We start from the raw sequence: 144,179 nt of genomic DNA, 5'->3' as shown, positions 1-144,179 counted from the left end.
ACATAGGGAAAAACGATCACCACGGTAAAATAAGGGAATTCAGAGCTCGTACGGAAAGATATAGGTGTTCATTCTTTCCGCGCGCTATACGAGATTGGAATTATACAGAATTGTGAAGGTGGTTCGATGAACCCTCTGCCAGGCACTTAAATGTGATTTGCAGAGCATCTATGTAGATGTAGATGTAGATAGCTTGTTTTTATTCCGATCGCACAGGTATACGGCCATGAAATACCCATCACATGTAATTACACTGTCAAAAATCGTTCGATGTGAAGCACTCACAGTCCGCCATCCTGTCGCGCCACCTGCGCAGACTGCCTGGTGTCGGGATGCACCGGCGGCCTCCTGCAAAGTGATGTGCTCATCAGCGGCCAAAAAGATCGCTGAGCAGGAGTTCACCTCAATTTTGCGGGCCCCGCGACTGACAGACCGGGTGTCACGCTAATCCCAGAACAAAAGCCTCACAGGAATTCCTGTCGAAACATGAGCTCTCTATTTCTCCTCCTGTAATGTGCCACTGCTGGCCCTGCACTTGCCATTGGTCGTGGTCGGACCGAACTGCAAACAATGCAACGTTTACCCGGCAAACCCCTGCGGAATACGGATGCATGCGAGATGCATTCCTTCTAAGACAAATGCCTATCTGAGAATTTATTCTGCCACGGACTCTAAACTGCCCCAGCCTCCCTGGTGCACTTTCTTGTGTTGCATTTCATGAACTGCTTTGGGAGTTATTATGTCTGGTGCTATCACATACTGTCACACACATAATTTGAAGATGTCACAGGAACTAAATGTACCGCTGCTCAAAGAGAGAGCTCTTCAGATGATATGAGAAATTTAAACAATTCCGAGGGATACCACTACCGCCACACTTGACCACATAATCTAAAACAAAAGATCGCAACACACTGGTGAAACCATCCCTGAGACACTTCACGAACTTTTGTGGGAAATACCTTCTCTTTAAGCACAAGCTGCTTCAGGAGTTACTAAATCCAATTGGCTATTTCTCTTAACGCACTTTCTAAAAGATCGCTGCATAGTAGTTCACCTCAATTTTGCGATGTATACAGCCACTGACTCTACAAAAGGATAGCGGCACATTTGTGAAACCTCTCAGAGTTCCTCCACTACTCTGGACTATTTGCATGCATAAACAAATTAGGTAAAGTGTGCCTCAATACATTTGCAGATGTTGCCACACAAAACTCAAATCAAAGTTAATAATACAAATATCGATACATTTTCTTTATTTAATCAATTTACCGGAAACGGGATTCCGCACTCGGGTAGACATCATGACTGCACGTACCATCCCTCCTCCACATGACATAATAACTGTAATCACTAGGGAATGGAACGAAGAGCGGTATAGTAACCACTGTTTGCGGTCTCCCGTGTGTATGTCTATAATCAGGGCGCCACCACGAAGGTCAAAACAGCCCAATGTCCTAATTACAGATCACGTTACTGAATACCACTGGTCTCCTTTGATCTCACGGCTCCCAAACAAAGCACCAAGTGGGGGCATTCTGTTGGTCGGCAAATTCCAGATTCACTTCCAGTCTCACCTCACTCTCAAGAAGCTTCTCTGTGTGAAAAGCTGACGCAATTTCAATGCCAAAAATAGAGTGAAGTAATCCATTTGCAGTACCCTGTCAAACCTGTCAAATTAATTGTTTAACAATTTACGGTACTCCAATAGATCGCTTAAAATACTCACTTCCGTCTTACGATGATCTTTCTTTGCAATAAAGCTTATTTTCAACGCTTGAGTATCACACGCAAACATTATGCGAATCACGTAATGAAATTTCCGTCACAAATAGACCTTAGCGCTAAATATATCTGAGGTCTTGTACGTGCACTCCTCCACACAACGTTTCCACAAAACATATGTAGTGAAAAAGAAAACCTGATGACCACACACACTAGCGATCGCGAGACGCGCCCGTCTCGACAACAGGGAAGCCCCAACCTCACTGTCCAGGAGAGAGAGAGCTCCACAACCGCACCGGCCGTGCCCGCCCATACCGAACGCATGTGTGCACGCAATGCAACTATCGGAAGCAATAAATTGATCAATGGGGAATTTGACTTCGCGATTGGGTTTTTCAAGCACTATAAATTCGTTCTCTCCGCTGCATTCGGAAGGAGGAAGTGCTACTGCATAATACAGGGTGTCCGAAAAGTCTTTCCCTGATTACATAAATTGATAACTCGGGCTAGAAGTAAGATACAAATACGAAATTCGTGTCTAATTGTTTACAAACTATCAAAGTTTTTTTCACACATCAGTAAACTTCCACATGAGTACCCTTGGTAGCACGTAGCACATCTAGGCGATATTCAATTTCCGTCCACACATTAACCAACATCACTGGAGGGATCGATTCAACGACTGTGGTTATCCGTTGCCGCAGGGTTTCAAGATCTGGTACACGTGTTCGGTAGACCTCGTCCTTGACATCACCCCATAAAAAGAAGTCTCATGGGGTTATGTCAGGAGAGCGTGGAGGCCAAACCGTTGGCCCCTCACGACCAATCCATCGCCCAGGAAAGGTCATATCGAGATAGGCACGGACGTCTAAACCCCAATGAGGCGGTGCACCGTCTAGCTGAAACAAGACACCGGGGTGATACTGAAGCAGCTGAGGAACAGCATACAGTTGCAACATGTCCAGATACACTGCAGATGTAATGGTAGCCTCAGCGAAGAAGAATGGCCCGATAATTCGATCGTGCAATAGCGCGCACCAAACATTCACCTTTAGACTGCCTCTGGTGCACTCCATGAGCTCGCCAGGGGGTTGTGAACCCCAAATGCGCACATTATGGCGATTCACTACTCCACTGACTACAAAGGTCGCTTCATCGGAAAAGGCAATTCGTCTGATATAACCATCATCGTCCTCAATACATGATAGCATTTCGACCGCAAAGTCATATCGACGTGTACCGTCATTGCGCAACAAGGCCTGAACGATTTGCACTTTGTATGTACGAAACAATAAACGTTTGTGTAAAATGTCATGGAGAGAGCTTTTTGGCATCTGTAATGCACGTGAGGCCCTGCGCACCAATTTCTTCAGACTTAGCAGAAAAGACTGCCTTACAGCTTCTACCCTGTCTGCTGAGGTTCTTGGTCGACCAGACCTCGAAAGATCAGCTACCTATCCTGTGTTCTTGAACTTCTCATACCAGGCTTTAATATCTCTTGACATCAGGTGGATTCCTTCCAAATGTTGTCTGGAAGTGTCTCTGCACTGCGGTTGGTGATCGTGTCTCATGGTACCACAGGACACACTGTGCCTTCTCCTGATTGGTTAACATGGCTTCTTGGGCACTGCACCTCATCCACTACTTACGTACTGCGAACCTAAAACAGAAAAAAAACTTTGATAGTTGTAAACAATTCGACACAAGATTCATATTTGTATCTTACTTCTAGCCTGCGTTATCAATTTATGTAATCAGGGAAAGATTTTTCGGACACCCTGTAGGATAGACACAACGGCAAAACCACTGCAAGACAGAGTGCACTGGAATGTATTGAGAAGCACTAAACGAGACACACTTAAACCACGATCCAGTCCGTAACAGTAGTTGTCATGACTAGATGCCAGAGGTAGCTGACACCACTCACACACCTTTGCGTGCTCCTGTCCCGAGGTACACACGCAGCGCGCCCGTCCCCCAGAGCTGGCGTAAAGAGGTCGGTGAAAATTACTGGCGCAGCCGCAGCTGTAGTCGCGGATGCGCATGTGTGCCAGAGTGGACCACCCCTGGCCATGGAAGGCATCTGAGGATGACTGGAGTGGTAGGAATTCGGATGTTATCAATACGTCCATCGCAAATCCCATAATTTTGAATCTTCTCTCAAGCAACACACACACGTTCGCTTCTGTCGCGCTCACCCAGCACACTGGTCACTTCACCAGTCCTTGCTGCCACGGGCAAGAAGACAGGTAGGCAGGTTCTTTGTACACGTCAATGGCTGCGCTAATCCATTTATTCCGCTTGCCGAATTCCCAGGACCGCCCTTGCAGACACCCACGGTGCACTGCGAAACAAGCAACTGCAGATCGGACGTATACACTAGTTCTAAATAATTCCGCCCCGGCATAAACGCACCAGTTTAAAAAATCTACTTAACCCACTACGAGGCAGCAATGTTGTTGACCATACACTTCGCATTTCTCAAGCGAAATGTTGATTCCTCCAGTTTATATGAGCTATTTTCGAAGATAGAGGAAATCGGACAACACACTCGTTTTCACGTCGCTTAAGTATCATTACTTGTTGTGAAAACCCTGTACAGGACTACGACATAGGCTATTGAACCGTCAATTAGGGCGATTCACAAACAACAACTCAAGTACACATGTTATTCCAAAACGTTATCGGGGAAATAGGGGCCAGGAGGTGCTGGTGAAATAACACACATTGCTAAGGTTATCTTTTTATTTTAAAAGCTTTTCAATAATAAATTTTTAAAGCTGGCATTAAAAAAAAAAACATTTCGAATAGCTGACAAATTTTCTTTATGAAAAGGAGATTGCCAGGTATGACGTTAACAACTTCCCAATAGTAAGATTGTAACTTGACACACACACAGACAACAATAAAAAAACTCTTTTAAATACCTGGCAAATTTTCTCTATCTAAAGGATATTCCAAGGTATGACGTTAACAACTTCCCAATAATAAGTTTTTAAACTTGTTATATCTATAAGAGAACAATTCCTTAAAAAAAGAAACACCTTGATGTAGCTAGTTTGTACTAAAGCTAAAATACACTCCTGGAAATTGAAATAAGAACACCGTGAATTCATTGTCCCAGGAAGGGGAAACTTTATTGACACATTCCTGGGGTCAGATACATCACATGATCACACTGACAGAACCACAGGCACATAGACACAGGCAACAGAGCATGCACAATGTCGGCACTAGTACAGTGTATATCCACCTTTCGCAGCAATGCAGGCTGCTATTCTCCCATGGAGACGATCGTAGAGATGCTGGATGTAGTCCTGTGGAACGGCTTGCCATGCCATTTCCACCTGGCGCCTCAGTTGGACCAGCGTTCGTGCTGGACGTGCAGACCGCGTGAGACGACGCTTCATCCAGTCCCAAACATGCTCAATGGGGGACAGATCCGGAGATCTTGCTGGCCAGGGTAGTTGACTTACACCTTCTAGAGCACGTTGGGTGGCACGGGATACATGCGGACGTGCATTGTCCTGTTGGAACAGCAAGTTCCCTTGCCGGTCTCGGAATGGTAGAACGATGGGTTCGATGACGGTTTGGATGTACCGTGCACTATTCAGTGTCCCCTCGACGATCACCAGTGGCGTACGGCCAGTGTAGGAGATCGCTACCCACACCATGATGGCGGGTGTTGGCCCTGTGTGCCTCGGTCGTATGCAGTCCTGATTGTGGCGCTCACCTGCACGGCGCCAAACACGCATACGACCATCATTGGCACCAAGGCAGAAGCGACTCTCATCGCTGAAGACGACACGTCTCCATTCGTCCCTCCATTCACGCCTGTCGCGACACCACTGGAGGCGGGCTGCACGATGTTGGGGCGTGAGCGGAAGACGGCCTAACAGTGTGCGGGACCGTAGCCCAGCTTCATGGAGACGGTTGCGAATGGTCCTCGCCGATACCCCAGGAGCAACAGTGTCCCTAATTTGCTGGGGAGTGGCGGTGTGGTCCCCTACGGCACTGCGTAGGATCCTACGGTCTTGGCGTGCATCCGTGCGTCGCTGCGGTCCGGTCCCAGGTCGACGGGCACGTGCACCTTCCGCCGACCACTGGCGACAACATCGATGTACTGTGGAGACCTCACGCCCCACGTGTTGAGCAATTCAGCGGTACGTCCACCCGGCCTCCCGCATGCCCACTATACGACCTCGCTCGAAGTCCGTCAACTGCACATACGGTTCACGTCCACGCTGTCGCGGCATGCTACCAGTGTTAAAGACTGCAATGGAGCTCCGTATGCCACGGCAAACTGGCTGACACTGACGGCGGCGGTGCACAAATGCTGCGCAGCTAGCGCCATTCGACGGCCAACACCGCGGTTCCTGGTGTGTCCGCTGTGCCGTGCGTGTGATCATTGCTTGTACAGCCCTCTCGCAGTGTCCGGAGCAAGTATGGTGGGTCTGACACACCGGTGTCAATGTGTTCTTTTTTCCATTTCCAGGAGTGTAGTTGTCTCTCGCCAGTTAAATAACTTATATTACACCTGTCAGTTGTTACAAGATAAATGTGAATAAGCCAGCACACAAACCTTCACATTAAAGGCAGTTCCCCAAAAAAAATTGTCCTTAGTTCGGTGAGGGAGTGACACGTATAAAGGGGCCCAAATCACAATAGGCAGAATAGTTATTGGTGGTCTGCAGGGCAACAGCAGGTCAGCCCCAAAACTTCCATTACAAGCCACCACCTCCCAGAGTTACCCAAAACCAGAAGATGTAGCAAGGGCGGTGCCTGCACAGACTCCGAACCACAGAGACACGCGACACCGACCCTAAATCACCCAATCGAGGTGTGAATGAAACCGCCCAACCAAGAAGCAATTACCACATTCCCGTGGACAGGCAAACGAAAACTGGTGGGAAGACCCCAACAGAACCACTGTTGAAGAGACTCATACACTTCACTAGAACTTGAAGAACCCCTAACTCTGTTACATAAAAACAGTACTCAACTTCTCACACTCCACCACAGCGCCGGGAACACGTTGCACTTCCAAATTCTCGTCAGAGCCAACCGCTGCCATTAGTTTCAACGGCCGATAAGAAGACATACGGTCCCACGCGCTGATCTCCTGCACCACGGCTTCTAAGCTTCATAAGCCACGTACATGCAGGCAAGGCAGACTTAGCCCCTGACAGCCAAAAGGTCGGGCAAAGCACGTGGCGAGCAGTTGACGACCCCCAACAGCAGGGCCCCGCTCGCGCCACCACCTCTCTCTGTCACCGCCCAGTACGTACTCCTCGATCGTCACGCGACCGTACACTTGCTCCACCCCCCGCCAGAGGGCGGTAGCGATCTAAACAGCGCGCTAAACCGAAAGCGCCACCGCAAACACTAGACGCGAAGCGAAAGCACTCCGCCTGGCGCGCTTTTCGAAGAGCCGAACACAACTACGGCTCAGCTATTTTATACCTAAATATTCTTACATCAGGCAGAAAAATATGTTTTTCTTATCTGTCACGTCATGCATTACAGGACTAGAATGTAAAACTCATTTCTGGCTCATGTCGGCGTGCTAAGATCTACCACTGTCGCAGGACGCGCCCTCTCTTTCGAACTCTCTCGTAAGGTAACCAAAGGTCTCACCACGTACGAAGTCTCTTAGGCTAACAGCAGAGTAATTGTAAATACAAGTTTTGTACTACGTATCACTTTATAAATTGGGTAACACATCTGATTTTGTTGCGAAGGTTGCCTCTCCCTGTATAGGTGGACGATTGAAATATCGTTGAAAGATATCGCTGCAACGAAAAACGCCAAGCGAAGAATCATATCCGCGGTGCCATAGCCATCGCATATACCCGCCAGGCGGTATGTCATTGGTATCAAATTGATGGGCTAATTAATTAAATTGATCATGTGAGTCACTTTACGTGGCGAGTAATTTTTCTTTTTCAGTAGTCAGATTACATTCACCAGGTAGTTCAACCGGGAATCCCTGGAGGGAAGACGATGTTCTTTTAGAGGAACACTATTGAGAACCAACATTTGGACCTGAACACAGAAGGATTCTACCGCCAGCAACATACATTACGCGTAAGGGCAGCGCTGTTAAAAACACGATCGAAGTGACTATATTACCGTCACCCTGCATCAAAAGAGGTTTTGGTTCTACAGGCACACACAAGAGTCGCTGATAGTGTGACGCTGTCTGGTAGAAATGCTGTCTGCGATTTGGAATCAAGTCTCTCCATTCAATCACATACTTGCACTGGATCCTAAGGAGACGCCTTTTAATGATTACCGCCACTGGCGAACAATATTCGTGCCACTCTCATATTTCGAAACAACTCGTCCTTTTCGAACCTATCTACTACAGCAAAACCGCAACATGGTTTTAGATAGTCCCTCTGCATATTGCAAATGTTCCTCAGCCTCTGCACCAGCCTCCCTGCAGCTTCGCTCATATGATCGTCCCAATTTAAGTCGGAACTGAACGGAAGTCGGAGAGCGCTAGATCCACTACCTTCTGCAACCCAAGTAGAAACAGGGTGAACTGAGTTACTGAGACAGGGCCGTCTTTTGACCGTCCGGTGGAAATGGAAAATCATTATCGTAGCTCTGTCAATGGTGTATGATGTGTAAGGTCAGCGTCAACACGAAGCTTTCTCCTGCTACTTGGGGTAGCATGTAAGTATGAACAGTTACGGTAGTGTTTCTTATCGGCAAAATTATTAAGACTCCACATCATACAGGAACTGGAAGGAGGACGAGAATTTTGCTACTGCAATGCGATGCGTTACCGAACTACATACAGGTACTACAGTCCGTAAGGACATCTGTGCCCCTCAGGGTGCGTTCACGTCTTTCACTCAAACACTCTATCATCGTTATTTTCTTCCATCAAATAGAGAATACAGAACTACGAGTTATAAAAACTCCGCTAACTTCATCCAACAGAGAACTCGATAAAATTTTTATCGCATCTCTCTCTTCCAATATATAGAAAACAAATACTCTCTGCGCGCCTGCGTCGAGCATATGTGGCGATCCTATTAAACATCCATAGGAGCAGGTGGTTAATGTTCGAATTCGCATGCACAGAGGAGTGTAAAGTTTCAATACGTGTACTTGTAGGAGGACCATATCCCACAGACTATCAGTCACAAGAGAGGATCTCTGTTTTGTTGTTTAAAATATTGTTTTTTTCTGCTGTAACACCCTTTATACACAGCCATACATTTTTGTTTTTCCTGCTATGACTTCGCGGTCTGCATCAGGTTCTAAACTGACATTTACACGTTTCGGTCCATTGGCTCTCACAGAAAATTGGACATCGCACAGTGTAAATCATGTTGCTCCCACACACACACACACACACACACACACACACACACACACACACGCACACACACACACACACAGTAGGTGATTGAAATAAAAGACAGTCACAACATAAGGAAACTAGAAGAGTTTCGCAGCATTGTGGAGCGTTTCCAGCTTCTGTGCGAAAGTAATTCATGACCTCTACATTTAAAGTCATCTTTCACAATGACCGGACAACTGATGGCTCGGTGTTCCGTTTTGATTGATTTCTCGTATTGCAGTCATGTACACGATCACTGTTTCAGTGCCAGCTACCCCCGGAAGGTGTTACCCCTGCACCAAGACCTCTACTCTATCTCGAACAATTGATGTCAGTCAATCATTATGTGATAAACAGAAGCATTCTAGTACACAGATGGGATCGAAAAGACACCACCGTTTTACTGTAAAAAGCATACGGTTGATAGTGCGATCAATTTTAGCAATTTTACCAGTTTTTTACAACACCGACCAGTGATATGGCAGCATGCTTCCCTCTTTCTGTATCATCGCTAAACGACCCGTCCTCTACTTTGCGAGTACCATTGTGAATGTAGATAGATGACTGTGCAGTACATCCATTTATTGCGCATGGGAGTCACAGAGCATTCTCGCATTCTTAGGATAAAGCTAGAGACTGAAAGATATCCACGTATCGTCTTTGACCAACGCTCCCTGCAACAGTCATCGACTTTATCTGCGGCTGACCAGAAGTAGACTGCTACGTTCCACGGTTCGTGAAGGTTCAAAGCGAACCGAGTCAGTAACCGCAGCCCCGCAACCATCCGAGAGCACAAGATTTCTATACATTTGCGAAAGTCTCAGGACTACTTAGGGTCATGGGAGCCCTCTGCGACACATGCACACACACAGACATGTAGAAAAGAGAGCACAGGCACTGCAACTGCAGAATATGTGGCTGGAGGTGACTGGATGCGTTCGAGTACAGTGCCCTACTACTACCGCCTGACCCAAAAAATAATGCATTTGCGCTAGGTGTTGGCAACTGGACTACATTTACAACTAATTTTAGAACACGGGACGAGAAGTGATGTCATGATCGCATGGGTAGAAGTGATATAAAATTGATAAAATTTCCAAACATGATGGAAAATACCTATAAACTGAGGGAAAATACGCCGAAATGCGGGGATATTACGGGAGCACTTGCTTATCTTCTGCTTGGTGCAAGAGGAATACGAGAAAACATTGACATGGAAGCGCTGGGAACTGGGGAAACAGTCATTATTCATTGAGGCAACGTTCTACTGTATGCCCATTAATAGTGATACACGCTATTTGACTGCTGTCTTTGGTGCTTTCCTGGAAAAAAAAAGAACCATGTGCCTCTAAACTTACTTGCATCTACGTTAAAGGATGACAGAGAGTGGATGGAGTGATCTGTCGAGATGAAGTTGTAACGAGGTATGATTTAATGGTAGACTGATGATGCATTCTATAGAGAGAGAGAGGGAGATGTTGCTGCCGGTCTTTGACCATTTTTTTCCATTGTTCTGTCGACATGAATCATTTCTGTGACATAACATGCGTTCGGCTCGTATACAACTGCTTGTTCTGTGTGTGACTTAGAGCACTCTCTACTTGTGATTCTTAACGGCAAACCTCTCTGTCATCAGAGGACTTCATCTCATGTGTGATGAAACATGTCCATCATGTTTCGACACATTTCTTTAGACAAACGAAGATTTATGCGACGTACTCCGTGCACCTGCTGCGTCTTGGGGGTAAAATCGAGTCTTCAGTTTCATAACTACGGTGATTCTAAGTTATCGACAGGTGTTTGTGAGGTAGTGCAATTCCCATACAAACATCTGCTTGACTGATGTCCTGTTTACGGAGATAGTGGCGGCATGACGTGTAATTTCACACGACAAACTCCGCTGCTATGCGTTTGTCTCTTTCTTTGTAAGAGGCATTCTCCATTACTAACTATCATTTTATATAGGATTAATGTGAGCATAGTATAATTTCTGAACCGTGATCGGATGTGATCAGTGGGCGCTATATACTTCTGGAAAGCTTTATTGTGCATGTATCACAAAGAATCGATGTTTTAAGGAAGTAGTTTTTTCATGTAACAGTTTCTTGCCATAGTTTATCGTAGAGAAATCTGGAAGGAGAATGTATGTCATGCACTGGAAATACACTCCTGGAAATTGAAATAAGAACACCGTGAATTCATTGTCCCAGGAAGGGGAAACTTTATTGACACATTCCTGGGGTCAGATACATCACATGATCACACTGACAGAACCACAGGCACATAGACACAGGCAACAGAGCATGCACAATGTCGGCACTAGTACAGTGTATATCCACCTTTCGCAGCAATGCAGGCTGCTATTCTCCCATGGAGACGATCGTAGAGATGCTGGATGTAGTCCTGTGGAACGGCTTGCCATGCCATTTCCACCTGACGCCTCAGTTGGACCAGCGTTCGTGCTGGACGTGCAGACCGCGTGAGACGACGCTTCATCCAGTCCCAAACATGCTCAATGGGGGACAGATCCGGAGATCTTGCTGGCCAGGGTAGTTGACTTACACCTTCTAGAGCACGTTGGGTGGCACGGGATACATGCGGACGTGCATTGTCCTGTTGGAACAGCAAGTTCCCTTGCCGGTCTAGGAATGGTAGAACGATGGGTTCGATGACGGTTTGGATGTACCGTGCACTATTCAGTGTCCCCTCGACGATCACCAGTGGTGTACGGCCAGTGTAGGAGATCGCTCCCCACACCATGATGCCGGGTGTTGGCCCTGTGTGCCTCGGTCGTATGCAGTCCTGATTGTGGCGCTCACCTGCACGGCGCCAAACACGCATACGACCATCATTGGCACCAAGGCAGAAGCGACTCTCATCGCTGAAGACGACACGTCTCCATTCGTCCCTCCATTCACGCCTGTCGCGACACCACTGGACGCGGGCTGCACGATGTTGGGGCGTGAGCGGAAGACGGCCTAACGGTGTGCGGGACCGTAGCCCAGCTTCATGGAGACGGTTGCGAATGGTCTCGCCGATACCCCAGGAGCAACAGTGTCCCTAATTTGCTGGGAAGTGGCGGTGCGGTTCCCTACGGCACTGCGTAGGATCCTACGGTCTTGGCGTGCATCCGTGCGTCGCTGCGGTCCGGTCCCAGGTCGACGGGCACGTGCACCTTCCGCCGACCACTGGCGACAACATCGATGTACTGTGGAGACCTCACGCCCCACATGTTGAGCAATTCGGCGGTACGTCCACCCGGCCTCCCGCATGCCCACTATACACCCTCGCTCAAAGTCCGTCAACTGCACATACGGTTCACGTCCACGCTGTCGCGGCATGCTACCAGTGTTAAAGACTGCGATGGAGCTCCGTATGCCACGGCAAACTGGCTGACACTGACGGCGGCGGTGCACATGCTGCGCAGCCAGCGCCATTCGACGGCCAACACCGCGGTTCCTGGTGTGTCCGCTGTGCCGTGCGTGTGATCATTGCTTGTACAGCCCTCTCGCAGTGTCCGGAGCAAGTATGGTGGGTCTGACACACCGGTGTCAATGTGTTCTTTTTTCCATTTCCAGGAGTGTATATTTCTTACACTGCAATAGTAACAGCGGTACATTCCACGTGACTAATAGGTCAGAAACAGCAATGATCTAACATTATTGCGTGTTTGAAGTGTAGAACCGTGCAGCCTTAGGAGTAAATGTGTTTCTGTTCTCTCTTACCAGTGCCTTCTTGGTACAGAGAACAGGCACTAGAGCAATACTTTAGAATTGATAGCATAGTTGATCCACGTAAAATGCTTCAAACTCCATCCGAATGGAGCTCCTTCATGCATAAAACTACCCCTTTCTTGGTACAAACCACCTATTATATCACCACAATATTTTCATATTTAATATGCACCGATAGCGGGTACTAACCTTCTCCACATCCGCAAATCTGACGATATCTTGTGCTCTTGGATGAGTGTGAGACAGCAGTTATGGACTCGGTTCGCTTTGTTCCTTCACAAAACGTGAAATGTAGCGGTCTACTTCTGGTCATCTACAGATTAAATTGGTGACTTTTGCAGATGGTGTTAGCCAAAGGCGATGCGAGGAGATCTTTCAGCCTCTAACTTTATCCTAAGAATGCGAGAATGCTCTGTGACTCCCATCCGCATAGGGAAAGATGGGCAACCGTAATCGTTCAGTACACACTATGAAATATGTAGATCGTTATCTAGTATACTTTGGTGTACATGTTCGAGAATTACCAACGAATGGTTGTACTGCATAGTTATCTATCTACATTCGCAATGATACTCTCAAAGAAGAGATGGGGAGGTTTACCGATGACACAGAAAGATGGGAGCATGCTCCACTGTCACTGGTCAGCGTTGTAAAAATGGGTAAAATTGCTAAAATTGATCACACTACCAACTGTGATACTTATTACAGTACATCAGCGGTGTCTTCTCCATCCCATCCGTATACTGGTATGCTTTTGATTACCACATAATGATTGACTGACATCGCTTGTCTGGAGAAAGGGTCTTGGGGGAAGGGCAACACCTTCTGGGGATAGCTGGCACTGAAAAAGTGATCGCGTACATGACTGCAATATGAAGAATCAGTCGAAACGGAAGCCATAAGATATCCCGTCATTGTGAAAGATGAATTTAAAAGTAGAGGTCGTCAATCACCTTAGGACAGTGGTTGGAAACGCTCCATAACGCCACAGGACTCTTCAAGTTTCCTTATGTTGTGATTGCCTTTTATTTCAATCATCCAGTGTATGGCAGTGTACAAAGCGCTTGCAGCAGAAAAAACAATGTTTCAAACAAGAAAACAGGGATTCTCTCTTGTGACTGATTATATGTGGGATATGGTCCTCCTACAGCACACACGATGAAACTTTATTCTGGTCAGTGCAATCGACTTCAATCACTGGCCACCTGTTCCTATGGATCAATACCTGTATATTTAATAGGATCTCCACATATGCTCGATGCCACTTGAAATATGCTCACTATTTTTATATACTTGAATTTAGCATATTTCGTAACAGTACTCACTTTTCCGTGAAATGTTTATAAGATGATATTTGACTTTTTTGTGTTGGCTTCAGTCGTTTAGTGAAAGTATGATTCCATAATGCTGTTTCGTCGGCTGCGGAAATGTCCTGGTTCAATGTGTTTGCCTCATTTTTGGTGTTTCAAATACCATTTCTCCGAATGTGCTTCCTTCTTGATGTTTATATAAAAAGCAGTAGAATAACTCATTTTTGCTGGTCACTTGCAAATTATTATAACGGGGACCTGTACATTGTTCCACCGTTACAGACCGAGAGTTCACTGCCGACTAGACTTGGCCACTGTTTCTATGTTTCGATACAGTGTATCGATACGTGGAACTGTTTCAGTGTTTCAGAACGGCTGTGGTTCACTGTTTCGAAACAGCGGTGTTTCATTCCACACTTGTCTCGATCTCGAGCCAGACACAGAAACTGCATCTTTGTTTCAAAATAAGGCTGTTTCAGTCCACCTGTGCTTGGAACGGACTGATTGTATCGAAACAGTGATGTTTCATTCCGCTCTGTGTCGGACGAGATTCGGGCTCGGCACAGGTACTGAAACACAACATACCACTTCGTGAAACACTTTCAAGAGTGTCGAAATCTTTTTGACAAGCAATAGCATGAAGCTTAAGATGTCCGAAAATAAAGCTTCGTTTCTAGCTGACTGTCCTATTCCGAAATGGCGTAACATCTGCTTTATAAACACTAACCAAACAATAAAACAACGCATACTATTCACATTCAAAATACTAAAATATGTGAAAATCATTCAGTTAAATTACACTTTTTTATAACATATTCTTCTCTGTTCATGTACTGTAATCATATTAAGAAACGCAAGTAAGCCTACAACATTTTGAATAAAAAAGGCGTAGAGTGAAAGTTATTAGACATATACATAAATTTGATGTAGGTATAATTGCAAGCATCTGTTTGACATATCACTGATAGTGTAATGGTGAACGGGAAGGACTAGGAAGCATGGTGAATGTATACTAACGGTTCGAAACACCTTGAAAGACAAAATTTTTTGTTATATTTTGTTATTTATTCGAATTATTTGGCGTTATTTGTGAGTCTATAGTGACTATGCCTATTATCCTCAATGATTCCCTTTGTGTGCATGGAAATAAGCAGGATGGGTATACTACCCATACAATGGAATGTGGGAACCCCAGTAGCATATCCGTTGTTTCTGCAGTTTGCTCCCACCTCCAGTTCCGTTCGTGGTGGTTCTTCTGTCTTCAGCTATGGCTGTCCTCAGCCAATTGAAAAGTATGAAAGTCACACAACACGAAAGCAGCGCATTTGCTGCAGGAAATACGAAACTGCCAAGACGCCAAAGTGATAGTTTCATACTTTCTGCGACATGATTAGTGCTCTCGCACCTCATTTGTGTTTATATGGACATACTTATACAGTAGACGTTCAAGGTGATAAAATGTGTAGGTTTATTAGATTACAAAACACAAATTGTTTCACTGTTTCGAAACAGCGTATCGAAACATTACATTGTACTGTTTCATTTGTTTCGAAACAGTTACGTGTTTCAGTTTGCACATCTCTACTGCCGACTGACTACGGTCAAAGACGACTCCAGCGTCAAAGACATTTCACACCCCACAAGCTTCCACGTGTAACTAGTCTCTTTGATATTCTTCGTCACATCTACTAATATTAATCAATATGCTGTCACTCTCGAACATATAAGCAAATTAGCATAAAATAAGGCAAATTACAATTCACAAAAATTATTCTGACAAAAATATAAGAAAACATTTACAGCCTCCCTCATTAGATTTGGTATCGACAAATCCGGTAGAAAATAACACATCTCCCAGATCTGTTACACATTGCACATCACCTGCAGAGCTCTCTCTTAGTGCAGTGGTACATTTGGTTCCAGTGACATCTTCAAGTTATGTATGTGACAATATTCTACAACACCGGATGTAATAAATGCTGAAGCTGTTCGTCAAATGCAACACAAGAAAGTGCACCAGGGAGGCTGGGGAAGTGTGGAATCTATGGCGGAATAGATTATCAGACAGGCATTTGCCTTGGAAGGAATGCATCTCATGTGGACCAGTATTCTGCAGAGGTTTACCAGGTAAACGTTGCTTTATTTGTGATTTGGTCCGATCACCACAAACGGTTTGTGCAGACCCAGCAGTGGCATGTTACAGGAAGAGAAATAGAGAGCACTTGTTTCTACAGGAATTTCTTAGGTGTTTTTGTTCGGGGATTAGCGTGACATTCGGTCTGTCAGCCGTGGAGCCTTCGTGGACACCGGTGTGTGGCGCGGCTACTGACAGGCAAATCGCTTTGTGGGAGGCCGCTGGTGCACCCTGGCTCCAGGCAGTCTACGCCGGTGGTGCGATGAGATGATGGACAGTGCCTGCTTCACAATCGACTAATTTTTAACAGTGTAATTACGTGTGATGGGTGTTTCATTATTGTATTCCATGCACGATCAGAATAAAAAAGCGATTGATTTAATTACTTCTTTTCGATGTATTTTACAAGACCTGCCGCTTCCCAAACAGCAGAGAATGAGTGAGGGAGATCCAACCGCTGCAAACTGAATTTTTTACATATAAACAATGTACCCTCTGCCACATAATTGAATTTCCTGTCATGAGATCCTTCCTCTCCAGTACACAGCCACCAATTGCCAGGTGGGGTTGGGAGATGGGGAGGGAAGGGTTGTGGGTTTACCAGAGGGGGGAGAGATGATTAATTGATCAATTTAATTAAGTAGTCAATCAAATTGAGAGAGTGGGAGGGGGTATTTGAATAACTCAGAACTGAAAGTGTACCTGTATCAGTGAGGGGATGTTGGAGGTTTCCTGAGGGGTTGGGGGAGGAGGGGGAGGGGTGGGGGGAGGTTTCTCAGAAGGACAGTGGGATCATAATCCTCTTAGCAGAACTATAGGTAGAGAACCTGTCAATCAAAAGAGAACGATATGTTTGCCCTGAGTGCATACTCGCACTGACAAAATTCGTTTGTGTCCTTGTTGCCCCACTAATCATGTTCTACATGCAGTGAATTGTAAGTTACACACACTCACAGTTTTTCAATACAGTATTTACGTACCAAGTGCGTGGTTAAAAAAAAATGGCTCTGAGCACTATGGGACTCAACTTCTGAGGTCATTAGTCTCCTAGAACTTAGAACTAGTTAAACTTAACTAAACTAAGGACATCACACACATCTATGCCCGAGGTGGGATTCGAACCTGCGACCGTAGTGGCCTCACGTTTCCAGACTGCAGCGCCTAGAACCGCACGGCCACTTCGGCCGGCATCAAGTGCGTGTGCTTGACTAATTAAGGTTTCATAATGATCATCGCCCCCGGTAGCTGAGTGGTCAGTGTGACATAATGTCAACCCTAAGGGCCCGGGTTCGATTCCCGGCTGGGTGTTGTGTTGTCCTGATCATCATCATTTCATCCCCATCGACGCGTAAGTCGCCGAAGTGGCGTCAAATCGAAAGACTTGCACCCGGCGAACGGTCCACCCGACGGGAGGCCCTAGTCGCACGACATTTACATTTATTTTATAATGATTATAATAAACGACGATAAGGTAAGGCATGAAGCACAAAGCTAAGATGTTACTCTATCGTATGTTATAAATTAAACATTTTTAACGAGTACTTCGCTCAAAATCCAGTGAGAAACGTTACACGAAATGAAAAATAGAAGTAGTCTGTTTTCGTTTGAAGAGTGATACATATTCTACAAACTAGATCCAGGAACAGACGTAATGTCATGGAACTGTTGACACAAGCATTCATATTCCTACCGCTGTTGCCTCCACAGGTAATATTAAATTTGACTATGCCTCGTTTAATGGACTGTTATGTTATATATTTAATGTTTTCTTCCACAATGATTTGGTTGTTGTTGGTTCTACCTAGTCTTTCAGCAAAAGTAATAAGAAGTTATGAGAAAATGGCCATTAATTATGGCGTTAGCTGCCACAGGCTAGTGGCCATAGTGTGGTGACGTGTGGGTCAGAATAACATGCACATAAGGGGATTGCAAGAAAAGGCTAGCTGTACTCAGCAGAAAACTGTTCCACACAGCAGTAATAACTGTTGTAGGTGAGTTGATGTCACCACACCAAGACAAGTCAATTGCTATGAGCGATTTGACTAGATGCCAGATTCTGGTGAAACAAACACATCCCAGAGTAATACAAATATATCTGAATTAACTCCTGCCAGGGGGTAGCAGGTCGAACCCTGAGCACAGCAGTCTTTATGTGCTGCTACATTGAACTTGTGTGGGGCATAGGGACCACTCCAGGAGTCATCATCGATGGAGAGGTGGCATGCCACTGACGTCATCGCCATCTATGCAACATCGTCTCACCCAGGTGGATGCTGTCTCTCATATCCCAGAGCCAGCCAGGTTCTATAGAGTGAGGCATAGTTTGTCTTGCTGAACCATGACAAAGAATGTATCGAAGCTGAATAAAACATTCTTTACTGTCAACCGTTTTTCCACTGGAACCTCCGACCCATCACCACCACTACTCAACCCACTCTGTGAAACTGCACTCCTTAGAGTGGTGTCAGGCAGCTGATGTCGCCACAGTTAACGTGGAGAGTGAGCCCTCCTCTGTAGTACAACGTCGAAGCCACAGCCTACAATATCGTCGTTTGGCGCGAGTGAGACTAGATTTGTTATTTTGTTGTGACGATAGTGGGGCCAAGCATTAGGGGGCTTGATAGTAGTAGGGCTATTTTTGTAAAACCAGAGGACCCAGTGGACTTATTACAGTATAAGGGTAATTCTAGAGTCGAGTGGTTAGGATCTGTGGATTAAACACAGTGTAATTTGCTTGGACATTTTGCCCCTTGTGCTGAGTCTTAGCAGTTGTTCCCTTTATGTCTAATTATTCTGGGCACTTGCCTAGAGAGTGTAAAGAGTCCAAGTGGCTCATGATTAGGGAAAAGAAGTAGGCTGGTAGTACAGGTAGCCACAGAGTGTTCTATCTGTGGTATTGTTGGATTATTATTTTCATTTTATGTTTGTTTTATTAATGCTGATTCTTGAAAATGAGTAATCGTGAGACAATGGCAAAATCTGAGACACAATGTGACACCAGGGAGGAGGCTATACAGTGACTGGTAAATGAGGTGCCTCAATGAATGGCAGATAAATTGGTTTCAGATAACAAACTAGTGGAGAAAAATGAGCAGATAGAGTTGCTAAAGCCATAGACTCTAGGAGTGGATCTGCCTGTTGCTCATGTTGTTTATCCCTTTTCTGGTAGGTCGTTTGAGGATGTGTTAGCAATTGTGGAGGATTTTACGTCATCGGCTAACATAGGAGGATGGTCTGATAAGCAGTTATAACAGACAGAAAGGTCTAAGGGAATTAAAACAAAGATATAGGAAAGAGAACGTTGCACAGTTTTTCCATGAGCAGTTGAGTGCAGTTTCTGAAAGGCTAATGAAGCAGTAAAAGCTTCAAGGATAGAATTAGGGACGGCCGGAGTGGCAGAGCGGTTCTAGGCGCTACAATCTGGAGCCCCGCGACCGCTGCGGTCGCAGGTTCGAATCCTGCCACGGGCATGGATGTGTGTGATGTCTTTAGGTTAGTTAGGTTTAAGTAGTTCTAAGTTCTAGGGGACTGGTGACCTCAGCAGTTAAGTCCCATAGTGGTCAGAGCCATTTCAACCATAGAATTAGGAAACTTAATGTACATACATACATATAAGTTGATAAAGAGTGAGGAAGTAAACGAAGTGTTGTTAGAGGAAGCCTATCAATGTGCACTTGATGCTTTCCTGAGAGGCTTAGCACAAGAGATGTCTAGCAGGATGCACATTAGGAAGCCTGAAGATCTCCATGCAGCAGTTAGATTAGTACTGGAGAATAGGTGTGAGGGACTGGAGAAATGTGTCCACATTGAATGTAAAATTCAAATGTGGGCATACAGGGCACGTGCAGAGGCAATGTTGCCAGCCGCGGAGGGATGATGAGGATGAGTGAACCCACACGATTTAATATAGGTAATGGTGGGGGTGGTCTGGGGAGTAAGAAGTACCCTTTAAACGTAAGAGGGAACCCCAGAGCCACCAGAAACTGTTCTCAGTAAAGGGAAATGCAGTAAAAACCAATAGAGAGGTGCCATGTGTAGTAGTAGGTGAGATAGGTGCTAGGGAATATGACGTTTTATTGGACACAGGAGCACATGTGTTAGTGGCCTCAAGAGAGTTAGTAGGTAGGAGGCGTTGGAACCCTTGACGTTACTAGAAGTGTGAAGTAGGGGATAGTGACTTAAAAAACATTGGGGTCAGTAATGATGAACTATTCATTTGACACAGCCAAGTTCAGGCAATGTGTGGAACTGGTGTTTCATGTAAGCGAGTGCTACAGCATAATCATGCCATAATTGATTTTCGACGACGTATAGTGGAGCTTTGTGGGAAGATTTTCTGGCCAGGGGAAGCTGTTGTCAATGCTGATCTCTCACAAGAAGCATCTAGTGCACAGGACAATCCAGTTAAACCGCAACAATGATATTCAGGCTTAATTTGCATGATAGTGTGTTCAGAAATGCGCTATGGGTGAATGTGGAGCCTCACTTACCAAGTGATACGTTGTGTATAGTAGAAGCACTGAAGGATAGTGAGGCATTGGATGCAAATTGTTGTTTGGTGAGATATAGTATTACATGCCTACAAGAGACAGATGCAGCCAAAGTAGTACTCATAAATGCGTATAATTTTGGCGCCAGGGAAGTTAAGCTCTTTAAGAGAACACTGTTGGCTACATTGGAGATACCATATGAGGAAGATTGCTGCATTTAAAAGGGACAGAAAGGAAACCGATGGAGAATCTGCTGCTAGAATTTCAAGCACTGTTCTATTTCACAATGGTTGTTGCCTTCTACACCGGTAAGACAACACAGGATTCCGACAGGGTATGAAACATCTATGTATCAGAGACTGTACTGAGTTCCAATCTCTGCAACCAGTTTTGGATAAATTTATTAATCAGTAACTGGCTAACAGTACAGGGTGTATCAAAAAGAATCATCCGATTTGGCACGTCTATGTTTCTGAAACTAATAAACATATACTATGAATTTTGGTTTTTGATGAACCGGAAACTCAAAAAGTTGTTTTCATACCTCTTCATAGGTGTTCAATATGCCCCCCCCCCCCCCTGAGATGCACGGCATAAGACAGTGTGGTATTAAAATTGTTCCCATACTGCAGCGAGCATGTCTTGAGTTATAGCTTCCACAGCTGCTGTAATGCAAAGTGTCAGTTCATCCATTGTTGTTGGTAACAAGTCTTTTATAAACCCCACAAGAAATAATCACACACAGTCTGGTCCAGTGACATTGGAGGCTAGTAATGTAAGACTGAATCATCTGGTGCAGTGCGACCGATCCATCATTCAGTAATCCTTTGATTTAAAAATCACCGAACTTCCAGGTGCCAGTGTGGCGGTGCCCCATCTCGTTGGTAAATGAAGTTGTTCGAATCAGTGGGAAAAGGAAGTTGTCAAGCATATCGACATATTTGCTTCCTGAAATAGCATTCTCAGTAAAGGAAAATGGACCATACACCTTTCCCCATGAAACTGCATAAAACACATTAAATTTTGGAAAGTCTCTCTCTCATGCTGTGCAACTTCATGTGGTTGTTCCACACCCCATATTCTCACATTATGACGGTTCACCTTGCGATTTAAATGAAATGTTGCCTCGTGACTAAACTCTAAGTGTGGAAGAAAACTGTCACCCTCCATCTTGCCAAGAACGAAATAACATAAATCCACATGTTGTTTTATGTCACCTTCACAAAGAGCTTTCAGTAACTGATTTCTGTATGGTTTCATGTGTGAACGTCGACGCAACACACCCCACACGGACACTGGGGGCATGTTGAGCTGTCAAGCTGCATAGGGAATGGATTTCTGTGGACTCCTTGTGAAACTATGGCAGATGCGTTCGACGTCTGTGTCTGACACTCAGGGATGGCTCGCTGATTTGCCTTTGCACAAACAACCTGTTTCTCAGAATTGTTCATACCATCATATAATGCTCTGTGGTGTAGGGGGATCCACATCGCACCTAGTGCAAAAGCCACGCTGAACAGTTATTACTGACCCGCGCTGTTCAAACCATAGAACACAAAACGCTTTCTGTTGTCCTGACACCATTTTTACTTGAATTGAATTGGGCACACACTGCTGCTACATAGTGTGAATCATGTAAAACTTGAGAGTTTGCTCTTTCATACAAGCGTTGTTTGCACACATATCTCAAGTAACAATAGTTATAATTTTTTTTAATCGGGTGATTTTTTAATACACCCTGCCTAATAGAAGAGTAGTAGTAGCCCCTGAAGGGCAGGGATTGTAATTATACTGAAGAAGTCTATGGGGAATTCGAAGAAATATCAATTCTGTTGTAATTACCACCATTTAGATAGTAAAACTACGACAGATGCCCACCCAATTCTGAACATTTCAGAAATGACAGATAATCGTGGGCAATGCCAGTACTTCTTGAAAATGGACTTGAGGAGTGAATACCATCGGTTTGAAGTAGTTCTGGACGATAGAGTGCCTTCAGCCCCTTGGGGACACTATCGGTATACAAGAATGCCATTTGAGCTAAAAAATGAATCCGCAACATTCCAGTGTTTATTGGATGCAATAATACAAGGACTGAAACTGCGTCAGTGTCTGGTGTATCTTGATAACATAATCACCTTTTTGAGAGATATATAGGGGCATAAGCAACTACTGAGGGGAATGTTCAACAGGTTATGGGCAGCTCATTTGAAAGCAGGTACTAAGAAATGTTACTTTGCCCTAGAAGAAGTCAACTCTTTAGGCGATGTAATTATTAAGAATGGCGTAAGAACTGCTCTTATATTAGTCCAAGCAGTGCAAGATTTTGCAGTATCAGGATCAGCCAAGGAGCTATTATTATAGAAAGTTCAAGAAGGAGTCTGCGGATATTTACATGACTGTTTATGCAGTTGTTGAAGAAGGGTGTTCAGTTTTGTGGTCTGTGGAATGTCGGGGTGCATTGTTCATGTCCAGTGAGGTGCCCCTGGACTTTTGAAAGGAGCTACATTGTTGTGTGAGCTTAAAACCATGTTCTTGTGAGCATTTTGAGCCAGATGGTCATGATTAAGAACTTCCTATTACCTTTGGATCAAGACAGTTAAACGGAGTAGAGAAAAATTATTCTACTATAGAGAGAGAGATGCTTATCTTGGAGTATGGAGTAACATACTTCTAGTGTTATCTGTACAGAAGGATGTTCTAGGCCATGATAGGTCACACTGTTTTGAAGTGGTTAATAGGTTTGAAGGACCCACACAACAGACTGACTAGAAGGGCTTTAAAACTCAGTGAATCTGAGAACAAAGTATTCCATAAACCAGAGAAGAAGCATGGAAATATAGACAGTTAAGCAGAAAGATAGCATTTGTGCAAAGACTGGGTCAGGACCTTGCTGTATGGCAAAAAAAAAAAAAAAAAGAACACAGAGCACAGACATGGATGTAAACAGTATAGCAAGCAACAGCAATTTACCAAGCATGATAGATTATTGCGCCAGTGGTGTTGAATCAAGAACTACTACGTGAAACGCATGATTACATCTTATCAGGCCTCAGGTGCCTTATGGCTATGAATCAGAGAGTGGTGGAAAAGAAGTGTTGGAAGTACGCCAGAAATGTGCACAGAGTGCAACTTTGAATCAGAAGTACGCACTATTGCAGAAGTTGTCAGAAACAGCAGAATTGTTTAGGTTCATTGGGTTGGATGTGCTAGGACTATTCAACCAAACACCAACAGGTAATCGTTCTGTGCTGACCATAATAGACCATTTTACTCGTTACATCAATATAGAGTTGATGCTGGACCAACAGGCGGTCACAGTCATGTATGCATTAGTGGGTACTGAAATTTGGGGCACTGGAGACAATTACAGACCAAGGGACAGACTTCATGTCAAACCTGATGAAGGTGTTATGTCGGTTATTAAAAGTCAAAAAGTTAAGAACTAGTCCATTTCATCCTCAAGCTAATGGAAGGACAGAACTAGTTCATCAGATGATTGGGAAGATGCTTAATTATTATGTGAATGCATAGCCATTTGGATTTGGACACTTATTTATCCTACACAGTGAGTGCATTTAACTCTGAAGTTCATACTATTATGATTAATGATACAAAGATGCCATCGCTATTCGACAGTTTTAGCCAAAAAGGACGCAGGAATGGAGAATTAATCTGAGAGTTTGCAAGAACGGTGAGGGATGTGTGAAATAAGGTACAATAAGCAAATACTAAAGCACTGAAGAAATAAGAAGAGGCAATAAAGCGAATGGGAACGTTACCTCAGTACAAAGTAGGCCAGTTGGTGATGTTGTTGAGTCCATATACTCTGAAGAGGAAAACAAAAAAAACTGTAACACAGTACCAGGACGCATACCAAGTAACTGCTCCACTGGCACAATACTCCATCATCCTTGGTAAATTGCTGTTGCTTGCTATACTGTTTACATCCTTGTCTGTGCTCTGTGGTTTTTTGCCATACAGCAAGGCTCTGTCCTTTTTGCCATTCGGCAAGGTTCTGACTCAGCACTTCCACAACTGCTATTTTCTTGCTTAACCGTCTGTATTTCTATACTGCTTCTCTGGTTTATGGAATACTTTGTTCTCAGATTCACTGCGTTTTAATGCCCATCTCGTCAGTCTATTGTGTGGGTCCTTCATACCTATTAATCACTTCAAAGGTGTGCCTGAAGCAGTTCCACGAGAGGTGCTGATGAAGTGGAGGAAAGAGTAAGGAAGAGGATGCGAAGATGAGCAGTAGGAAGGCGAGATCGATAAACCTCAGGCTCAGCATACATTGAGGTCAAGGAATTAGTTGATATGTATTCTGTTTTTAGGATTTTGAGTATTTTTTCTTTTGGCAAAATGTGTACGTTATTCAAGTTATTTCTGATAAAGTTATATAGTATGTTGAGTTAGGAATTATCTTCAGCGTGATGGGAAATGCTGTTTGTAGATAGCAGAATTGTGAGGGTAAGTGATGTAACGATGATCCATGTCCTCAAGTTCTCATATGAAGAGAGGTGTGGGGAGAATTACTGTCAGAATTACAAACAGAACGTGCTGTTCCACTACCATGGAGCAACTGTGGGTGTAACGAGAGACAATGCATGGGTGCATGTATCAGTGTAGGTTCTGGTAGCTGTTTAAGTGTTATACAGTGCACACATATGCAATGAAGTTCTTGGCAGCTGGCAGATTTGTGAAAGTGAGAGAGTAGGGACTACTTCTAGTGGCAGACAACACAGATAGATACATGACAATGAACAATGGTGATCTTCAGCAATGTTAGAGCAAAGTAGTCACCATACACCTGACTTGTGAGACTGTGATGAGTGGAAGCACACGTATCATGTAGCTCTTCAGATGTAACTCAGAAGGATGTCTTTGACAAAAAGTGGTGATGAAACCAAAGCCGTATTTTCAGAGAGCAGGTTTTCATTGTGGATGCTCAGTATACAATGGCATAGTAGTGGTTGCTAGTTGCTAAGACAAGGAAAGCTCATGGGAGCAAGCTTTTTGGAAGCACAAGGCAGTAGATAGTTGATCAATAGGACTATGTGTGATGTCATGGGGCCTACATTTCATTTACTGGCTACAATGATGGGAGTTACTATGTTGAATGTAACACAGTAACAGGTCTGTTGTTCAGACGAACCTCTAGAGATATTGTCTGGAAAAAAACCTTACCTTCCTAAACAACTCATAGAAACGAAACCCGGACTATTTACTGAGTCTAAACTGATTCTAATATGATATTGCAATGTCTATGTTATTTTGAGGTATGACGCAGAGTTCCTTTGGACATGCATTCATGCCTAAAGGAAGGGGCACTACTGCGACTACAGACGTTATGAAATACATTACATATATTCGCAACTGCGAATACGGATACCCACCAGCTGTAGAATGGAATAACGACAGCGAAATTTTGTTCTGGATCGGGATTTGAAACCAGATTCGCCACTTATCGCGAGCAGTCACCTTACCATTTGGCTATCCGCGCATGTTCATGGCCACTTCCATATGTCATCAACCATGCGTCTACAACTTGAACATCCATTACATATATTCCCGAACAGATGAGACAGTTTACTTGGAAGTCACTAGCCTGTTACTGGCGAATCAATACGATACTGCATGTTCAAAGGAAGAAGCACTGCGATGACAAGAGCAATTATGAAATTGCAATAAACTGTAGGCACATTTAATGTCCCTACATGATGTAATAAGATTGTAATATTCCGGCTGCGAGTACCAGCGATGATGCACTACCGGAAGAAAAAGAGGAGCATCTATGTTTTCTTGTAATTGTTGGAGATGATAAATGCCTATTGGACATTGTGCCTTATGAGGTCAGATACGTTTGCGTGTAGAAGTAATATGAAGTGCAGAGGTCAACTTGTAATAGCAATTATCACGAATAAAAAATTTAATTTGTGAAAAAGGTAAACATCGTTTACGAACTTTTATTTGGTGTTGGATCCCCGGCCCTTCATAAAAACTGTTACTGTGTTTTGCAATACAGTGCATAGTGGTTTCTTTGCGAATTAACAATACTGATCGAATCTACTACTATCACGGTTCGAAGGACGTGCAATATTTCGCCGTCAGCTTGTGTGTTCAATATGTTCCTTAAGTGACCAGTTTGTTAGTCAGAAGATACCATACTGCCAGTGGTTGTTCAAGTTTCTCATTTTGATAGTGTTTTCTAGAAAATCTTACGGCGACTGTAAGTACTTTTGTGGCCAAGAGAGAGACAGAGTCTTCACCACGAGCTATAGGAGTTTTCTCCAACCTTGCCGGGCCATCTATGAGAACCGGAGATGCGGAAACCTCCGACCGCCAGCTCGTCCTGTACCTAACCCATTCTCTCCTTACAGCAGCCACAAAGAAAACATGTTCATCTTTAGTCAACTTTTTTCACAGATTTTTTTTATCTTAGGTAGAAAATTTCTTTTTAGAAAGTATGCATCTAGGAAAAAGAATCAAAAGCGAGTTAAAACCCAGTACCTGTCTTATCTTTGTCAAAGATAAAAAGTCAAAGAGCAAGCAAGTTAATTAATAATTAATTTTCTTTATGACATAGGAGCAGCCTCATTTCACACTGCAGTATCGAATTTATCCGCCAACACCAGGCAAGCAACTTTCAAGTAAAATGTCTCATCTGTACAGGAGTATACATAATGAACGTACTAGTACAGGTTGTATATGCATGATTGACGAAATATGGAAGTTTGGGTTGGGCCAAGAGTCGTGTGTGGATAGCCCTACTTGGCTCAGTTAAAGACAATTTGTGCTTGAGGGGGCCCAGGGTTTATGAAATTCCGTGTTGCTGTGGAAAGAAGTATATTGGTCAAACTATTCGAACTATTCAGGACTGGTGCGTGGAACATCATCGGCACACTCGGTTGTTCCAGCCTGAGAAGTCGGCAGTGGCGGAGCATTGCCTTAACGAAGGACACAGGATGATGTATGACAAGACACAATTGATCTCTCCTGCTTCTCGCTATTGGGAATGTGTTCTTAAAGAATCCATTGAAATTAGATTATCCAGTAATATTATTAACAGAGCTAAAGGTTTTCCTGTAAGTAAGATATGGAATCCGATTTTGTCCGACATTAAACAACACTGGTCTTCTTTTCGATCATTGGATTCTTCCAACTAGTGCTGTTGCGATTTATTGTTTCTGCCGTCTTCTCCCACCGGCGCGCTGCATGTCTACTTGCCGCCAGGAGGCGCTGCCCACCATCTCACGCACGCATGGTGCTCTGTTCATGGTGTATAAAGGTTTCCGTCGTTGTGGCTGGAATTCAGTTCCGGCGAGGCAGTGCACTAGTATTAACTCACCTGAAGATGGCGGCCAGCTGGTCAGCCGAAATATTGTGTCTGGACGACGACATAATCCGGCTGCAAACCCGTGAAGAATATCAGAAGTTATTACGCCGGAAAAGTCTAAGAAATCAGGGAAATATATCATCTGTATTAGTTAAAGGCAGTAGCATTCATCTTAACAAAGAGCAGAAATAAATCTTAACGTGGTATTAGTTAACTGCAGAAGAGTTAATGGAATGGTCTCTGAACTAGATTTGCTTATAAATGTAATACTTTCCACATAATGTTTGCTACAGAAAGCTGGCTGAAACCAGATTTTAATAGCAGTGAAATCCTAAATTATGACTGGAATATATTTAGCAAAGATACGTAGAATGCCAATGGTGGAGGTGTGTCTATAGGTATATATACTATTAATAATATCTAGTGAGCTGTGAGATTCTGAATGGAAATCATTAGGGTGAAGATAAGTGTTAAACTTAGATGAAACTTGGTAATCAGATGTTTTTACACATGTCTACCTAAGGAGCAGCAGTGGAGAAACAATTTAGGGAAAAGTTGCAGATCGCGTTGTAGTATGAAGAGGAGATTTCACTTACCAACTATAGACTGGGAGATTCAAGTTATTGGGATGCATAATAGGGACATGAAATTGGGTGACATTTTTCAAAATGTCTTGTACGAAAATTACCTTGAGCAGATAATCAGAGAACCTACTTGCGATGGCTAAGAATTAGATCTCTTGGTTTCCAACAGACTTGAATTATTCAACTTGGTACATGTAGAACACGGAAACAGTGATCATAAGGCCTTTAGGGCATCACTAAATGAGACTGTAATTAGAAATGTAAAGAAAAGTAGGTAGTTATTTCTGCTTAGCAATTGAGATACCAAAAGTATTCAGATTTTTTCAGTGGTCAACATGAAATATTCATCTCCAGAATTGAAAATGATGAGTGTAAACGGACAAACATAAAGAGTATTGCACAATGTGACATAAACAGATATATAACCAACAAAGTTGTGAGGGATTGAAAAGACCTGCTGTGGTTGGACAGTCGTTTTAGGAAACTGCTTTGAAAGCAGAGAGAGCTTCACTGCGAGTTTAAACGAAGCAAAAACCATGTACGCAAACAAAAACTAAACGTCTAATGAATTTTAAAGTAAAACTTTATCTGCTAATGTAATAGAAAATCGTAAGACGATTTGGCTTTACGTTAAATCAGTAAATGGGCCAAAACTATATGTTTACATACTCTGTGACTGCAATGGCATTGAATTGGGAGATGACAGAGAGAAGTTCGAAATACACTACTGGCCATTAAAATTGCTACACCACGAAGATGACGTGCTACAGACGCGAAATTTAACCGACAGGAAAAAGATGCTGTGATATGCAAATGATTAGCTTTTCAGGGCATTCACACAAAGTTGGCGCCGGTGGCGACACGTACAACGTGCTGACATGAGGAAAGTTTCCAACCGATTTCTCGTACACAAACAGCAGTTGACCGGCGTTGCCTGGTGAAACGTTGATTTGATGCCTCGTGTAAGGAGGAGAAATGAGTACCATCACGTTTCCGACTTTGATAAAGGTACCACGATTGCAGCAGAATATGGAATCGGTGGGTTCAGGAGGGTAATATGGAACGCCGTGCAGGATCCCAACGGCCTCGTATCGCTATCAGTTGAGATGACAGGCATCTTATCCACATGGCTGTAACGGATCGTGCAGCCACGTCTCGATCCCTGAGTCAACAGATGGGGACGTTTGCAAGACAACAACCATCTGCATGAACATTTCGACGCCGTTTGCAGCAGCACGGACTATCAGCTCGGAGAGCATGGCTGCGGTTACCCTTGACGCTGCATCACAGACAGGTGCGCCTGCAATGGTGTACTCAACGACGAACCTGGGTGCACAAATGGCAAAACGTCATTTTTTTGGATGAATGGTCACATCCGTGTTTGGCGACATCGCGGTGAACGCACATTGGAAGCGTGTATTCGTCATCGCCATACTGGCGTATCACCAGGCTTGACGGTATGGGGTGCCATTGGTTACACGTCTCGGTCACCTCTTGTTCGCATTGACAGCACTTTGAACAGTGGACGTTACATTTCAGATGTGTTACGACCCGTGGCTCTACCCTTCATTCGAACCCTGCGAAACCCTACATTTCAGTAGGATAATGCACGACCACATGTTGCAGGTCCTGTACGGGACTTTCTGGATACAGAAAACGTTCGACTGCTGCCCTGGCCAGCACATTCTCCAGATCTCTCACCAACTTAAAACGTCTGGTCAATGGTGGCCGAGCAACTGGCTTTTCACAATGCGCCAGTCACTACTCTTGATGAACTGTGGTATTGTGTTGAAGCTGCATGGGCAGCTGTACCTGTACACGCTATCCAAACTCTGTTTGACTCAATGCCCGGGTGTATCAATGCCATTATTATGGCCAGAGGTGGTTGTTCTGGGTACTGATTTCTCAGGATCTATGCACCCAAATTGCGTGAAAATGTAATCACATGTAAGTCCTAGTATAATATATTTGTCCAATGAATACCCATTTATCATCTGCATTTATTCTTGGTGTAGAATCTTAATGGCCAGTAGTGTATTACACTCCTTTTTCCAAAACTGTTTCACTGAAGAAGATTGTAATTGTGTGACCTGTCACATGAACACTATTGTGACCACAAGATAGAAAATCAACTGTAAGTGTTCAACAGAGAAAAGACAACTGGGCTGATGGGATACTTGGCGCAGGTCTACGAATACTGTTCAAAAGTATTCGCTCCTCTTCTAACAGCTGTGTACCACAGATCACTGACAGAGCGATATGTTCCTAATTACTAGATTAAAAAGCACAGGACATTCCTGTTTTCAAGTGGAGTTGTCAGACAGGTACATGTAAGTATAAGACTTTATCTTTGATGTCAGTATTTTGTAGGAGTGTGGAACATGTTCATGTGTTATGACATTTCTGGAAACCAAAAGTTAGCATGGATTCCACAAATAAAGGTTGTATGAAAACCAGTTCCCTATGTTCTTATATGAGAACCAGAAGGCAGTAGATATGAGTGCCCACATTAATACAGTGTTCATTGACTTTCAGAAGACGTTCGGTATAGTTCCACACTGATGGCTAATGAACAAAATACGAGGGTCTGACAAGCTGAGTGTTTGAAATGAACAGTTTCTAGCAAACAGAATACAGCATGTCATTCTTAATGTAACGAAATCTTCACATGTGTAAGTACCTTTGTGCATATCCCAGGGGAATGATGCAAGACATTCACCAGCATATGTAAACGACCTAGTGGATATAATCGGAATTTTCGTGAGGCTTTTCACAAATGATGTTGTATACTGAGAAGGTGCAACACTAGGAAATCGTAGCAAAATGATGGAATATCTGCTTATTGCAAGGATCTGCAACATAAAAAAAGTAACGAATTGCCCATAAACAGTCAGTAAGATGCATTATTGCCAGGTTCAGTTCAATAACATGTTCCTACATGACGATGTATTAGTTGCTCCCTCCACCCAACACCCCCCCCCCCCCCCCCGGCCCTTGCCGGTTCCCTGCCACATAGAGCTCTTGGTGATACTCTCAAAACAAACCTAAATTTAGCAAATGTGGAAACTGAACTTTTTTCCTTTTAAAGTAAGTCCTCTGAAACGAAAACAAATGTCAGGATCTTATTCAGTGGTACATATTAAAATAAATAAAATTCATTTTTTAAAGTAATGCATGACTTTTAGTATAGTTATAATATCAGTAAGAAAGTCCGATCTATTAAACTGAGAAGAAAGCATAAAATATAGATGTTAAGTCCCACAGTGCTCAGAGCAATAAAGTATAGACTTTCTGTTAGTTTTTTAGTTTATCAGCGTAATTTTTTATTTCTATAATTAATAAATTATTTTACTTTCCAGTGTAAAATATGAGACAAAGACAGTCATCGAATATTATATCAGCATTTTAAGCATACTGTGAGTTAGGTGTTACATGTGAAGAAAACTCAAACATAAATTGTAATATACTGAAATAATATTGCATTACTTGTTAATATAAGCCAAGGGGTGAAATTTGATCCAAGTAGACTGGGAGTCAATTGAGAAGTTTACATTTCAAAGACATTCTTACTAATTAGGAGAATATTTACTGCTGAAGTCAGAAGCAGATCATAAACACACAGTCACAATTATTTTGCATGTGGCTCGTTTGCAAAGCCATGTTTACTGGAGTGGTTTTGCTTTTGTTGTCATATGCTTTCACTCTTGTTAATTTTCGCTACTATTTGTGGTACTGTACACCCTGTACACAAGCCGGCCGAAGTGGCCGTGCGGTTAAAGGCGCTGCAGTCTGGAACCGCAAGACCGCTACGGTCGCAGGTTCGAATCCTGCCTCGGGCATGGATGTTTGTGATGTCCTTAGGTTAGTTAGGTTTAACTAGTTCTATGTTCTAGGGGACTAACGACCTCAGCAGTTGAGTCCCATAGTGCTCAGAGCCATTTGAACCCTGTACACAGATACTGCATTTGGGTACATCTGACACACCTCACAGCATAGTGGTTCACATGGCCAATTGTGTCGATCGGTCCTTAAAATGGCTTTAATTACTGCATAATTATGTGATAGCAGAACATTAATTGGAAGCAGCCACATCCATTACATATCTGGGAGTATGGTTACAGAGCGACTCAAAGTGGAGCGACCACATTAAACTAAGCTTAGGTAAGGCATATACCAGGCTGAGATTCACTGGAAGACTTCTCAGGAAGCACAGTCCATTGACAAACTAGCTAGCTGCAAAAACCTGCATTCGACCAATATTTGAATATTGGTCATCAGTGCAGGATCTGTACAATAGAATTAATAGAGGAGATAGAGAAGATCCAAAGAAAAAGAGCACATTTCTTCACAGATTCCAGTAATAAACGCAAAAGCTTCGCAGAGATTCTCAGTGAACTCCAGTGACAGACACAACAAGAGAGGCATTGGGTATCACAATGTGATTTACATTTCAAATGTGAGTGCATATGTTCCTAGAAGAGTCAGTTAATATACATCTTTCCCTGTGTGTATCTCGCGAAAAAACAACGAAAATAAAATAAGAGAGATCCGAATTCGCATGGCTAACCATGGCTTTTGGAATTTTAGTGCAATGGCTTTTTTTACTGTTGTTTTGTGACCATTTTTTTCTGACTACTGTAACTGCTCATTGCTGTATGCTTTGGTCCCATTACTGATCCTTGAGGTACACCACATTTAATTTGTTTATAGTCAGATAAGGCTTCGGATAAAGTTTTTAGTTTGATGTTTGTGTTCTTGATGCACACTGTCTGCTTATAATTAATCAGGGAGGAACTGATCCAGTTGCTGGACAGACCTCGAATACCATATCTTTCAAGCTTTGATAGCAAAATTTTATGATCCACCATGTCAAAAGCTTTTGAAAGGTCAATAAATACTTAAGATGGCGTCGCGTATAGAAGTGTGTATAAATAGTTCCACGGTAAACGGCTGCATATCGAGTATAAATTGTATAAAGTGCAATAACTACATCGCGAAAGGTATCAAGTTATGGGCAGTGTCGCAAAAATGGATTCATACAAAGTGTTTCGCGGGAACGGAAGAATGGGACGCGAAATGTGATTGTGGCATGGAATGCTGCGATCTACTAACGGTAGCTTTGTCAAGATACGATAACTGCATAGAAGAAAGTGTTACTACATCGCTTCAGCAAGACCTTGTGCTTGCAAATCGTTACATAAATAAGTTAGAGGAACTGATAAAGCAGCAGAATTATGACGATTTAAAAAACGAGTGTAATGAAAACATACCGGCAATTTTCGTTTCAAACAAAACTTCTGCTAGTAGTAAACGAAATCTTTCTGGCGGTATGACATCGTCAGTAAATAGAGTGCAAGGAAAAACGGGTAATAAAGACACGACAGGACGAAATGTGAACTCAAAAAATAAGACAAGTGAATCTAGATCATCTGTGTGTTCTAACGAGAGAAACAGGTTTGATGTGCTACAAGAAGATGAAAATCGTGAACAACAAAGCACTGGGGTAGATAAAAACTTCATAGTTCAAGAAAACAGCATAAGTAGCAAGAAACATTCGTACAACAGACACAGCACTAACACAAAAAGTTCACCTAAACACAAAAAAAGAATAACAGTGTTTGCAGACAGCCATGGACGATCAGTTGCAGCTAACTTAATGCATCAAAGTCATAATAATTTCGTAATCCAAGGAAATGTTATACCAGGTGCACCATTAACTTCAATACTTGAAACCTGTAACAACTTACAAGATCTCACAATGAATGACACAGTTATAATCTGGGGTGGCACAAATGATGTAGCCAAAAACGAAGCAGACAAGGCATTAAATGCTATAACATCTGCATTAATTAAGCTTCAGCACACAAATGTAATCATAGTAGAGATACCCCATAGATATGAACTTGAAAGCTGGTCTTGTGTGAACGATGAAACCAGGCGAACAAATAGGAAAATAGCCAAAATAGTGAAATCTTTCCAAAACACTCAGTTTGTAACAGTCCCTGAGAACAGAGACTGGTACACTTCTCATGGACTACACCTAAATGCTAATGGCAAGGAAGAAATGGCCAGAACTCTACTTGCAGTCATCTCTCCAAAAAATCAACTAAGGCCTGCAATATCACTTGAGTGGAAGGATCCAGATGGAACTGAGCAAATAATACCACAGCAAGAAAAAATTACACTACCAGAAATCAACCACAATGTTGTCAAGAGGACAGTAACGAACAATGGAGTAGGAAGATCAGTTTGCAGGAACAGGATATTCAAAAGTCCAGAAACACATTGTGCTCCTAGAAGATCCTCAAGACCAATAAAACCCAGAGTTCAAAGTGACATGTTTTTGTGGGAAAGTAAAGCAACTAACAAATTCCCAGGACTGGGTAAAAACAACTGGCCAAGCCAGCTAGTTAAAACAACAGAAGCTGTTGCATCAACTGCAGACTCTTCAGCATCACTTACTCAATCAAATGTGGTGGAGTATACAACTCCAGTTACTGCAACACCAGGCAGCTCGGCACCTCCTCGGACTGTACGGAGCAAGAAGGCACCTCAACAGCTACATTGACAACTAGACAGACAGAAGCCAAGTTGGGTAGTAGGTCAAGAAATGCAAGATCGCCGAAGAACAGGAACACTTTTAGTGCCTGGATCCAGAACTTATGTAAGTGAACCAACTCAGTGCATTTTAAAGGAAGATAATCAGAGTGACCAGTTAAAAATACCACTAAGGCTCATGCACCTAAACATACAGTACCTTAGAAATAAGCTTAATGTATTACAGGTTTTTGTAAGTGAACAGTCACCTCATATAGTAGTGTTAACTGAGCATGGATTAAAATCTGATGAAATTATTTACTGTAAACTAGAGGCTACTCCTTAGCAAATAGTTATTGTAGACAGCAACATAAAGGTGGTGGTGTGGCAGTTTACATTAGTGAGAATCTCGAGTACAAGAAAATAAACTATCTAGACCAGTACAACAAAGAAGGCTTGATTGAAGTGACAGGCATTGAAGTCCACACCAACGAGTGTAGAGAGGTTATGAGAGAACATAAAGTTATTGGGATTTACCATCCACCAAAGGCGGATGTAGTTAGCTTTATAGACATATTTAGTAGAGTAGTGGGACGTTGTGGTCCCAGGGACCTAGCTATACTTGGTGATCTGAATATTGAGGCAAAATCTTCCAGTTTGTGTAATATGAGGTTAATAGATACTCTTAATTCATATAATCTCATAAATGTAGTAAATAGTGATACCAGGGTAACAAAGTCCATATCTAGCAGAATTGATTACGTTATACTATGTAAACATATTAAAGACAGTGTTAGGTGCTGGAATATGGATTTTCACTACTCTGACCACAAATGCCAGCTTGTAGAGTATGTACACACAAGCATCCCAAAAATGACGAAAGTTATCGAAAATAAAAGAATCCTAAAAGAGGGTAACATCCTTGCCTTAAGAAATAAATTAGCTATAGAGGACTGGGATCTGGTTTACCAGACTGAAGGATCTGAAAACAAATGGGCCAAATTCTATGATACTATGCTAAGACACTTTGACAGATGCTGCCCTGTTAAGAAAATACAAAGAGTGTTCACCTATAACCAAAGGGCAAAAACCAACAGACTGATACTTCCAGCAAATATGATAAAACTCAGGCAAAACATCCAGGACCTGGATGTGTTACACAAGTCAACAAACCTGCGGGTTTTTAAGGCCAAGTACAACGAAGCCAGGAAAATCTTTAAGAAAGAGCTTTCAAATCTAAGAAAACAGATATACACCAAGACCTCGTGGAGAATTGTAAATCAATTTCGCAAAGCCACACCGAAGCCAGAATCTGAAATTTTAATTATAAGACATGAAGGAAACACAATTAAAGATCCTAATAAAGTCTGCAATGTTTTCAATAAATACTTTATATCTGCAGCTGTTAGTCCAATTAATAACACAGTTGTGAGTAGTGAGGTAAAGCTCTGTCCCTTTGAAGAGCCACCTTTTGAATTCAAACAAGTAAGTGAAAAAGAAATAGGCAGGATAATAAATAACCTAAAGAATAAGTTCTCATCTGGATGGGATGGTTCGAGTAGTATCGTGATTAAAAAATGTAATAAGGAATTAGTTAAAATAATCGCCCACCTGGTAAACTGCAGTATCAGAGAACATACATTTCCAAATGTATTGAAATGGAGCACAGTTAAACCAGTGCATAAAAAAGGATCCAAGGAAGAGGTTTCAAATTTCAGGCCCATATCATTAATACCTGTCTTCAGCAAAGTATTTGAAGTTGTGCTGCTGACACAACTTAGTGACTATTTCTTGAAAAATAAGTTCCTAACAGAGACACAACACGGATTCCGAAAAGATCATAGTACTATCACAGCAATTACGTAATTTCTTCACAAAACATATGGTGCCCTTGATCAAGGAATGCAAACAGCTGGCATATTTCTAGACCTTACTAAAGCCTTTGACTCGGTAAACCATGAGTTACTTTTAAGTAAACTTGAGTCATACAATGTAAATGCTGCATCCATGCAATTGCTGGCTACATATTTATTTAACCGCAAGCAGTGTACAAAGCTGACTTACAAAATCAATAATCAGATCATTAATTTCCAGTCCAAATATGAGACAGTCACACAAGGTGTACCCCAGGGCTCAATTTTGGGCCCTTTCCTTTTCCTAGTGTACATAAATGATATAGAGCAACCTTTCAACTCCCAATTGGTAACCTATGCAGACGATATCTCACTGTTATTTCTTGGTAAACAAAATGATGAGTTAACGTTGGTAGCCACTGAGGGACTACAGCAAATAACTACTTATTTCCAAGATCAAGGTTTGAAAGTTAATATCAGTAAATCTCAGTTATTGCCATTTAAACTTACAAACTCACACCAAACCTCTATCAGTAACATAGGTGGAATTGAAGTAGTGGACACAGAAGGCTGCAGATTTTTAGGTATTCTCCTAGATGAAAATCTAAGATGGGTAAACCATATCAAATTTTTATGCAATAAAATCAGCAGTTCATTACATCTAATCAGCCAGTTATCAAAAGTAGTTCCACATCAGAGATTAAAAACAATTTATTATGGAACCATTTTTCCACAGATTAATTACGGGATAGAGATATGGGGTTGTGCTGCCGACATACATATGAACAGAATATTAACCCTACAGAAAAGAGCAATCAGAATTATCCATGGATTAGGGTATAGAGATTCATGCAGGGAAATCTTTGTTCATCATAAATACCTCACAGTTTACTCACTGTATCTTTACAAATTAATTATATTTTTTGTGACACATCAAAACAAAGAAACAAAGTGCTCTGATATGCATGCCTATAATACAAGAAATAAAGACTGCTACTACAGACAAAGAACAAAATTAAAAACAACAGACCATAGCCCATGCATTAGTGGTCAAATATGATACAACAGATTACCGAGCTCTATAAGGTGCCACAAGGGGAACTAATTCAAAGTGAAACTGAAACATTTCTTGGTTGACAAGTGTTTATACTTTTTAAGTGAATATTAATATTAAACTAAAATAAATTATTGTATATATATATATATTGTATATATATATATATATATATATATATATATATATATATATATATATATATATATATATATATATATTGTATATATATATATTGTACTAAACTTATAAAAAAATGATATGACGTTTGCAAAAGACACCAGTTGGTGTCTCCATGCAAAAAAAATACAATAAATAAAACTGTTCTTCCCGCAGATCATTTGCGATTGTAATAGAAAAGTGAGGAAGTTCCAGTGGTACCCTAAGACACAACCCTAAGGTGTCTGCGGAGTACAGTTGGTGTTGAATGCAGAATGAGAGCAGATACACCTAGTGCCTGTTACTGCAGCTCATGGATGGTGGTGCGGAATGAAAATCAGGCCAATAACTTAAAACGACTTTTAAGTTTTCTATCTGTTACTCCAACTAACGTGACAGTGAGCCAGTAGGGTGGTTCCATAGCCAGTTCACTGGCTCCTGTGGTTGGGGGATGAATGTGCAAGTTTTTGTTATCTGTGGAAAAACGTCGTGAGTGATCTTCCGTCATTGTTCACTGCCGCCAACCGGATCGATTGAGCTGGGTTATTTCGCAGTGTGCGTTATCTGTGAGCATACGTCAACTTGTTTGACATTGTTGTTGCAGTGGTGTGGTGTGTGTATTTACATTCATTGTAGTGATGTAATTATCGTGTTTTAGGGTGTAGCAGTTCTGTATTCGCTGGTGCAGACACAGTAAAAGTAGAAAATATTTTACAAGTATTATCAAATTTAAAATATATGCTCAAAACAAAGATATACAGGTAGGAAAGTTACTGTGTCTCACAATAATATCTAGACGTATAGTAGTGGCTCCTGTTATAGGGAATTTAAAATATTCGTCAGAAATAAAAGTATGCCATTAGGAGATTGCATTTTGTCCCAAGGTATATCCGTAACAAATACGAAAATGTACCCAAACCGTCTCACCGATGTACACGATATTGTTATTCTTTAGGACATTAAACATTGAGAACTGTGATGCATTCTGTATACGTTTTATATTTATGTATAAAAAATTTTATTACAGATTGATTATAAACGTTTGTCCACTTGAGATATGTTCAGCTTCTGTTAACGAATACTGCACATATATTGAAAAACAGACCGGAACCCTGTTATCCGTGTTACTTTTACGTGGCCTGCTAATCAGGGTTGTTGTGCATTCCAATCACTGGACTGTTTTTATCATTTAGAAAAACGCTTCACATCTCATTTTTGCACCATGAATGAATACGGCTTTTGGTACAGCCTACAAATTAATTGGTGGTAGTGACGAATAATACTAATGTAAAACACCATTGAGTTCCACTGTAATCATCTGAACAGATCATGAAATATACTAATTTATTGAATTTGCTAATACATGGAGCTAGTTTAAAAGTAGCAATAACTTCCAGCAACATAAACAGTTTTGCAAGTAACCGTAAAAAGTTTAGGTACTGGGAGGGATTTATTGGTAACAAACTCTTTCTATTCCAATGACGAATTTTCTAGTAGAACTGATTGATGAAAATACCTTGTTAATAATATCAAATAAAATGAGTTTTGTATAATAATGTCGGCATAACTTCAGTACCATAATGAGTTCAGCGTAAATATGTGTTTGAAACTGACTTTCATATGCACCTCAGTTTGTGACACATTTACATATTTTGTGATTGGCTAGGTTCGATGTGACCTCTGAAATGAAATAACGTTTAAGATTTTTTGTGTATTCTTGTCTATTAATGTGGGTATAGCCTCATGTGCGTTAGGGAAACTAAGAAAAAGTGAATCCAGAATGCGTGGGGAATAGAATGCTGCCCTTTAGCTCTTAGAAACGTCACACCACCATGATATTTCGCAGGTGACGCCCACATGTCAGACTTTGACTTAGCCCCTTTCTCTGCTCCCTGTCAACCTGCCACAAATATTTTTTGTTTAATCCTCACCCTTTTACTTCTCCCACCAACATGTGTTGGTTTTGTGTATTTAAATGTAGCAATTAAGTAAGATTGCAATGCTGGTACAGTTCATTAACTGTTGGGAACCTTGAGCAAGAGTAATTTTTGTCTTGAACCCTTTGGTTATGTTTACCTGTTTTGACAAGAAGTCCTCATTCCAAACCTCTGAGACTATTAAAAATGTAAGGTGTCATGAAAATGCAGTATGGCAGTGTTTCATTAAATAGGAATAATTAAATTTTGCTACAGACTTGCTGGTATAAATCATTAATTACTATAGTTATTTGGTAATAGAAAATCTTAAAATCAATGTTATGCTACTGCAGAAAGAAAATACAGTGAAATTCAGTGTTTCAAATCAATATATTAATATTAAGAATATTTAGTGAAAACTCATACTTCTATATCTTTTTCTCATTGTGCAGAGTCAGCGCCTTCTTTAACAAAAAAACTGCAAGATCTTGCTACATCTTAATTGTATTCCTACACTAAAGAAGAAAAATTGAAATTGTTGCCAAAAGGAAGGGTGTTTTGTTGTTATGACATTGAAAATTGATGTAATGCATTAGTCCTATTCGTTACCTCTGTAAAGCTCTTCAGGTCATTGTGTTCACAAACACATTAAAAAAAATTAAGATCTGAAATTCTAATAATTTTGAACAATATTTGCTTTAACAAGACCAGTATATAAATTATTGATATTTTTAAAAACTTTCTATTTGCAAATTGTTGTCTTAATGAAAAAAGAAATTCCTTTCATGTTTTCACTGCTGCATTATGTTCACTGATTCCATTAAAATTACGACTATATTTCTCTTCCCACTCAATAGTAAGCACAGCAAGGCTAGGGAGCCTACTTTGTCCCATAAGTGCCCTGATGTATGAAAATACGAGCTTCATTTTGTTAAAGGATCTACCACATCTAACAGTGAAGACACTGACCATCAACAGTACTGGTAATTGGGTAGTTACTCTTACACTTGGGAAGACAATGAACTGCAAGAGTTCTTCTTCTTCATAATAGTATGATGTAATTGTGGCTTGATAGCAGTATCCTGAAGTCCAACATTTCTGGATCATAGTACAGCCTTCCTGTGCCGAGAAGAAACCATGACTTTTTGCCCATTTGTAATTCAGTGATGAGAACCGTACTTTCATTTTTGCGTGAAAAAGTCCAGCATTTCTATCACTCTTTCCATTTCTTGCACAGCCTGCATCTCTGGACTTCAACTAGCCATCAACTTTCTTCATCTGATGCTCCTTGCAGTGCTGACATCTCATTCTTCGCATAGGTCTCATTCTTCCCGATGTAGCTTACCCACTTTGTTTCTTTACAGAAATTGCCATGAGGAGCCCTCACATCATGTACAAAGCCATGGAAGTTCATGAAAGTATCTTTTAGCTTTTTTGAACTCCGTCTATGAGAGCGAGAATTGTTTTGTAGAATCCCAGCAGTGAGTGAATTATAGCTCAGAGTGTGGTTGCCTGTTGACTTCCATCTGATCTGCTCTTCTGAGTCCCATAATTATTGCATCATGCCTTTCAAAAATTGAACTGTCTTTACAAGATACTGCTAATGGGATGTACTGCTTCTCTTTTTGCACTACACGTGGTCCCACTTTCAGACATAACAATTCTGGGCCACTGAGCTAGAAAAGGAATGCTGGAGCACTTGCATAGCTCCAAAGAATAGTGTCATAGTCACATCTTGGTTGGCTGAATGCTCACCCACTAAATTCAAATAGTGGTTAAGACAGTCCACAAACATAGCTAGATTATTTTTGCCCTCAATCCTATGGTTAACTCCATTCTTTTGATGAGTTACCACTTCAGCATTGTCATTGCCCTTTGGCCTAGAATCTTCGATTCCATTACATCCTCTACCAGTTGACACAGGATGTCATTCACAAGGCTTTCTGGCTTATTTTGATAATAAAAAAAGGAAAGATTCGGGAAGATATATGATCTTATCTTTAAAATCTATGCCCATATGTATGACAGCTTTCAGTATCTATTCACGATACACCCAAACAGTAAAGTTGAGCAAAACCTTGTAGTATTTGGCTTTATATATCTTACTGAGTAGATTAAATAATTTAACTGGATACATAAAAAATTCTACTCACCAAACGGCGGCAGAACACACACACTAAAGACGTTTGTAATTGGCAAACTTTCTGAGCCAGTAACTCTTTCTTCAGACTTTCCTTCTCATCCCGTGAGGTAAGTCTCCCTTGACCCGTGGTTCTGGGTGATTTTCTCGAAATCTACCCCTTTCCAGTTCTTTTCCTTCACCCCTCTTCTTTCCCCTTAAACCCTTCTGCCTGAAGAATGAGCCACTGGTTGCGAAAGCCGGCCAATTACGACCGTCTTTTATGTGTGTGATCTGTTGCCGCTTGGTGAGATTTTTTTATCTATCCTATTAAATTGTTACTGAGTAGACGTTAACAGCACATGACATCAGATGAATGAGCTTGTTTTGAAGAAGCAAGAGTTAGTAATGTATGGGTAAGGTATGGTGCCTGATTGGTATTCCATTTGGATGAGGTGTTCTTTCATGACAGGATCAAAATTGGTGTGTAGATTTTATAGATGCAGGAGGTTTCCTGCTCTGGGGATGTAATTGTCTCCATATAGCTGTGCTCTATATTCATACAAAGCCAAATTTTACATTGCCTGGTATTTTACACATGAATAAGCCTTTTTAAGATGATGCACAATTTTTCCTTTGTGTCGTCAATGTCATTTTGTAGAGTTCTGTCACTCAGTCTTCACTAGTCCTATGATATTTCTTTCATATTATCTCCACTGTATGAAGCATTCACAATGGTCGATTGCGTTTTCATGACGGCCCATTCTTTCATGTGCTTACCAATGCACACTCCTCACCTTAGGCTGTCAAGAAAGTGAGAGGTCTGTTTTAGCTCAAACACAAACATCCAAATACTGGAATGTTGGGCACAGAATATAACCATTAACACACCCCTTCATTATTAAAACCAATGTCCAGTTTCCTCTTGAACCAGTATATGCTCATTGATCAATTATTTTCTGTATGAAATTGTTCTTCAGAGTTTTAAAGAGTACTTACAATCGTACTTCACAACTTCAATCCTTAGTTTCTCAGGCAAACTTTCTTCTCTGGTCTCTTGTTAAACATCAAGAGTTCTGCGTCTTACTCTGGAAGCACATTTGATTGGATACATTGAACTTTTCCAGGATTCTTGACACTAGATTCTTGTATCATTTCAGCTATTGGGGATTCTCTGCATAATAAGAATCTGCCTCCAGTGAACTTGCCCACAGTCTTCTTGCCATTTTCGGTCAAAGTGTCTTCACAACTGTACGCATCCAAATGCAGTTTGCTGTAAGCTTAACTTGTAGCTTCAGATGTGCCTAGCAAGTTCAGAAGAATTCACTAATGGTTTTCAAAAATGTCAAGACATACCACTGATACATCTTTGCTTTACTGTCTCCAATTCTCCTCTCTTCTGTCCATTTTTTCCACTTTCCTTTTTGTGTAGACCAATATCTGCTGGTGGGAAAAAAAGTGATGCACGAAATGATATAAAATTAGCCATACCCAGACAACCACATATATCTTCGCAATATTGAAGAAATATGACAACTAGTTCAGTTGCAGCATATTTTCAGGTTGTTTTCATTGCAAAATAGGGGGAAAAAATCCAAAATAATTCTCAATATTTTAGCACAAGAGGAAAAAAGTATCACACTGTCAATTCTATTAGTCACCAAATCATGAGCTGATGACTAGGGAACTCATTTTTACCCAGTAATAATGCATTAAATGCATGCCAATTGGTGCACTGAATACGTTAAAATATACGTATAATATTTTCATTTGAGTTATTAGATGGGTATACAGTTTAATGTGGTGCTAATTGTCATCTTTCTCATAGTCAGAGAATTTTGTGATTGGAAGATTAGGGGAAGTGCTGTAAAAAATCACAGAACTAACTGGAGATCAAACACATAACCTATAGAATTACAGCCTTGCACTTGTATGTTGTGCTACTGAGATGCACAACATACAGGTGCTATAAAACCAATTCTAAAATACAAAAAAAGAAGTGATTTGCTCAGTTGCAAACTTCACATATTCACTACCTCCAAAAATGGCAGCACTAATGATACGCACACTAGTTGAATAAGAACAATCACGGTTTTATAACAAATATAAAATATGTGTACCTTCTACCACATAACTTCTTAGTGTCAGGCAACAATGCACTTGCTCCCCTCAGCTCGATGAGCCTCATGCTAGTTAATGATGTGCAGGATACTTCTGTTGCAGTCATGCCACAGTTTGCCTCTTCATTTGGTTATCAAGATTGATACAATAGCAAAAAGATGTATCGAAACATTTTAGGATTTTATTCGGTTTAATACAGTCCAAAATGTTGGACAGCTTGCAATCCAAATTCACTCTGCTTGCAATAGTTTTGTGATTTGGCAGAAATGGTCAATGAGGAGTAAGGAGGAGGCTGGGACAGGGAGGGAAAGGGATAGCATGTTAGGAGTGGGGGAGGATGTGTGCTGCTTGTGGAAGCATACAGGGATGTTGTGAGGATAAGATAGGACTACTAGGTGCAGTGGGGTGGTTTGGTGCGGGGGGGGGGGGGGGCAGTACACAAGGAGAGACATAAGATATACTGCGGGGAGAGCTCCCACCTGCACAGTTCAGAAAAGCTAATGTTGTAGAAAGGGCAGCTTAGGTTGTAAATCACGTGTCTGGTTTCGCAGGTAGCCCTGCCTGATGCTTGTGAACAGACTGGAGTAGGTGGTGGTGGGAAGACGTATGGGATGAGTCTTGCGTCTAGATCTGTTGCAGGAATATGAGGCAAGGGGTTGTTTGGAATAGGTGTGGAGTAGGGATGGACAACGATGCGCAGGTTCATTGGGCAGCAAAATACCATTGTGGGAGGGGTGGGAAAGGTAGTGGGTAGGATATTCCTCATTTCAGGGCACAATAAGTTGCAATTCAAACACTGATGGAGAATGTGATTCAGTTGCTACAGTCATGGGTAGTCACGATGGGAATGCTCCAAAATGGCTGGACGGTGTGTGGGGGGGAGGTTGTAGGTGGGTAGAGAGATGAGGCATGGGTGACTTGCTTCTGTAGAAGGTTGAGAGGGTAATTTCAGTGTGTGGAGGCCTCAGTGAGAACCGTGATACATATGGAGAGTGACTGTTTGTCACTTCCGAATGGCTGCGGCCGGCTGGGTTTAATGGGAGAGACTTCTTGGTGTGGACTGGGACCTAGTTGTCGAAATGGAAGTATTGCTAGTGGTTGGTGGGATTGATATGGATGGAGGTATTGATGTAGCCATCTTTGAGATGGTGGTCAACATTGAGGAAGGTGGCTTCTTGGGTTTAGGAGGAATGGGTGAAGCAAGTGGGAGAGAATGTGTTGAGATTCTGTAGGAATGTGGATAGGGTGTCCTCAGCCTCAGTCCAGATCAGAATCGTCAATGAATTTGAACTAGGTGAGAGGTTTGGGATTTGTGGTGGTTAAGGAGGATTCCTCTAGATGGCCCATGACTAGGATGGCATAGCATGGTGTCATGTGGGTGCCCATTGCTGTACCACAGATTTGTTTGTAGATGATGCCTTCAAATGTGAAGCAATTTTGGGTGAGGGTATAGTTAATAATGGTGACCAGAAAGGGGGTTGTAGGTTTGGAATCAGCTGGGCATTGGGAAAGTTGGTGTTCAACAGTGGAAAGATCATGAGCATTAGGAATGTTAGTGCAGAGAAAGATGGAATCAGTAGTGATGAACAGGGTGCTGTGTGGTAAAGGAACAGGAACTGTGGAGAGTCAGTGAAGTGGTTAGAGTCTCTTATTTAGGAAGGTACGTTAAGGGTAATAGGCTGAAGGCGTTGGTCCATGAGAGGAGATATTCTCTCAATGGGGACACAGTAACCAGTCACAGTGGGATGTCCTTGGTGGATGAGTTTAGGGACTTTAGGATGCATGTAGAAGGTAGGAATTCAGGGAATGGTAGACATGAGAAGAGATATTCAGATGAGAGGTTCTGGGATAAGGAGAGAGTGGAAATCATATTGGATTTCTGGAATGGGGTCACTGTGGCAGAGTTTGTTGGTGGACAAATCTGACAGCTGACAGAGCTGCCAGGTAATCCCTGCAGTTTAAAACCTGTGTTTGAGGGTGGAATTATAAGATCGGGATCAGTTTTTAGGTGGTGGATTGCTGTTCTTTTTGCAGATGTAAGGTTGGCTTCCATGTTGTGGTATTTGGGGGATGATGGTGAGGCAAGATTTGCGGTTAAGAAATTTGGAATGTTACCAGGGGGTGATTAGGGGGCAGCAAAGGTGAATCACTGTTGGATGGAACAGGAAATGTAGGGAGGGTGCAGCATTGGCTTTGTGTCAAGTCTGGTTGGTAGAGTTGGTAGCTAAAAAGTGTTTCCACTGTAAGGACCAGAAGAAGGAGAGAATGTCTTTAACAAATCCAGCATTATGGAATTTGGGAGTGGGGCAGAAGGTGAGGCCTTTGGAAAGTCTTTTCACTGAAAGCTCAAAGGAATAGTAGTCTTTATGTTGTGCCTGTCTGTGACTCAACCTCTTCTGTATGTGGTTAGTAGCAATGTATACTTTTCATAATACTGTTGTTATTCCATTCTGTAGTTTCCATGCCTAACAATGTGATTTTATTTTTATTGTTTCATTACCAATCATTGCAGAGCTGCAACAAACAAAATACTCTGTGCATTTTGCTGTGTTGATTTACTTGGCATGACAAGAGTTGTTCCATCTAATAGCCATAATAGTCAAAAACAGGAACATATTATTTGTACCTGGAAGAGGTAGGTCTTATGTAACTGTCACTTAACACAGTACACTTCAAATCTACTCTCTTTTTTTTCTTCATACATCACCACCTCCTTCCCGTTTTAGTGCCTTCTGATTCTTCTTCTTCCTCCTCCCCCCCTCCTCCTCCACTGTCTTCTTCCATTTTCTTTTTGTGCTTCCTCAGTTGTTTCATCCATCACAAAATTACACAGAGATGGCATCCAAGGCACACACCTTGGCTGCGGAACTCAGTTATTGCTCCGGGCACCACCTCGTTTGGTTGTACCAAGAAACCAAACTTTCCACTTGATTTACATTTAACTGGATTGATGAAAATGTGAGCGGTTGAATTGCATGACTCCAGTTGTAATTCATAGTTCTGTATTCAAGGTTACTATTTTTTCTCCATTTTGTGAAGTGAACAGCTTTGCTTTTGGAATCAAATCTCTGTATCCACAACAGAAAGGTTTTGTGTGGGGATATAATAATGACATGTGTTCAAATGATATGTAGTCATTCAACTGACCGAGAGTTTCATAGTGGTCTTGCCAATGTAGTATAATGCTGCACAACACCTGTAGTTCAGTAGTGACACTAGGTGCAAATTGGTGAATAAGTTTCAGGCTACTAATCCTAAGGTCCAGGTGTCAGGTCTCAGTCAGATCAAGGATTTATTATGTCACTTATCAGTTCTTTCACATCTGACAATGATTTGCAAATGTAAAATACTCAAAGTGGCACTTTGGTTGAGTGTTCGCATTAATGTTCATTAATGTTAGGTCCACTTCCAAGACTGGCCGGATTATGTCGGTTCAAACATCAGATGATGGCAAGAGTGTACCACTACCATCATGGCCATGTCTGGTAAATCACTGTGGTGTTCAAGCCAACATTGGGTTGAGGACAACTTCATATATTTTTTATATGTTATCTTAAACAAAACTTCTTGTTGAACACTTATGTCTTAACAAATGGTGGGCCAGGATTAAACACTTCTGGGAAAAGTTGTTAGGGTGTACTTTACGGTGATGCTGCTTGCATAGACGAGAACTGTGGAATGCGAAGGAAAATTTAATGATTTCATAAGGGCCCAACAAATACACCGTCTGTGTTGCTTTTCTTCCTTATGTGCTCATGCAGTTAGTTTTTAGAAACCTGCATCAACACAGCTCCAGTATTGCACACATTCAAAGGTTCTATTGGAGTGGACACACAATGTGGACACACGCGGTTCCATAATGGGAGGCAGAAGGTCTCATTGACAGAACTGCCTCACATGCATGAAACTTATGGTTGTAAAGTGGAAACATAACATGCAGGATCCCACAAGGGTCAGTAGGGCCACACTTGTTTCTAATTGACAAATATGATCTTCCACTAACTTCAAAGAGCTATTCAAAAAGTAATATTTTCAGTCTGCTCCCGATATTAGAGCATAAACTGTAAAAAGAGCGAGAATCCTTGTTATAGTCACACTGAATGTATTTTGTTATGGTCTTCAGTCCAGAGACTGGTTTGACGCAGCTCTCCGTGCTACTCTATCCTGTGCAAGTATTTTCATCTCCAAGTACCTACCGCAACCTACAACCTTCTGAATATGCTTAGTGTATTCATGCCTTGGTCTCCCTCTATGATTTTTACCCTCCACACTGCTCTCCAATACTAAATTGTTGATCCCTTGATGCCTCGGCACATTTCCTACCATCCGATCCCTTCTTCTAGTTAAGTTATGCCACAAATTCCTCTTCTTTTTTTTCTCCGCCCCGAGTTTCGACAACTGCATTTTCACACATTATCCAACGAAGTAAATACAACTCCGTATTGTTCATCTTCGAATGTAGCAGAATTTCAATGTACTACGAAAATCCGACTGGCAAGACTGTTTGGGATGTTAGTCAATATGGCCAACTCTACGTTCTGAAATTTTTCCTACCTGTAACAAGAGATGGTTGCTAATAGGAACTTGTATGAATTGTGAATCACATGCAGTATTCTCTTCACCATAAGAATAATACGAATATAAACATTTTGCCATGTTTTCTTTCGTGTTTGCTGCTATCTCATTTAAATCCTGCCTGCCTATTTAAACTACGAAACTGGAGTGAGACAACAGCAAACGCGGAAGAATACGGCACTTATCAGATCGAAGCGAAATAAGCAATAGATTCAAACCAGACGAAGCACGTGAAAAAGGAAGGATACCCGTATAAATACGGACGGAGCGCCTGACGCATAGCAATGGCTGCCTGGTAAAACTTAACTGCTAAACTTACGACTCGAACCAAACTACTACAGCTGTATCGTCATTCATTCAACCTAAATTGTGTCTCATATTACAATGGACCAACTTTGACTCGATTTGGAGGTGCGGCCTAAAACTTTTCTCTCCCCTTGAATTTCGAGTCTCAGATTTTAGGTGCGGCTTAGATTCGGGATTTTTTTTTTCCCCCCCTTTATTTCGAGTCACATTTTTCAGGTGCGGCTTAGATTCGAGTAAATACGGTAAAACCTCCATGTGCATCATCACCCTGCGGGCAAGAAGTAGCTGGAGGATTGGGAGAAGAGATGAAATGATAAACTGGCACTAAGAGTCACCTGAGGCTAATGTTATGACACGGCGTTTTGCATTGAGCATGTACCACATTGCAAAGTAGTCATGAAACAACTTGTCAATGTGGTTTGATAAGCACTCTTGACTCTTTGAGTGCGCCACTAAAAAAACTGTGCCCCGAACTGCGCTACGGGATGACCCTTATCAGTTTGAATTCATCTAGGGTTTGTTGTAGGTGCTGAGGCTAATGTTGAGACACCACTGCATTTGTGCATTAAAACTGTATCACATTGCCAAAGTAATCATGAAACAACTTGTCAATGTGGTTTGATAAACACTCTGACCACCTCGACTGTGTCACTGACAAAACTGTGCACAGAACTGGGCTGTGGACTGACACTGTGACTACCTTGCACTTTTATGAGTTTGAATTCATCTGTGGTTTGTTGTAGGTGCTGGTTGAGCACAAAACAATCCATTTTCTCCCCATTAATCTAAACATTGGGGTCAGTGGGAAGATGGCGTAGGGTGTTTGCATTAGCATGTTGGCCAAAGTGCCAATTTAGGTTTCATAGTTATAACTACTTGAAAACAATGCCTGCCACTGCACGTGCTGTGCTGTTTTTCTGGGAACTTAGACCTACACCCGGAAAGTGATATGGTTTGTGGTCATTTAATAGGTGGAATTTAATGCCATACAAATACACATGAAACTTCTCCACGTCAAAAATTATCATTAATTTGGGAGAATAGCTTATTTCATTCACTGTTAATGTTTCTGAAGCATAGGCAATGGGTCTTTAAGATCCACCTGATGTTTTATGAGACAGAACCACCCTAATCCCACACTGCGGCATGTCTGTTGCGAGCTTCATCCACAAGCCTGGTGTATGCGGTATCAAGCATTGTGTTGTTTTCACACTCCTTAAATAGTTGAAAAGCCTGTTCACATTCTGCTGACCACACAAATCCAGTGTCATTTTTGTACAGTGGACTTAGTGGGTGAGCAATTTGCACTGCTTGGGGTATAAACTTAGCAGAGTAGATGACTGTTTTCCAAGAAAAGTCCACAGTTGTTTCTGGTTAGTGGGCACTAGCAAGTTTATCATGTTGGCTTGGTCACACATTGGCATAATATATTTGCTGGTTGAGAATTAGTCCCAGATATTTAATACTTGGGGTGAAAAGCTGCATATGTATAACTGATAACGTAAATCTTTTCCGAAACTGCAAAGTTAGTTCTTGTTACAGTGATATTGTTTTCTGAGTAGTCAGTGCTCTGCAGAATACCATGAATCAGTTGTGCCAACTATTTCTGAAATATGACTGGGATGCTATCAATGCCAAACGGTAAGTGATTATACAGGAACATGCTGAATTGTGCGCTTAAGACCTGGAGCTGGTTTGATTCATTTAAGTGGAATTGTAGATATGCATCTTTTAAAACAGTTTTTGAATAGTCTTCTCTTGACAAATCCTCTGGTTGTGGTGTAGGTTAGAGGTCAACATATGACTGAGCATTTTTGTTTGCTTTAAAATTGCCACAAATATGTGTATACATATTGTACTTTTTAGTGATGTCCATTAGATACCAGGGAAATGACACCTAATTAATGAAGCCATGTTAGACCGACCTGAAGAACATCTCTGATGGCAAATAGTAGAGGGCAAACTCTTTGTATTGGTTGTGGTTTCACAGCGAAATTTCGTCCACAACATAACAAAAGCACTGAAAATGCAGAGAGAGAATCAAGATTGGTAAGTGATCCTGTTTTGGTCACTACTTAGATGCTATAAAGGCATATAAAGTGAAAATGTTAACAGTGTCAATTGAATCTACACGTAAGAATGTGTGTGTTCAATTTTCTTATACTTAGATGTAAATGGCAATTCTTCAACTAGAGGTGTCTTTTGGCAGATGTGAGCCAGTGTTAGCTCCTGCTTTGCTTGCTGTATTGTATGCTCAGCTGACATGACTATGTGGAAAGATGTGTCTTCACTGGACTGTGTTGTTACATGATGCTTGTTGACAACTGCTAGGTGTCAGCATTTGCCCTACGCTCAACAGTGAGCGGAACAGTGCGGGCAGATGTTTTGTGTATAATGTTGGCCACACTCGGGGTGTGACTGTAGCTTTGCTGATGTGCAAGGCACAGACGTAAGCGTCAAGATGGAAGGATGCTTTCGGCCCACCAGTTTTTTTATTACACTCGATGCTGAGGGTGGAATCATTACAACGGACATACGTAAGTCCCTCATGAGATGTCAGGAATTTGAATGACTGGGAGTTCTGGTGAGACTTAGGGATGTAAGAAAAAGATGATTAGTGAGAATTATCACAGTGACTAACCACTTTTAATATCAAAATTTCACTAATGGTGATATACTGAGCCTTGGAAGCAGCCCCAAAAAATTCAGCAGTCTTAAGATCTTTACCAAGACTAGGATTGGACGTGACCAATGCTTTAGCCATAAGTGTCCTATAGGGGAATAGGTGCACAACCACATCATGAATAAATGATTCTACATAATACATAACTTTACAACTGTGACAGTTGAAATTGAACCGTTGCGAGAGACTCTTCAAGGCAGCAGTCGATGCTGTATAAAACTATCCATGTTGTTTGTGACACTGATAAACCTTAGCCTACCTGCAACAAAACATGTCTGACGATCATAATATTTGATTAACATAGCCCATAGTTAATTATGTTGTTGTCACTGCCACGAGAGTTCCAGGATAGCAGAATGCTGTGCTTGCTGTTATTGCTGTTGCTATTTTAGTTCTGTAGAAGTTGCTGCTGCTGCTGCAGTGACACCTATTGTTGTCAAAGTTCGAGAACTTAGGATCGATAGTACTGGCACTGAGTGTGATTCTGTCATTAAATGCATAATTGGACAAGTTCTTGCGTCACTTTTGTGTCGAATCTCAGTAGAAAAGTGTAAACTAAATCGGAGTCAGAATCATCTTTAGCTATGCACTGATCATATGCCAGTAGCGAAAAACACAGTCAAAAAACAACTCAGGGCTGTTGGAGGGGTTGTGATATGATGATAGATTGGAAACAGCAAGGAATAAGTTCCAATGCAGTCTGCAGACCTGTGTATATCCTTGTTAGTGGCGCTGCCCATATGACGCATTAGTCCTGCCTCTTGTGGCCAGACTGGTAGGTTGCCTGATGACAACTTCCAGCATTTCTGCATCACTGCTGCCATTGGTACCCACTGTAGGTGGGGTACTAAATAATGTCTGCTGATGGCTCAGGCATACAAACTCTACCTTAGGAGAGACAACTCAGACAGTAACTGAGCAAGACTCAAAGTGACTCACAGCTAATCGTTTAAGCCTTAATCTCATTAAGACACACACGATTTCAGACAAACAAAAATTACCTGTTAATGCTAGAAGTATGCAAATTTCTGAGAGGAGAGGGTTCCTGTTCTTATTATTAAATCCATTGTACTCAGTAGAATTCCATGATGTACTCTGTACTAGTGTAACTGCCTACTAATGTATTTACACTACTGGCCATTAAAATTCCTACACCACGAAGATGACGTGCTACAGACACGAAATTTAACCAACAGGAAGAAGATGCTGTGATATGCAAATGATTAGCATTTCACAGCATTCACACAAGGTTGGCGCTGGTGGCGACACCTACAACGTGCTGACATGAGGAAAGTTTCCAACCAATTTCTCATACACAAACAGCAGTTGACTGGCATTGCCTGGTGAAACATTGTTGTGATGCCTCGTGTAAGGAGGAGAAATGCGTATCATCACGTTTCCGACTTTGAAAAAGGTTGGATTGTAGCCTATCGCGATTGCAGTTTATCATATTTTGACATTGCTGCTCGTGTTGATCAAGATCCCGTGATTGTTAGCAGAATATGGAATCGGTGGGTTCAGGAGGGTAATGCGGAACGCCGTGCTGGATCTCAACGACCTCGTATCACTAGCAGTCGAGATGACAGGTATCTTATCCGCATGGCTGTAACGGATCGTGCAGCCACGTCTCGATCCCTGAGTCAACAGATGGGGATGTTTGCAAGACAACAACCATCTGCACGAACAGTTAGACGATGTTTGTAGCAGCATGGACTATCAGCTCGGAGACCATGGCTGCGGTTACCCTTCATGCTGCAGCACAGACAGGAGCGCCTGCGATGGTGTGCTCAACGACGAAGCTGGGTGCACGAATGGCAAAACGTCATTTTTTTGGATGAATCCAGGTTCTGTTTCCAGCATCATGATAGTCGCATCCGTGTTTGGCGACATCGCGGTGAACGCACATTGGAAGCGTGTATTTGTCATTTGTCATTGAAACTTATTCACTGATTTGCACCTAATGTCACAGTTGAGCTACAGGTGTTCTGCAGCATTATACTACAGTGGCAAGACCATTATGAAACTCAGTTGAATGACTACAGATTGGCCATAGATCATTTGACACATGTCATTATTATATCACCACACAACACCTTTCTCTTGTGGATACAGAGATTTGATTCTAATAGTAAAGCTGCTCACTTCACAAAATGGAGAAAAAATAGTAACCTTGAATGCTGAACTATAAATTACAACTGGAGCCATGCAATTCAACCTCTCACATCTTTATCAATTCAGTTACATGTAAATCAAGTGGAAAGTTCGGTTTCTTGGTACAACCAAATGCGGTGGTGCCCGGAGCAATAACTGCGTTCGGCAGCCAAGATGTGTGCCTTGGATGCCATCTCCGTGTAATTTTGTGATGGATGAAACAACTGAGGAAGCACAAAAAGAAAATGGAAGAAGACAGTGGAGGGGGGGGGGGGGGAGGAGGACGAAGAAGAAGAAGAAGAAGAAGAAGAAGAAGAAGAAGAAGAAGAAGAATCAGAAGGCACTAAAATGGGAAGGAGGTGGTGATGTATGAAGAAAAAAAAAAGAGTAGATTTGAAGTGTACTGTGTTAAGTGACAGTTACATAAGATCTGCCTCTTCCAGGTACAAATAATACGTTCCTGTTTTTGACTATTATGGCTATTAGATGGAACAACTCTTGTCATGCCAAGTGAACCAACACAGCAAAATGCACAGAGTATTATGTTTGTTGCAGCTCTGCAATGATTGGTAATGAAATAATAAAAATAAAATCACATTGTTAAGCAATGGAAACTACAGAATGGAATAACAACAGTATTATGAAAGGTATACATTGCTACTAACCACATACAGAAGAGGTTGAGTCACAGACAGGCACAACATAAAGACTACTATACCTTTGAGCATTCATTGAAAAGACTTTCCAAAGGCCTCACCTTCAGCCCCACTCCCAAATTCCATAATGCTGGACTTGTTAAAGACATTCTCTCCTTCTTCTGGTCCTTACAGTGGAAACACTTTTTAGCTACCAACTCTACCAACCAGACTTGAGACAAAGCCAATGTTGCACCCTCCCTACATTTCCTTCTCCATCCAACAGTGATTCACCTTTGCTGCCCCCAAATCACCCCCTGATAACATTCCAAATTTCTTAACCGCAAACCTTGCCTCACCATCATCCCCCAAATACCACAACATGTGGCCTGTTTATAATTATGTATTATTTATATTTTAGGACAATTAATCTATAAAAAACACACCACATGTCATAAAGAAAGCATGTAAACCGTCTGAGGATGAATCACAACAATTCGAAACCAGTAAAGGTAGCCTTTGAATAAAGGAACTAAAAGTAAATTTGTGGCTGGTTGCTGTCCTAACACCATCAACATTTGTCTTCAAACAACAGCCATGGTCTCCATCATGTCATCATATGACAAAATTGCATACCACAACATGGAAGCCAACCTTACATCTGCAAAAAGAACAGCAATCCACCACCTAAAAACTGATCCCGATCTTATAATTCCACCCTTGCACACAGGTTTTGAACTGTGGGGATTACCTGGCAACTCTGCCAGCTGTCAGATTTGTCAACCTACAAACACTGCCACAGTGACCCCATTCCAGAAATCCAACAGGATTTCCACTCCCTCCTCATCCCAGAACTTCTCATCTGAATCTCTGTATCTCTTCTCATGTCTACCATTCCCTGAATTCCTACTTTCTACATCCATCCAAAAAGCCCCTAAACTCATCCACCAAGGACACCCCACTGTGACTGGTTACTGTGTCCCCATTGAAAGACTGTCTCCTCTCATGGACCAACGCCTTCAGCCTATTACTCTTAATGCACATTCCTAAATAAGAGACACTAACCGTTTCCTTCACTGACTCTCCACAGTTCCTGTTCCTTTACCACACAGCATCCTGTTCATCACTACTGATTCCACCTTTCTCTGCACTAACATTCCTAATGCTCATGATCTTTCCACTGTTGAACACCAACTTTCCCAATGCCCAGCTGATTCCAAACCTACAACCCCCTTCCTAGTCACCATTATTAACTATACCCTCACCCAAAATTGCTTCACATTTGAAGGCATCATCTACAAACAAATCTGCAGTACAGCAATGGGCACCCACATGTCACCATGCTATGCCATCCTATTCATGGGCCATCTGGAGGAATCCTCCTTAACCACCACAAATCCCAAACCTCTCACCTAGATCAAATTCACTGACATGATTCTGATCTGGACAATTTTGGTAAACATTTTTGGAAAGCAGTGATCAATTATTTGTTATATTTTGACTAAATTTCAGTCTTGATCAAGACTGAACTTTAGTCAAAATATAATTCTGATCTGGACTGAGGAAACCCTATCCACATTCCTACAGAACCTCAACACATTCTTCCCCACTTGCTTCACCCATTCCTCCTAAACCCAAGAAGCCACCTTCCTCAATGTTGACCACCATCTGAAAGATGGCTATGTCAATACCTCCATCCATATCAATCCCACCAGCCACTAGCAATACTTCCATTTCGACAACTGCTTCCCATTCCACATCCGGCGTCATGGTATGGGGTGTCATTGGTTACACGTCTCGGTCACCTCTTGTTCGCATTGACGGCACTTTGAACAGTGGAAGTTACATTTCAGATGAGTTACGACCTGTGGCTCTACCCTTTAGTTGATCCCTGTGAAACCCTACATTTCAGCAGGATAATGCATGACCGCATGTTGCAAGTCCTGTACGGGTCTTTCTGGATACAGAAAATGTTCTACTGCTGCCCTGGCCCGCATGTTCTCCAGATCTCTCGCCAATTAAAAATGTCTAGTCAATGGTGGCCGAGCAACTGGCTCATCCCAATACGCGAGTCACTACTCTTGATGAACTGTGGTATCGTGTTGAAGCTGCATGGGCAGCTGTACCTGTACATGACATCCAAGCTCTGTTTGACTCAATGCCCACACATATCAAGGCCATTATTATGGCCATAGGTGGTTGTTCTGGGTACTGATTTCTCAGGGTCTATGCACTCAAATTGCGTGAAAATGTAATAACATGTCAGTTCTAGTATAATATATTTGTCCAATGAATACCCGTTTATCATCTGCATTTCTTCTTGGTGTAGCAATTTTAATGGCCAGTAGTGTATATAAAATTTTAGTGACATAAGGGGCTAGGATACTGATGAAGTCTGTTGCATTATTTATGGCAATGTGACTTTTGAACAAGTCAAAATGGAGCCAAAGCACAGTTTAACAATTTACAAAGCTTGTCCCAGCATGTTCCGACATTAAGAGCATCTCACATTGTGCTGGCGTAAAGACAAGTATGTTGGTTTATTTTGCATATTTTCAATTCTTGCCGCCTTTTGGATTATCATTTGGGCAGTGCACCTAAAATAAATAATAATAGCCCCAACCCTAATAACAGGGCAATAATGATGAGTTACACATACTAAATGTATTTAGTAAAATGTAGTAGGAATTATAGGGAAAAAAATCGAAGAGAAAAATCTCAGCAGTATGTTGGAAAAATTCAATTTTATGAATGTACCACCATCTTCTCTTTCTGAAATTAAGAAACTCGTATGTTCTTCCAAAAATGAAAGATTGCAACTCAGAAATCAAACCACATATATTTATGGATATTTCTTTAATTAGTTTGCAGTCGGAAGTAACTGCTGTAAAAAATTAAAAAAAATCCAACTCTCAAAATCAGTTACTCTTCCAAGGAATAAACAATGCACTTCATGGTTTGGCCTCTTGTTCCCACAAGCTCATCTGGTTTTGATGGTATCTCCAATAGAGTAATAAAGATTTGTTCTCATATAATAAGCCCGGTTTTATCTTAAATATGTAATGCATCACTAATTCAAGGCACTTTTCGTGAGAGACTCAAATAAACCATCGTTAAACCTATATTCAAGAAAGGTGATAAGAGAGATGTCAATAACTACCAACCTATTTCACTCCTGACATCATTTTCCAAAATTTTGAGAAGGTGATAGATTCTAGAATATCTCACCTTAGCAACAGTAATATCCCAATAAGTCAGAGTTTTGGTTTCAGAAGAGTTGCTCTTCTGAGAATGGCAGTTACGTGTTCACTCATCAAATTTTACAACCATTAAATAATAAAATAGTGCCAGTTGATATTTTCTGTGTTCTGTCTAAGGCATTTGCCTGTGTGATCACAGTATTCTCCTCGATAAATTGAAGTTTTATGGGATTGATGGTACAGCCAACCAATTAATGCTGTCATAGCTGATGAAAAAAAGTTGAGTTGTACTTAATAATTCAACCAATGAAATGATCGTATGGCATTGTTAGACAGGAGGCCCTATGCAGGGGAGTTCGGCCGCCGTATTGCAAGTCCTTTTTAGTTGACGCCACATCGGCGATTTGTGAGTCAATGATGATGAAAATGATGATGAAGGACACACAACACCCAGTCCCCTGCCGGGAATCGAACCCGGGCCCCCTGTGTGGAGGCAGACATCCTACGAATATAGTCCAGGGACGTAAATCTGACTGGGGATAAATCATGTATGGGGTTCCCTAAGGCTCAAGTTAGGTCTATTATTGTTCCTCGTATGTTTAAATTATATTCCGTCTAATATATAACAAGCAGAATTATTTCATTTTGCAGATAACAATAGTTATGTCAATAATCCAAGCATACGTACAGAAACAGAAGAAATGGTAAACAATATTCTTAAAAGCATGTTTGACTGGTTTTCTGCGAATGGTCTCGCCTTCAATTTTAAAAAGACTCAACACATTCACTTCTGGACATCTAGACATTTTACATGGTTATAAATGTAACACATGGTGAGAAAATAATAAATTGGGTGGGAACTTCAAAATTCTTAGCTGTCCATATTGATGAAAAGAATTTAAAGTGGAGAAAGCACATTTCGGAAAACTTAGTTCAGCCACAGTTGCACTTAGAATCATTGCAAATTTTTGAGAAGAGTCTAATCAGTAAGTTTGTCATATTTTGTATATTTTTATTCAGTAATGTTCTGGGGTAACTCATCTTTAAGATGGAAAGTTTTTGCTGCTCAAAAAAGGACTATGTGGTGCTCACCAATGATCAACTGGTAGACATCTCTTTAAGGAGTTGCGCATTTGGACTACAACTTCACAGTATGTTTATTCCCTCATGGAGTTTGCTGTAAGTAATCCACTACAGTTGGAAAGGAACAGTGATGTACATAATCCCCATACCAGAAGGAAAAATGACATTCATTACCTCACATTAAGGTTGTCTTTAGCACAAAAAGGTGTACACAGTGCTGCAGTTAAAATTTTTGATTACTTACCCTATGATATAAAATGTCTGACAGACAACAAAGTACAATTTGAAAACAAACAGAAAAAGTTTCTCCTTGACAGCTACTCCTATTCCACAGAATTATTTTTGGTATTGCAATGTGTAAAAGGTGATGGGGATAATTACTAACTCACATCTGTGTCTTTTATATATTAAAACAAATAATCTTAAAAATGTTCAGCATATAGTCATATTTAGATTAATTTGCAATGTGGATGTAAAATGACTTGTTCCACACATTGTGAAAAATGATTCATGGAACATGAAACTAACTAAGTATTCAGTCAGCAGAAGTGAGCAGTAAGCCTATCATGATTATTCCTTAATTGTTTTTATTGCCAATGATAAAATTCAGTTCTGGCAGACCTTTGATGTACACAATCACAGTACAAAAGTAGTTTACTTGTAGACTTCGCCTTCTTGTGTGGAATTCAGAGGGGGGTTATGTACTTTTGTGCCAATGTACTCAACAAGCTCACATCTATAATCAAGTAGGAAATTGGAAATCCCAACCATTTCTGAGGAAAGTTGAAAAATTCCTCATTAACCACACTTCCTATAAATTATTTGAATATCTACAAGATTGAAGTATTGAATAATTTTGTTAGCTTTGTGACAAGTATAACTGTTTGTTGTAAAGCTGCATGATACAAAGTAATTTGCTGTAAACAGGACTTAGTATTTACTGGTGTAGGTAACTATTTTCTTTGAAAAATACAAACAAGTAAATATTAAGCTAACACTGGCAGACAAACAGTTGAGAAGGCAGCAGCTTTTTCAAAATGGCAGCTCTCTTTCTGATGTACTTAATTAAATTTAGCTGGCATAATTGTGGATAGGATTAAGCATTGTAGTGATATTTTATTGTTAATAGTACACAAATTAAGTTTCTACCATTTGCTTGTTTTTTGTTGCTGTATACTTCAACTTGTTCTACATCCCTAAAGGTTCTCCTTCTTGATGGGATGAATGAAATACAACAAATGAATGAATGGACTCTAGTTTGACATTGAGTTCTCCTTATTTCAACCACTGCTGTATTTTTATACAGAAGTCAAGATATTTTGTGTGGTTAAATGTGTGTAATGGTTGCAGCTTGTATTGCGTAAAAGTGAAGGAAATTTATTCATTCATGCACCATTTTACAGTGATTATGCTAGATACTCCATACTTGTGGCACCTGTGTGGTGATGTTTGAATCAACTTTTGTAAATGCTATGCTAAGTAATAGTTGGCAATTATGGAAAATAGCTGCTAAGGTAAGTGGATGTGGGGTTCTGAAAAATCAGTTGCATTACTTGATGTCTGTGAGGGATTAATATTGCAGATCTTGTGGAGTATGTCACCATACGAGATGGTGCAGTGGTTAAGGTGTCAGAGAAGCAGAGTTAAAATCCTCATCCATTGATTTAAATCTCTTCCAACAATCCTGAAAGAAAGTACCAATAAAATTTATTAGGAAAAGCTGTGACTGATTTCCTTCCCCATCCTCGTTTAGTTTGAACTTTTGCTGTCTTTAATTGACGAATGGTATTTTAGACCATAATATTTCTTTCTGTTTTGGACCCAGACATTGAACATTAATGGCACCAAAACTTGTAATGCGTCAACTACGTGAGATGATAACATAACTGGTCATATCTTTGAGAAAAATTTTTTATTATTTGTTTAACTTCAGTTTTACTTTGTATTGACAAATGTATAAGTATAGTAGAGAGGAAATCAAAACTTGATTTTTTTCCCCCTCTCTTTGGAAATCTCATTGATGTGTGTACTTCTGCTGTTATTATTGTAGATGTGTCAGCTAATTTACTGCTATGACATAAAATCATCATTTAATAATGAAGCCATAGTTTATTTATTTGACTGCATTTCTATTTTTCTGGTCTTAAGTACTGCATTGCTCTAAAAAAAAACTAAAATGTATATGCTGTTAAACCTAATGCTGTTTTTTTCTTTTTGTTTCAGAAACAGGGTCAGGATTATATATTTAATTGCATTTATCTCTTTGTTATACAATGAGTATCTCAGTTACACAATGCACAGATATGTTCTCTGGCCAAATCTTACCTGTGAGAAATCTCATGAGTGTGTCAGCATTCTCTTTGTTGCTGATCCACAAATTATTGGTGAACAATTTGAGATGCCATTTCCTATTGGGACCTTAGCTAGGTGGGACTGTGACAGGTAATGCAGAAATGAATTTATTTGTATAGACTTACATATTTGTGTGCATATATTTTCAAGTGCTTATAAAAAAACTGTTATGTATGTACTAGCTGTTGTGGTACAAATATGGACACCTATATTGGACAGGAATTTACAGATTAAAATTAGACACAAATACAGCACTATGGAAAGGATAGATTGCTACTCACCACATAGAGGAGGTATCAAGTTGCAGACAGCCACAAGAAAACATGTAAGAAAACCAATACTAATCAATTGTAGCTGACAAACAGCTATGAGAAATATTGGATGGTAATTGTGTCAAGCCTGAATATTCTGTTAGAGGATATACATTGTAAACTAATATTTGCCTATATTTTATGATTTTGGCAATTTTAAACCTATTTTCCAGAGCCAGTGCTGCAGAATGTCATTGGTTCTAAGACCCACAGTACTTCAAATTGCCCACTTCATGACTTCTTACTTACCAACTTCCATATTTTCACTGCTTCTTTTCTTTTCTATATTGCACTGTCTGGCAGTGTCATCCTTGACCTATAGTTCTGGCTGAATTTTTCTGCTTAATCTTGAAGTAGATCCAGTTCCTCTTCCTCACCATGTAAACAATCTTCCAATTCTGAAATCTAGCACTTTTATCATTTCATGTTTTGTAAGTTTACTCTGCTATATGGAAAGTAGCTGTTACTTGTGTTAAGTTACAAATGTTGTAACAATATGCCACTTGAATAGTCTCTACATCCTTTCTATTTTTTTCCAAAACTAGTAACAGTTTTGTCACTTTCTCTGTTTTGTGTTTTGCCACACTTACAGACATTACAGTTTATAGAGCGTAAACACTAAATGGAACAGAAAACTAATTTTATATCTGTAACTGTAGTGATTTACAAGTTACAGGTATCATTCTCATTACTTTTGGACATGTAATGAAATTGATAAAAGAGAACACAGTCTCAGCATGTGTCACCATATAAGAGATTTTGACAATAGATTTCTGCCAACAGCCTTTTTAATAAGGAAAAAACTCTACAAAGAAAGGCGGTGACAGTTCTGTCCACAGTCACCATTAAGATATTTTTATTCACATGAACAGTTTCAGGATCTTGTTCTCAATGTTTCAATGATCATTGTATTGCATTGTTAAAATTTATATATGAAAGTGCTATAGTGCATTGGAACTACATCAGAGTGGTACTGTGCAATGGAACATGGTTTTTCTGCGTAATTAATAAAATTCTGTAAGTTAAAACAAATTGTATCTCCATCCTTTCATGAAACTTTGTTGGAGATGATCAAAACTGTAAAGGATCCCTAGTATCAGATGAGACATGGTTAAATTAGTAATCCGTCAAGTACTGTTGCCGATTTGTATATTTAGCTTTTCACTTCGCAGTAGAAAATATATGATATATGAGTTATGGCAGCTGTCATCTTTTTGGTAGTATACACTTCAAAGCACAGTTCTTTGACTGATTCATCAAGTTCCTACTTAAAGAAATATTTATCTGTGAAACATTATAGTTAATTTAAATATGAAGAGATGCACGAAAGCTGCATTGAAAGCAATTCCAGGGCTCAAGTGAAGCAAGTAACAAGTGCAAATGCAGGACTGAAAAAGACAAGAGATACTTGGTGTTGAGAAGAGAGGGGGGAGGGAGGGAGTAAGGAAGGAAGCAAGGAAGGGAGGGAGGAAGGGGAATTGTATGAGAAAACTGGAAGTATAAATAGAATAAAGAACAGTGAGGAAATTGAAGCTATTGAGTGAAGAAGATGGAATTGTACTCATATGGGTGGGAGAGGGGGGGGGGGGGGGGGGGAGTAGCATTGAATGAGAACAGGGGCAATACTAGGAAGGGATGCAGAGACAGATGGAGGGCAAGTACTAATGGAAGCTGAGTACAGTAACATTGTGGGACTCTTGGATCTATAGGAGTTCCACCTGCAAAAAAAGTATGGAGGTAGCTGTTTGGACAAATGGCTTGTTGATTTGTGGCCTAGCCCATTAGCTGTGATCTGATTACTGTGAAGTTCATAAATTTCCCAAAAACATTTTGCGCCATATGCACATCTATGAATGTGTGTGGGCTCAATTCAAGAGCAGAGAATTAAAAATAAGACTTGGGGGAGGGGCAGAACAACTGAACTGTGATATAAAACAACACAATAACCAAAATAAGGGCAGGCTCTTCAAAAGTGCACATCTGCGAAATCAAAATCTGCTGCTGAATAATATGCAGTATCAACACTGTTGCACCCCATGAATTGTGTCATAGTGGGATTCATCGTGGCATGGTGTCTGCAACGTGAATGAGACATTGCTGATCAAGCCTCCCCCACTGGTGGTGGCCCTGGGGAGGGCTCTTGCAATGACACTTTGCAGGTTCCAATTGCACCCAGGCATGTTTAATTGTGTTCACGTCAGCAGATAGCACAGTTCATTCCATTCATTTGTTTCTTTTCTCCTGGTGGAAGGCATTCACAAGGTAAGTGCAGTGTGTTCGTGCATTATGATTTTCAGTTCATCACTAAAACATTTGACTTAAGGGGTAGACAGTAGGCTGGAAGATTCTACCTCAGTACTGCACAGCCCTCAAAGTATGACAGACCCATCTCCCAATTGAACCTGTTGATTATGTGTCTGAGATGTGCACTGGTACCTGGCACCACCCACAGGCTTCTGTGATGATAATCAGACTAATCCTGCACTCACTGATGACTAAATTCAGCACCATTGATCCAGATTCCATTACAGAAATTATCTTGCTCAACTTCATTGGACACCAGAATGTAGGGTTTGTACTATTGTTTGTAATGTAGGCCTAGAGGATTAATTTATTGTGTGGAGATGACTGCATACTGTCCAACTTCACACAGCTCTCCCAACTGGCTCCAAAAAGCCAGCATACAGTTGAGTTGCATCTTCCTTGGCGTACATACTAGCCATTATTTATAGAAAGTGGCCATCAGCTTGTTATTATTGACTTTAGGTAACGAAGATCTTCAGTGTTCTCCCCATAGTGGTTGAATGTTTGAATGACATGTATGTGGTGTATGCTAATTGTACTGGAAACATCAAGTGCTGACAACCCTTCTTGTTGTGAAGTGAAAATATATTCAGAGCCGAAGCTTGAAATGTCCATCAAGGCATGTTGACTGACTGACGTTGTACACGAGCGGCATTGTATTGTTGGTGATTGGAGACATGGTGCAGTCTACTGAAGTACATTGAAAGCACAGGTTTACTTTTATAATTATTACAAAGGTGTGTCTACATATCAGATCCCTGTGCCTAAAATAATATACAAAATGGTTTCTGATAAAGATCAGTAATGACACAAGTAATGGGGGTGCTGCAAAAATTTTTTTTAAGCAAAGTATATGACATGCCTGGCTTCACAGATGCCCTGGACTAGTATAGTGCATAGTTGATGGATGCATGGGGTGCAATTCATGCACTTTCATCTTTCTATAAGGCATAAGGAAGAGTTCAGTGCAGAATATGGTTCTGTTTTAGTGTTGTAGAATAGTCATGGGAAGTAAGAGAGAGATTATTTTTTACTTGTTAGTAAGTTTGTGGAGAGAGTTAGGAATACAAGAGGAAATGATATGGGTGAAAATGGGATTACTATGCATGAGAAGTTATTGTTAGTGAACAGTGTGTTTAAAATGGACAAAGGTTGTTATGCACCTCTTCTGAGAGGTGGGTATCAACATCCAAGAAGGCGGGTCATTGAGCAGAAGAATTTACACTGAGGTGACAGAAGTCATGGGATACCTCCCCATATCATGTTGGACCTCCCTTTGCTCGGTGTAGATCAGCAACTCAACGAGGCCTAGGCCAAACAAGTCTTTGGAAGCCTGCAGAAACATTGAACCATACTGTCTCCATAGCCATCCATAATTGTGGAAGGGTTGCTGGTGCAGGATTCCATTGTTGTTTTCTACAAATGGTCACTAGGTAGCTGAATATAACCATTTCCAGTCAATGATCAGTTCAGTTAGACCCAGTCCATTCCGTATAAATGCAGCCCACACCATTATGGAGTCACCATCAGCTTGCACAATGCTTTGTTGACGACTTGGATCCAAGGCTTCGTGTGGTCTGCGCCACATTCAGACCCTACAATCGGCTGTTACTGTCTGAAATTGGGACTCATTTGACCAGGCCACGATTTTCCAGTCGTGTAGGGTCTAACCGATATGGTCAAGAGCCCAGGAGAGTCGCTGCAGGTGATGTGTGTTAGCAGAGGCACTCCCATCAGTCGTCTGCTGCCATAGCCCATTAATGCCAAATTTTGCCACACTGTCATACCGGATTTGTTTGTCGCATGTCATCACACATTGATTTATATGGATATTTCACACAGTGTTGCTTGTTGTTAACACTAACAACTCTACATAAACTCTGCTGCTCGTGGTCATTAAATGCGTGGTCAGCGTCTGCATTGTCTGTGGTGAGAGGTAATGCCTAAAATGTAATATTCTTGAAACACTCTTGACACTGTGGATCTCAGAATATTGAATTCTCTAACATTTCAGGGCACAATAAGTTGCAATTCAAACACTGATGGAGAATGTGATTCAGTTGCTACAGTCATGGGTAGTCACGATGGGAATGCTCCAAAATGGCTGGACGGTGTGTGGGGGGGAGGTTGTAGGTGGGTAGAGAGATGAGGCATGGGTGACCTGCTTCTGTAGAAGGTTGAGAGGGTAATTTCGGTGTGTGGAGGCCTCAGTGAGAACCGTGATACATATGGAGAGTGACTGTTTGTCACTTCCGAATGGCTGCGGCCATAATCATGTTGGAAGCTTTTTCACATGAACCATCTGAGTCACAGCTGTCACTTGTCCTCACAGTTCTGCCAATGCACTGCCCTGTTACTTTCTGTATGCGATAATACCACCATCCATATACGTGCATATTGTTTTCCCACAACTTTTTATCATCTCAGTTATATAGTTTAATAGTTTAAAGGGAAAGTGTTGTCATTTCAGAAAAATGAGAGCAGCACCTCTTGCCCTTGACTTCAGTTGTGATTATGCTACCAGTGAATCTAACCTGAGTGAATCGCTTAGGATTTTATGTGGGTAGGAAAGTTTCATCTTTGCTTTTCATACACAGGTTAGCATAGATGTGTACCATGCAAGTTCCCAAGACTTAGCACAGATTTGTTTAATAATATAGCATTTGAAAGAATAGTACTTGTGCTGGAAGATGTAGTTGCTTACGTTCGTGAAGAAGGACATACCAGGTGCAGAGTTGGCAGTACATTGGAAAACGTCATGATTAGCGACAGCAAGGCCTTGGGAATGGGTGGATATTTTTCACATCAGAATTTGTCTCAGCATAAATTAAAGCAATATGTCTGCAATATATTAGAAATACTGTAACCATCTTTTTGTATCAGAAGTATAAGTTAAAGTAAGAACTACGACACAAAGGAATTACAGACCTTAGCTACAAGTAGGTGTTGATTGAAATCAGTCATGTCTGAAAGAACAGATACCACATATCTATTAAAATAAGAAACTGATGTTTGCCATTCTTTGTGCACATTCCTTACCAGATTGTTTTACATTACAGATATTTACGTAACACATTCACAAGGGCAGTTTCTCAAATGCAACCTCATGCAGTCATTTTTTTGGGTGATTTGATGGATGAGGGAAGTGTGGCTACAAGAGAAGAGTATCAGCGATACATTGAGAGATTTTTCAACATTTTCCACACACCTCAAGAGATTCAGGTAGATAAACATAATATTTTTATTTTTTTACTGACGTGCAGTAAGTTGTGTGTGAAGGTTTTTTAATGTGTGCGTCTCCTTGTAGTGTATATTTATTTTTACCCAAATAAATTACTAATTGTATAGTATACAAGAAGGCTTTGTACCATTAAGTATTTGTTGTGTTAACATTTTGTTTTTATTATATGGAAGTCTTTGATAACATTATCTTTCTGGAGGACTTAAAAAGTGCAGAGTTCGTGAAAGTCATTTGTAGTAAGTTTTTAGTACATGCTAATGCTAATGTTTCATAGCCTCTCTTATTCTAAATGAGTTTCTAATAAGCAGTTGTAAATGATACAACTGTGAATGAGTGACATAAATGACAAACTTATCATAAATAAGAGTTTCTTATGTTCTTTATTTGGTGATCAGAGGACATTATAAGACCAAATTGGGAAGTTTTGTTTTGATAAAATTGCAATTTAGGCTTTTTACTATTCTTTCTAGGAACTTTTTAATGAGATTTCTGAACCATTTACAACTCCAGAAACTATTAGTTAGAGTGTGAATTAATATTGGTAACTATCTAAATGGATTGGTGATGAGGGTTGTTTGTGTGTGTGTGTGGGGGGGGGGGGGGGGGGAGGGGGGGAGGCTACAGTCACGTAGCCTGATGCCTTTTTCATGCCTAGCACAAGATACTGTACACAAAGTATTACAGTGTTACAACAACTCTTTAAGAAATTCAAGATATATTATTAATAGCATTGACACATTTCGCTGTTTATGTCCATGATAAAAGTTTTAGAGAAGGTGAGGTACTTAAGAATAACTCAGCATACCTGCACGTACAAGATTCTGAGTCTGTCACAAGTTGCCTCCAGAAGAGCCTGTTCACTGAATGTGCCATTACCACGTCACAAGTGCTGGGCCCACTAATTTTCGTTATATATGTAAATGATATGCCCAAAGTAGTTGGTGGAAATGCTGTCATAGATGCATATAACACTTCATTTGTTATCATTAATGGTTCCAATAGGGCAGCAGCATTTTCAGCAGTTGTGGGAGCAACAGTCTGGATGATGACTGATCTGGTCCTGTAACATTACCCAACATTCTCTATTTGTGCTGGTACTGCGAATGGCAGAAAGCAAAGGGAAACTACAGTCGTAATTTTTTTCCCAAAGGCATACAGATCTTCTGCTGCATGTCTTAAAATATAATAGCATCCTCTTAGGTAACATATTCTGGAGTTAAAATAATCCCCCATTCGGACTTCCTAGTGGGGATTGCTCAGGAGGACGTCACCATCAGGAAAAACTTGTATTCTATGGGTTGCAGAGTGGAATGTTAGATCTCTTTACTGGCTGGGTAGGTTAGAAAATTTAAAAACGGAAAGGATAGGTTGAAGTTAGATGTAGTGGGAATTAATGAAGTGTGATGGTGGGAAAAACAGGACTTCGGATCAGGTCAGTACAAGGTTATCAACACAAAATCAAATAGGGATAATGCAGGAGTAATGCTAATAATGAATTGGAAAATGAATAAGCTACTATGAACAACATAGTGTAGCATTACCCTAGCCAAGATTGACACGAAGCCAACAACCACCACCGTAATACAAGTTTATATGTTAACTAGCTTTGCAGATGCTGAAGAGATTGAAGAAATGTTTAATGAGGTAAAGGAAATTATTCAGACATTTAAGGGAGGCAGAAATTTAAATGTGTTGGGTGACTGTAATTAAGTAAGGAAATGAAGAGTAGAAAACATAGTAGAGAATATGGACTGGGGGAAAGGAATGAAAGAGGAAAGATAGATATTTGCAGATAATTTAATAACCACTAACACTGGGTTTAAGAACCACAAAATAAGGTGGTATATGTTGAAGAGATCTGGAGCACTGGAAGGTTTCAGATTTTATTATATAGTGGTAAGATGGAGATTTTCAAAGCAGATTTTACAATGTAAGCCATTTTCATGGGGCAAATGTGCACTGTGACCATAATTTGTTTGTTATGGACTGTATATTAAAAGAAGAATTTAGGAATGATGCAAATTAAGGAGATGAGACCTGGGTAATTTGAAGGAAACAGAGGTTGTCATGAGTTTCAGAGGGGGCATTAAACAATGCTGGACTGAAAAAGGGAAAAGAATGCAATAGAAAACGAATGGACAGCTTTCAGTGATGAAATAAGAAAGGCAGAGGGGAGGTATGAAACTGTGAGGAGGATTTGAGAGAGCACTGAAAGATCCCCAGAGCAGACAACCTTCTGTTAGAATTATTGAGATCCTCGGGAGAGACAGCAATGATAAAATATTCCACCTGGTATGTAGATATATGAGACAGGTGAAATACTGTCACACTTCAGGAAAAAAATGTAATAATTCCAACTCCAAAGAAGGCAGGTGCTCACAACTGTGAATACCATCAAACCATCAGTTTAATAATCATGGTTGTAAGTTACTGACAAATTATGTACAGAAGCTCTGGAAAACTGGCAGAAGCCAACCTCGGGGAAGTTCAGTTTAGGTTCTGGAGAAATGTAGAAACACACGAGGCAATACTGATCGTATGATTTGTCCTAGAAGATAGGTTGACGAAACACAAACCTATAGTTACCGCATCATTAGATTTAGACATAGCTTTCAACATCGTTGATTGGATTCCATTCTGAAACTTTGAAGGAGGTAGAGATCAACTATAGGAAGCAGCTGGTTGCTAACAACTTGTACAAAAACCATACTGCAGTTGTGAAAGTCACAAGAAACGAAAGCGAATTGATAGTTGAGAAAGCTGTGAGACGGAGTTTTAGCCTATTCCCTGTGTTATTCAATCTGTATATTTAGCAAAGTTGAGAGAGAAGTAAAAACTATTAGGTTTGCTGATCACATAATTCTGCCAGAGACAGCAAAGGACACAGAAGAGCAGTTAAACGTAATGGGTAGTTTGTTGAAAAGTGATTATAAATGAACAACAACAAAAGTAAAATAAGGCTAATGGAGTCGCATTAAATCAGGAGATGCTGAGGGAATTAGGTTTGGAAATGAGACGCTTAAAGTAATAAATGAGTTTTAGTATTTAGGCGGCAGAATAATTGATGGGTGGCTGCAGGAAACAGGATATAAAATGCAGACTAGCGGTAGCAAGGTAAACTTAATGAAAAAGAGTAATTTGTTAACATCCAATATCAATTTAAGTGTTAGGAAGTCTTTACTGAAGGTATTTGTCTCGAGTCTAGCCTTGTATGAAAATGAAACGTGAACGATAAGGAGTTCAGACAAGAAGAGAATATAAAATTTTGAAATCTATTACTATAGAAGAATGCTAAAGATTAGATGGCTAGATCGAATAACAAATGATGAGGTATTGAACTGAATTGGAGAAAAAAGAATTTTTTGGTACAGTTTGCCTGAAAGAATGAATCAGATAATAGGACACAATGTGATACACCAATGAATTGTCAGTAAGTTAATGTGAGGAAATGTAGAGGGTAAAAATTGCAGAGGAGGCCAGGGCTTACACTTGTTACACAGAGATGAAGAGGCTTGCACTGGATAGACTAGCATGGAAATCACCTCGAACCAAGCTTCTGACTAAAGACCACAACTACTATGACAACAGTGTTTCAACAGATGACTACCAGAAGAAAGCTTCCCTGAATGTGAAAAGTGTAAACTGTTACTGCAATGGAAATAATCTTTTTATAAATATTAACAAAACCATATATATGTAAATGCATGCAAACAAAACATATAACTTGAGCAATATTACTGTCAAGTTTGGAGACTAGGATCTAATAGAGAAACCAAGTGAGGTGGCGCACTGGACTCACATTCATGAGGTTGATGGGTCAAATCTCTCTCTGACCACCATGATTTAACTTGATATCAAACAATTATTTCTGTAAAAATTGTCCTGCATCATCAGAGATATCCATGATTATAACACAAGAAGTAAAAATGACTGTCAGATTGAAGGAGATCAGTTCAAATTAAGTGAGAAAGGGTCTGAAATGCACATTGCTTTCTATACAGCAACTTTTTACAGTGTATAAAGTCGATAAAAAATGTGATTGTTTCCAAAGGTAAATAAAATGTCGCTTGGTTAAAATTTGCCTTTAAAATTTTATAAAATGTTTTGAAGCTAAAAATTAAAGAATTATGTTAGTGCGTAACGGTACAAATATGTGGGAATTTTTTGAGATAGCATCAGTTGACTTCATTGTATGTTATATACATCTGAATTTACACATTGTTATTAAGTAGTTATTTTAGGATACATAAGGATGTCTTCCATCTGTTTTCTCCTTCTATCTCTCTTTCTTCTTCTATTTATATGTATGTTTGGGTTAATCTTAGGAACTACTGTAGTTATTTTTATCTGGTTTCAACTAATAGATTGATTCATGAGGGAGATCATGTATATAATTTTTATAAATATTTTGTGGAAATTGGCTGAACTGTGATGAATTAGTCTATTGTCACTCTTGAAAATGATGGCATTGCCATCTAGCAGTATAGCTGCCACAATTCCAGTCGACAGCGAAGCTTGTGCAGACACCATGTCAGGCCTGGTGGTCTAACAGTAAAGCGTGTGCCTGAAAACTCAAAGGTTGCGAAATTGAATTTCAGTCGGACGATGGCCTTTTTACTGTCTTTTAGCCTAGCATTCATCTCTCAATGATGTGAACATTCACCACAAGTGGATCATGGTTCAGATTCCACGTTAAACAGTCTCTCAGTGACATGGCAATTTGTCACAAACCAAATGTGTTTCGGATTCGATGTTAAACAGTTAAACAATAGGTCAACTTTTCTGTGCTTGACAACTTGCTATGGAGAAGCAATTCACTGAAGTGACACCCAACTGAAACACTTATTCTGGAACATTGAGCCACACAAAAGAATCTGCTCTTATATTTATACACCTCTACACATTTATGTCAGTCAAGTCATACAGCTGCAGATAGTTGTGTTTGTGCTACTCTTGTGAAGCTGGGGCAGGTTGCTAGTCCACGTTGAAGAGCCAAAGAACCTGGTTCACGTGCCTAATATTGTGTAGGGTTCCCGCAAGCACGTAGAAGTGCCGCAACACGACGTGGCATGGACTTGACTAATGTCTGAAGTAGTGCTGGATGGAATTGACACCATGAATTCTGCGGGGCTGTCCATAAATCCATAAGAGTACAAGGGCATTGAGATCTCTTCGGAACAGCACGTTGCAAGGCATCCCAGATATGCTCAGTAATGTTCATGTCTGGGGATTTTGGTGGCCAGAGGAAGTGTTTAAACTTAGAAGAGTGTTCCTGGAGCCACTCTGTGGAAATTCTGGATGTGTGGGGTGTCACATTGTGTTTCTGGAATTGCCCGAGTCCGTTAGAATGCACAATGGACATGAATGGATGCAGGTGATCAGATAGGATGCTCACATACATGTCACTTGTCAGAGTCATATCACTCCAACTGCGTACGCCCCACACCATTACAGAACCTCCATCAGCTTGTACAGTCCCCTGCTGACATGCAGGGTCCATGGATTCATGAGGTTGTCTCCATACTTGTACACGTCCATCCACTTGAAACATTTTTGAAATGAGACTCGTCTGACCAGGCAGCATGTTTCCAGTCATCAACAGTCCAATGTCAGCATTGACGAGTCCAGACGAGGCGTACAGCTTTGTGTTGTGCAGTCATTAAGGGTACACAAGTGGGCCTTCAGCTCTGAAAGCCCTTATCAATGATGTTTTGTTGAATGGTTCCCACACTGACACTTGTTGAGGGCCCAGCATTGAAATCTGCAGCAGTTCTGTCACATTGAATGATTCTCTTCAGTTGTCATTGGTTCCATTCTTGCATGCTCTTTTTCTGACCATAGTGATGTGGGAGATTTGATGTTTTGCCGGATTCCTGAAATTCATGGTACACTTGTGAAATGGCCATATGGGATAATCCTCCCTTCATTGCTACCTCGGAGATGCTGTGTCCCATTGGTTGTGCGTTGACTATAACACCACTTTCAAACTCACTTAAATCTTGATAACCTACCATTGCAGCAGTGTAACCGATCTAACAACAGCGCCAGACAAATGTTATCTTATGTAGGCACTGCCGACCACAGTGCGGTATTCTGCCTCTTGGTTCTGTCTGAGTGTTCGTGCAAATCTCGGGAACTACTGTAGGGATTTGATATGAATTTCACTGATAGAAAGACTAATTTACAATGAAGGACTGTGTACATAATGTATAAATATCTCATGGGAAGCTGCAGCCTCTACAAAAAAGTTGTTATTGCGAATTAGTGGTGAATGGCCGAACTACTTGAAATTGTGCAAGCTCGAATGTACTCCTTATGAGGGTATGGCAGCAGGAGCTTGATATCAGTGTTATGTGGTAGAGGGTGCTCTGTACGAATGTTACATGGTGATGGATGGTTCATACCAATGTCAAGTGGCAGAGGATGCTTTATAGTGATGTCATGTTGAAAAGGGTGCTTCGTGCCAATATTACGTGGCCAAAAGTGCTTCATACCAGTGTTACATGGGAGTGTGTACGTCACACTGATGTTGCATGGCAGAAGGTGCTTTTGTGTGCAGAGGGTGCTCTGTACCAATTGTACATGTCAGAGGTTGCTTCATGTGCATGGCAGAGGTTGCTTCATACTAATGTTGCATTGCAGAGAGTGCTTTGAACCGGGTCTGTGTGCCAGAGGGTGCTTACAGCAGTGTTGTGCGGCAGAAAGTGGATCCTGCTGCTGTTTCCTGCTAAAGGGTGCTTCATACCAATGGTGTATGGCAGAGGGTGTTTCATAACGATATTGTGTGGCAGAAGGTGCTTCATACCAATGTCATGTGGCTGAGGGATTTTCCTACTGATGCATTTTAGAAGGTGCTTTGTACCATATTGCATTGCGTAAGATGTTCTGTACTAGTTATGCATGGCAGAAATTGCTTCGTACTAATGTTGTGTGGCAGAGGGTGCTTCTTAGCAATGTTACATTGGGAAATGCAGGAAAAGGCCACACACAAAATGTAACTCATGCTTGACTGCTGCTGAAGTCAGCCGCCAGGGAAGTGGCCATACATACTGAACTCCGTTGCAGTTGGGTGGAGCGCGCCATATTGGTACTGCAGTCAGGTGGCTGGCAAGTGGCTATAACTCGCACTCAACAGATGCTGAATCGGACAGACCGATTATGTGGTAGCTTGCAGTTCCAATCAGTGCAATGAGAAGACACCCCAAATGCCAATTAAATATGGAACAGACAACATTCGTGCCTCAAGAGAACTTTCCTGGCATGCATATTGAAATTCTTTAAATTATATGAAAGGTTGCTATTCAGTTACCTAACATCGTTTTCTAAATTATCATCATAGCTCTACATGGTGGCCCATCAACTAAATCATTACTACACCAGACAAGCTGTCAAGCTGTAGTTACGTAGTGTTACCCATGCAAAGCTGGAGCGGGTCACTAATTGAATATTCAGGGTGTACATAAAGTCCGGGAACACTTTTAATTATTTATTGCATAAGAACCAAACATTGTACAGATATCATACATACGTCTTTTTGAGGGAAGCCCTGAAAGTTTTTTTTTTTTTTTTCATGTATACCGCCACAGTGTAGTTTGGTAATTTGCTGATAGTCAGCGCTAGTCACAAACATGGGGAGTTCAGGTGTGGGGCAACCTTTCTGTGTATTGAACTTCGACAAAAACAAGTGTGCTACAGCTGTTCAACGGATGTTTTGAACCAAGTACGGTAAGAAGCCACCAACAAGGAAGGCCATTTACCACTGGCATAACAAATTCATTACCATGTGTCCGGCAAAGAGAAGCAGATGTCCCAGTGTGAGTGAAGTGAATGTGGAGCGCGTACAAGAGACATTCATAAGGAGTCCAAAGAAGTTGGTGCGTCGTGCATCCCGTGAACTCCAAATGGCTCCAGTGACAATGTGGAAAGTCCTGCAACAGAAGCTGTCTATGAAACCATTCAAATTGGAGCTAGTGCAAAAGCTTAATGTTTTTTGCTCGTGTATCATGTCATTTCTGGAAACCCAGAATCTACTATGTAGGAATCAACATGGATTCCGGAAACAGCGATCGTGTGAGACCCAACTCGCTTTATTTGTTCATGAGACCCAGAAAATATTAGATACAGGCTCCCAGGTAGATGCTATTTTTCTTGACTTCCGGAAGGCGTTCGATACAGTTCCGCACTGTCGCCTGATAAGCAAAGTAAGAGCCTACGGAATATCAGACCAGCTGTGTGGCTGGATTGAGGAGTTTTTGGCAAACAGAACACAGCATGTTGTTATCAATGGAGAGACGTCTACAGACGTTAAAGTAACCTCTGGCGTGCCACAGGGGAGTGTTATGGGACCATTGCTTTTCACAATATATATAAATGACTTAGTAGATAGTGTCGGAAGTTCCATGCGGCTTTTCGCGGATGATGCTGTAGTATACAGAGAAGTTGCTGCATTAGAAAATTGTAGCGAAATACAGGAAGATCTGCAGCGGATAGGCACTTGGTGCAGGGAGTGGCAACTGACCCTTAACATAGACAAATGTAATGTATTGCGAATACATAGAAAGAAGGATCCTTTATTGTATGGTTATATGATAGCGGAACAAACACTGGTAGCAGTTACTTCTGTAAAATATCTGGGAGTATGCGTACGGAACGATTTGAAGTGGAATGATCATATAAAACTAATTGTTGGTAAGGCGGGTACCAGGTTGAGATTCATTGGGAGAGTGCTTAGAAAATGTAGTCCATCAACAAAGGAGGTGGCTTACAAAACACTCGTTCGACCTATACTTGAGTATTGCTCATCAGTGTGGGATCCGTACCAGGTCGGGTTGACGGAGGAGATAGAGAAGATCCAAAGAAGAGCGGCGCGTTTCGTCACTGGGTTATTTGGTAACCGTGATAGCGTTACGGAGATGTTTAATAAACTCAAGTGGCAGACTCTGCAAGAGAGGCGCTCTGCATCGCGGTGTAGCTTGCTCGCCAGGTTTCGAGAGGGTGCGTTTCTGGATGAGGTATCGAATATATTGCTTCCCCCTACTTATACTTCCCGAGGAGATCACGAATGTAAAATTAGAGAGATTAGAGCGCGCACGGAGGCTTTCAGACAGTCGTTCTTCCCCCGAACCATACGCGACTGGAACAGGAAAGGGAGGTAATGACAGTGGCACGTAAAGTGCCCTCCGCCACACACCGTTGGGTGGCTTGCGGAGTATCGATGTAGATGTAGATGTAGATGTAGATGACAAAGACAAGCATTTCGAGTTTTGTTCGCAGTTGTAACAACTGAATTAAGCTGGGGATGGCATTGTTGATCGCTTAATTTTTAGCCACTGTTCACACTAATGGGAAAGTGAATAGGCATAATTGTCGAATTTGGGGTACAAAGCATCCACACGAATGCATTGAATTTTAGGGTGATTCCCCAAAGGTAAATGCTTTTTGTGCCTTGTCACATCGAAAACTGTACTGGCCATTTTTCTTTGCCGAGAGCACGGTCGTTGGATATTCCTACTTGGACATGTTGCAGCAATGGCTGATGACTCAAATGCAATTGGACTCTCCGTTCATCTTTCAGCATCTGAACACGGACCTGGTGCATCGATGTATCGGCCGTGCTACAGGAGGGGACAGCTGTTTCATGAAATGGCCTCCCCGATCACCAAATCTCACTCCATGCGACTTTTTTCTGTGGGGACACATTAAAGTTCTGGTGTATGTACCGCCTCTACCACGTGATGTATCAGAGCTGCGGGAGAGAATATGGGAAGCGACCGCCACAGTCAACAATGCCATGCTAGGATGGGTGTGGCAAGAATTCCATTACTGTCTCAGTGTCTGTGGGGTCACTCATGGTTTGCATATTAAAAAAGTATTTGTAAAAAAAGGAAAAAAAAAACAAATTAGAGTTTCTCTTCAAAATGCAATATGTGTGACATCTGTACAATGTTTAGTTCTCGTGCAATAAGTAATTGAAAGTGTTCCCGGACTTATGTACACACTGTATTTGTGTAGCTCCATGAACATGCTAAAAAAAAAAATCTGTGTGTATATATAAGTGTTTTTAGGTTCTTATTTTAAGATAATCTTTTATTTTATTGATATGTTTATGTAATTATGTAATTTTGAACTGTGTAAACATTATATGTTCAGTACTATTGTCGATAAACAGATGAAACTATTATTATTACTACTACTATTGCTTTGTATTAAAACATATGAATAACACAGATTCACGTACCAGGATTTTATTTGCTGTGACTAAGGCATTTGAGTGTGCTCATGAGAACATTCTTTTGGATAAACTTAAGTTTATGGGTTTCAAGGTACAATAAGTAACTGTTTCATTTCATATAGAGCTGGTGGGAGGCAAAGCTGCATATTGGGTGACTCATAAAGTTTTCATGGTAGATCTTTCTGAATGGAAACACATTGCTACAGGTGTTCTACAGGATTCAGTATTGGAAAGTTCCTGTTCTAGTTATGCAGGATGTGTAAAAACTGTGTACGAGGTCTATTAAAAAAAAATCCTGAACTTTTGTAATTTCATGCCAATGGTATGTTGGAGCAAAATGTGGTTTTCATTCCTGCACGTGCCTGTGTTTAATGTGTGACTGCCAGAAGTTAGTTATTGTTCAGTGTTGTGTTGAGAAGAATTTTGTGTCACACCTTTTTGCGAATTTTGAGATGGCGGAGTTAGAGCAGCAATGCTTCTGCATTAAATTTTGTGTTAAACTTAAGAAAACCTTTACAGAAACACACCAAATGATGCTGAAAGCTTTTGATGAGTGCGTAAGCCATACTTGGTGTTACAAATTGTTCACATGAATGGAAGTTAAAGATGACCTTCGTGCAGGATGCCCTGCGACATTTACCGATGATGCTCGTGTCAGGAATGCCAGTGAGATTGTGTCTGCCAATCGAAGACTGACTGTCTGAGATATTGCAGATGAATGTAACATTTCAGTTGGATCATGTCATGAAATCCTGACACAGCATCTTGGAATCCATCATGTTGCTGCCATATTTGTTCCACAGCTTGTGAGTCAAGAACAGGAAGACCTTCTCCTGAGAGTCTTTCAAGAGCTTTTGGATTTCGGAAATGAGGATGACATGTTCCCTAAGAGAATCATAACTGGTGATGAGATGTGGGTCTATGGTTATGATGTGGAGACCAAGGTTCAATCTTTACAATGGGTCGGGGAAAGGTCTCCAAAGACCAAAGGAAGCTTGTCAGGCCATGGCAAATGTTAAAGCCATGCTGATAGTTTTCTTTGACTTTGAAGGATTAGTTCATCATGAATTCATGCCACAGGGACAAACTGTTAATTGGTAGTACTATCAGGGCATGTTACGATGCCTGCGAGAAAATGTGAAAAGGAAAGGTCTTGAAATGTGGCAAGACAATTCATGGTTCTTTCATCATGATAACACACCCACACATTCATCACTGTTGGTGAATAAATATTGCACAAAAAGTGCCTCATCCTCCGTATTTCCCATACTTGGCCTCTGATAACTTTTTTTTCCAAAGTTGAAAACCAAATTGAAAGAATATAGTTTTGCAATGATAGATGAGATAAAAGGAAAGTCTCAGATGGCGCTTTGCATGATCCAGACTATTTCCGTTAATGGAGACAATGTTGGGAGCAGTGTATCAATTGTGGAGCAGAGTATTTTGAAGGAGACCATGTACAATAAGTAAAAGATAAGTGTGGAAAAATTTTGTGGAGAAAGTTCCAGAATTTTTTGAAAAGACCTTGTATACAAAATTTTAGTGTGTTTAGAGACATAAAAAGAAATATTGTTTTTTATGTGACAAAAATTCCTCTGGCTCACAAGTTCCCCAATAGGAGTCCATGAAGGGTTTGATATGAGTGATGTTTGGAGACAGTGTTCAAACTGCTTTTGTTGAATATGGTTTAGAGATGTAGCTGAAAATGTCATCCACTTGTCTTAATGTACAACTGTCATCTTGTGCGTTAAGATTGTCTATGCTCAAAAAACCAGATGTTTCATAAATAATGGCAACAACGTCAGCCAAACATACAACAATCTGTTCTGGTGTGTCTTTCACTATCTCATACACAATTTGCTTTACTCCTCCCAAAAATAAATAAATAAATAAATAAATATATCTAAAAACAAAGATGATGAGACTTACCAAACAAAAGTGCTGGCAGGTCGATAGACACACAAACAAACATAAACATACACACAAAATTCTAGCTTTCGCAACCAATGGTTGCTTCGTCAGGAAAGAGGGAAGGAAAGGGAAAGACGAAAGGATGTGAGTTTTAAGGGAGAGGATAAGGAGTCATTCCAATCCCGGGAGCGGAAGGACTTATCTTAGGGGGAAAAAAGGATGGGTATACACTCGTGAACACACACACATACCCATCCGCACATACACAGACACAAGCAGACATTTGTAAAGGCAAAGAGAAAACTCTTTGCCTTTAGAGTTTTCTCTTTGCCTTTACAAATGTCTGCTTGTGTCTGTGTATGTGCGGATGGATATGTGTGTGTGTGTGTGCGCGAGTGTATACCCGTCCTTTTTTCCCCCTAAGGTAAGTCTTTCCGCTCCCGGGATTGGAATGACTCCTTACCCTCTCCCTTAAAACCCACATCATTTCGTCTTTCCCTCTCCTTCCCTCTTTCCTGACGAAGCAACCATTGGTTGCGAAAGCTAGAATTTTGTGTGTATGTTTGTGTTTGTTTGTGTGTCTATCGACCTGCCAGCGCTTTTGTTTGGTAAGTCTCATCATCTTTGTTTTTAGATATATTTGTCCCACGTGGAATGTTTCCCTCTATTATATAAATAAATAAATAAATTGATAGCAGTGAGGTCATGAGAATGTATTGGCCACAGTATTGGCTCATCTCACCCAATTCAACAGTTGGAGAAATACTTTGTCTAAATATTATCTGACATAAACTGCAAAATATGGTGGGGCTCCGTGCAGGAAATTTTATGAAGTTATTTCCAATAAATGATAAACCTTCTTTTAACTTTCAAACACAATGACAGAAAAATGTACCTTACACAGAACATAACCTAGCAGTCAGCGAATATCCATATCTATTTCGAAAGACTGTGACAGCATACAATAATTTGGATTCTTATATCCCCCTGAAGGCAAACAAACTTTTTCAACACAAATATATCTATTTTTAATATATCGTTCCCTTAGTCAAGCTGTCGGCTACTATGTCACAGCTTTTAATGAACACAGACTTGATTTTTGTTCCTGTAACATTTTTCCTGAGAATATGGAGATGGTAAGAAGCTCAGATGTAGAAGTGGCAAGGTGCTGAGTGTGAAGCAAATAACACTTAACATATTTACTTACCACAGAGGTTGAATTTTTGCATCAACAAAGTGAGTGCTACTTATTTGCCACAGAGGCCAAATTTAATGTAGTCAGTTACAATCCATTAAGCCCACAAGAAAACCTCAAATAAAAAAATTAAATTACAGTTTGTGTAATAATACATAGAGTTCCTTTTTTCAATAAAACTAAACAAACTCCTTCAAATCCATATACCGGTATATTAAAAAATTGCCCCAGAGGTACTTACTGGGCCCAACAATAGTTTTGGCTACTTATAAATCAGTATTAGAAAGACCACAATATACACACACTTTCAACATATTTTTTATTTTATTTTTTATTTTTTATTTTTTAAAGGCTGTCCTGAGAGGAGAATATGGAACTTCTGTGCAGGCTTTTCAAAAAGAGAATGAGCATTAGCAAATCAACAGGCACAAGCAATTATTTACAAGAGCAAACAAGGACAAATTCAAAGCAAATAAAGTGGCTGAAATCCATGGATTAACCAGTGCAGATTAACTGGCTTGAGCTTGGAGCATGCCTCAAACAGTTGCCCAATTCAGTACAGAGTCTAGAACATACACACATAAAATGCATTACATAACATAGAAATGGCAAATAGCACATAGGTCTCCAACCATGACAGAGAAAATGAGGGCAGGCAACAGAGCTCATTTGACCTGCAATTACTTGGGGTTACATATTGAAATAACGTACAGTGCACTCATGGGCTTTCTACTTTTAACTGACAATGAAAAATATCAGACATACCTAGACATGGAGAGGACATGCACCAGTAGTGCAGGTAGGGGCAAATCTTTCTAGATCAAAGTTAATGGATAGTGAAAATTTTTTTGAAGATATCTAGATCTAGAAAATACATGCACCAGTAGTGTAGGTAAAGACAGATCTTTCTACATCACAATTAACATACAATAATTAAAAAATAATTTTAAGTATACTTAAACTTAGGAAACACATGCACTAGTACTGCAGGTTAAAAGCAAGTCTTTCTAGATCAGGTACTTCCAAACAGAACAAAGTAAAAATTGAAGCCCTCTTACAATTGAATAAATGTTCAACTCTGGCACGTCCTTTTTACCAGGTTGCTGACCCACCAGATAGCAGTAGCAGCTTATGGCGAGAACATCAAACAAAATTTGCTAGAAAAAGCATAGGGGTTTCACGAACTGTGCCAGAACTTTTACCACATACAAAAAAAATGGTGCTCAGCATTGTCCTGTATCAGGTTTAGCAGAATTAAGAGCAGGATTTGTGACCACATCCACTAATGAAGGCAGCAGGAAACAGGCCTAGTTGATCTCCAGAGTATGGCCCACTACCATACAGGCAGAGGGAAGTGACAACCCTCCAGTACGTGCAGGCATGCTGCTCAAAGTAAACACCCACCATCCAGATGCGCTGAGCTAGCGAACTCAGGTCACAGTCCAGGTATATGCAATCTGAGACAGCCAACCCCCCCCCCCCCCTCCCTTCAGCATATGCCCACTAGTGTGAGCTGCAGGTGCATATGCGTGGATAAGTCATGCTCAAGTAGTAGCTGCAAGGACACCACCTACTGAGATGCTAGAGAAACTGTAGCTATGTAACCAAACCCAAAGATGTCCCACAAGCAAAGGTATTGGTATGAATGTGTGCACGGCTCAGGATGGATGAAAGCAGTTTGTAGATGCCATTTTTATTGCACTTTGATTATCACGATATATTACTAATGCGTTACTACCTTGTTGATAGAGTTCAGTTTATAGCTGTAGGAACCATACACCTTTGTGAGCTGCCGACATCATTACCATGCATTCTGCCTTTGCTGTAGGAAGTGCTACACTTCGCTGTTTGCACAAATTCCATGCGATACTGCCTTTCTGGAACAGAAACACGTATCCAGTTCAAGATCGCCTATCTGTAGGATCAATAGCAAGTTTGCATCACACCATCCAATTATATCTGTTAAGTCACATTTTCTTGGTCCCTTAAAGATACCCGAGTTCTGTGGATCATTGCAGCCCTGACTAGACTTCTTTACAATATGTAAAATATTTGGTCTTGTCACTTTTGCAGTAGACAACAGACATCCTATCACTTGGCTGTGAGAAATATTGGCTCTTCTTTCAATAGAATTTTTATCAAATGTGGCATTCACTTCAACAGGAGTTCCAACAGGTCTGCAGTTGGACATATCAATACTTCATTTATATGCTTCTTTGGATAATCGTGCCTGTTTTGGGATTTCTAATTACGATTATACTAATACATTATTTCACTTTGCCAATACTTTTCCTGCAGATCTTTTTTTTATTTTTTCTTTGATTTCTAGATTGTTTCTCTGATAGCTAGCAAAAATTAGTAAATCATCTATCCACACTGTACTGTTAGATGACCCTTGAATTGTCATCTATGGAGAGTGAAATGAGACGTTAGGATGACAGTAGATTTGTCTAATTAACATCTTTATTCTGATCCTCAGCCGTAGTACATCAGAACAGCTTGTAGTACCTCAGGAACAGCTTGTTGGAAGTGTCCAGTTGCTTCTCAAGCGAAACAATAGATGTCTATCATTGCTGACAGTGCAAAGAGCAGAGCCGAGTGTGGTGTCACTCGAATGTGGCTGTCAGCAACGTCTGGTTGCAATGGTGATGACCGTGTGGCAGCACAGTAGCTGATACCACGGAGGCGGCTGTGACCTCCCTCCAGTGAGTGGGTGACACACTGCTCAAGCAGCGGCTGCCCTTGTGACTCGGGGTAGGCTGCCCATGGTCGAACAGCGGACACCATACTGCGTTCCGGGATGTTGCTCCAAGTGTCACAGGCTTGTGGTGTAGGCTGTGATACTGAGATGAGAATATTTTAGTACTCGAATGGCTGAGTACTTATAAAATCCAGACTATTCATTTAGGGCTTATGGCACATACACTACAAACTTCCATGGTGGCAATGGAGGAAAGGCTCCATCATTCTGCTAGCGTATTGCAGAGTTGGCTGTTTGTATATTGCACCCAGCTGGCTCTGCTTTGCAATGCATGTCAGCTGTGTTTTGTATCGCAACGCATAACACTGTTGCCTGCCTGTTGCTGGCTCTGTTGCAACTCACTTCCACTCCGACATACTTGTTGATCAAATATGGTCGATAGGCTGTAGTAGTGAATAACATTATTGACAAAATAATACATGTATAGGGATCAATCTAATTCCTGTGTGAGCTAACCTGCTTCAAACCATACAGAGACTTTTGTAGCAAACATACTAGGGTGCCTTCCGAGTACATCTCTGGTTGTGACTTAAAAATTTCAGTGTCAGTGTCCTCATGCACAAGTGCACTAACTGCACCCATATGATCAACAGTTCGGTTGGAGTTAGCAACCAAAACAAACAGGTAATGAATGAAGCGTACCTTACAACTGGTGAGAATACTTCATCATAATCAGCACCTTTTCTTCGAACACATACTTTAACTACTAATCTTGCCGCATACTGATTTATTTCCTCGTTGCCGTCTTCATTTTAAATACACACTTGCAGGGTAAAACTCTTTTTTTTTTTCTTGTGGAAGAGCTACGAACGACCACGTTTAATTTTTCATCAAGGAGTCGTACTGTTGATCCATTGCTTTCTTCCACTGATCACCATGAGAGATGATAAGGCTTCTTCAACAGTCTGAGGATCATCCATCCATGAAACCGAAAAAAATAAACTGAAGTTGGCTTCTTCATTCTTTCTGTACTGAATAATCTCTTTAAGTTGTGATTAGGTATGGTTCAACACGACCAATAGACTGAACAAAACTTTATTCCATGGAAGCATTAACAACTTACACACACAGAATTGGATAATGTATCAAAATGCAGTGGTCGAAACTCGGGGAGGAGAAGAAAGCTCGTCTTCTACCCTTTTTTTAAATTTATTTACTGATGCAGAGGTTTTGGCACCAGTATTTATCTTTGTGCCTCCAAAGCGCGCCTGTGTAGCGCTAGATATATTCAATGGCAGAAGTTAGTTGTGGCGACACCTACCAACATTTTTCAGAACTTCCACTTACTTTGCGCTCGATTCTAAGCCGCAGGTGGCGTTTTGGATTTCAAAAACCAGAAAAAAAAGTGCAGCTTACATTCGAGTAAATACGGTACTGTAGTTACTTGGCCACAGATCTTGTGCTTATTATGAGGTTGTTCTCAGTTTGATGTAACACAGCTTCCTCAAACTGAACAATTCACACACTGTGTGTAGTCTACCAGTTTCCCATCTATGGGATGCTGATTCATGAAGATAGCTGCCAGTTCTTTGAAATGTGACATGATTTGTTAACTTCCTCCTTGGAATTTGTTCTGCATACAGACGCATTGCTTCTCAGCTGTTGCATTATACCTCCCCATAAATGAAATGCATGTCAGCTATCTTGGTTAGGATGTAATAAGCCATCAATAATATGTAAACATCATTAGAAAATGTAATGTAAAAACAACCTAAACAACAATAATGTAATTGTTTCTCCAGAAATGCGAGCATGCTAGCAGAATGAAAACTTATCATTCCTAGAAGTAAGATGTAATTGTTTTGCAAATCACATTCCATTGTCAACATGTTGCAGTCAAAACAACTGTGGACAGTGGCCTAAGGGAAGTCCAGCGTCAAACCTTTCAAGGGCCCTTAGTGGAGAAACAGTGCACCTGTGACGTTTGCTATGTAACAAAATTGTTTCTTTTGCAACTGTAATGAAAGTTTTATTAAACCCAAAAGCATTTTGCTTTAATTTAAAGCATCTTCAGTGGCCACTATAACAATATGGTTCTTCTTCTCTTTTTTTCCTGTCTTACAATTTAGTTTGTTAAGATCATCAACAGGTCGCGTGCTTTTACTTCTTCTATAAACAGTATTAATTCTTACTGTTACACAAGGTGGTTTTGTTGTCTACACCATTCTTCCTGTTCTTCACATATATATGTTAGATTTTAACACACAGCACTTTCACATTAAACTAAACATATTCATGTTTTTGTATGTTGTGAAGAACCACTGTCATCTGACCATTTCGTGTGTTTCGTTTTGCTATTGCGGGTTGCGCTCATCTTTTATTTGTTTTTACAACTAGGGGTGTGTGTGTGTGTGTGTGTGTGTGTGTGTGTGTGTGTGTGTGTGTGTGTGTGTGTGTAAAGCTAGCTAACATGTTTTACACACAGTATGTGTAAATTATTGCTGTACTACGGTGGTTGATGTAGAATTGGGATATTGCCTAGTTTGTGATATTATTTTGTGGTGTCTTTCTCTACAATATGTTTTATTAGTTGAAATAACATCTGGTTGCTGATGTTTGTCTGTCATTTGTTATGTGTTTCTTCTCTGTTACTGCTTTTTAAATCTGGAAGCTTCCTTGCAGATCTAGGACTTGTTTCATGTTAACTTGTCTGACCTAAGTACAGAACATCACAGCTGCTACACTCGTGTTGGTAAATACCAGATTTTTGTTACATGTCAGTGTGATCTTCCTCCCTTAGACATTTCTATTTTTATTCCTTGTTGTTTGAAGATGTTTCCAATTTTGTGAGTCAGTGTGTCTCCATATGTGAGTGTAATTGATAATGAACTCAAAACTGATAAGGGTGAAAGTATACAATATTAGCTTTGTGATTCCGTGAATGAGCCACATTCAAGATAACTGCGAAAGTGTGCTTACAAGCCACCACAAACTTCAGTATGAAATATTTTCATTTTTAGTACAAATGTATTTGAAATCTGAACTTTTTGAGTAAGTCCTCATTTAATTAGCCTCAAATTTCACCTGTGGTGCATGATTGGCAAATATGGTTGTTGTGTCATGGGGCACTAGCACAATTTAGTGCTGTGTGAGATATCTAAAGCATCAATATGATCCAAAGTGGATAGGTTAAGCAGGACCTATTCCTTGGCCTCTAAGATCACCTGACCTCAATCCTCTGGATTTTTCTGATTGAGATCATCTCAGAAGTGAATTGTATGGCACTCCCATTTATATGGTTGAAGAACTGGAACAGTGGATTGTATAGTTTGGTAAAGATTTAGGAGATGACTCCAGGTGTTTGAAAGGATCCCTAACGCAGACCAGAGATAAGTGCAGTATTGCATTCAGTTGTGAGAATGACATGTGGAACACCTCATTTAACAGATACAAGTGTGCAGTAAATTGCAACATGTAACATCCCGAATTCGCATTCTGTTAGCATATGTTTTTCACCCCTGTCACTTTTTACAATTAAGTGCGATACAGTGTTTAAATGACTTAACATTTTACACTTATAAAACAGAAATATTGTTCTTTGGTGTTGATGCAAGCATTCTAATGAAACCAAAAGAAATGTAACATCAGAAGGAAAAATAAATGTTCAGCAAAATTATTGATTGGTTTTTAGTAAATAGCTTATCACTGAACGTTTGGGCAGCAGGGCAAGAGTTCATATGTTTCTGCACGTGATAGGGTTTATCTGATATTAATAACAAACGAGCATTGGGGTAATGAAATATGTAAAACTGAATATTCAATATTCCTGTTTCTCCCCTTGTTGATCAGAGCTTCAATTGGAAATCTCGTATAGATTTTATAGATTTTCTCAAACACTTGAAGTTGGTAGCATTTGTTCTGCCTGACAGAGTATTCATTGCTCAGAAATATACTGTAAAGATAAAAAGTTGGTGTCTGTCCTTGAACCTCATACAGGCAAATGTTTGAAAAATTAGGCATACCTTACAATAGATTTACTCTCATTGTAAATTTGTTGTGAAGAACCAGTTACAATTTGAAGGTAGTAGTGGCGGTCATGTATATAATACTAGGAACAAAAGTGACTTTCCCTATGCACAAAGTAACCTTACCTTTAACATATGGAGGAGGAAAATTTGAGGCCATAAAAGTATCCCACCAAGAAACTTGCAGTTTAGAACCAAACATTTGGTATTTTACGAGTATTCTTTTAATTGTCCATTTAAAGAATTTTGAAAGCAACCATTAGATAATTGTCTTTAGAAAAATATTGTCTGTTAGATTCTGACACATGTTTACTGCTGATGGGTCTTCAGTATCCTTTCGTTGTTGCAGTTGCTTCCTGGAGACAGTGGCAGTTTATATAACCTAGTTATTGGTTTCAAAAGAGTATGACTGCCATATACTTTCACATTTCAGATTTATTTGTCCTTGTTAAGTCTTATATTATGAATAAAAGCACTTCTATTACAATTTGACCATTTCTGTTTACACAGATGCTACAGTAGCCATTAAAAGGTAAACAGTTGTTCAGCTGGAGCATTTGTGGAATGAGACATACATGGTTTTTGCTATTTGAGCAATAAACCAAATCTGTGAGTGCCGAGAACCAATGTACTGGTCCATTAATCTGCATTTACTAGAATGCTGGAGTCAGTGCCAGTTTTAGAGTTACTGTTTGCTGTAGATTTTTTTACATGAGAGACCTCACCTCAAGGTGTTGTTGCTTCATTATTGCAATCCCCTTCTGTCCATACTTCATCTGATCCTTCAGTTACAGTACCATCTCCCAGTGCAAAGGGTTCATTTGTACTATCCTCCAACTGTCTCATTGAGTTCAGCCTAATCGTAAAATATTTTGCAGTCACAACAGTCAAAAAGTAGAAAAAAATTGACAAACTATGAAGTACTGAACTACACTAATGATTTTGCCTTTAGTCAGGATAGAAGTATTCACAAGTGAAAACCATAATTACTAGTTTTTGGGAGAGTCTAAGGTTTGTATGAGGATGCAACTGTGTAATGGCCATTTGTGGTAGTCAGTGGGAAACAGTGTGTGTCCACAGTGAGTCTTTCACTCAGCAGCAGAGGGAGTGTCATTTTTTAAATTTCTTGGTAGATTAAAATTACGTGCCAGACTGGGACATGAAACCCAGAACTTCACCTTTCAAAGGCAATTCTCTTTCCAACTCAGCTCTCCAAGTATGACTGACAACTCACCCTCTTAAGCTTTGTAGCATTCTTTTCAAACATTATGACACCTCAAGACTACCATCCATACTCCAAGATTACAACCCCTGAAACTGTAACGATAGTGACATCTGCACAATGCACCCACAGGCTACCATGTACACTAACTTCACAACTGACAAACCATATAGTATTAAAGGTAGGATGACACATGAAACTTCTCTTGTTTCCTGATATGTTAACTGGACAACTTTCTGTATTAGGAATATCCCTCCCCACATTGGCAAAATTCATGAATTAGCTCAGAACAGTTGTGTTCCTTGAAGATTTGATGAGAGTGCACTACATTAAAATTCGAAGAGGCCTGTGGGGCTGTTATATGACTTGCCATTTGGATGCTCCCACCTAAGACTAGTTTTGCTTGATCTCTATAGATGAGATCATGTTCTTGCACATATCCCCCCTTCCCACCACCTTGCTGGATTTATTCTCCCTCCTTTCCCACATTTTTTCCTGTATGGTGTATGTTAGAATTTTATCTTATTGTTTATTTAATTACTTATTCTTATCCCTAATATGTAAAACTATCCTTCCTTCCTTCTTTTCTTTTTTCTATGTTTTTCCAAGCCTATTATTTTTCCCCTTCCTTTGCCTTCTTTAATCCCTTTATTATTTTATGTATCTTCCTTTTGTAATCTGTCTTTCTATCTTTACTACTCACTCTGTCTCTTCTATGTTATCAGTACTAAGACATTAAAATACGTACTAATGTACTATTTTTAATTTTCCACTCGCTCTGATGCCTTTTCCTTCACCTTTGGATCTCTTCCTCCTCATAACAGGTGGGTCCTTGTTAGCCTGGGATGTGAATTACCTGCCACACTGCTCTTTCCAGCACCCCCCTACGAATTCTTCTCTTCTTACTGAAGGAGAAACCAATTGTTCTGGAAATTATGAGCCTTCTGTTCTGTTTTGTGTGTTTCTATCATCCATACTGGATACTGAGTCTTCTGAAGGTAAGTACAGGCCTGCCTTTCATTTTTTTTGGGATTTTAACATGTAGTAACTCTTCCCTTTGTTAGCTTTGCTTAGCACTCTCTAATTGTTATTACTATTGATTATTTTTTGTTTTATTAGTTGGGCATAATGATTAGTTTTTTGTAGTTCAGTTTGTACTTTATTTTTTGCAGGCAATTTACAATCCAGGTGACAATGACATTGGTGGTGAAGATGACAGTATAACAGAACAAAAGCTGCAAAGATATAAACTAACTTTTAGTCAGCCTGATCAAATTGACATTAAAAACATTACTGTATATAAGGTAAGCAGGGATATTTTGTTTGTTTCTGCTGGAAACGGAAGTTTCTGTAGCATAGTTAATTGTTTAAAACTTTCAAAATGTGTTAAATATTAAAAGGGTGTTTTTGCACTCATGATCAGGATGTCCAACTTGCCACATCAGAGTATTTCTCTAACAGACAATACCAGGGAGATGGAGTATAAATGATGAGGATTAGTGAGAGTCAGAATGAGTACTATATTATCACACCATCATGCGCATTCTCATTCCACTCTGAATGTTCTGTTGCTCATCTACTGTCTGTTAAACTGACATATTTTTCCATGGCTACATATGAAAAATTGAGCAGAAGATAGGTATTTGCCAGAAAAATGTGTAATTTGACCAACATTTCAAGTTGATAAATTCTTCTCTTATCATCATCTTGCTATGCAGCCTTTCACAGCTTCCTGATATTTTTTTTTCTTTTTCCTGCCCCCCATAGATCTTGAAAGAGAATTTCTCGTTCTGGAAGCTTGTTCTTCTGTCAAGATAACTTTGTACTTTATGCTGGTTATAGTGTAAGATATCACTTGGTTAAACACTTTGTTAACACACACTGATGAGCCTAGTTTCTGTGTTGGAGGAATTCCGTTGTTGAATGAAATACATTGACATACTACAAAGGGTGTTCAAAAAGCTGTGTAGAGCCGTCTCCCCCCCCCCCCCCCCCCCATCCCCCCTGCAGGAGGAGAATAAATTTTTTTGTGAACATACTTGGAACATTTAGTTACCCATTTAGCCTACTCAATGTAGCCTCCATTAGCTATGACACATCTGGCCCAATGTTCTTTCCATGATGTAAATGCACTTTGGTAAAATTCTGGAGATTGACTTTTACACCATCGCTTGACGCAAGAAATAAGGTCTTTCTCACTATCAAATGATTTACGGCACAGGTGGGCCTTCAGATGACCAAAGAGGTAAAAATCAGAAGGACCCAAGTCCGGACTGTAGGGAGGATGAGGAACAATTTTCCAACCCATTTTCGTGATTTTCTCCTGCATCATAAGGGCTGTATGGGGTTTGGCATTGTCATGGTGTAGTCTGATGAGCTGACCCTGAAGCTGTGGTCTGTGGGTCTTGATGGTACATCACAGCTTGTTCAATGACAAACAGTAACAGTCCCGGTTAATTGTGGAGCCAGGTTCCAAAAAGTCAATGAAAATGGGACCACACTGATCCCAGAAGAAGGGGGCCATCACCTTTTGGCCTGCTGTTCGTGAAAGTCTTGGTTTCTTCTTTCGAGGGGAACCTGGATGACGCCACTCAATGGATTGGGTTTTGCTGTCAGGTTCAGACAAAAACAACCATGTTTCATCCTGGGTAAGGATGCCACTCTTCAGTAAAGGTCTTCATGAGACCCTTACACACATTCTCCCTCATTGTTTTCATTTCTCTTGTCAATAATATAGGCACCCAACGTGCACAGATTTTTCTGACCTTAGTGACTGTACCAGTGATACCACACTAACCAATGACAAACAAGTCATTTCAGCAAGCTGTTCTGTCATCACACATCTGTCATTTTGGATGATTTGATCAATGGGCTCCTTATTCACATCACTCACTGCTGTTGATGGTCTACCACATCATGGCTTGTCCAGTAGAGAGAAATCACCTTCATTAAACCTCTGCAACCACTGCTGGATACTGGCACAACCCACTGTGTCCTCTCCATAAACAGGAAGCAACTTACTGTGAATCGATATGGCAGAGTCATTGCTATTCTTGAAGAGGAACTCAATCACCGACCTTTGTCGCAACCTGACATGTATGTCACAGTCCATTATGGCTCACCTGTAAATAAAAGAAAATATTTTTATATACCAACTTATAGCTAAATGTTCCAAGTATGTTCACAAAAAATTTCATTCTCCTCATGCAAAAATAAAAAGAAATTAGAGATGTCTGTGCAAAACATTTTGAATGCCCTTTCTATGTACTAAGTGACAGAGAGACAGGTACTAACAGACTCTTGAAGAAATAAGATCCAAACGCATTTGGCTGTGACCATGTGAACAAAGCTAGACAAACTGAGCACTTCATTTCTCAAGGCGTGCTACCACCCAGCTTTTCTTAGACAAACGTGTTATGGATATACAGTAAGTGTCTTGATCAGGACCTCCAGGGTCATCTGTCTTGGTTGACTTGTGTGTGCGACAGCAGTCACTCTCATCTAGTGGAATACTTCACTGTTGGATGTTAACAGATGCAATAAAAACAATGTCAACACCAGCAACAAATGAGCTGCTATACAACTCGGAGCTTTCTCACTATTATTCGTGAGTATTTCTGGAAACTGCATGCTGCAAGGAGCTCAAAGTCTAGAAAGTAGTTATATTAGTAAATGCCAATGTCAAAATATGACAGTGTTGATACTGAAAAGTACATGGAAATAAATCTTCTCTCTGTTCACAATGTTTTTATACAGGCCATTGTTTATATAGTAGCCAATTCAGACTACTTCTATAAAGCACATTAACAACAAATTATGACTAGTGCCAATTTACTCACAGTGATAATAGTGACTGTGTAATATGAACATTAGTATTAACAGAATTTACATCAAGTCCAGATATTCTGATAAATTATGGAAGTGGCTAATAAGGTGCTGTTTTAATTTCTTGTTTAGTATCTGAACATTTGCACCAGAAATAAAAACTTCATTCTTAAACCTAGAAAGGCACATATAATGTGTGTGGAAATTATTAATACTTATAGTATTGTGATTGTGAATATCACAGTTAATCCTAAATTTGTTATTATTACTCTTCTTTAACATCAGGGAGTGTGTGTATTGACACTCCCAAGATTCCTGAAGAAGTTTTTACAAGAAGTTCAGGTATCAACATTACATTTCAATTGTCCATTTTTTCTCTCTCGGTGCTTTCAGACCTTGTTAGGAAGAATTCATTGAATTTAGTGGCCAATGATTAAATTTCACACCATCTGTCTCATTGCTCCTGTCATCCAGGAGCTGAATATTTGCGTCTACGTACATACTCTGCAGACTACTGTAAAGTGGTTGGCAGAGGGTACTTCGATTTATTTCACATTTTAGGATTTCTTTGTGTTCCAATTGTGTATGGAGTGTAGGCAGAAAGACTGCTTAAATGCCTCTGTGTGTATTGTAATTAGTCTTCTTACCATTTGCCATTTCTAGTTTATTCATTTCATGCTTAATAATGCTCCAAATTTCCTTTGATTTGTTCTCAGAATTTTTAATTTTTGGTAATTTTTTTTCATTTTTGGTGATACAGTAAAGAAATTTGCAGTATTTGTTGAAGCCCACATTTAAATTTTGGTTGGAGCCAATTCTATGGTGCACCTGATTAAGATTTTCCATGATTTCCATAAATCGCTTCAGGTAAATGCTGGGATGGTTTCTGCGAAAGGACATGACTGACTTCTTCCCCATCCTTCCCTAATCCAATGGCACCAATGACCTCGCTGTTTCACCCCATCCCCTGAATCAGTCAATCAACCAACAAACCTAATAGTGTGCTATAAATAAAGCTCTCTCTTTGTGGCACAGGATACTAAATTCTAGCTGCAAGGTTACCTTATGTTTGGCTTTCACTGTAGTTGTCCTCAACTCATAGTGAAACTTTAGTCATAATAATGTAAGAATAGTAAACTTGTTGTAATTGTTCATTTGATAAACACTCTGAATTTTGTGATTGAGTCTGCATTATCATTCTGTGAAATTGTACTTTTTCTTTCGTAGCTGAACCTGAGTTATGGGATGCTTCATTGCTTTCATTTCAACATCGTGGTCAGAGGTTGTTATGAGGTTCATATCTATTTCATGACAAAATGTTGGATTTAGAAATAAATTATCAATTGTTATTGCAATGTATTCTTACATTCCTCTTGGAAATGTTGCTTTGGGAAGCAAATCAAAGCTGGGAATCAGTAAATTTAAGTGTCCTTCATCATTACTGTCTGACGTGTTGTTGCGGTCTTCAGTTCAAAGACTGGTTTGATGTAGCTCTCCATGCTACTGTATCTTGTATAAGCATCCTCATCTACTACTGCAATCTACATCCTCCTGCATCTGCATACTCTGTTAATTTCTTGGCCTCCCTCTACAATTTTTACCTTCCACAATTCCCTCTAGTACTAAATAGGTGATCCCTTGATGTCTCAGAATGTGTTCCATCAACCAATCCCTTCTTTCAGTCAAGTTGTGCCACAAATTTCGTGTCTCCCCAATTCTGTTCAGTACCTCCTCATTAGTTACACAATCTACCCACCTAATTTTCAGCTTTCCTTTGTAGCACCACATTTCAAAAGCTTCTATTCTCTTCTTGTCTAAACTGTTTATGGTCCGGATTTCAATCCATACATGGCCACACTCCAGACAAATACCTTCAAAAAAGATTTCCTAACACTTAAGTCTGTATTTGATGTCAACAAATTTCTCTTCTTCAGAAATGCTTTTCTTGCCATTCCCAGTCTATATTTCACACCCGCTCTACTTCAGCCATCATCATTTAGTTTGCTGCACAAATAGCAAAACTCATCTGCTACTTGAAGAGTCTTGTTTTGTACGCCAATTCTCTCAGCATCACCTGGTTTAATTCTACTACATTCCATTATCCTTGTTTTGCTTATGTTAATGTTTATCTTACGTCGTCCTTTCAAGATACTGCCCATTCCGTTCAACTGCTCTTCCAAGTCCTTTGCTGTCACTAATAGAACTACAATGTCATTGGTGAACCTCAAAGTTCTTATTTCTTCTCCCTGAAATTTTATTCCCACTCCAAATTTTTCTTTGGTTTCCTTTACTGCTTACTGAATGTACATTGGAGATAAGCTGCAACCCTGTCCACTCCTTTCTCAACCACTGCTTCCCTTTCATATCCCTTGACTGCTGTAACTGCCATCTGGTTTTTGCACAGGGTGTAAATAGCCTTTTGCTCTCTGTATTTTTTGCTACCTTCAGAATTTCAAAGAGAATATACCAGTCAACACTGTCAAAAGCTTTTTCTAAGTCTACAAATGCTATAATAATAGGTTTGCCTTTTCTTAACCTATCTTCTAAGATAGGTTGTAGGGTCAGTATTGCCTCTCATGTACCTACATTTCTCTGTAATCCAAACTGATCTTTCTGGAGTTTGACTTCTACCAGTTTTTCCATTGCTCTGTAAAGAATTTGTGTTAGTATTTTGCAAACATGACCCATGAAACTGATACTTTGGCAAATTTCACACCTGTCAATAACTTCTTTTTTTGGAATTGGAATTATTTCATTCTTATTGAAGTCTGAGAGTATTTCATCTGTCTCACACAACTTGCACACCATATGAAAGACTTTCATCATGGCTGTCTCTCCCAAGGATGTCGGGTATCAGTAGTTCTGATGGAATTTGGTCTACTCCAGGGGCCTTGTTTCAGCTTAGGTCTTTCAGTGCTGTGTCAAATTATTCTCGCAGTATCACATGTCCCATCTCATCTTCATCTACGTTCTCTTCCATTTCTATAATACATTCAAGTTCATCTCCTTTGTATAGACCATCTATACACTTCTTCCACCTTTCAGCTTTCCGTTCTTTGCTGAGTACCTATTTTCTGTCTGAACTCTTGATATTTGTACAGCTGCTTCTCTTTTCTCTAAAAGTCTGTTTAATTTTCCTGTAGGTGATATCGATTTTTCCCCTAGTGAAATATGCTTCTAAATCCATACGTTTGTCCTCGACCAATTCCTGCTTAGCCATTTTGCACTCCCTGGCAGTCCCGGTGTTTAGATGTTTGATTTCACGTTTGCCTGCTTCATTTACTGAATTTTTGTATTTCCTCTTTTCATCAGTTAAATTCGAGATTAGCCTTTTCATAATGTTACCTCTGAAACTCTCAACAACTTTTGGTTCTTTCAACTTGCCCAGTCCCACCTCCTTAATTTCCTACATATTTGCAGTTTCTTCAGTTTTGATCTACAGTTCACACCTGTCAATAACTTCTTTTTTTGGAATTGGAATTATTTCATTCTTATTGAAGTCTGAGAGTATTTCATCTGTCTCACACAACTTGCACACCATATGAAAGACTTTCATCATGGCTGTCTCTCCCAAGGATGTCGGGTATCAGTAGTTCTGATGGAATTTGGTCTACTCCAGGGGCCTTGTTTCAGCTTAGGTCTTTCAGTGCTGTGTCAAATTATTCTCGCAGTATCACATGTCCCATCTCATCTTCATCTACGTTCTCTTCCATTTCTATAATACATTCAAGTTCATCTCCTTTGTATAGACCATCTATACACTTCTTCCACCTTTCAGCTTTCCGTTCTTTGCTGAGTACCTATTTTCTGTCTGAACTCTTGATATTTGTACAGCTGCTTCTCTTTTCTCTAAAAGTCTGTTTAATTTTCCTGTAGGTGATATCGATTTTTCCCCTAGTGAAATATGCTTCTAAATCCATACGTTTGTCCTCGACCAATTCCTGCTTAGCCATTTTGCACTCCCTGGCAGTCCCGGTGTTTAGATGTTTGATTTCACGTTTGCCTGCTTCATTTACTGAATTTTTGTATTTCCTCTTTTCATCAGTTAAATTCGAGATTAGCCTTTTCATAATGTTACCTCTGAAACTCTCAACAACTTTTGGTTCTTTCAACTTGCCCAGTCCCACCTCCTTAATTTCCTACATATTTGCAGTTTCTTCAGTTTTGATCTACAGTTCATAACCAATAAATTGTGGTCAAAGACCACATCTGTCCCTGAAAATGTCTTACAGTTTAAAATCTGGTTCCAAAATAATCTCTGGCTTACCATTATATAATGAATCTGAAACCTTCCAGTGTCTTCAGGTCTCTTTCAAGTATACAGCTGTCTTTCACGGTTCTTAAATCAAGTGTTAGTGATGATTAAAGTATTATCTGTGCAAAATTCTACCAGATGGCTTCCTCTTTCATTCCTCTCCCTCAGTCTTATTCACCTACAATTTTTCCTTCTATTCCTTTTCCTACTGTTGAATTCCAGTTCCCCATCACAATTAAATAAATTTTCATCTCCCTTAACTATTGGAATATTTTCTTTTATCCTATCTTATATTTCTTCAATCCTTTCATCATATGCAGAGAAAGTTGGCATATAAGTTTGTACTGCTGTGGTAGGCATGGACTTTGTGTCTGTCTTGGCAATGATAATCCATTCACTATGTTGTCCATTGGAGCTTACCTACATTGCTATTTTCTTATTCATTATTAAACCCACTCCTGAATTACACTTATGTGAATTTATATTTATAACCGTATATTCACCTGACCATAAGGTCTCTTCCTCCTGCTACTGAACTTCACTAATTCCCAGTACATTTAACTTCAACCTGCCCATTTCCCTTTTTAAATTTTCTGATGCACCTTTCTGATTAAGGGAACTAGCATTCCAGGCTCCGGCCCGTAGGACACCAGTTATGTTTCGCCTGATAACGACAAACTCCTAAGTAGTTCCTGCCCAGAGATCTAAACAGGAGCTATTTTACCTTCAGAATATTTTACCCAAGAGGAATCCATCATCTTTTAACCATACAGTAGAGCTGGGTGCCCTCTGGAAAAGTTATGTCTGTAGTTTTCCCTTGCTTTCAGCTGTTCACAGTACCAGCACAGCAAGGCTGTTTTGGTTGATGTTACAAGGCCAGATCAGTCTGTCATCCAAACTGTTTTCCCTTCAACTACTGAAAAGGCTGCTGACCCTCTTTAGGAACCACACATGTGTCTGGGTTCTCAACGGATACCCCTCCATTGTGGTTGCATCAACAGTACAGCTATCTGTATTGCTGAGGTATGCAAGCTGCCCCACTGATGGCAAGGTCCATAGTTCATGCTTCTGTCTGAAATGAAATTAAAATTCAAATCTACACTCACGCACATTGAGTTCCAGTTATTTCTACTAAGCCTTATTTGTACTCTCTCTAAAAGCCTGTTGAAGTTTAGAATGTTTCTTGTTGGAGATGTGCACCTTCAGAACTGCTGTCTTGTATGTGTCCAAGTCCATTATTGAAGCACAGTGACTCAATGAGATGTTCAGTAGAGTGAGGACTTAGGTGTGTCATCTGGGGTTTAGTCAATGTTTTGTGTATTTAGAATATCTCCCTTTCCTGATATTACCCCTGCAGTAGCGTGATTACAACTTGGTTCATCAGAATCATTTGTTCACTTTCTGTGACTTCAAAACAGTGTTGTATTATGCGTTGAACATTTACAGAAATAGGGGGCATGCTGGAAAATAATGCCTTTGAATTTTTATGTGAAATCTCTTAAAGCTTTTTAAATGAAACGAACATTATTAATATTCTGTATCTTTATTCTTCATGTCTACACATTTGTTTCTCTACATAGTCAACATGCCAACAAAGACATTGATCCCAACGAGAGACCAGCTTGTTGATACCATCACTGTACAATATTTGACTATGTTGATGGAGCTACACTCTCACCTCTGCTTGCACTGCTTCATCACTATCAAAGTGGAGCCTCCGAAGGTTTTCTTTAAGTTTTGGAAACAGCTCATGTGTGGTCAGGCATTGTCATGCTGAAGAGAGGGTTCTCCAAGAGTGGATAAACTCTTCGAATTTGAAACTTGTTTACAGCAGACTGTTTCTGACACACCAACATAGTTATGTTACAAACTGTGATGTTATACACTACATTCGGAGCTTTCTAGTGGCAGAGGTTTGCAAATATGTAGACATGAAGAATAAAGATGTAGAATGGTAATAATTTTTTTTTTATGTAAAAAGCTTTAAAGTTTTCCCATAAGCAATTTGGAGGCATTGCTTTTCAGCTCGCTCTCATACATTTTATTTTCCAGTTTCCTTCAATGGTAGAAGCAGCTCTTGCCTAACAGGTTTTTTGTGTTTTGATGAAAAAGTCCAAATGTATTTTATCCTTTGTATTGTCAAAGTTGCCATCCTTTTGTTTTTCCATTAATTGTAACTGTTGTGCTATAGTGATTTAGCACATCTGACACCAGAAACATTGGGCCTAAAAATTCCTAGTGAAAATATTGGCGAACACAGGGATTGGACAAACACTGCTTCCATTACAGAGAATGCTTCTGGAAATTTGTTGTGCAGACTACCTTGTAACCTCACCTTACATTAATTTACACATAAAATCTGGCAGTGGGAGATGTAAAGTAACGGTTACACCAATATCACAGGTGGGGAAATTGTTCTTGGAGTGCGACTATGATCCGGCCTATGTTATACTATGTGGAGTAAGGAACTATGGCTAGCTATTGTTCATTGAACGACGATATGTATTGTGCAACTTTACTTTTGTTTATTGTAATTCGAAAAATCAAGTAAATTAATATCACCGTTTCGCTCTCAATCAGTTCAAACAATGGTTCTCACTTGAATTGGGCACTTAGATAGATTCTTGCAATGTTTGTGATGCTGACTCTGTCATCTACTTTAAAGAGTGAAACAGGTTTCACATTAATGTGAGGAGTGTTGCGAGAAATGTGTCTAATGCCCTCCTCAGTTGCATAATTCAGGTTATGGTTCAAACTGCGCATAGGCGAACAGTACAAGGATATGTGCCTGTGTGTTCCTGGACTATATGCCACCCAAGACTTGCGTATTCAGGTGGCCATGCACAACTCTATTGCTTCAAAATTGTGAACACTCCAAGGAAATTATGGCACTCTTGCTTGACTTGTAAGGTTACTTAATCTGAGTAGCATTGAGCACTGTTAAAAGAGAGGTGCATGTGTTGCATGTTACTTCAACCAACCAGTATGATTTGTGAATGGTTGTCAAGGGATTGTGAATCATCATAGCTCCACAACACTTGCAGTACCCTGTGGAATCCATGTCATGTAACTGTAATTAGAGCAAAAAGAGATACCACATACTACAGTGGAGTTGTGTCATTTTCAGTTTACATCTGACTTGTTATCTGTCCTCTAAACCCTCTATCATTTACCACATTTTTAAATGTCACTTGTTAGTATTTTGTTTCCATGGAGTGAGTCACGAGGGTATTTATGATGCTGAACAAAAAAGCTTCATATGGAGATATGCCCTATTCCGAATGGTTTCTGAGCTAGAACACATTTAATGTACATTATTATTTATTTTGTGTAATATTCAGTACATTATTTACAATATGCCAAATAGTGTAGAGGAATTCGAGAAGAACAATTTGATACAGGACACTTGTGGTCTATCAAGTCAGGAAACTACTCAAATTGGCTTACAAAAACTACTGAAGCTATGGCATACATGTCATGTGAAATTTTCAGTATTCTCTCACTACTTCATGCAAGCTATTAGCCCTAGAGAAAAAGGAGATGGGACCTTTTTTTGTAGTAAATTAAATGTAGTTCAATTTTGTAGCGTGACATAGTTTTATTAGAAGCTGCAGTTTTTTAGTTATCCAAGAAAAACAAATTGATGTTAAAGGTGTTTTATCCTGGAGACCATTTGGAATAGGGCATATGCCCCTGTGAAGTTTTTTTTCAGTCACCAACACCATTAGTCCCTCAAAGCATGTACCTTTTCTCCTGACGCATTCTGTCTGTTCCCATTGCTCTATCCTGTTGTTTCTTTCTTGACTTAACTCAGTTCTAAGTAGCTTTTTTATATAATATCTAAAATGTCTTTTTTCTTCCAACTCTTTTTCTCTATCGTGCTAGGTGAGGGATGGCAATTACTAAAAGACTGTATTTTGTTACACAGTACAGTATTATGCCATCTTTCATAGTTCAAAGTTGATGACCCATCAAATGATCCTATTAACAGTGTTTCCATTTTTCCTTGTCCACTGTGTTTTGGATTAGCTGGTCCTGTATTTTGTTTGTCTTCTCCTTTATCTGGGTGGACCATCATTTCAGTCGTCTTCTGTGCAGTGTTTTTCCCTTCAACTTTGCCTTGAATCATCATATTTTCTGAGTTATCCTCCTGCCATCAAACTGTCTGAGCAAACAACTAAAGGATTCACCAGAAACAAATACTGGAAAACCTCCTCTCCACCCTAAGTTCTTGTAAGATTGATTTGTTCTCCTGCATACCCACATCTCAAAAGCATCAGTTCTTTTGTGGTCCCCTCCAGTTGTTGTTCATGTTTCGGTCCCATAAAGGAAAACTGGAAATACCAGAGATTTCAACAGTCCCTGTTTTGTTAGAACTTGGTCTTACCAAATCACTGCCCGCCTCAATGCAGCATCCCTGCCCAGAACAATTCGACACCATATTTCCTTTGTGTAGCCACTCTCTTTCTGAAACAGTGGGCCCAGATAAACAAATTGATCAACTTCTCCATGTTGTAAAATGTAAACTTCCATGGCTGGGAACGTCACAATTAATAAAATGTTCAGGGTATTATTCCGTGGTCGAATGGATTTCACCTTAAAGCCTGGTTATTGCAAACGAGGAGCAGGCATTGGAAACTGTGAACAAGAAACCGAATATTTGGTTCAGTTATGTAGATGATACATTTGTTTTGTGGCGGCATGGGAGGGAGGAACTGCATCGTTATCATAAACATTTGAATGGGATCACTCCGGAGGTTCAGTTTATGAAGGAGGAGGCAGGCGGAAGATTAAATTTTCTAGATGTGCTAGTATCATGAAAGATAGCTTGGGCCTCACGGTTTACCAAAAACCCATGCCCACAGACTGTTTCCTACACTGGGATTCGAACTACTACCAACAAAAAGCGAGGCATCATAAAAAACATTGGCAGATATAGCAAGGAAAATCTGCGAGCTAGTGTTGCCTGACCTAAAATCGGCCAAGGATGCTTACCAACTGCTGGAAAAAGCTGAATGTTACAGGATTCTGTGTAGTTGTGTGGAGATGTATATCGTCGGTGAAGAAACAATACCGCGTAAGTAGCAAAATAAGAACTTTACATGAGAGACAAAAAACTGTCTAAAATGTCTCATACATTTCACAGCGGCGCTAAATTTGCATTGTAGCACTACAAGGAAATATTGGATCAAATAAAAATGTGAAAAAAAAAACACTTTAGAAAGCTTAATTACGGCACATACGCGGAATTGTCTCGGGATTTATGCCATGATCTGTTACTTATGCGGTATTTGTTTGTCAGTCTCCTGGCACGACTTAACAAATTTACGTTGGTATTTGGTGCTGAGAAAGCTAGAAAGAACACATTTTGTAGCATTAATCATTGTTTATTGAAAGATTTCACAGAAACATTTTAAATAAATATACTGTTTACATAGTTCCAATAATGTCGGCACATTTCTTCAAGAAAAATCCTAAACGTCACTCAAAGCAGCAACAGAGAATTACACTGCACTGATACTCGTCACACAGTTACCTCCGCGATAATTTTCAGTCATAAGGAATGTTGTCATAATAACTATGACAATCTTTAGGAAGAACAGATTTAAGTTTTTGGAAATGATCCCATTAGGATTTCTTGATTTTCAGTCTTTCCTTGTATAGTTTCGGGAACCAAACATCTCCAAGAATTTTCCTTGGACCCCTCGGTAATTCTTGCCACACATAGGTGAAAGAGCACTTGTAGTAAATAATACCATTTGGGTGGTAGTGTAGCGCTCTCTGATTGTTAACTGTAGACTAATTTTTTTTTACAGCTCTTCGAGGCGTAATTGAGTTGTACAGCCACAAAGTTTTCTCTGCGTAGTTGATGAAAAAGGAATAAACTAGGTAATGGACTTCATATGGCTGTCGCTTTTTTCTCGCTTCTTTAGATATCATAACGTATTGGCTAGGATGGGTAAATTAACGTCCTTTAAGCTTGCACTCAATGGAACTGCGAACTGAGTCACATTCCATCTGAGTATGGCCTTTCTTCAAAAACTTTTGTGTAATCAATACTCCAGTGTCAATTGCTAATCTTAAAAGAGCATTCGATAATATCACATTTCTGTTCTGATATGTGCAGCCGTCAGAATACAGAATGAATTGAATGGGATTTTCCTTAATCGTTCTTGAGGCACAACATGATGCAACCAAATCACCTTGCAGTTCATCGAACCAGTAACATATTGCATCATGACTTTCTAAATTATACATTGTAAAGTTATGAACAGCCAATTTTGTTTTATAATAAACTGCACTTGCACTTAAAAATGGAGGCTTCTTCCATGTCAGCATCTTTTTGCATCCTTGTCTGCTCTTTCCGTTGTGTGTGTTGCTTCCACAGGTCTTCACTCAAGTTACCAAGCCTGTAACTACAACACAAGTCCCACTGGTCTTTTTTGGGGAAAGCTAATATTACCATCTTTTAAAATCAAGTTAAAGGTAGCCCGACTTAATGGTGAAACCTTCTTCGCATGACATTTTTCCACATAGAGTCCATACAGCTGTTGTTTGTATTGTAGAATAGGCTCAAGGTAAAATTTCTAGGAGGATTTCCTGCAGTAATGTGATGGAAGTTTTGGACGAGAGTCCGGGAATTCTTTCATAAAGGTTCGCTCATCTTTCTTCTTCGTTTGTTTGATTCAAGGTCATGACGATTCTGTATCAGGACTCATCCCATGTGTGGAATTACCCAACCAATATCGGACAGTCCATTCTTTAATCCCAAGAGTATTGAGAAACATCTTTTTGCGTACTTTGTGTTTCCCCAGCTCATTTTTCAAATGATAAATGAGCGTTCCTTTTCTCCTGGATTTGCCATTGTTCTTCCCTGGACATTTGGTTGGAATTATGTCCACAAGGCTGATAACGTAAACCTTCCTCTGATCCCATGACGTTTCCCAAAATGTGTTAAATACTGCCTATCTCTCATCAGCAGAAAACTGATGACACTTGCTTTGAACGGATTTCTGGCACATCTTCGAAATACATGTTGGACCTAATTTTCATACATCTCTTGGAGTACCGTAAGTGATTTTACCAATTCGACTTCTTTTGTATCCAATATACGCCTGTCCATGCATTCTCACAATTTTATTGGCGTTTTTCTTCCAATCTTCAGGATGTGGTTTAGACTTCCTTTTCCTGTCACTGCTTACTTCACTATAAAACCCTTGGCTTCACTGTCAGTATCATTATTGCTCTCTTGATCTTCTGATAATTTATCCAGAGTGTTTGGCAAACAATGAGCACCATTGCATAGCAATGAGTGTGAAGTACTGTAATCTCTAGTGGAAACTGACTGTGGTTTCATTTTGAGCATTGTTGGATACAGCCACTGAAGTTTCTAGATGGAAAAATATTTATAAATTAAGCAGACAAAGATGCTCAAATTCATGTATTTATGACAATGATGGCATCAGTAATACTATTAACAATAATCCCAAGGAAATTTACCTGCGTCATTAGATGTTTCAGGAACAGTAACCAAGAACCCCATATACGAAATTAATTCTTCTTCGGTAAATGTAACTTCAGCATTACGACTTTTCTCACCTGTTGTTTGTTCTGCATTTATGGGAGAGCCTACAAGAAAGTGGACAGTCTAGAAATCTTTTGCAGAAATGAATAAAGCACAAAACGAGTGAAGTGGGGGCATTCTGATTTTTATCACAGTAAGATACTTGCGGTGCTACTAACATTCAAAGGTGAATAATAAAACAATTTTCTTACTGCTGTCAATCGCTCTCAGTAACAATTCTCAGCTTTCATAACCTGATGTCAGCTGAGAAACAATTTCTTCTACAGTAAAAAGATCGTCGTTTGTATCGCTGTCCATTATCACGAATGAAGCTACAAGCATGGAACCACTTTCGAGCACTGTTAAATACATAATAAGGCAGTAACAATGTGGTGCGGCTGCGTGCACTTTTGTATTTACGCGGTATTGTTTACAGTATCCATAGATTGTAGATGCGTGGTATTTAATTCTCTACAGTTCCGCGGTATTGCCACCTATTTATTTGCTGTGTCACATAAGTGGTATTGTTTTAGGTAATTTTTTCATGGTAAATAATTAAAAATTTGGCATTATGGCATTAAGAGCAGATGCATGTACGGTCAACGACATCATCTGACTGAAAAACGAAAAATCGGCAATTTGTCAGTTACGCGGTATTGTTTCTTCATCGACGATGTGGTACTACAAAAAGAACTGTTAAAAAACGACTCGATGAGCACAAGAGCAATTGCAGAACAGGGAAGATGACAGATCAGCTGTTGCGGAACATGCTTATCAACCAGGTGACCACCACATTCATTTTGAGAGGACTCAAGTACTGACAGCCACAAGTTGATATGATAAAAGGCTATTCAAGGAGGCCATAGAGATTATGAAACACCCCAGGAATTTCAAGGGCATGAAATTGAATGAAATTCGGTTCTGGTGCTGATGAAGATGTGTACCAATCTTCCACCATGGGATGATAGCAATAGCAGACGACAGCAGTCAACAACAGCCAATTGCACTTGCGTATTCAAAGCATGATGTCACGCCATTTTGTGGAAGTGGAATTTTGCTGTAGTCAGTAACAAGCCAGAGTGTGAAATGGACATTCAACAAAGCTACGATCCCCCTTGAAAATGTTGTCCGCAGAGGGGGACGAAATGTTGGGTTTTATGGTGAAATCCATTCGACGACGGCATAATAGCCTGGAATATTTTGTTAATTGTCAACTTCTTTGTGTACGATAATGTCAGCAGCTGGTAGTTACTACTCTCAGTTATCGTGATCTTGGTGTTTTTAGTATTAACTGACAATTCAAGTTTTTCACTTTCTCTCTTAACTCTACCCAGTAGTTCTTTCATTATAACTTGAAATTCTGCACACGGCTTGGTGTCATCAGCAAATATAAAGTTACTGATTCTTTGTCCTTCAGTTTAGATTCCACCTGTAAAGTGGTGAAGGCTTTTCCTTATGACATACTATCAGTAGGTGTGAAATAGAAATGATGACAGAGGGCATCCCCTGCCTAATAACATTACATGCTTCAAAAGAACTTGAAATAGTCTTACTGAGTCTGATTACTTGTGATTCTATCAGAGTAGTGATTTCTGATAAGGGTAATAAGCTGATCAGGAATGCTCATTTCTGTTAGCACATTTCACTGTTCTGTTTATACAACACAGTCAAAATCTGTATCTTAGTCCAATAAACAGAGCGCTAAAGGGGTATTGAATTCTCTACATTTTTCGGTTAGCTGTCCGACACTGAGAATCTCCTCTCATGTTCCTTCATTATGCACCAACTTAGCTTGCTCTCATGGTATTTCTTTATCTAAGTTGGTTCTCAGACATTCACGGATACCATTCAGAAGAATCTTGCTGGCACGTGAAATCAATAAAATAGTTCTGTAGTTCTCACAACACGGTGCTTTTCCCTACTTACCAATATGTAAAGGAATCATTACTCGCATGGTCCAATCTTCTATCCATGTACTATTATTTCACATGCCATTACGTATTTCACACATGATTTCCAAACCCAAGTCTTCAGCTGCTTTGATCATTTCATTAATTATAAGGCATGGTCCAGGTGCTTTGTTATTTTTAAATTTAGGTATAGCTTTTAGGACTTGTTCTTTTAAGATATTAGGTTCCAGCTCTGCTGTTATGTTTAAATGACTGTGTTTTCCGTTGCTAACAGTGTACAACTTGTTGCAGTATGTTCTCCACCGATTGACAGTTAGTTCTATGTTAGACGTGTACCATCTTCATTTTCTGTGACCCATGTTATTGGTTGAAGGATGCTGTTGGTTTCTTCATTTCATTGAATGTGCACCTGGTCTCGTTGCAATCCCAAAATAACTCAGTTGTCTTACATGTTTCATTGATGAAATTATTCTTGACTTTTTGACAACTTCTCTGTATTAATGCAGACAACTTGCAGCACTGCAAAGTTTCCTGTATGACATTTAACTTGCAAGGTCTAGTATTGATTTTCGGTAGTATTATTTCGTCACAGACAAGTTTATATTCAGTTATAGAGGCATTCCAGCCATTGTGTATTAACAAGGCAACACAATTAATGGAGCTGTTTTCAGTACTTTTAAGTCCTCAATGATTTGGGTGGTTTTTTTTTTTTTTTTTAAATAGGAAGCCAGTTACTTTTATTCTTTACTTTTTTGCTATTGTTGACTACTTCCTCAGATGTTTTAAGTAATGCCTCCTTCAGGAAGTTCCATTTCTCTGCAGATGTCATATTATCTTACTGATTGTAGGAATGTTTTTCTCTGACTCAATTCCTACAAAAATTTCAGTTTCACCCTTTTGCTCTAGTAATGTTTCTGGAAGTAATTTCGACAATTTCATTCTCTTTTCAAGACATAGAAGCTGATGTTCAGAACCGCAATCAGCACTCAGAAGTGTCTTGATATTTTTGTAATGGACAAACTCCATCTTAAGCCAATCGAAGCATAGTCAGTGTGATAGCAGTAAGTTCCACTTGGTGAGGTCCAGCTGTAAAGTCTTCATTAATGGTGTTCAAAGTGTAAATAAACTTATTTTTCTGCCAGAAATGAATCAGTCAGTCTCCATGACCATACTTCATTTGTTGAGTTCCATTTCCCTTCATTAAAATTAAAATATATTAGCATTATGGTAATTTCCTTTTTGGGTATCAATTTGAGGAATTTGAAAAGACACTGAAAATTCTTCTAACTCTTCATCGGCAGCTGTTAAAGTTGGTGCATATGCCTGTATAACATTTAACTTGCAAGATCTGATACTGAATTCCACTAATGTTATTCGGTCACTGACAGTCTTGTATTCAGTTATTGTGGCATTCTATCCCGTATGTACTAACAAGGCATTATCATTACTGGAATTACCTCATCTACCAGAAAAATATATTGTATTATCATTAGCTGTTTTGAAGTGCCCATTGCCTTTCCTGTGAGTCTTTGCTAGTCCTAGTATTCTGATTTTAGTTCACTGGAGTTCATTTCCACAATCTGTAATGTAACAATTTGGCACACTCTTTGTACACTGCAAATGTATATATTCCTTTGGATGCTGTCCCACTCAGAGATTTGACTGGGAGGCAGTTAATATTTCCAGACTATTTAACAGCAGGTAAATCCATTATGGGTTTTCTTGGGAACGAAACACTGGGTTGGTTTGTCGGTTGCCTTCTTCTGTCAGTTGGGAATATAAAGGGAAATCTAAAGGAGTAAGTAGATGTGGTTAGGATCAGTGATAAGGTGATGGTTCATCCTCGATAAGGGGACAGGGTGGACTAAGAGCTCGCATCTAGGCAGGCCTGCTTATTTAAATCCCTGAAATAGTGATATCCATAATTATGATTGTGAGTGAGTTCCTCTCTTGACCTTGTTGTAAAGCCATTTATGTATACCAGTGTCCGTTGCTGCCTTTGAAGTAAATATCGTTTTGACTTTTATTTAACCAATTGTTAGGGTGAACTGATTATCCTAGTAGCTACATGTATTTTCTGGTAGAAGTTGGTGATTGGGCTATTGGAATTATAGAGCTTATTGGCAAACTGATTTCTGTTTAAGCTAAGCTTAACAACTACTGAGTCAAATGCATCCCTTTGAGTGTAGTGGTTGAGATGTCCAAGCTATTATTGATGCAGTAGTCTCAGATTTCATGGTACCTTCAGACTAGGAGTTGCTTTAAGAAAAAAATGAACAACAATAAAGGCAAATGGTTTGACAACTAATTACAGAGTGCACAAAGTGATTCAAGCAGCCGTTCTGCCCATAATCAATATGCAGTTGGAAAAAGAAGAAACCCTAAAAATGTGATGGAGAGCTAAGTGTCCTCTGCCATGCACTTCACAGTAGTCTACAGAGTATGTATGTAGAAATAGAAACTCATCTCACAGATGACAGATGCAGCAGGACAGATGGTATGAAATTCAGTCATTGGCAGCCAGACTCAGTGAATTCTGAATTCTTCCAACAGTACATGAAAGCATAAGAGGGAAAAAGTGGAACCAGGTGAGTTTAATTTAAGAAGACAGGTTCTGTGTACTTAAAAAAAATGCAATTAGTCTGTTGATCAAGGTGTATATCCTGATAAAACTGAATCATGCAGTAATAACATCCATATGAGGCAGCTTATAGCAAAATATTGAATGTCAAAAACTATGAACTGCTCAGTTAGGGTTCCACAAAGGCTTCTCAAATGAGAAAGCAGTGTACAATCTAACAAACTACTGGATTGAAGCATACCAGGATGTGTGTACTTAATACTGTGTCACAGTAGTTTTTTTTCCATTTCAGCCACTAACAGTTGTATTTATGTGCTATGCTTTAATTAATTATATAGGAATTTATACTTCAATTATATATATTTTGCCAAATAATTTAATACACTTCATAAACTAATACAGTGTTGGTACTTAATAGTCCCATGTGAGAATTGTGAACATAAAAAAAGGATAGATTGCTACTTGCCATAACAGAGGAGACCACACACACACACACACACACACACACACACACACACACACACGTTCAATGCCTATCGCCACTGAGGCTGGACTGCTGGTCCCTGCTGCTAGAGACAGAGGTTTCATGTGTGTGTGTTTTCTGCTTTTGTGCCTGTCTGCGACTCAACATCTCCTCCATATGGTTCGTAGCAATCTATCCCTTTTTATAATATTTTTGTTCTGCCAATGGCCTTGCTAAATTGGCAACACCCATTCCCACCCAATCTCCGAAGTGAAGCAATAATGGGCTTATACTGGGATGGGTGACTCTCCTTTACTGGGATGAGTGACCCTCCAGGGAAAACCAGGTGCCGTTGCTTTTGAGGATGCTCAAGGTGCCCAAGTCTCTACAAAGACTTGCACCAGGCATTCGTGCCACACGACTTTTTTTATTTTTTAAAATTTTGTATTGCCATTATTCTATACTAGAATTTCCATTGTTTAATTAGTGTATTAATATTAAAAAAGTAAGATACTGACTTACTTTATTCTACTTCAATATAATACTAAATGATATTGGATCATTATATTTGTAATGAACAATTCCTTGAATATTATAATTCCTTATCAGGTAATATTGTAATACTCTAGAAATCATGGCACTGTTGTTGTGTGTTTCAGGTGAACAGGCTGCTGTATACATTTCCACAGCCCGAATTGCATACCAAGAGCCTGTCTAGCAAAATGTCTATTATTGCTTCACACATGCCGCTCTTGTTTACACCAAATGACTTTGTGAGAAAGGTATTGTGGGTTTCTAATGCCATTAATTAATTATAACAAAATATCAACAATATAGAGAGAATAGATTGCTACGTACAATGTACAGGAGGCACTGAGTCACAAACAAGTACGATGAAAAAGAGTAATAGGAACATTTTAAGCTTTCAAACAAGGTCCTTGTTCCAAAGTTGAAAACTCACACACATCACACGAGAACAAATGGTTCAAATGGCTCTGAGCACTATGGGACGTAACATCTATGGTCATCAGTCCCCTAGAACTTAGATCTACTTAAACCGAACTAACCTAAGGACAGCACACAACACCCAGTCATCACGAGACAGAGAAAATCCCTGACCCCGCCGGGAATCGAACCTGGGCGCGGGAAGCGAGAAGAACGCTACCACACGACCACAAGCTGCGGGCACATGAGAACGACTCACAAATACATGGCCACTGTCTCCGCCCACTAAAACTTGACTGCAGTTTGAAATACTGCAGAAAAAACAAAGCTACTTGCTGAAGTGCATATTTGAATGGGACAATATTCCGTCAACGGCATTAACACCACTATTATACTGGAAGCGCCAAAGAAACAGTTATAGGCATATGTATTCAAATACAGGGATACGTAAACAGGTACAATACGGCACTGCGGTTGTCGATGCCTATTTAAGACAACAGGTATCTGCCACAGTTGTTAGATTGGTTTCTGCTGCTACGATGGCAGGTTATGAAGATTTAAGTGAGTTTGAATGTGCTGTTATAGTTGGAGCACGAGCAGTGGGACACAGCATCTCCGAGGTAACAATGATATCAGGAATCCGGTAAAACATCAAATCCCTTAAATCGCTGTGGCTGGAAAAAGATCCTGGAAGAACGGGACCAATGACAACTGAAGAGAATCGTTCAGTTTGACAGAAGAGCAACTGTTCCACAAATTTCTGCGGATTTCAGTGCTGGGCCATCAACAAGTGTCAGTGTGGAAGCCGTTCAACGAAACATCATCAATATGGGCTTTTGGAGCCAAAGGCCCAGTTGTGTACCATTGATGACCACAGGACACAAAGCTTTACACCTTGCCTGGGCCCATCAACACTGACGTTGGACTGTTGGTGGCTGGAAACATGTCATTTCAAATTGTATTAAGTGAATGCACGTGTACAAGTATGGAGACAACCTCATGAATCCATGCACCCTGCATGTCAGCAGGGGACTGTTCAAGCTTGTATATGGGACCCCTGATATGCCTAGGTATGACTCTGACAGGTGACACACATGTAAGCATCCTGTCTGATCACCTGCGTCCGTTCTTGTCCATTGTGCATACTGACGGGGGTTGGGGTTGTTTGGGAGAAGAGACCAAACAGCGAGGTCATCGGTCTCATCAGATTAGGGAAGGATGCAGAAGGAAGTCGGCTGTGCCCTTTCAAAGGGACTATCCCGGCATTTGCCTGGAGCGATTTAGGGAAATCACGGAAAACCTAAATCAGGATCGCCGGACGCGGGATTGTACCGTCGTCGTCCTGAGTGCGAGTCCAGCGTGCTAACCACTGTGCCACCTCGCTCGGTGCATACTGATGGACTTGGGCAATTCCAACAGGTCAATGCGACACCCTACACCTCCAGAATTACTACAAAGTGCCTCCAGGAACACTCTTCTGTGTTTAAAACTTGCGCTGCCCACCAAACTCCCCAGACGTGAATATTATGGAGCATATCTGGGATGCCTTGCAATGTGCTGTTCAGAAGAGATCTCCAGCCCCTCATACTCTTACGAATTTATGGACAGCCCTGCAGGATTCATGATGTCAGTTCCCTCCAGCACTACTTCAGACATTAGTTGAGTCCATGCCATGTCGTGTTGTGGTACTTCTGTGCGCTCGTGGGGGCCCTACACAATATTAGGCACATGTACCAGTTTCTTTGGCTCTTCGCTGTTTACGTCATTGTTGCAGCACGTATGTTTCTTTCCTTTGATGACTTAAAGACAACTACCTAGTGCCTGGAGACAGCAGCCATGTGTGTGTGTATGGGTTGTTATTGTGTGAATGTGTGAGGAAGAACGATGAGGAAGGACTTCTGAGGAAGGACGTTGCCCGAAAGCCTAAGTATTTCTGCTATTATTTTTTTTCCATTGTGCCTGTGTGTGACTCAGAGCCTCTTCTCCTTGGTGAGTAGCAATATGTTCTTTTCATGTTGTTGTTGTTCCATCCTGGACTTCCCATTGTTTTATTAAAATATATTGTTTTTGTACATAGGAATATCTGTCCAATTTGTGAAAACGGTACACTATTCTGTTCAACTGGAACAATTGCACCTGCCATTTGAACTACGGTGAGGTGGCTTGTCTGCCTCAATTACAGAGATGCTTAGAGGAAAAAAGAAGCATATTAAAAGCTCAGATGACAAGCCAGTATTAGACTGAAGGGTGGAAGGAATATGTAGAAAGAAATGAACTTTAAAGACAGTATTACAGAAAGGAAAGAGGAATTAGATAAAGATGAGATGAGAGAGATTGTACTGCAAGAAGATGTCAGCAGAAAACTGTAAAACCAAAGTTAAGAGACAGTGCTTGCAGTAGACAACATTCCCTCAGAATTCTTAAATCCGAGAAAACATATAATGACAAAACTGTTCTATCTGATGTGCAAGATATGTAGGACAGGCAAAGTATCTTCAGATTTCAAAAAGACTTCCGAAGAAGTCTGGTGCTGACAATGTGACATTTGCGTGCTTTATTTCTTCATTGTTAGTCCTCAGTGTTGATGTACTGCATTGTTATACTGCCTGAAAAATGGAGGGTGGAAATTCGTCACTGAATACAGTAAATGATGTAGCCAACAGTTGCACTATTGTGTTTCTAGGTTCCTTACTTTCACTGTTCACAATCCCCAGATATTACACAATTATATGGCCAGTTCACTATTGGTAAATGCTGATAAGCCTCATTAATAGGTTGCAGGCAACATTAGCATATTGCCATAATAGTTTCCTGTTGAACACACGTGAGCAGTAAAAACCTAACCACACAGTTCACAGTTCTTGCAAAGTAATACGGTACGTGTGATACATAAATTAAACAGACGCTGTCATTAAATTGTTCTAACTCACGATTTACTTGTGTTACATTTATTCCACTGTTAAGTTGATGCATTGTTGTTAATTTAACCAATACATAATTCCCATCTGAAAATCAATTGGTGACTGACTGTCTCAGGACCAAATATCAGTCCTTTATATATCCTCACAATAACAGCCACTGAAATTATACGTTGTTCGATGTTTAATTTACAGAAATTACAATTAAAACATAATTCATTCAATTAACTGAATACATCAAAAAATTTCTTCTTTATAATAATTCCTTCCACCACAAAGAGTAGGCCAAATTATTTGTTTAAATAATGAAATTAACAGATGTAGTTATACAAACAATACTTTTGACATACCTGGTAACTATTTTGGAATTAATTAAGGGCTGGCTTTGCTAATATGTTTTCAAATAGAGCCAAATAAATACTTTAAGAAACCTAGTAGCTCTTCCAAATGTTTGTAGTTAGTACATAATTTATATTTGTTTATAAGTCAACAATAGAATCTAAGTCGCTAAACAATTACTGATTTCACCTTATAACAAAAGTATTAACTAGGAATGGTCAAAATAACTTAGGAAATTAATCACATACACAAAACTAAGCACAAAATTAGACGTGGTGCTATATTCCTTAAGACGGAGGGCTAACCTTTCTCTTTTGTGGCAATGCAGATTATACTCATACTGTTAATGGTAATTAGGCAAAAAATAAGAATAAAATGAATTTATGGAGGCAGATGGCAAAACAAGAGAGGAAGTAAAGAGATTCCAGCTTGATTCATCACAATAGGTGCGACTGTTGCCAAATTATCAGTTTAATAAATCGTGATAGCAAAATACTGGAATGAATTATTTGTGGAAGAATGGAAAAACTGGTAGGAGCTTATCTGCTGTAGATCAGTTTTGGTTCCAGAGAAATACAGTAGAGTCCCATTAATCCGAACGAATTGGGACCGAACCTTGTTCGGATTAGCTGGAATTACGGTTTATAGAATGAAGTATACCAAGCAGGTAAGTAGGTACACTATGGTAACAAATGGGAACAAGTGTGGGAACAATGGTTCACTCTCACTCATTCCCTGCTCTTGTTGTTGTGCATTGTTGAGACCTTTGTAGTGTCTGAGGTCAGTGCACTGCCAGTTGGCTCACAAAGTGCTTGGTTATGTTGGTTCTTGTATTGTATTCGTTCAGGTGTAGTGGTGTGCGTTTTTTGTCATGAGCAAACAGAAACATACAATGTTAACTCTCTAAGAAAAACTGAATGCTTTGAAGCAGATAGACAGTGGTGAGAATGTATCTAAACTGGTAACAGAAAAGGGTGTTGGTAAAGCAAGCATTTGTGATTGGAAGATAACCAGTTGAAGCTTGAACAGTTCTGTACCACGCCTTTGGGAAAAACACTCGAAATTCGGCAGATTTTGAAACAGTCCTAGTACGATAAAGTGCATGAAGCTCTTTTCCTTTGGTTTATGCAGGAAAGAGAAAGGGGAACTCCTTTGAGTTGAGCACTGGCTAGGAGAAGGCTGTTTACCTGAACAAATTAATGCATTGTGATGAGTCTTTTAGTGCGAATATGGGTTGGTTGGACAGATTCAAAAAACGTCATGGAATCTGTCAGCTAACAATTACTAGAGAGAAGCTTTCTTCTGAAGTGTGATGCAGTGAAGAAATACTTGGGTGAGTTTGAAAAAAATGATAAGAGAGGGAAAGTATTCTCCCCAACAAATTTATAATGCTGACGAGACTGGTCTTAATTTTAGGGCATTGCCAACAAAACCCTGACATCAGAAGCAGAAGACCATGCTCCTGGTTTTAAAATGTGCAGAGATTGTGTGACTTCATTAGCGTGCAGCAACACTGCCGGTAATCACAAGCTGCCTTTAATGCTGATCGGAAAATCTGCTAGGCCCAGAGCTTTTAAAAACTGCAACATGAAGTCCCTGCCCGTATATTATCACAACCAGAAAAAAACATGGATAGATGGTAAGCTGTTTAAAGAATGGTTTCACGGCCAGTTTGTTCCCTCTGTTTGATGGTTTTCTAAGGAAAACCATTTGTCTCCCCATGCAGTCCTTTTGATTGATAAAGCGCCATCTCACCCCAGCACTGAGGATTTATGTGGTGGAGAAATTACGGCAAAGTTTTTGCCGGTGAATGTTACACCACTTCTACAGCGGATGGACTAGGACGTACTGCAAACATTAAAACTGATTTACAGAAAGCAATTTTTAAAATACTGATCCAAGATGAAACCTGGTAGTCAAGGAAAGGCAGGATTCGGTTATGATTGTGGACAGGGCCATAATCACTTACTATTGGTTGCCTTTTACAGTTACGTACAATTTATTTGAAACCAATAATTTCAAACTCAACAATAAACAAAAATACCACAAGTTATCAATGAAGCAATTAACAACTGTAAATAATTGTGGTTTCAGTGAGTTACAATTTAGCAACTCACCATTAAATACAGATACAGCAGATAATGTTTTAAAAGCGAGCCACTGTGATATGGGCAGAAAGCCTTTCACGCCAGGAATGGCAATAAATTAAGAATTGTTTAAAACTCGCTGAACTTACAAATTACAGGTATTAAAATATTAAAGGCAAGTCGTCAGAAACACAGCAGAAAGCATCAGAGGCCAGGAATGGTAGGAAATAAGATTTTAAAGGCTTACTGCGTAAATACAAATACCAAATTAGAATTTTAAGTAAAGTGACCACAATCACGGCTGAAGGCCTTACACGCAAAGAATGGCAATAAATTCAGATGCCAGGAATGGGAGTAAATAAGATTTTAAGACTTACTGCTAAAGTACAAATACCAATTAGAATTTTAAGGCAAATGACCACAATCATGGTGGAAGGGCTTACTACACCAGGGACGGTAATAATATAAAAAAAATTTAGAAACCTCCTGTAAAACATCAAATACAATAGCAAAGGGCAGAAATACAATAGCAAACAGGTGAAATAAGATGATGGTAAACTTCGTGACCCAACCCCTATCACCCACTGAACACTACACTGCTAGGTTTATACCAGAAGGCGACCAGAACTATTAACTAGACATATGTAACCATTAATGTAGGCATTACAAAGTATTGTAATAAATAATACGGTAATAAAACACAAGGACCAGTACATAAGTCCCTTAAAGGGTACAGAGGCAGATTATAGCCACAGAAAGCGTGGACTGAAGGAGCATTACACTGAACTACTGGCCATCAGACCTCCTTTTAGAACACACGTCTTACAAGAACGAAGGGGTCACAGACGGTGCTCCAGGAATCGACCTCTGAGAATGTCCAGCTGACATCCGATAAACCGAATGCAACAATGGAACAATACGCCAACGTTGGAACCGGTGGTCTGCACTACGTCCCCAGAATACTGTGTTTAGAGTGCCCAGAACGAGAAAGGAATCACTACCACCAGAGTAGAAGAATCACCAACGGGCCTGCAATCAAGAAAGCTGTCAAAACTACATTCCTTACCGCACAGCAGCGACAAGGGGAGGAATGATACACTGCTATTACATACACTAACCCCCAGGGCAGGCAACTGGGGCATTAGTGGCCAGCAGGCAAGAAAAATTACCGTTAGCTGACCTTAACAAATTGTAACAAGTTGATCGCTGTAAATAGTAGTAGGAAGTCGAGGGAAGCTAATCAGATGTGCCTTCCTCAAGCACTCCACTCATTGCTCTTCGCCTCGGCGCCACTACGAGCAGCAACACGAATCCAAGTCACTGGAGAATCACAAGATATCACAATTGTGGAGGTTTGTCTATTAGAATCAAAATGCACTCATCTTAAAGCTTGCTGGATCTGGTTTACAACGAGGTTGTGCACCCTTGTGACCACAGCGCTTCCATCTGACAGTCCATGCGTGCCGCCAACGGTCCTAGCGCGTTCTGGCAATTGCCTCCTCCAGAGTCCCCAACCAAACTGGCCCACTCACATGATCCTGAAGGACGACGACATGGCCCCAAAGATAGGGCAACAGTTACTATATATCGATAACTGCCGCTGCTGCCACTAGCGGACAGGCAACGCTTGCGAAACTGAGTGGTGTCAGTCAACATGAGAAGAAGACAAACAACCACAACCATGCCAACTAAACGATACCGTCTTGCCTCCAGTAGAGGGCGGACACCTACAAACAGCACCAACACGAGCTGCAGCACGGCTCAACCTCACCCTCTCAAGGACAAACCCGGGAACAAAACCAACTAGCGGCCTAACAAAACGTAATTTGATTAAGGTGGACCCGGTATTGCTTACAGGTATGATTGTCCTTAACCAGAAGATTAACTGGGCCTAACATCCACATAATCGTACACGGACTTACCAAGGTTGCCAACGCGCACCTCCTCCCTAGGAATATTACTGACATACACCTGATCTCCAGGCTTACCCCTGAAGGCTCATTGATTACGGTTATAATGACCAGCTTGTCTGTTGTGGGCCCTGAGAATATTTCGCCTCGCATGATTCCAGTTTTCTTTGACGACCTGAGGGCGATCTCCGCAAGAATTACATCTTGAATCCCCCATAAGTTTGAAAGGGGGCAATTAACAGGGTAAGCAGTCATCAAGAAAACCAGAGCAGCCTTTAAAAGCCTCATGGCTGGTGGTATTGAAGGCAAAGCTAAGCCAAGGCAGACTAGAATCCCACTTAGTGGGAGACTTCTGATGAAAGATAATCAGTGCGGGTTTAAGGTTACAATTAACCCTTTCCACGAAGGACCCCTGCGGATAATATGTAGTGGTAATTACATGCTTAACACCACTTTAAAAACAGATGGCCTGGAAGGGAGCTGAAAGAGATGCCGGTGCATTATCACTAAAGATTTGCTTAGGAGATCCAAAAACACTAAATACTTTAGTTAATTGTGCAATGGTGTTGGCAGCAGTCACATTACGAATCGGAAGAAACAAAGTAAACCTCAAAATCGCGTCAATAATAACTAATACATACCAATGGCCTCCTTTGGTGCAAGGTAAGGTCCCCTCAGAACTAAGGAACCCATGTTGAAGAGCGTTTTTCAGTTTGGCCACACGGCACAACTGACACCGAGAAACCATTTCTCTAATGTCTAGGTCAATAGATGGCCAAGTCAGATGCTCCTTAATCTTCTGCAAGGTCTTATAGGTTCCTAAATGCCCGCCAATCAATGAGTTGTGAAAATAATGGAAAACAGAGCATTCTAGGGTGCCTGGTAGACAGATTGTAATCTCCTGGCTACGTCCCACCCTTTTACACAAAATGCCTTTCCTGGTAACGTATTCATCCAAACGCTCCCCTGCCGAAATCCATTTCTTAACGGATCCCCAAGTGGGGTCTTGGTACTGGTGGTTGGCAATGTCACTAAACAAATGAGGAATACCGCCTAACATGATACAGCTAAGGTTGCCTTCCCAAGCTTCTTGGGCGCCCTGACTAGATGGTTGTTCAGTAAACATATGGCTGAGCACGTCCGCGAGCATATTGTCAGTGCCTCGAATGTGCTTAACCTCGAACTGAAACGCCGAAATGTGTACTGCCCACCTCGCGTTACGGCCGGTTTTACGCGGCCTCGCTAGCGCCCAGCTTAAGGCTTGATTGTCAGTCTCTAGCTGAAATACTCTTTGTTCAAGATAAATCCGGTATTTATCCAGCACGAACAAGACGGCCAATGCCTCACATTCGTAAACAGAATATTTAAGCTCGGCGCTGGTTAATTGACGAGATGCATTTGCTAATGGCTACTATTGACCCACGAACTCCAGGAGGAGGACTGCCAAAATTCCCAAATTAGATGCGTCGGTTTTGACAAAAATTTCTTATTAAAATCAGGCACTCCAAGAATCCGAGGATCAGCTATAGCCACCTTAATGTGCTCATACATGGCCTCTTTAGTAGGTCCCCACTCAAAACTCACCCCTTTTCAGCGCAGTTCATTTAAAGGGGTCACCAGCTGAGAAAAATTAGGGACAAAACGCCTAAAATAATTTGCCATCCCTACGAACTTCGCAATCCCTCGCTTATCAGTGGGTGGCAGATGGGCTCTCAAGGCCTTAGTCCACTCCTGATCAATGCAAATACTCTCTCCTGATACGAGGTGACCTAAGAAGGATACCTGCTGCCTGGCTAATGTCACCTTATTGGGTTTAACAGTCAAACCAGCCCTCTGCAACCTAGCACAAACTTGCTGGATATGTTCCAAATGCTCTTGAAATGAACGACTATAAATTACCAAATCATCCAGGTAATTGTAAACACAGACTAATTTCAAGTCTCCAAGAATATTATCCAGCAAACGAGTAAGGACGGCTGCGCCAGTAGCCAAACCAAAGGGGACCCTATTCAACAGATTCCAATCAGTACAAAATGCTGTAACGTGTTTACACTCTTTGGTTAAGGGAACCTGATAATAGGCTTGATTCAGGTCGAGCACAGTAAACCAATTAGCCCTGGCAAACAAAGTAAAAGAGTTACGAAGATCAGTTAAAGGAATCAATTCGAGGAGAACCTTCTTATTTTGGTGACGGTAGCCAGCAACAGGCCGAAAGTCTCACCCTTGATCCTTAGGGACGAAGAATATAGGGGAGGCATAAGCGGATGTAGAAGGCCTAATAACTCCCTGGTGAAGCATTTTGGAGATCTTTTCCCTTAGTAACTTCATCTTAGGCGGTGAGAGACGCTATGGGGACTGCCTCGCGGGAATATGGTCAGGCAGACGAATATGGTAGTCAAGAACATTAGTAACCCCAGTCTATCACAGAGAAGCTGTGGGAACCTCTCCAACAAACCCGCTAGTTCAGAGGCCTGCTGGGAAGAAAGATGGGTGAGATCAAACTCACTAACCTTAGCATGAACAGCCAGGATTCCTGCATCTCGATGCACCTTACGTTTAGTACACTCACAGAACCCAAATTTCTGACCAGAAGTGAACATAAAGAAAAAGGTGTACCCCGAATAATCCAAGACAAGACCAGTTTTACTGATAAAATCACATCCCAAAATCAAATCAACCAGCAGCTCCTTAACCAAGGCCAAAGACAAGGGCCACAAGAAATCCCCAACTGAGATACTCCCTCGACTCAACCATGCAGAGGCAACACGTGCCCGTTGGCAACCTGACATCTCTGCACCAAAGAAAGGACCAGCCTAAGTCTCGCAAGATGACCAAATTTAAGAAACCATCCCAAACTCAACAATGAAAAGGAGCTACCAGAATCGAAGAGGGCACAAGTAGGTTCGCCACCTACTCGAGAACAAATATAAGGCAGTGGGGGTGATGATCAAGCAGTGACATGGGTACACCAGGCTCGACCCCGGGGTCACTTCCCAGCCGGGTGTTATTTATTGACTCTGGGTGTCCGCGGCTGAATGCAAGTGTGAACTGATTGCCCTGTTCGACCACACTGGAAACAACGCTGCGATTCCCCTTTAGCAGACTCAGCTGATGTTGGTAATCCGGAGTTCCCCTCAGTGACGCCCATGGGCTGAACTTTAACTTCACGGTGTTTATCATCCGAGAGCGGCAACGCGAATATCGCTACAGCGGTGGCACAAAGTTCTTCCCAAGTGGAGGGACGACTACGAAAAACAAAATGTGACTTATCCGCTGCTCGCGTTCCCCTCAGGACAACTACAACTAACTCCCATCCTGGCAAGTCGACTAATAAGACCAAACAGGCCATCTTAACTCTTTCCACATATTGATGCAACACCTCCCTATCTTGCTGCATCGGCCAAATATAGCGACACTTGAGCTGTTTACGAACTCCCATGGTCAATCTTTTGCTGATCACAAGCTCCCTCAACTGCTGCAGTGAAAACCTTCTGCCATGGCCCTGGATACCAGGGTCCTCAATTCGCCTCTAGTTAAAGGATACAATAGAGACGAAATTACCTGATGAGAAACATCAAATGCATCAGCGTCTTGCTCAGAATGAACCAACAACCACAACAACCTTTCAGTTTGCTCGAGTCGATCTATAGTTAATTCTGTGATGTCTCGAAACAGATGCACCAGGGGATTAGGCAATGTAGCAAATGCCCCGCCTAACCCATAGGAGGACATAAGGGCATTATTCCCAGGCTCACTAGCACACCTCCCGGAAGATAACAAATACTGCTCCCCTGTCCTCTTCCCATCAAGCTCTAAACACGTGACCTTAAACTGCAGTTCGTTAACCAAGAACCTCAATTCAGCGGTTGATTTGTTATCACGATCCACTAATTTTAATGCCCTTAAGTCAGATATCCAGTGGGCTAAATTTATCAACTGTGCCCGCACCCTGTCTGACTTACTGCCACGAGGTAGAGTGCCCTCTAAAAAGCCAATGTTGTCCTCAAGACTCCTAACAGCTTTAAACAAAAACCCAATGGCTGTCTTTGTCTCACCCTCAACATCCAGTGTGACAACCGGCTGAAGAACGGTAGCACGCAAGCAGGCTGTTAACTCTGGAATACTACCCTCAATAGGCTGGCATCTTACCGCCAGCTAGTGAGTGAGGTGGACCTTCCTCAATACGCCGATCCCAGGGTACTGCCTTACCGCCATTACAGAGTTGATCACCTAAAACAGAACACAATACCAAAGGCAGAAATTGTACAACACTAACAGACTTTAACAAATCAAGCCAACAGTAACTGACATTGTGATATTACAGTCATAACCACACTATGCTGCCAGTTGAAATCTAGTAGTCGAGGGAAGGCAGGATTCAGTTACGATTGTGGACGGGGCAGTAATCAGTTACTGTTGGTTGCCTTTTACAGTGACACACAATTTATTTTAAACCAGTAATTCCAGACTCAACAATAAATAAAAATAACATACGTTATCAGTGAAGGAATAAACAACTGTGAATAATTGTGGTTTCAGTGAGTTACAATTTAGCAACTCACCATTAAATACAGATTCAGCAGATAATGTTTTAAAAGCAAGCCACTGTGATATGGGCAGAAGGCCTTACACGCCAGGAATGGCAATAAATTAAGAATTGTTTACGCTGCAACTTACAAATTACAGGTATTGAAATATTAAAGTCAAGTCGTCATAAACACAGCAGAAGGCATCAGACGCCAAGAATGGTAGGAAATAAGGTTTTAAAGGCTTACTGCGTAAATACAAATACCAAATTAGAATTTTAAGTAAAGTGACCACAATCACGGCTGCAGGCCTTACACGCAAAGAATGGCAATAAATTAAAAAGCCAGGAATGGCAGTAAATAAGATTTTAAGGTTTACTGCAAAAATACAAATACCAATTAGAATTTTAAGGCAAATGACCACAATCACAGTGGAAGGGCTTACACGCCAGGAACGGCAATAATATAAAAAATTTGGAAACCTGCTGTAGAACAGAAAATACAACAGCAAAGGGGTGAAATACAATAGCAAACAGGTGAAATAAGATGATGGTAAACTTTGTAACCCAACCCTTAACATCCACTGAACACTACACTGCTAGGTTTATACCAGAAGGTGACCAGAACTATTAACTAGACATATGTAACCTTTAATGTAGGCATTACAAGGTATTATAAAAAATAATACAGTAATAAAACACAAGGACCAGTACATAAGTCCCTTAAAGGGTACGGAGGCAGATTATATGCACAGAAGGCGTGGATTGAACTACTGGCCATCAGACCTCCTTTTAGAAAACACGTCTTACAAGAACCAAGGGGCCACAGACGATGCTCCAGGAATCGACCTCTGAGAAGGTCCAGCAAGTAACACTTAAGCGAACGATGAGAAATGCAGCCAAGAGTTGCATTCACTTCACAAGATGGTAACTCAGACTAGAAGTAGTCTTACGAATGACTAATGATAATCTTGCTGAAGCTACCTGACATCTGATAAATCGAATGCAACGATGGAACAATACACCAAAGCTGGAACCGGTGGTCTGCACTACATCCTCAGAATACTGTGTTTAGAGCGCCCAGAACGAGAAAGGAATCACTAACACCAGAGTAGTAGAATCACCAACCGGCCTGCAATCAAGAAAGTTGTCAAAACTACACGCCTTACCGGATGGCAGAGGCAAGGCAAGGAAACATATACTGCTGTTACATACACTAACCCCCAGGGCAGGTAACTGGGGCATTAGTGGCCACCAGGCAAGAAAAATTACCGTTGGCTGAACTTAACAAATTGAAACAAGTTGATCGCAGTAAATAGTAATAGGAAGTCGAGGAAAGCTAATCAGATGTCCCTTCTCCAAGCACTCCACTCACTGCTCTTCACCTCGGCGACACTACGAGCAGCAACACGAACCCAAGTCACTGGAGAATCACAATATATCACAATGGTGGAGGTTTGTCTACTTGGATTGAAATGCACTCATCTTAAAGCTTGGTGCATCTGGTTTACGATGAAGTCGTGCACCCTTGTGACCACAGCCCTTTCATCTGGCAGTCTATGCATGCCACTGGCGGTCCCAGCGTGTTCTGGCACTGTGTGGACCTGGTTCCCCGAGTCCCCAACCAAACTGGCCCACTCACATGATCCGGCAAAATGACGACGTTGCCCCAAACTATGCCAACTAAACGATATCATCTGGCCCCCAACAGAGGGTGGAAACCTACAAACAGCACCAACCCGAGCTGCAGCATGGCTCACAAGATGATGGCATTCCTTTAGTGGAAAAAACAAAAAAAAAAAACAATGTGAAGGATGTTGTTTATTGGGCCACTGAGGCTTGGCAGAATATTTCAGAAAATACTCCGAGAAAATTGTGGAGAAAATGGTAGACATCTCTTGAATTTCAGAACAACCTAGTTGAAAATGAGGAGGAAAATCTACTACAAATGTACAAACAATCCCTGGATGTGTAGAAGACTAGAAGGAGATGTAGATGAGTGGATGGCAATGGATGGGGTATGTGTGGAGAACCTTACTGATGCTGATTTAGTTGTTGCTGTGACTCAAGTCCAGGAAGAAGTGGACTGCTGTGACGGAAGTGACAATGAGCCTGAAGGCTACAAAGGAGAGCTGGTGCCACAGAGTGACGCAGCAGAAGCCCTTGACCTCGCACTGTGTTATTTGGAGCAACAGCCCACTGTTACACGTGCTGATTTGATGTTTATGAGACGGTGACACAACTATGCGTCACATAACAGACTGTCTTCATTGTGCCAAAAAGCAATGACTTGAGTTTTTGTCATCTAAAAAGTAGGGATAAAATGTCCACTGTATTTTAGTAAGTTTGACAGCTTTTCTTTCATTGTTATGCACTGTTTAAACCCAATGTTTTTTGCCAATTTTTCAAATACCCGTTTACTGTACTGTGTAAATTAAAATAGTGTGTATGTACAGCAATTTACCACACAGTTTTCCATTCTTAGATTAACATTTTTCATTTTCGGATTACCGGGGTTCGGATTAGTGGGACTCTGCTGTATAAGAACACACTAGGCAATACTGACCCTGAAACTTACGATAGAAGGTAAGGCAAATCTGTGTTTATAACATTTATAGATTTAAAGGCAGCTTTTGGTAATGATGACTGAATGTATTCTGTGAAATTTTTTAGGTAGCAGGATAAAATACAGGAAGTGTAAGATTATTTACAACTTGTACAGAAGCTAAACTGCAGTATGTGACATGAATGGGAACCAGTAGTTGAGAAGGCAGTGATATAGGGCTGTAGCATATCCAGGATGTTATTTAATCTGTACATTGAGCAGGTGATAAATGGACACGAGGAGAAATTTGGAAAGGCAATTAAAGTTCTGGTGAAGAAATAAAAACTGTGGTTTGCCAGTGACGTAATTGATTTTTAAGACTAGTCATAGTTTTGGAACTTGTTTAAATGACACAAGGACTGTGCTTGGTGGAAGGGAGGGGGGAGGGGGGGGGGGGGGAGAATTTCCAGTGTTGACAAATTTTATATATCCAGTTCAGATGAGCTGAGATCTGTTTTGTACAGACATCCATCACAGCTATGTCCATGTTAAAACAGAGAAAACAAATTGCTAGATGTGTATGGAAATAAGCCCTAATCTCATTTTGCTGCCCCCTCTGTTTCTCCATCTTCTCCTCCCCCTCTATTTGTCCATCTACTTGTCTTCCCCCATCTCCTCCTCCTCCTCCCCCTCCCCCTCCCCCTCCCCCTCCCCCTCCCCCTCCCCCTCCCCCTCCCCCTCCCCCTCCTCCCCTCCCCTACCCTCCCTCTCTCACTGTGCATCGCTTCCCCCCTCCCAATCTCTCTCCATCTTCTCCTCATCCCTCTCTCTGTCCATCTCCTCATCCCTCCCTCTCTGTCTGTTTTCTCTGCCTCCTCCACTCTGCACATCTCCTCTTTCCCTCTCTCTCTCTGTCCTTGAGCATTGTTTATTGTTACTGCAAATGAAACGTCAAGTAAATCGGTTGGGATCATTAATATAAGGGGTACAGGAGAGACTTCTCCAGCTGCTGGACCTGTGAGGGTAGTAGCTTCAGTGACAGTATTTCTCATCTGTGAATAAGTAAGATTGTAAAGTTCCAAATGATTCAGATTCCAAAGTAGTATTCTAATTGTAAGTCAGTAAGCCATAAACACAGACAGCATTCTTCTTTCCTCTTAAAATTGCCTGCGATGAAGAAAACAGAGCAGCACATTGTTGTATATACAACCATTGTTTAAAATTACATACAGGGTGGTCCATTGATAGTGACCGGGCCAAATATCTCATGAAGTAAGCATCAAACGAAAAAAAAAACTACAAAGAATGAAACTCGTCTAGCTTGAATAGGGCAACCAGATGGTGCTATGGTTCACCCGCTAGATGGCGCTGCCATAGGTCAAACTGATATCAACTGCATTTGTTTAAATAGGAACCCCCATTTTTTATTACATATTCATGTAGTATGTAAAGAAATATGAATGTTTTAGTTGGACCACTTTTTTCGCTTTGTGATAGATGGCGCTGTAATAGTCACAAACATATAGCCCACAATTTTAGATGAACAGTTAGTAACAGGTAGGTTTTTTAAATTAAAACACAGAACGTAGGTACGTTTGAACATTTTATTTCGGTTGTTCCAAAATATTTTTGATTTTAATAGTTGTCTACACAGCAAACAAAATTATAGGGAACATCACCAATACGCAACACTATGGTCCACAATTGAGGTTGAACGAATGACCAACAGTTTTCCTGTCATTGTGATGGTAATGGTAATAACAACAGATTACACAGTTATTAAACTGATAAGGATGTAAAATGTGTGACAATTCACATGATGAAGGAAGGCCATTTTTTAAAACGTCTTATGCTACATGTCTTAATAGCAAATCTTGTCATAAGGAGCTTCAATCATATGCAACATTGTGAATCACAACAGAGGTGAATACAACGTAAGGCACTTTTTATGTCTTAGTGCCAGTATAGGTAACAACAACAGATTCAATTTATTAAAATGAAAATGTACAAAATGTATGACAATGTAAGTAATATAAAGAGACGCTATAAAAGAAAAAAATAATAAAAACTGCAGCTAGGTCTGTGGCTAGATGCTTACCAAGTGCACGCACAAAGGTGCAGAACTTAGATTCTTGGAATTTTATCATAATCTTATACTTTCAATTTACCATTGCCCATCACCCTCTTACAGAAATATATGTATTTATAACTGACTTTGTACCATAATGTCATATGGTTGTCATTCCTACTCTTATGGGAAAAACCTTACATAATTGAGCTTTATACAATTTATAGTAATTGAATTTTACACAATTCATAGAATGCATTGGTGAGATTTAGTCATAGTTGTCGTCTGCATGTAGGTGGTGGCATTACCTGAAGTCTAACTTCATATTGGTTGAAGGTGGAAGCCATTGTAACTTGTCTTCCTCAGACAAGGCAATAATAATAATAATAATATTCATGCATCTCAATATTGTATGTGCAGTACTTATTTTGGATTGAATAGGTGTGAGTATGCTGATACTTCAGCTATTGGTAAATATTGAACTGTAATTCATTCTATAATTACATTGCTAATGCACTTATTTATATCTCTGAACTTCCATAGGCATCTAAAACTTCTAAGTACATAATATATACTACTAGCAATTAGCACTCGTAAAGATTGAATCAGTTAACATCTATGGTCACATTGATCACATTGAATTCTTGATAGGTCAGGGGTGCACTACACAAGGAAGCAGCTACACAGGGAGAAGAGTACTTGTGGAGTGCACACGGGGTTTTTACTGTAAGTGGTAGGTTCAGGTTCACTGATGAACACTTGCCAGACAACTGGCATATAGGAAAGTCAGACTGCATTCTAAGTAAAGGCACATTCTGTCAAAATTTTATCAGTATACTGTCAAAGTATTGGTAACAAAATTTCTGAATTTACTGCCCTCCAGGAAAGTTGATGCACTCAAATTCTTCTCAGGACCGAGAGTTGGCTGAAACCCAAAGTAGAAAGTTCTGAGATACTTAGCGATGCATGGAGCATATGTTGAAAAGATACTGGGTGATCAAAAAGTCAGTATAAATTTGAAAACTTAATAAACCACAGAATAATGGAGATAGAGACGTAAAAATTGACACACATGCTTGGAAAGACATGGGGTTTTATTAGAACCGAAAAAAAAAATAAAAATAAAAACAAAGTTCACAAAATGTCCGACAGATGCGCGTCATTTGGTGATGATTGTGTGCTCAGCCACGACTTCGTCATGCTTGGCCTCCCAGGTCCCCAGACCTCAGTCTGTGCGATTATTGGCTTTGGGGCTACCTGAAGTCGCAAGTGTATCGTGATCGACCGACATCTCTAGGGATGCTGAAAGACAACATCCGACGCCAATGCTTCACCATAACTCCGGACATGCTTCACAGTGCTGTTCACAACATTATTCCTCGACTACAGCTATTGTTGAGGAGTGATGGTGGACATATTGAGCATTTCCTGTAAAGAACATCATCTCTGCTTTGTCTTACTTTGTTATGCTAATTATTGCTATTCTGATCAGATGATGGTGCCATCTGTTGGACATTTTTTGAACTTTTGTATTTTTTTTATTCTAATAAAACCCCATGTCATTCCAAGCATGTGTGTCAATTTGTACCTCTCCATCTACATTATCCCGCGATTTATTCAGTTTTCAAATTTATACTGACTTTTTGATCACCCTGTACTTTAGGCACCATAGTAGGGAGTGTGTTCATTGCAATTGACTAAAACATTCTGTCTACTAAGTTCAAATTGAGGGAAGTTATACGGTTGCGTATAACAGGTGTAGGTGAAATCGAGTTAATTGTTGGATGTTTTGAGCAGCCAGCCAATTCTGCTATGATGGTTTTAGAGCCATTGACGACATTAATCTACCAAGTATAAACTGGAACATGTATGGATTCATTGCAGGGGTACAAACAGTCTTTCAAAGATCATTTGAACACTTTTCCAAAAGCTGTTTTGAGCTGCTAGTTCAACTGTAGCTACAAACAGGCCTGACTTAATCAACGGCATCAGTATGGAGGCAGGGATTGGTGACCAGGATGTCACTGTAGCGAGATTGATTACTAAAGTTAATAAATCAATCAAGAAGGCTAGGAGAGTATTTCTGCTTGAAAGATCAGATAGAGCACTGTTAGCACCAACATAGACAACGAGTTGACACCATTTGTTTCCATTACAATGGACACAGAGGAATTATGGGCAAAAGTTAAACTGATTGAAAATTATGCTCAGGAAAAGTATGTACCAAGTAAGTGGATTAAGAATAGAAAAGACCCACCATGGTTTAACAACATAATTTAAAAAATGCTGAGGAAGCAAAGGCTGTTGCACTCTTGGTTCAAAAGAGAATGCAAAAATGACAGCTGACAAAAGTTAATAGAAATTCATGCATCTGTAAAAAGATCAATGCGAGAAGCTTACAACTAACTGCCACTGTCATACCTTAGGAAAGACCTTGCTAAGAACCCAAACAAATTCTGGTCCTATTTAAAATCACTGTGTGTGTATAAGGCTTCTACCCAGTTACTTATTGACCAGTCTGGTGTGGCAGTAGAAGATAGCAAAAATAAAGCCAAATTTTTAAATTACACATCTAAGATAAGTTCATGCAAGAGAATCGTACATACATACTGTCATTTGACTATTGCACAGGCTCCTATATGGAGAACATAGTAATAAACATACCTGGTGTACAGAAACAACTGAAAAAATTAAAGCAAGTAAGTCGGCAGGTCTAGATGGAATCCCAGTTCACTTTTACAAACAGTACTCTACAGCATTAGTTCCATACTTAACTTGCATTTCTTGTGAATTTCTCACTCAGGGCAAAGTCCGAAGGGACTGGAAAAAGGCGCAGGTGACTTCCGTATATAAGAAGGGTAAAGAAACAGACCTGCAAAATTACAGACCAATATATTTAACATTGGTTTGCTGCAGAAACCTTGAACAAATTCTCAGTTCGAATATAAAAAATTTCCTCGAGACCAACAATCTTCTCTCCACGGATCAGAAAGGTTGTAGAAATCATCACTTGTATGAATCTTAGCTTGCCCTTTCCTCATATGAGATTTTGTGAACCATGGATGAAGGGCAACAGGCGGAGCCAATTTTCCTAGATTTCCATGAAGCATTTGAAATGTTGCCACACTGCTGACTATTAACGAAGGTACAAGCATTTGGAATAGGTTCCTAGGAATGTGAGTGGCTCGAAAACATCTTAAGTAACAGGACCCAATATGTTGCTCTCAATGGCAAGTGTTCATCAGAGACAAGGATATCATCAGGAGTGATTCAGGGAAGTGTGATAGGACCGGTCTTATTTTCTATAAAAAGCAGCAGTCTGCAACTTTCTTCTGCTGATGCTCTGGCATATTACAACGTGGCGTTTTCAAGTGACGGTAGGAGGATACAAGTTCATTGTTTTGTAAGCTGTTGTATTTTGCTGATGTGAGGAAAAATTGGTTTCATATCTTTGATCTGAAGACGGATAGATCGTTAGCCAAAAGTAGTAATCAATCCAAATAAAGAAGATTTTATGTGCGATCTTGACTTCATGGATTTCAGTTCCTAAAAAAGGCTAATTATTTTGCCTGCTAGCTGTTGACTGCGCCTGTTTACTTAGCTACAGAGCAAGCGTAGTAAATGTTTCGATACAATGATAGTAACAGTGTGTCCTCCAATACCCTTAGTATATGAATTAGAAAACAGCAAATTCTGTTTATAACATAAGGAAATAAATATGTTTGTTAGGTACTTATAAATGTTTCAACTCTTTAACTGTGGTTTAAAATCTTTGGACTGTGGTGGTAGTTTCTCCCACTACACTTTGGGCAAGAAGCTGTAATGTATGACACAGATGTTTTTACTAACCATATTGTGATCGACTTTTGAGCTATCAGGTGTAAATTATTCATGCCTTGACTGTTTTGCAAATAGTTTATCCCTTTTTTTTTTCTTGTATAGGTTGTTAAAAAGCTAAAGCCAGAAATAATTTTCTCGGCTCATGATCACAAATCATTGCATACAACTATGCATATATTGAGGCCAGGTGATGACACTGTTATACAAGCTCTGCTTCCAAGTAGTGGTCCGGTTTGGAAATTTTTTCTCCAGACGGAAATAGTACAAGAAATAATGGTGCCTACATGTTCATACAGAATGGGAGTGCAGGATGTAGGCTATGGTGCTGCCTTGTTTGGTAAGTGTGCTAATGCATGTTTCTGCCAGCAGCTGTTGTTTATTCTACCATTATTTTGTAGGTCTGTTTTAATGATAACAAGAATATTTGATAGACTCTTATTCCTGATAGTGCATGGAATATATCTGGAAGATGGTGTGCAGTGTTGTCTTGGCTAGACATTTGTTAGTGCATAGATGAAACCTACTATAAATTATTTTGCTCTCATATTCTGTAGATCAAAATGATTGGGGTTGAAAGGATCATTCTACCTCATAATTTAGTGTGATAATAATCCACAACATGTATGTTTAGTAAAATTCTTCTTTGACTTCAACTTTGATTACAATTTCCACTTTTCATTTTGTACCACAATAGTCCTAGATATGTGTAGGAATGCCTTAATATGAACACAAAGTTGATCCCTACTGTAGTCATTCTAAAGTCTGTGCTTATTCACATTTTAAAGACATTTCGACTTAATAAATCATAACAATTGAAAGCCATATAGACTGAAAATTGACTGTGACTATTTCAAAAATATGAAAACGTTTTTGAAAGACCACCACCACTCACAAATTTTTGTTGACTTACTAAATTATTTAATAAAGCAACATGTTTTGATGTAAATTGTTAAGTAAGTCAACAAAAGTTGCTGACTGATAGCAATCTCTGAAAAATCTGTTCAGATCATAGCAAAAAATAAATAAATAATTAAATAAATAAAAATAAAAATGATTGACTACTAAAGTGTAATTAGAATATGAGTATATCGATGCATCTAAAGTAGTGTCTTCTGCTTTAATTTTTCTATTTCATGGTATGTAACTTAGAAATAGTGCATGAATTTGGTCCTTCGAGGCAATGCAGAGTTCACCATTCTGTTCATCCTTATCTTCTGTGCCTAAAACTATTTTACCCAAAGAAGATCAGACACACTATTTCTATTTCGGAGACAATATGCATGTATTATAGGTTTGAAGCACACAGTATAGGTAGCTCTAGTAACCTTTAGACTGAAACAATAATAGTATACAAGTCAAATGTAACTGCAGAAATGAATGCCAACTTTTTTTATTAGCATTTATTTTCAAAGTGAAGTTCCCATGAGCTACAGTTTTGTACAAAGAAATTACTGTCAGGCATGAAAAATATTATTTGGAAGTTGTAAAACTATAAGGAGACAGAATTGTCTGCAGTACCTTTTTTCAGGAGATCGAGTTCCATGTACTGTCAAGTGACACACTTAAAAGTAGGGAAAGCTGCATCTAAGTTTGGAAAAGAAGTTCCTCCCTCAGCTGGAAAAGAGTGATAGGTTGGGGGAGCTTAAAAAGGAGGGAAAGATGGAGGAAGAGGCATTAGAGAGAGTAGGAGGTCAAAGGTATTAGATGGTAAAGTAGTGTGCCAGCTTCAATCTGGAGATGATAGGACAGAGTGAGAAGTAAACACAGATTAAAATGAACATAAATGAGAAGTGCGACAATGTACTAGAAAGAAAGCAGAAAAGAAAATAGGGAAAAACCAAAATGAGAGAGATGGAAAGATGAAGATGAAAAGTAACAAAGTTATAGCAATAATAATGAAATTCAGTCATTGAAAAATTGAGTGAGAGGTAACTGCGTACTGAGAGAGGATGAAATAATTCATTTCTGAACAATACTTGCTGTACGGTGTTCAACCAGTTACCTTAAGGCTAAAATCAAGAAGTAGCTTCCTCTGAGCAACTGAGGGTTATGAGCACTAAGCTCAGTTTAAAGTGGAGATAATGTAAACTTTAAAAGTCCGTAATTGGATAAACTATCAAAAGAACTAGCCCCAAACCATCTCAAAAACTGGGAAGTCAGGAAGTCTCTTAACAGATTGCAGACAGGAAATCCATAGTAAAGCTCTTACAATGATACACATTTGTGTGTGCAGCCATGGAGTTCCGTATCCACAACTGCTAATACCATTCTCTTGTCTACATCTCTTCTAAAGTAGCCTAAATAATCTGTTTTTTACATATCTCATGGCCTATTTGTTCATTGTAAATGTTGTAAGTACTGTAAATTTACATATTTGTTTTGTTTCCCTAATTTTTATTTCCTGTTTGAGAAAATTCTTAATTTGTTGCATCTGATATGAATTAAAGAAATGGAAAAACTACCATTGACAAAAATGGTGGAAGGGAAGATTGTTAATGGAGATTAAGGCCAGAAGGGTGGCTAGGTGTGAGGATATGATGGAGATGCATTGTGTGTTACACATAACTTTAAATATAATTAATCAAATCCATTATTAATCTACAGTAAATGTGCATTGCAAAGACATTGATAAATAATTCTTATCAGGTCATTACATTACACTGCCCGGCAAATTTCAAAGGTTGAGGTAGCATGTGACATTATTGCAGTGATTATAAAATAGAATCAAATTTACAAATAACTTGGAAGTACGATATCAACTAGCATCTCGCTTGGATGCATGTACTGCTTGTGTTGAAAAGGGTGTCATAAAGCTGTTGTGTGCTCCCCTGAGGTGAGTTGGCTGCAACTGTTGTAACGAGCCATTGATATCCTGGATGCTGTCTCTGGGCGGAGTTGACACCTGAACTGGTCCCACAAGTATTCTATGGGGGCAGATATGAGGATATTGCTTGCTATGAGAGCACCTCTACATCACATAGACAGTTCGTAGAGGTACTTGCGGTGAGTGGTCAAGCATTGTCGTGTTGAAAAAGGGCACCACAATATGTTGTATATGAGGTAACAGTGCTGTCAAAATCCCCTCAGCCACTACCAGCCATGACCTGAAGTCATACCCAGTGACTCCTCACACAATGATACCAGAAGCAGCACCTCGGTGCTTCTTCAAATCATTGGAATGTACTTCTTCAAAACTGGAAGAAGGGAACCTCTCCAGAGGTCAGTGCCATATTCAACAACAGTGGCCATTTGGGGTTGTGCAGTTCCGCAATTCGTGCTGAACCCAATGCGATACCATTCATCAGCACTACATGCTTCCCCATCACGACACCAATCGAAACACAGCTGTTTTAAAGGCAGACTATGGAGGGGACAGTAATTGACTAATAAGGTTGCTGTTAGTCTCCGACCAATGATGTGGGATAACACAGAAAATTGCAGGGATTTTATTACTTGTTCTTGTGTGGCAGGTGCAGAAGTGAAATGGTTAAGTTTTTCTTGGTGCACAGTATGGTGATCCTCCTCTATGGTGCTCAGATGGGGCTAACCAGAACCCTACTGGTAGAGTTGGTTGATTAGTCATCATCCATGCTGGTGCATTGAACACAAGCTTCTTTCCATAGGACACACTTGTTTTTCGTGGTGGTAAATGTTCCAGCCAATCGGATAATCATTCAGAAATGAATGGAGAAGCTTTTAAAAATTGCTTTATTTGAATGTTGTCTACACTGGAAGAAGGCTCAGTTATTGTTGGTAGCTATCATTCCATTCAAATAGAAAAGCTGCCATGTTCAAGTTGGTGCAAAGCAGACATAACGGAGTAATTTGATGGAAAGAATCATTCATTTTCACTCAGTGAAATGAAGGCAAAAGGCATATGAGTTAGATCAGTAGGCAAATGAAATAAGACACAAAGTAAATATGTGTGCCTGTCACAATATCACTGCGAAGCAGCTAACAAACTTACTCAACATGACAGGGTGAGATGCATAAAATGGTTGGAAGCATTGCAAGAAACTGATTTTTTGAGCCAGGGCCTAGAGAGAAAGTATAGTGGAACATATGATAATACAACTGATTGAAACAAGTGACATTTAACTTGAAGACATGGAACTAGAAAATACTCTAGTTTAGGCAAATGAAAGCTATTTAAAGAGCTTATTGGATTTAAATTTTTGTCTATATTTATTTTAGTTAGGGTCGATGCATTGTGAATGGATTTTTTTCCCTAGATGTACACTGATAGAAGAAAAATAATAATTGCAACACCAAAAAATAATTAGTGTAGAGTAATGAAATTTTGGGAATACAATTGTCTAAGTAACACGTTTAAGTGATTAACTTTCCAAGATCTCAGGTTCAAGCAAGTGCAAGATAATCTATGGTAAATATGAAATGCTTGTACTTTCATATCCGGTGTAACCACCAGAATGTTAAATGCAAGCATGCAAACGTGTGTGCATCGTGTTGTACAGGTGCCAGGTGTCAGTTTGTAGCATGGAGTTCCATGCCTTTTGCACTTGGTCAGTCAATACAGGGGCGAGTAATGCTGATTGTGGATATCAATGGAGTTGTCGTCTGATGAAGTCCCATATTTGCTCGATTGGACACAGATCTGGTGATCAAGCGGGCCAAGCCAACATGCAGACACTCTACAGAGCATATTGGGGTACAACAGCAGCATGTGGGCAGGCGTTATCCTACTGGGAAACATCCTCTGGAATTCTGTTCACAGATTAACATACAAATTGGCAGTCAGGGCGTGTGAGATATATTTCCAGGTGTAGGTCCATTGTGTCTAGCACACAGACAGGTTGGTTGCAGGCCCTCAACTGACCTCCTCCTAACCAACACATGGCCAACACTAAGGCAGAAACAGCTTTCAGCAGCGAACACAACAGACCTACATCCTACACTCCAATGAGCTCTCACATGGCACCACTTAAGTCACAAATGGCAGTTATGTGTGTGGTCAGTGGAATGCATACTACAGGGCACCTGGCTTGGAGTTGTCCTTGAAGTAACTCATTTGTAACAGTTCATTGTGTCACTGCAGTGCAAACTGCTGCTCAAGTTGCTGCTGTGTATGCAGCACAAAGCCCCAGAGCCATATACTGAACACGATGGTCTTCCCACTCGGTAGTGCCATGTGGCTGTCTGGACACATTCCCCTGACCACTGCTGCCAGCAGCCATGTATAGTGGCTACATTCCTGCCAAGTCTTTCTGCAGTATTGCGGAAGGAACATCCAGCTTCTCTTAGCCCTATTACACAACATCGTTCAAACTCAATCAGATGTTGACAACAGTGTCATTGTCACCTTAAAGGCATTCTTAACTAATATCAACTCACCACATCCAGTCTCAAAGATAACTGATGCCGATGACTGTTACAGAGTGTATTTAAAGCAAACCTGATTTGCATCCTCATAGTGGCATTACTAATGCCACTCTTATGCGACTGACGCTAAATTTGAATAGACATCATCTTTTGATGTAGAAACATGCCTACCTACTTTCGTCTATGTCACACAGTTCCTTCTTGGCATTGCAATTTTATATTAATTTTCCCCCTGTCAGTACATGATAAATGTGTTACAAATGGTAGAAATTAGTTTACTCACCAGTAATTGCCATTTAAAATGAGATTTCCAGTCCTGCATTTATGAACAATGGCAGTATTTGCCAAAGACCTGTATTGAATATGTTAATATTTGCATTTGCATTACTGTGTTGTCCTTTGCCTTATCCTTTTGAAATTTGCCTCTGTGCTTTTTTTTTCCTCGATTGAGTGCTCGTTTTTATTGGAAAATCTTTGTGTACTTTACAAAGCCTGACAGGGTGCTTACTGCTTAATGTCAAGAGTCTGCGCAGTTAGAAACCCTGGAAATAAAACATCAAATGTGGCTAAGAAGTAGATTAAAGATGCTGTCTGAGATTCTAAAAATAAATTCAACGCTTTTGAAGTAACTTTCTTGCTGAAAGTTTTCTCTTCTTTAACACGAAGATAAGTGAGTTAGTGATGACAATTTAACCAACATATTCAGAAACTGTCAAGAAAGCTCTTCGTATTCTATTTTTTTACATCATGTTCTGTTACGTTTGGTATGTCTTGATAACTACTGAAGGTAAAATAAAAACCTTCAGAATGCCTCTTAATTTTTTTAGCTTCATTTTATGAGACATTATGATGTTTTGGCCTGGCTGAAGTAAAAAAGTAATGTTCTCATAACATTTGTAATCAAAGCAATTTCTTTTTTATATTGTAATAACAAAATAAGCAGTTTATAAGTACATCATTACACATTATTAGAAGTGAAGTTGAAATTGTTACAGACTTGCAACACTGTACGAAGGTGGAATGAACCCTCCACCTGCCTATTTTCATGCCAGCCACATTAAACTAGATTGTGGAAATTTTCATTTTACCATACAGAATGCTTATAATAAGGGAGCATACATTATAAGTTTCCCTTCTCTCTGATATGCATGAGATACATTTGCCTTTTTTATTTCATATTCAGTAAATCATGAATAGTTTAGTGGTATTAGTAATTTCTTGTGTAATCTGTCAGAGTTAAATTGATATATGAGCTTCATTTTTTTGTATTTCATGGGTGTTGATATTCAGCTGTATTACCTACACAGTGACAGAAAAATTTGTTTTGTAACTTATATTAGCTGTAATTGTAGTGCATATTAATATAACTTTTTTAAATGTGTTTACTATAATTTCTATATTAGATTCTTTTTTTCATTTGCAGATCTCACAGATAATACTGTTCTTTACACCGTGCTTTGGCTACCATATCGTTTTTATCACATCATATCTTACGTACTGCTGCTGTTATTAATAATTTTCAATCTCTCATTATCTCTGGTTGCTAAGACATATAGAAGAATATCAAATGGATTTAAGTCTTGCCGATTTTCACATGTTTAGAGAAGATTATAAATTTATTTTCTTTACATGCACCATGATATAGCATGAGTTCTTTTAAACTGCACCAGTTTTGTAAGAACCGGGTAGCAATATTATCGTAACATCATTTTTATGTTGAAAATGCCCATATGATTACTATTTGTAAATGCATTCTGGTCATTTGAAGGTATCATGTTTTTGTGACATCCTTCAGTTTCAGTATTTTTCTCTTTTTTAACAATGTATTGTTACTGTACAGATTTTATAAAGCATTCTGCCTGCATGAGCTATCTACTCCAGTATTAATACTACTCCTCCATGCCCCATTTGCAAGATTACATTGGATACACTGTATAATTTCTAAGTCTCTGTTTAAAATTTCTGTGTTTTCATGTATTTGTGTCATGTAAGAATACAGGGTTCAATAAGATTTTTAATGAGCACAATTCAGAACACCTACAGTTAGAATATTTCTTTTTCTTTCACTCTTTTTCTATTTTTCTGCAGTCGTGCAAGAACCAAACAAATCAGTGCATTAAACAGTAGATTAACTAAATGAGAAAAAAACATAAAATAAAAAATAAAGGAAATACTGTCAGATTATATAATTTGTTCATTTGAGGGAACTATATTTCCTTTGAGTTATATACTGCAATTCACCAACTGCTATTAATAAAGTAATGACTAAGTACAAAGTGAAAATTGTAGGTTATGTACAAAGTTAATCCTATAATTTTTTTTCTGATCAGTTCCTAATTTTCACGACTTGGCTGTTTCCATGTCGTAATGTGGTGAATTTATATTGTATAGTATCAATGAAATGACATATCCAGTATTAATGTAAGAGTTTTATAAATATTACGAATAATCTATTGAAAATGTATGTACACTAATTTTGATTTTAGGTTGACATATGTCACTGCAGGCGAAAGATTGCCCACATTGTACTTATACTTTACTCATCAACAGTTGAGTATTCTAAATGTGAAATAACATTTGGTTCATTATTAATTTGGCTTATCAATTTTTCTCTACTTGCCTTGTTTCACAACAGCAAAGCTATCCAGTTTTAAAGTATGTGGAATCCTGCCAAGGCTGCTTAAGGCCTTTCAGATATTTGATTTGATAAATGTATTTTGAAAGCATGACTTGACTGTAGTGCAGCAGCAACTAATAGTTGTAGTTTGGTTATTATTGTATTCCAGAACATTTTTTTGAGTAGGGCTTGTAAAAATTCTTGCCCTCACTGCATTTTATTTTCAGAGCTTTCCCTAATAAATTCCAACATGTAGATATTGACCGGACACCAATTTGATCCTTGTGATTCTCAATGCCTTGTTTCTGTACTACAGTGTTATAGCAATCCATGAAATATATTCAGACAAATAAAGAGCATCCACTTGTCCTCAAGAGAGCTGATAATGTCTGAGAAATTGCTAATGACCAAAGTAAATATTTACATGTAGTTAATACTTCAGTTTCTGTACCCTTTGCAGCCTGTATGTGACAGAATTCCAGATATTTTTACCATCCTGTAAGTATTATTTGCAAAGAGAAAACACATTTTTGAAATAAAAAAATTCTTCTTTAAACTAACAATAAAAGTAAAACACACTTGCTTTCAGCTTAGCACAGGAACTGTACAGGAGTTGCACAAAAACATGGAAACACAAAAAAATCAATACATTAAGATGCCTATTATGGTGTAGGAAATCCATTGGCTTTCAAAACAGCTTTCAATTATCTCAGAATGGATAAGTACAGACCCGTATAGTTTTTAAGGGCATTATTCCTGCAAAATAGTAGCAAGTTCAGTTACCAGTGATGGAGGTGGATAGTGATCATACATCCTTTTCTCCAAAGTAGATTACAAAGCTTCAATTATATTGAGATCTGATCAAGTGTTGTGACCAGAGGAGTTGTGACAGTTCATTTTCATACTCACAAAGCCAGTCTTGGGCAATGCAAGCTGTGCGAACAGAGGCCCAATCCTATTGGAACATAGCATCATCCTCACTGGGAAACAAACATTATAACAAGGTGTGTGCCTGATTCACCAAAATGTCCACATAACCCTTGTCAGTAATGCAACCTTGCACAGTAATCAGGGGACCCATGGAACAACACACTATGGCTGCCCATATCATTGCCGAACGCCCACCATCTTTCACTCTTGGGGTTAAATTTCACCAGAAGTTGGAAACAGTGTCAAAAAAGACTCATACGACCAAATGACTTTCTTCCATTGCCCCACAGTCCACATTTTATGGCTTCAGCATCACTTTTTTTGTGCTATGGGCATTTGCATCACTGATGAGTGGTTTTGGCATTCCAGTTTGTCCTGAAAATCCCTGCTTATGGAACTCCCTTCACATTTTTGCGCCGACAGGTTTTTGCGATTGCAATATTTGGTTCTGCAGTACTTTTGCAGCTGTCGTCCTCTTATCTTTTGTCACAATTCTCTCCAGTGACTATTTGTTACAATCGCTCAATACACTCTTTCATCGGCATTGTAACTTAGCAGATAACTTTTTTCCACTTCCCGTGCGTACAGTATAAATTTTCGCTATGGTGATCCTTGAAACACAAAACATGTTGGCTCCATCGGTTGCAGAAGCACCAACAACTTGTCCACATTCAAATTCACTTAGCCCCAATGTAATCCACTCGCAACTATACAGAACATTGTTCTGGCCATGAATGACACTTGCAATGTACAGGTACTCTTCATGGTCAAATACAACAGTGCAACCTGCAAGCTTGGCTAGCCACTGCATTTATGTTAAAGCACTCATGTGTCTTGGTGTTTCCATGTGTTTGTCCAACTCTTGTTGTTGTTGTTGTTGTTGTGGTCTTCAGTCCTGAGACTGGTTTGATGCAGCTCTCCATGCTACTCTATCCTGTGCAAGCTTCTTCATCTCCCAGTACCTACTGCAACCTACATCCTTCTGCATCTGCTTAGTGTATTGATCTCTTGGTCTCCCTCTACGATTTTTACCCTCCACGCTGCCCTCCAATGCTAAATTTGTGATCCCTTGATGCCTCAAAACATGTCCTACCAACCAATCCCTTCTTCTAGTCAAGTTGTGCCACAAACTTCTCTTCTCCCCAATCCTATTCAATACCTCCTCATTAGTTACGTGATCTACCCACCTTATCTTCAGCATTCTTCTGTAGCACCACATTTCGAAAGCTTCTATTCTCTTCTTGTCCAAACTGGTTATCGTCCATGTTTCACTTCCATACGTGGCTACACTCCATACAAATACTTTCAGAAACGACTTCCTGACACTTAAATCTATACTCGATGTTAAAAAATTTCTCTTCTTCAGAAACGATTTCCTTGCCATTGCCAGTCTACATTTTATATCCTCTCTACTTCGACCATCATCGGTTATTTTACTCCCTAAATAGCAAAACTCCTTTACTACTTTAAGTGTCTCATTTCCTAATCTAATCCCCTCAGCATCACCCGATTTAATTTGACTACATTCCACTATCCTCGTTTTGCTTTTGTTGACGTTCATCTTATATCCTCCTTTCAAGACACTGTCCATTCCGTTCAACTGCTCTTCCAAGTCCTTTGCTGTCTCTGACAGAATTACAATGTCTTCGGCGAACCTCAAAGTTTTTACTTCTTCTCCATGAATTTTAATACCTACTCCGAATTTTTCTTTTGTTTCCTTTACTGCTTGCTCAATATACAGATTGAATAACATCGGGGAGAGGCTACAACCCTGTTTCACTCCCTTCCCAACCACTGCTTCCCTTTCATGCCCCTCGACTCTTATAACTGCCATCTGGTTTCTGTCAAATTGTAAATAGCCTTTCGCTCTTTGTATTTTACCCCTGCCACTTTCAGAATTTGAAAGAGAGTATTCCAGTTAACGTTGTCAAAAGCTTTCTCTAAGTCTACAAATGCTAGTAACGTGGGTTTGCCTTTTCTTAATCTTTCTTCTAAGATAAGTCGTAAGGTTAGTATTGCCTCACGTGTTCCAACATTTCTACGGAATCCAAACTGATCTTCCCCGAGGTCCGCTTCTACCAGTTTTTCCATTCGTCTGTAAAGAATTCGCGTTAATATTTTGCAGCTGTGACTTATTAAACTGATAGTTCGGTAATTTTCACATCTGTCAACACCTGCTTTCTTTGGGATTGGAATTATTATATTCTTCTTGATGTCTGTGGGTATTTCGCCTGTCTCATACATCTTGCTCACCAGATGGTAGAGTTTTGTCATGACTGGCTCTCCCAAGGCCATCATTAGTTCTAACGGAATGTTGTCTACTCCCGGGGCCTTGTTTCGACTCAGGTCTTTCAGTGCTCTGTCAAACTCTTCACGCAGTATCTTATCTCCCATTTCATCTTCATCTACATCCTCTTCCATTTCCATAATATTGTCCTCAAGTACATCGCCCTTGTATAAACCCTCTATATACTCCTTCCACATTTCTGCCTTCCCTTCTTTGCTTAGAACTGGGTTGCCATCTGAGCTCTTGATATTCATACAAGTGGTTCTCTTCTCTCCAAAGGTCTCTTTAATTTTCCTGTAGGCAGTATCTATCTTATCCCTAGTGAGACAAGCCTCTACATCCTTACATTTGTCCTCTAGCCATCCCTGCTTAGCCATTTTGCACTTCCTGCCGATCTCATTTTTGAGACGTTTGTATTCTTTTTTGCCTGCTTCATTTAGTGCATTTTTATATTTTCTCCTTTCATCAATTAAATTCAATATTTCTTCTGTTACCCAAGGATTTCTATTAGCCCTCGTCTTTTTACCTACTTGATCGTCTGCTGCCTTCACTACTTCATCCCTCAGAGCTACCCATTCTTCTTCTACTGTATTTCTTTCCCCCATTCCTGTCAATTGTTCCCTTATGCTCTCCCTGAAACTCTGTACAACCTCTGGTTCTTTCAGTTTATCCAGGTCCCATCTCCTTAAATTCCCACCTTTTTGCAGTTTCTTCAGTTTCAATCTGCAGTTCATAACCAATAGATTGTGGTCAGAATCCACATCTGCCCCTGGAAATGTCTTACAATTTAAAACCTGGTTCCTAAATCTCTGTCTTACCATTATGTAATCTATCTGATACCTTTTAGTATCTCCAGGATTCTTCCAGGTATACAACCTTCTTTCATGATTCTTGAGCCAAGTGTTAGCTATGATTAAGTTATGCTCTGTGCAAAATTCTACAAGGCGGCTTCCTCTTTCATTTCTTCCCCCCAATCCATATTCACCTACTATGTTTCCTTCTCTCCCTTTTCCTACTGACGAATTCCAGTCACCCATGACTATTAAATTTTCGTCTCCCTTCACTACCTGAATAATTTCTTTTATCTCGTCATACATTTCATCAATTTCTTCATCATCTGCAGAGCTAGTTGGCATATAAACTTGTACTACTGTAGTAGGCATGGGCTTTGTGTCTATCTTGGCCACAATAATGCGTTCACTATGCTGTTTGTAGTAGCTAACCCGCACTCCTATTTTTTTATTCATTATTAAACCTACTCCTGCATTACCCCTATTTGATTTTGTATTTATAACCCTGTAATCACCTGACCAAAAGTCTTGTTCCTCCTGCCACCGAACTTCACTAATTCCCACTATATCTAACTTTAACCTATCCATTTCCCTTTTTAAATTTTCTAACCTACCTGCCCGATTAAGGGATCTGACATTCCACGCTCCGATCCGTAGAATGCCAGTTTTCTTTCTCCTGATAACGACGTCCTCTTGAGTAGTTCCCGCCCGGAGATCCGAATGGGGGACTATTTTACCTCCGTAATATTTTACCCAAGAGGACGCCATCATCATTTAATCATACAGTAAAGCTGCATGTCCTCGGGAGAAATTACGGCTGTAGTTTCCCCTTGCTTTCAGCCGTTCGCAGTACCAGCACAGCAAGGCCGTTTTGGTTAATGTTACAAGGCCAGATCAGTCAATCATCCAGACTGTTGCCCCTGCAACTACTGGAAAGGCTGCTGCCCCTCTTCAGGAACCACATGTTTGTCTGGCCTCTCAACAGATACCCCTCCGTTGTGGTTGCACCTACGGTACGGCCATCTGTATCGCTGAGGCATGCAAGCCTCCCCACCAACGGCAAGGTCCATGGTTCATGGGGGGGCCAACTCTTGTATTTAAATTAAAATAAAATTTCAGTTGGAAATAATTTGTGAAAATGCTTGTTCATAAATGTAACAATAATTTAGCCTTTCATGGTAAAATATCACAATCGGGACACCTCAACATTGGCCTCTTCGTGTGCAGGGTGACACAGGGAAAGGGGAGATTTTGAAGTAACATAATTTTCAAAACTAAACAGAGATTTGATGAAAGTGGATGTAAACAGTATACTACTTACGTTTTCGCTACAGTGTGTCACAAACTGTCTCTTTACTTCTTAAAGAAGATATCAGAAAGATTTACTCCATTTTGTTTTTCATATTGTAATAGCCTGCTATGGATACTCCAGAATGCTCAGTCTAGCTTGTTTTGGGATTGGCAATGGTTTTTTCTTCACATGAACACACCAAGCAGATGTTACTGTTGTTGCAGTACCACCCTCATGATTACAAAATCAAGGGCCAGTAACACCACCATATTACATGGTACACCATGCTGTAACTTGGAACTGTGTAATGGACGCCTGTGAAACCTGTAAGGATTTTCCTGTGCTCAGTAATGGAAGTTTTGTTTCTTAACACATCTTTTAAGATGGAAGTAGGCTTTAGCTGATGTCCGTATGTTGTTAATGAAATTGACATCCTCATTCATTTTAACCTACACCTTTTCGCTAAACTTCCTGTGTGACACAGGTTATCAGGGATTTAGTTGTTGCACAATCTGTAATGTATAAGGATGGTATGTTAAGTCGTGCAATATTCTTTGTATGCTTTGTTGCCCAATCTCTAGTCCTGATGC

At 40.2% G+C, this 144,179-nt stretch overlaps 1 protein-coding gene across 2 annotated transcripts; it reads left to right on the top strand.

The window, feature by feature from the left end:
• Positions 1-38,866: 38,866 nt before the first annotated feature.
• Positions 38,867-138,265, top strand: LOC124621082. 2 transcript variants are annotated; one of them, XM_047147115.1, is made up of 7 exons: positions 38,867-39,037; positions 61,289-61,507; positions 67,092-67,254; positions 89,731-89,862; positions 109,816-109,938; positions 130,436-130,670; positions 137,097-138,265. In XM_047147115.1, exons 1-7 carry the CDS (start codon positions 39,015-39,017, stop codon positions 137,273-137,275), a joined length of 1,074 nt encoding a protein of 357 aa, XP_047003071.1. In that variant the 5' UTR covers positions 38,867-39,014; the 3' UTR covers positions 137,276-138,265. The 2 variants fall into 2 exon arrangements, with proteins under 2 accessions (XP_047003071.1, XP_047003072.1); XM_047147116.1 differs by lacking the exon at positions 38,867-39,037 and adding an exon at positions 41,124-41,183.
• Positions 138,266-144,179: the final 5,914 nt, after the last annotated feature.

This window comes from Schistocerca americana, chromosome 1 (assembly GCF_021461395.2).
Source record: "Schistocerca americana isolate TAMUIC-IGC-003095 chromosome 1, iqSchAmer2.1, whole genome shotgun sequence".
Taxonomy (NCBI): Eukaryota; Metazoa; Arthropoda; class Insecta; order Orthoptera; family Acrididae; genus Schistocerca; species Schistocerca americana.
The sequence above is the reverse complement of the archived record's forward strand: the minus strand, read 5'-3'. Positions and strand labels throughout refer to the sequence as shown.

Coding starts and splice junctions, on each gene's coding strand:
- LOC124621082 (XM_047147115.1), top strand. CDS start 39,015: ATGCTCAAAACAAAGATATACAG. Junction 61,508..67,091: donor GCTAGGTGGGACTGTGACAG/GTAATGCAGAAA, acceptor TTTACATTACAG/ATATTTACGTAACACATTCA. Junction 89,863..109,815: donor AAAACATTACTGTATATAAG/GTAAGCAGGGAT, acceptor TGTGTGTTTCAG/GTGAACAGGCTGCTGTATAC.